The 144,179-nt window shown below is 44.1% G+C and overlaps 3 protein-coding genes across 5 annotated transcripts; 1 reads left to right on the top strand and 2 right to left on the bottom strand.

Annotated features, from left to right (window-relative positions):
- The first annotated feature begins 25,376 nt into the window (after positions 1 to 25,376).
- On the top strand, positions 25,377 to 98,005 carry SPPL3 (signal peptide peptidase like 3). The gene is made up of 11 exons (XM_075831426.1): positions 25,377 to 25,652; positions 70,322 to 70,399; positions 84,589 to 84,677; positions 87,899 to 88,018; positions 88,283 to 88,361; positions 89,969 to 90,081; positions 92,973 to 93,079; positions 95,608 to 95,771; positions 95,889 to 96,088; positions 96,496 to 96,605; positions 96,856 to 98,005. Exons 1-11 carry the CDS (start codon positions 25,630 to 25,632, stop codon positions 96,925 to 96,927), a joined length of 1,155 nt encoding a protein of 384 aa, XP_075687541.1. The 5' UTR covers positions 25,377 to 25,629; the 3' UTR covers positions 96,928 to 98,005.
- Positions 98,006 to 113,995: 15,990 nt separating this feature from the next.
- Positions 113,996 to 126,377, bottom strand: ACADS (acyl-CoA dehydrogenase short chain). Of its 3 annotated transcripts, XM_075831407.1 has the most exons (10): positions 126,237 to 126,376; positions 126,013 to 126,161; positions 122,868 to 123,017; positions 120,357 to 120,468; positions 119,136 to 119,287; positions 118,222 to 118,392; positions 115,967 to 116,104; positions 115,791 to 115,886; positions 115,660 to 115,716; positions 113,996 to 114,387 (listed from the first exon to the last, which is right to left on the bottom strand). In XM_075831407.1, exons 1-10 carry the CDS (start codon positions 126,283 to 126,285, stop codon positions 114,235 to 114,237), a joined length of 1,227 nt encoding a protein of 408 aa, XP_075687522.1. In that variant the 5' UTR covers positions 126,286 to 126,376; the 3' UTR covers positions 113,996 to 114,234. The 3 variants fall into 3 exon arrangements, with proteins under 3 accessions (XP_075687522.1, XP_075687530.1, XP_075687534.1); XM_075831415.1 differs by lacking the exon at positions 115,967 to 116,104 and having other exon boundaries at positions 115,791 to 115,904; positions 126,237 to 126,377; XM_075831419.1 differs by lacking the exons at positions 126,013 to 126,161; positions 126,237 to 126,376 and adding an exon at positions 124,099 to 124,501.
- A 3,845-nt stretch (positions 126,378 to 130,222) lies between these two features.
- Positions 130,223 to 143,628, bottom strand: UNC119B (unc-119 lipid binding chaperone B). Its single transcript, XM_075831395.1, has 5 exons — positions 143,243 to 143,628; positions 143,040 to 143,150; positions 136,632 to 136,740; positions 133,310 to 133,482; positions 130,223 to 130,792 (listed from the first exon to the last, which is right to left on the bottom strand). The coding sequence occupies exons 1-5, from the start codon at positions 143,448 to 143,450 to the stop codon at positions 130,680 to 130,682; spliced, it is 714 nt and encodes a 237-aa protein (XP_075687510.1). The 5' UTR covers positions 143,451 to 143,628; the 3' UTR covers positions 130,223 to 130,679.
- Positions 143,629 to 144,179: the final 551 nt, after the last annotated feature.

The raw sequence follows: 144,179 nt of genomic DNA, 5'->3' as shown, positions 1-144,179 counted from the left end.
ATTCAGAAGTGTCAGGATTCTGAATACACATCCCGCCCTGGCTGGAGGTAATGTATATTCATTATCAGGACACTGCAGGAATGTTAGTGTTTGTGTATGTGGCTGCACATAGCGATATAACTATATCGCTAGTGCAGTGTAAATTAATGGAAAGAAGTGTATGACACTGATTGGTCAGCATCATACACTCCTCTCTACAACACACACTTGGTCTAAAGTAAAAACACGCCCACTTGGGCATTAAGAAACTCATTAGCATAAAGCTAAAAATCGCTCATAATGTGGTTTAAAATAGATCGTTTTTCTAAATAAAAAGCATTACTGTCACCTACATTATAGCGCCGATCTCCTTATATAGGAGGTAGGCCACTTATAATGTGGTGACAGAGCCTCTTTAAGGCCGGATTCAGACGAACGTGAGTGTTTTGCGAGCGCAAAAACCGCTGCATTTTACGCGCGTCGCAGCAGCATGTGGCATGCATATTTGTTGCGTTTGTGCGTGGACAACGCGTGTACGTCATGCGTTTTTCCTGCGCGTGGAAAAAACAGAAGGAGGTGTTATGTTTACGCCAGCCTACAAAAAGGCCAACAATGCCACACCCCTGCTTGCTGTGCGCACCTGTGATGCAGCATTTTTGACCTTGGTGCGAAAGAGTATTTCTTCAAACCCCTATTTGAGGTTATTTTGCCTACTCAACTGCATTGATGCCGTCTAGCTCGCTGGCCCGTGTTCTAATAGCGTGGATGGTTTCTCGTAGATTTGGGGAACGCCGTCGCATGCTACTGGCACACCGGCGTAGAAGAAGTAGGTTTTGGGTTCATCCAATTGTGGCCCAACACACCTCAAAAGGCCACTTTAATATCATGTATGCTGACCTCCGTCGTCACCCTGATAAATTTCGCTCCTTTTGCCGCCTGTCTGTCGGCGCCTTTGATATGCTGCTTGAATTGGTTCGCCCAGGAATAACCTACCAGGACACAAACATGCGTCGCTGCATTTCCCCAGAGGAGTGGCTCCTTGTGACCTTGCGGTATGTGTTGTTTGTAAGAACAGCTTACACGATGCTTTATGTGCTTCATGTCCTACCTAACATGTCTGCTTTGTTGTTTGTGTTTCTGACTTCATGTAGATTTTTGGCCACAGGCAATAGCTACCATTCGCTTCATTTCGAATTCCTTCTTGGGGTGTCCACAATTGCCGGAATTGTCACATCAACCTGTGTCGTCCTGTGGCTGAGATTAAAGAGCACGGTGATGCCTCAGCCAACGGCCCAATACTGGCTTCGAATAGCCGAACAGTTTCAGACCGACACCCAATTTCCACACTGTATTGGTGCACTAGATGGGAAGAACATTTGTGTGAAGAAACCCCCCCACTCTGGCTCGAGATACTACAACTACAAGCAGTTTTTTTTGATAGTCTTGTTGGCCTTGGCGGACAGTAATTTATGCTTTACCATAGTAGACATCGGGTCGTATGGAAGCTCTGCTGATGGCCGCATATTTCGCACTTCCAGAATGGCTAGGCGGCTAATAGCTAACCAACTTGCTGTGCCCGAACCTACCCTCCTCCCTGGCTCCAGCGGCCCACCAATCCCATATGTTATCGTGGCAGATGAGGGTTTTGGCCTGACAAGACAAGTAATGCGTCCATTTGCGAGGAGGGGCTTGGATGACTGTAGGCGCATCTTCAATTACCGGCTAAGCAGAGCACGAAGATGTGTCGAATGCGCCTTTGGCAACATGTCAAACAAGTGGAGGGCCTTTATGACATCAATGCAAATGTCACCGCCCAATGTGACACGTGTGATCAAAGCGTGTGTTGTTCTGCATAACTTTACCCGCATACATGATGCCAGTTATGATGGGGAATATATGGTAACAAATGCACCCACCACCAACATTGTGCATCCTGTTCTAGCAGGGCGCCCACAAACATCTGGTCTCCGAGTGCGTCAGCAATTTTCAGACTATTTTGATAGCCCTGCAGGAGCTGTACCCTGGCAGCACGTTGGTATTTAAAGTGTTGCTAAGTTATTATTAATGTAGAAAAAGGTTGTTTCTCATCCTTGTCGTTTTTGGGGGGGGGGGGGGTTAGTTGGGTTAGGGACTCACAATACTTGAGGACCCTTGACGTGGGTTGTGAGCTTAAATCTGGAGGGGTTTGGAGTTCCCATTTTTCGGGCCACCAAGTCATTGGCACAACATACCCTTGTCTAGACCACTGACTTCCTATCCTATGTCAGCTGCCCTTTCTGGCCGAAGTCTGCTAGTTGCTGACGACAAAATAGAAACACCTTTGTGCCAGGAATTCCAAACCCCTACCGATAAACTAATACCTCATCTATGGCGTTGATAAATGTTGTACCCTGCAAACCTGTTAAGACATGTGACCTCATACCGTGAGAAGCGAAAACAAAAGGAGATATATGTCAAAGAAGGATTGTCCATACGTATTTCAATAATTAACTTCAGCGTTTATGTTGTTGTCACACAAACGCCAAAATAAACAACAACATAGTTGTATTAACCCCTTCCCCCTGCATGCATTCTGGGCCTTAATGACCAAAGCAAAATTAGCAGTTTCACTAGGTCTTTATTTAATTGGTTATAACGTTGTAGGAATCAAATGTATCCCTACAAATTTGGTATGGTTTTTTTCAGCAGAAACAGGGCTTTCTTTTGGTGGTTTATACTATAGGTTTTCTTCTTTGTTTTTTTTTTAAATTTTACAAAAATGCAAAAAAATGTAGACAAAAAATATGTTTTCTTCAATTTATTGTGTAAAATTTTTTAAATAAATAATGTTTTTACTTTTGCATGCCTCTAGATTTATTTCTGAGTTTGTTCTGATTGCAAACTTTGCATCTCTTCTGCCGATACTTTTGCGTCTCAGTGGCAGGGATAGGATGTAAGAAGTGACGCTCCGTGAGTCTCTTGACATCTTCTGATTCATGGTGTCCTACTTCCCCTCCTTCAAATAAAAGATGTTCAATAATTTTTTCTTGGAATTCCAGATATGTCATGGTTCCCTGGGCCTTTTTGAATATTATATAGGAATTGAACGTAGAAACCTGCATCAGATAAATTGCCACTTTCTTGTACCAGGCTCTAGTTTTCCTTTTGATCAAATAAGGTTGGAGAGCCTGGTCTGAAAGGTCGACGCCACCCATGTACTTGTTGTACTCTGTAATACAGAGCAGTTTCTGTCTGTTCGCAGTAGCGCCTCTCTCTCTGATAGTGACCTTGGTGTCAGTGTGTATAGTGCTCAGCATAAAAACCTCTCTCCGATCATTGCACTTAAGTGCAAGAAGTTCATCACTTGCGAAAGCAATGGATTCCCCCTTTGCCAGGCGCATTGAGAGAAGTTGTGGTGGCAATCCTTTGCGGTTTCTGCGAACCATCCCACAGGCCCCTGTTTTGTCAGCGTGAAGACTTTTGAAAAGTGGCACACTAGAATAAAAATTGTCCGTGTATACTCTGTAGCCTTTTTGAAGGAACGGCTGCATAAGGTCATAGACGATTTTTCCACTGACACCAAGGTTTTGTGGGCATCCTGGGGGATTTATTTCACGGTCTCTGCCCTCATATATATTGAAGCCGCATGTGTAACCGGTCTTACTCTCGCATATTTTATATAGCTTTACGCCATATCTCGCTCTCTTTGATGGTATGTATTGCCTGAAACACAATCTCCCCTTAAAATTTACTAGGGATTCATCCACACTCAAGTTCATGTCAGGAGTGTAGGATTTTAGGAATGAGTCTTTTAGCGCAGTAATAAAGGGCCTCAGCTTGTGAAGGCGATCGTGCCCGGGATCACTTCTTGGGAGGCTTTCTAAATTGTTACTAAAATGCAGGAAACGCATTAATACCTCATACCTGCTCCGGGACATTATTGATGAAAAAACTGGGGTTACATGAATAGGACTTGCTGCCCAGTAAGAACGGGTGGACGTTTTTTTTACAATGCCCATATTCAGAATGAGCCCTAAAAAATTTTTTATCTCGCGGACATTGGTAGGAACCCAAACCCTTGCATAACCACATGCAGGCTTTTCCGTCAAAAACTGCCTTGCAAAAAGGTTCGTCTGGTCCACAATTAATTGTAACAGCTCATCCGTAAAAAAAATATGAAAAAAATTGTGTGCGGCAAAATTCGTGGTGTCAAGGTTTATGCCCGGAGTTGACATAAATTGGGGCACCTGAGGGATAAAGTTTGCTGCAGGATCCCAAAAAATTTGCGGTACTATTGGATTACTAGTTCCCGCAGTTGCGCATGTGGATTCGGCAACAGCGGCATCTTCCATAGGGGGAGTTGTTGCGGAAGCGTCCGAAGCAGTACTTGTAGTTTCATCATAGCATATTTCCCCTTCTGATGCGGTTCCTGTGTCACTGCCTGAATCAGGGCACAAAATAGCATAAGCTTGCTCTGCGCTATAAAGTTTGCGCGCCATTCTAATAGGTTTCCTCTCTAATAGTAACAGTTTTTTTGTAACAAAATATATTTTTTTTTTATATAATTAGAATTTTATTTATTTTTGCTTTTTATGAGTTTTACTATAAAAATTTAAATAAAAGTAACTAAAAAAACAGGGGGGGGGGAGTTGTTACAATACAATGTGATGTTTCTTGACTGTAACGATTTGTTCGTTTCGATTTCACAGGTCTCTGTCTCTCCTGTCACAAAACCACAACTGAGAGGAGAGACGGAGAGCAGAGGAGAGAGCCCGCTGTTTACACTAACAGCGGGTGGTGATCGCTGTGATAGGCTGTTCACAGCGGTCACCTCCTCCTATCAGAGGTTCCCCTAACATTGTCTCCAAGCCTCCGCTGTCAGCTAACAGCTGAGGCTTGGAGATATACGCGCTGATTGCAGCGCGATCTCATTCTAAAGCGCCGACGTAGTTTGGCGGCGCTCTAGAATAAAGCCCACTAATGACCGCCGTAAAAAGACGTATCGGCGGTCATTAAGGGGTTAAATACACACTTGCTTTTGTGCACCAACATGATGCTTAATAAAGGGAAAACATAACACAACCCAGAAGTGTTTACACTTTTTAGAAATTCCACGGCCTTGACCACGCACACCTACAAATCGTGGTAGGAATGGGGCGGAGAGGTGTAGCCGGACATGTCAGCACCACTATGCTGTCCACGGCCCTGATGAGGATGTTCCTGAACAGCATAGTGGTGCTGAAGCTGTGGCTGGTAGCCGTGAGGCTGGATGGGAGGCTGATAGGTTTGGCCGGGTCGATAGTAGGGAGCAAAATGACGGTCACAGCCAGCCATCGGACCAGGGGAGAAGTGGCTATGCCCTGGCCGATATTGCGGCATACTTGCGATGGGGGTGGCCGGTTGTGAGGGCCCAGCGATATTGTACCCCACCGAGGGCACTGGGACAGCACGCCACTGCTTGATTGCAGAGAAGCACTGCCCTGGACTATGCGGTGGGGTAGCACTATCAATTAACGACAGTATGGCCGACTGGAGGCGCCCCAGCCTATGCTCCGGTACCCGGCGCATTAATTGAGCCATGCTGCATCCGAAAAAGTCGCAGTTGTCTTCATCTGCGGCGCAGGTAGTCCGGGACCCGAGCATCCACCTGTGCACCTGCGGACGGGTTCATTGGCCGTCTGCGTCGGGGTGCAGCAGGCTGAGGTGGCACTTCCTCCTGTGGGACTGCTTCTGGCGCAGTGGCTACTGGGGCAGGCTCCTCTGCTGTGGGATCCGGGGTTAGGGTCACCAGGGGAGCGGCGGGTTCTGACGCCTGAGAGGACTCGGCCCGTGCCTCCTCTTGCGAGTCGTCCAGATTGTCGCTAGTTCTAGAATAATAGAAACGAACACTGAGTAACACATTTTACAGAAGGAAAAGACAGCCTCTTTGCCGTAGATGACATTTCTGCAAGGTCACTTCTTCAGAAGGTTGAAAGGTCGACTACTTACTGTCGCATATCCATGATGTCTCTCAAGAACAGCAGCTGGTTATAATACATGTGGAGCCTTTTCTTGGTGCCACCATCACAGCTGCGCCCTCTGGACCCATATTCCCGGCGGAACTGGTCGCTACGCCACCGTGTCTTTACATAATCCAATGTAGAATGAACACCAAACAAAATGGGTACACATTATGTTACTGCACACACAGGCACTGTTTCGAAACGAGAGGAAAACACCTACACAGAAGAACAGACATTACTGAAACTGATAAAGCTGCGAGTGAACCGAAACGTTGGGCATGAGAGGAAATGTTAACACAGGGACACACTAGTGAATATGGATGACATTACACATATATCTATAAAGACATCGACTCACCAATTTGTTTACGGTCGCGGGTGGTGCTCTTGGACCAATCCTGCTGGAAGAGCGCAATCTGGTCCCATGCCACCTCCTTCGTTGTCCAGTCATGGTATGACTCCGCGTGGGTGTTCAATACCTCAGGCCTCTCCTGCACTAATGTGATGAGCTGCTCGAGATCCATGTTGCGTGGCATGTCTGCAACTTCTTCTGCTGCTGGAGTATGGTATGCTGTCTTCTCAAACCACGGCTAGAAACCACTTCCTGGTTTCTTCTTGTTTGGACCAGTTTGCTCAACCTCATTAGCATAGAGTGAACCAGTCTGGTGTGAAAAACACGCATTCCACGGAGGTGCCTCCGTGTGGCATGCATGATTTTCACACACCCATTGACTTCAATGGGTGCGTGATGCGCGAAAAACGCCTAAATAGAGAACATGCCGTGAGTTTTACGCAGCGGACTAAAGCTGCGCAAAAAACACGGACTGTCTGCACTGCCCCATAGACTTGTATAGGTCCGTGCGAGCCGCGTGAAAACCACGCGGGCTGCACGGACGCAAATCACGTTCGTCTGAATCCGGCCTAAAGAGAACCTTTCACCTGCCCATACATGGCAGACACAAACCCTGGGACACTTTAAAAAATGTTCCTATCCTCCTCCGTTATTTAGATATCGGTGCTGTTACATTTGGCGCCTGATATTTAAATAACCCCCTGAACTGTCAAATGAACATGTAATTGGCAAGGGAGGAGAGGGTAACATCGCTGTGACACTGTTCAATCAGCTACGGACAGTGTCACAGCAAGAGCTGGAGAGAGGAGAGTGCGTGCGCGCACGCAGCTCGGAGCTGTGCGAGCATGCGCGCGCATGTTCTCACTCTTCAGCTCTATGCAGACAAGTTGCACAAGACTGAGTCATAACAATGGCCTCCTGTCTGCCAAGTACGGAGACCGGTTGGGCCCCGCCCAGACCTAGCTTAGATCCCTGCCATTAACCCCTTAGATGCCACGATCAAAATCGAACGTGGCATCTTAGTGGTTTCTAGCTGAGCAGCATTGCCGCGATGTGATCACGTGGTCTGCCACGTACGAAAGCCCATTAGGAACCACCCAGAGGCGGAGCCTAATAGGCATGCTGTTAGTTAAAAACTGACAGCTCTAATTCAATGCACTACGTGGGTAGTGCAATGTATTAAGAGTAAAGATCAGAGGTTTAGGCCTTCAAGTCCCCTAGTGGGCCACAAAAAAAAAAAGTTAAAAAAAGTTATAAAACTGTTGTACAAAAGTGTAAAAATAAAGGTTATAAGTTAAAAAACTAAAAACTGCCTTTTTTCCATTATAGTAAAAAAAAATGTAAATGTTAACAAAAGTACACCGCGCCTGTAACGACCCAAACTATAATGTTATTTTTCCAGCACGCTGAACACCAAAAAAATAAAAAACAATGCCAGTATTACAATTTTTTGGTCACTACCCCTCCAAAAACATAGAATAAAAAGGTGATCAAAAAGTTGCATGTACCCCAAAATAGTACCAATAAGACCTCATGCACACGACTGTAGTCATGTGCACGGCCGTGATTTTCAGGTCGGCCGGCCGCGGAGTGACACCCGCGAACCACCCGAAAATCGCGGGCCGTGCACATGGCTGCGTGCATTATTTCCTATGACTCCACGGTCGTGTGCATGGGCCCATAGGAATGAATGGGGCCGCAATTCTCCCGTGGATTTTCGGGTGAATTGTGGCCGCAAAAGCACGTTCGTGTGCATGGGGCCTAAGGGTCAATGCACACGATGCGTATTATGTGCGGTTTTGCAGCGCGTATTTGCATACCACAGTATTTTTCCGCACGTGAATTGACCTGCGGTATGGATTTTAAAATCCGCAGCATGTCAATATATCTTGCGTTTGCGCTTGCGAATTGCATCTGCCTAGTGCTGTGGAAAATCTCACCAAAACAAGCAGCATGAAAACACGCTGAAAAACGCCCAGAAAACGGAAAACCTGCGAATTTCCTGCGTATTGCTGCGTTTTTTGTGCGTATTTTCCACAGCAACGTGTGCATGTAGCCTAAAAACTACAACCTGTCCTGCAAAAAACAAGCTGTTACACAGCCTTGTCGACGCAAAAATAAAAAAATAAAGTGATTTTATTGTGCAAACGCTGCAAAACATAAAATAAAACTATATTACATATGGTATCGCCGTAATCGTATAAAATAAAGAAAAAATTTAAATTATAGCCCACGGCGAACACTGTACAAAAAAATAATAAAAAACATTGTCAGAATTGCTGGTTTTTTGTCACCCTGCTTGCCAAAAAATGGAATAAAAAGTGGTAAAAAAAAATGTTGCATGTACCCCACAATGGTACCAACGAAAACAGATTATCCAGCAAAAAGTAATCCCTCACACAGCTCCGTTGGCGAAAAAAAAAAAAAGTTCTGGCACACAGAATATGGCGATGCAAAATGTGCAGTGTTCCAAAAGCGGATAAGATTGGGCACCATTTATCAGTGCGACACTGGCCACATATCTATGCATAATAATTTATTTACCCCATTATTATACCCTCTTATTATGCCCTGATGTACTCCACACAGTTTACATATGCCCCCACATCATAAACTGAAATACCAGTAAAACCCCAAACAGAACTACTACCAAGGAAAATCTGTGCTTCAAAAGCCAAATGGCGCTCCTTCCCTTCTGAGCCCTACAGTGTGCCCAAACAGCAGTTTACATCCACTGATATGGCATTGCCATAACCGGGAGAACCTGCTTAAGGGTATGTTCACACGTAGTCAACCAAAACGTCTGAAAATCCAGAGCTGTTTTCAAGGGAAAACAGACCCTGCTTTTCAGACGTTTTTTTACCAACTGGCATTTTTCGCGGCGTTTTTCGCGCCGTTTTCGCGGCGTTTTTTATGTCCGTTTTTGGAGCTGTTTTCATTGGAGTCTATGAGAAAACAGCATAATACGCCTCGTGTACGTCTGAAATTTGGCCGTGTGAACATACCCTAACAGTTTATGAGGTATTTGTCTTTAGTGGCACAAACTGGGCACAACATATTGTGCACTAAATTGGCATATCAGTGGAAAATTTAAATTTTCACTTTGCACCATATGCTGCACATTAATTTCTAATGTAAAAACAGCTGCGGGGTCGAAATGCTCACTATTCTTGCTATTTGACCTCACAGCCCTGCAATTGTGGGCAAATGCAGTGACAATCACCAAAATAGGCCTCAAATGCGCTTGTGCTCTCCACTTCTGAGCCCTGTCATATGTCCAGGCAAATGATAAATGCTTTGAGGGGTGTAGTTTACAAAATGGGGTCACTTCTTGGAGGCTTCCGCTGCACTCTGGTACCTCAGGGGTTTTGCAAATGCGACGTGGCGCCCAAAAAACATTCCAGCAAAATCTGCATGCCAAATATCGCTCCTGCCTTTCTGAGCCCTGCCGTGTCCAAACAGCAGTTTATGACCACATGTGTGGTATTGCCAAAATCGGGAGAAATTGCTTTACAAAGGTTGGGGGGCTATTTCTCCTTTATTCCTTGTCAAAATGAAGAAATTCCACAATTTAATAGGAAAAAAGGGTAGATTTTCATTTTCACGTCCTACACCGCGTTCCAAATTATTATGCAAATATTATTTTTCGCTGATTTTCCTAAATAGTCGATGCAAATGACAGTCAATATAATCTTCAAGCCATCAACCGTTGGAGTATAATGCAAATTTTATTGAACAAATCTCCTAATGATAACAGATTTTTTTTTAGAAGTAAAAAACTCACAATGCACTGTTTCAAATTATTATGCACAACAGAGATCAAAACATTTTAAAGGTTGTAAAGGGAACTAAAATGGTAATTTGTTGAATTTGCAGCATCAGGAGGTCATATTTACAGAAATCAAAAGCTCTTTCAATCAAAAAAACTTAACAGGCCAAGTTACATGATAACATAGGACCCCTACTTTGATATCACCTTCACAATTCTTGCATCCATTGAATTTGTGAGTATTTGGACAGTTTCTACTTGAATATCTTTGCAGGATGTCAGAATAGCCTCCCAGAGCTTCTGTTCTGATGTGTACTTCCTCCCACCCTGATAGATATTTTGCTTGAGGATGCTCCAAAGGTTCTCAATAGGGTTGAGGTCAGGGGAACATGGGGCCACACCATGAGTTTCTCTCCTTTTATGCCCATAGCAGCCAATGACACAGAGATATTCTTGGCAGCATGAGTTGGTGAATTGTCATGCATGAAGATAATTTTGCTACGGAAGGCACGGTTCTTCTTTTTGTACCACGGAAGAAAGTGGTCAGTCATAAACTCTACGTACTTTGCAGAGGTCATTTTCACACTGTCAGGGACCCTAAAGGGGACTACCAGCTCTCTCCCCATGATTCCAGCCCAAAACATGACTCCACCACCTCCTTGCTGACGTCGCAGCCTTGTTGGGACATGGTGGCCATTCACCAACCATCCACTACTCCATCTATCTGGACCATCCAGGGTTGCACGGCACTCATCAGTAAACAATACGGTTTGAAAATTAGTCTTCATGTACTTCTGAGCCCACTGCAACTGTTTCTGCTTGTGAGCATTGTTTAGGGGTGGCCGAATAATGGCTTTATGCACACTTGCAAACCTCTGTAGGATCCTACGCCTTGAGGTTCGCTGGACTCCAGAGGCACCAGCGGCACCAGCGGCTTCAAATACCTGTTTGCTGCTTTGCAATGGCATTTTAGCAGCTGCTCTCCTAATCCTATTAATTTGTCTGGCAGAAACCTTCCTCATTATGCCTTTATCTGAACGAACCCATCTGTCAGCCACAAATCTTTTCACAGTACGATGATCACGCTTAAGTTTTCTTGAAATATCCAATGTTTTCATACCTTGTCCAAGGTATTGCACTATTTCACGGTTTTCGGCAGCAGAGAGATCCTTTTTCTTTCCCATATTGCTTGAAACATGTGGCCTGCTTAATATTGTGGAACGTCCTTCTTAAAGAGGCTCTGTCACCAGATTTTGCAACCCCTATCTGCTATTGCAGCAGATCGGCGCTGCAATGTAGATTACAGTAACGTTTTTATTTTTAAAAAACGAACATTTTTGGCCAAGTTATGACCATTTTTGTATTTATGCAAATGAGGCTTGCAAAAGTCCAAGTGGGCGTGTTTAAAGTAAAAGTCCAAGTGGGCGTGTATTGTGTGTGTTACATCGGGGCGTTTTTACTACTTTCACTAGCTGGGCGTTCTGACGAGAAGTATCATCCACTTCTCTTCAGAACACCCAGCTTCTGGCAGTGCAGACACAGCGTGTTCTCGAGAGATCACGCTGTGACGTCACTCACTTCCTGCCCCAGGTCCTGCATCGTGTCGGACGAGCGAGGACACATCGGCACCAGAGGCTACAGTTGATTCTGCAGCAGCATCGTACATAACTATGATGCTAGGAGCCCATCCATTACGGACGTTAATGTGCTCATGTGAACCCAGCCTTAGACACAATACCATCGATGAGTTTAATTGAAAAACTAATAATTAAATGTTTATGACACTTAAATCCAATGTGCATAATTATTTGGAACACGGTGTATAGTGTTATAGTAGTTCAAATAACTAATTGATTAAGAATAATTTTGTATTGTATCAAATTTGTAATGCGGCCCGTCAACTTCCCGTTTTTCCACAACTTCCCGGTGTAATTCCACTAAATTCAGCAAGAAACCTGTGGGGTCAAAATGCTCACTACACCCCTTGATAAATTCCTTGTGGGGTGTAGTTTCCAAAATTGGGTATTTTTTTGGGTTTTCCACTGTTTTGGCACCACATGTAATGTCCGTAGCTGCGGGCTGTCAGCTCCAACCTCCCCCTGACAGCCGCAGCCACGAGTCGGCAAGCGCTGGCCCCAGCCTCCTCCTCAGGAGACGCCAGCGCTCGCGTCCACTCACCTCTGCCGTATCCCGTTTGTCTATGTGATGGCCTCCTAGTGTGTTCCCTGTTCCAGTCCCTGTCCCTGTACCTATACTTGTTTCCAGTTCCTGTACCTAGCAATCCATACATTCCTGGTCTAGCACGGAACTGTGCCAAAGTTGTGCTGCGCTACATCCACTTCTGACCTGCTTCACCTCGCCTGACGTCCGCCTGCTACCTAGTCCAAGCCGAGCCTGCCCTGCTGCTGTCTGAGCTGCCACAGGTACCTATAGAACTATAGACAGTCACCTGCTCCCTGTTGGCCAGCTGCCTTACCGCCAAGGCGGTATGGCCCAGTGGGTTCACAGACCCTTCGTGACAGTACGCTCAGGCCATGGACCCCGCTGGCCGATTCAAGACTATGACGACGTCACAGGAGATGCGAGCGGATATGCTGGAGCTCCGGTTGCGACAGGACCAACTCCTCCAGGCGTTGAACATTCTTGCACGTCGGCAGGAGGCACAAGCTGCCGTTCCTCCTACTACACCTCCTGGCAATGTGGATCCTCAGTCTACACCTCTTGGCAGTATTGACACACGTGTTTCTTTGCCACTTCCTGACCGCTATGATGGAGAAGCAAGTACCTGTCGTGGTTTTCTTAATCAATGCCAGATCCATTTCAGCCTGTATGCTAGGACCTTTTCGTCTGATGGTGCCAGGGTCGCTTTCATAATTTCTCTCCTCACTGGCAAGGCTCTTGCATGGGCGAACCCTATCTGTGAGAGACAAGGACCAGAGACTCGTGACTTCCCTGCCTTACTCCGCACTTTTCGCATGGTGTTTGAGGAGCCTGGACGAGTCTCATCTGCAGCGGCCTCTATGATTAACCTGCTCCAAGGAGACACCTTCGTAAGTGAGTATGCCATACACTTCCGCACCCTGGCGGGAGAGCTCTTATGAAACAATGAGGCTCTGGTGGCTGCATTCTGGCATGGACTATCTTCCAGAATTAAAGACGAACTTGCCGCCCGGGATCTGCCATCTACCCTGGATGACCTCATCCTTCTGTCTGCCTGGATTGATATACGGATCCGAGAACGCCTCCAAGAGGTTCAACGGGAGGGAGCCCTTCCTAGTCTGGTTCCTACTTTGCAGCAACCCCTGCTGTCCCCCGCTGTCGATCCTCATAAGAGGTCGGTAATAACGGACCAGTGTAAGTTATCTACTTAGGAGAGACAACGCAGACACACATCTGGACTCTGTCTTTATTGCGGTCTCGATGGTCATCTTGTGCGCCTATGCCCCCAAAGATCCCAAAACCTAGGGTTGCTTGGAGTGATGACCTTGGGTAAAGATGGACTTCCGTCTAAATTGTCCATACTTGTGACCATAGTGTCCGGCGAGAAAATGCATCGGGTCTCTGCGTATCTTGACTCTGGATCCGCTGCTAATTTCATCCCAGAGATCTGGTGGACATTCTGCAATTGCCCACCACCCCTCTGGAGAGCCCTTTGACAGTTGCTTCAGTAAATGGACTACCCAAGCCAGACCCTGTTATAGCCGTGACCAAGCCGCTGAGGTTCCAAGTGGGAGTTCTTCACTCCGAACTTCTGTCGTTCTATGTCCTGCCCAAAGCTGTTAACCCTGTGTTGCTGGGCCTGCCTTGGCTCCGACTGCATGCCCCAGTTCTGGACTGGAATTCTGGAGAGGTTCTCCAATGGGGCCCTGAGTGTCAAGGTCGATGCCTGGTGCGAATCAGTTCGGCGCAGCCATCTCTGCCTCGGACACTGGCAGGATTGCCGGGTCATTATGCTGCCTTTTCGGACGTCTTCAGTAAGAGGGAGGCGGCGACATTGCCCCACATCGGGTGTATGACTGCCCTATTGAACTGATTCCTGGTGCATCCCTTCCCCGTGCCTTCCCCGTGGTAAGGTATACCCTCTCTCCTTGCCAGAGACTCTGTCCATGTCCTCCTATGTGGAAGAAAACTTAGAAAGGGGCTTCATACGAAAGTCTTCCTCCCCGGCAGGAGCCGGGTTCTTCTTCGTCAAAAAGAAAGATGGCTCTCTTCGTCCTTGCATCGACTACCGTGGTCTCAACCAGATCACGGTGAAGAATAAATATCTGTTGCCTCTGATCTCCAAACTGTTTGACCGTATACGTGGTGCAAATTTTTTTTCTAAATTAGACCTGCGTGGGGCTTACAACCTAGTCCGAAATTCGCCAGGGTGATGAATGGAAGACTGCATTTAACACCCGTGATGGACACTATGAGCATCTAGTAATGCCCTTCGGCCTGTGTAATGCCCCCGCGGTCTTCCAGGAGTTTGTGAATGACAATTTCCGTGACCTCCTCTATGTTTGTGTTGTAGTCTACCTTGATGACATCTTGATTTTCTCCCCAGATCCTATGACGCACCAGAGACATGTCCGTCAGGTTCTGCTACGGTTAAGGGAGAATTGTCTGTACGCCAAGCTGGAGAAGTGCGTATTTGACAATGCTCTACCCTTCCTGGGCTACATCGTCTCGAATCGTGGTCTCGAGATGGACCCTGAAAAGGTAAAGTCTGTCCTGTAGTGGCCACGCCCTCAAGGCTTGAGGGCCATACAGCGCTTTTTGGGATTTGCTCATTTTTACAGGCAGTTTATTCAGAACTTCTCCTCACTGACTTCTCCCATCTCTAACCTTACTAAGAAGGGTATGAACGCCAGGGAGTGGACTCCCGAGGCAGAGTCCGCATTCAATAGCTTGAAGAGTGCCTTCACGTCAGCCTCTATCCTCCATCATCCGGATGTCTCTCTGCAATTCTCGTTAGAGGTGGACGCATCCTCTGTCGGTGCTTGTGCACTCCTGTTCCAGAGAGGTCTCAAGTGCAAGTCAATGGTATGTGAATACTTTTCCAAGCTCTTCTCTTCTGCAGAACGCAATTACTCGATTGGGGATCGGGAGTTACTGGCCATCATATTGGCTCTGGAGGAGTGGAGACATCTACTAGAGGGCACAGCTCACCCGATCTTGATTTTTACGGACCACAAGAATCTGACCTACCTCCAGACGGCCCAATAGCTGAACCCTCGTCAGGCCAGGTGGTCACTATTCTTTGCAAGGTTCCAGTTTGTGCTTCATTATCGCCCGGCCGACAAGATTGTGAGGGCCGATGCCTTGTCCAGGTCTTTCGAGACAGAAGACACCATTGAGAGTCCACAGAACATTATCGATCCATCTTGCATTGTCTCGGTCAATCCTCTGCAAATTGGGGACATTCCTCCAGGGAGGACTTTTGTGCGCTTGGCTGATCGTGGAAGAATCCTCCGCTGGGGGAAATCCAAGACTGGCAGGTCACGCGGGGTTACGCAAGACCCGGGATTTGATTGCTCGTCACTTCTGGTGGCCCACTCTGCCCAAGGATATTGTGGACTTCGTTTCTTCCTGTGCTGTATGTGCAGCCAACAAGGCTACCCACTCCAGACCTGCTGGCCTGCTCCAGCCATTGCCTGTGCCCAATGCTCCCTGGCAGCATATAGCTATGGACTTCATCACAGACCTGCCGCCCTCTGCTGGATGCAGTGCTGTCTGGGTGGTGGTGGACCGATTTTCGAAGATGGCCCACTTCGCCCCTCTGACCGGTCTTCCTTCTGCTCCTCAGTTGGCCAAGTTATTTATCCAATACATCTTCCACCTGCACGGCTTGCCGCATCATATTGTTGGAGAGCCCTCTGCGGACTTCTTGGCGTGAAGTTGGACTTTTCTTCTGCCTACCATCCTCAGTCTAATGGTCAGGTCGAGAGAATGAACCAGATTTTGGAGAACTACCTACGCCACTTCATCTCCAAGCAGCATGATGACTGGGTGCAGCTGCTCCCGTGGGCGGAGTTCTCCTACAATAATCACACCAGCGAGTCTCCTAGGAATACAAAGTTCTGCATGGTCTACGGTCAGCACCCACGAATTCCTCTCCCGGTGCCTGATACTTCCGAGGTACCTGCAGCTGACTCCACGTTTAGAGACTTTTTGAAGATCTGGTAGCAGACTCGATCCTCCATCCTAATGGCAGTGGACCACATGAAACAGAATGCTGACACAAGGCGAACAGAGCCTCCTCGGTTTATTCCTGGCACTAAGGTCTGGCTGTCGTCCAGGAATATCTGACTGAGGGTGCCATCATGTAAATTTTCCCCCAGGTTCCTCGGACCATTCGAGGTTCTGCAGCAGATCAATCCTGTCGCCTACAAGCTTCGGCTGCCTCCTACCCTCAGGATTCCCAACTCCTTCCATGTCCCTCCTGAAACCTGTGATCCTGAACCGCTATTCCAAGACTCCCAGCCCTGCGGTTGCCTCCAGCGGCCCCTCGGACATCTTTGAGGTCAAGGAGATCTTGGACACCAAGAGAGTGAGAGGAAAGACTTTTTATTTGGTGGATTGGAGGGGGTTTGGTCCTGAGGAGAGGTCCTGGGAGCCAGAGGAGAACCTCAATGCCCCTACTCTTCTGAAGAAGTTTCTCTCTCGCTCTGTTCCCAAGAAGAGGGGGCGTAAGAGGGGGGATACTGTAATGTCCGTGGCTGCACGAGTTGGCAAGCGCTGGCCCCAGCCTCCTCCTCAGGAGACGCCAGCGCTTGCATCCACTCACCTCTGCCAGAACCCGTAGGGTGCGCGCGCACGCTCGTGCCCATTTTTAAAGGGGCAGCACGTGCCAGACCTCATGGACGAACTTTGAACCGTGAGTACCCTGGACTATAAGAAGGGTCCAGCCCCCTAGTTCTATGCCTGAGCGTTGTTGTGTTCCCTATAGTTTGTCTATGTGATGGCCTCCTAGTGTGTTCCCTGTTCCAGTCCCTGTTCCAGTGCCTGTCCCTGTCTCTATACTTGTTTCCAGTTCCTGTACCTAGCAATCCATACATTCCTGGTCTAGCACGGAGCTGTGCCAAAGTCGTGCTGCGCTACATCCACGTCTGACCTGCTTCACCTCGCCTGACGTCCGCCTGCTACCTAGTCCAAGCCGAGCCTGCCCTGCTGCTGTCTGAGCTGCCACAGGTACCTATAGAACTATAGACAGTCACCTGCTCCCTGTTGGCCAGCTGCCTTACCGCCAAGGCGGTACGGCCCAGTGGATTCACAGACCCTTCGTGACACCACAAGACCTCTTCAAACCTGACATGGTGCCTAAAATATATTCTATTAAAAAAGAGGCCCCAAAATCCTCTATGTTCTCCTTTGCCGGTGCTTCAGTATATTAGCACACTAGAGCCAAATGTTGGATATTTCTAAAACCTGCAGAATCTGGGCAATAAATATTGATTTGTGTTTCTCTGGTAAAACCTGTGTTACAGAAAAAATTAGATTGAGGGTATGTTCACACGCAAAACGAAAAATGGCTGTAAAATATCGAGCTGTTTTCAAGGGAAAACAGCCTCTGATTTTCAGCCATTTTTTAAGCATCAAACGTTTTTTGATGCGTTTTTTGCGGCCGTTTTTCGAGCTGTTTTTCTATTGAGACAATGAAAAGTTGCTCCAAAAACAGCTTAAGAAGTGACATGCACTTCTTTTTACGGGGAGTTATTTTTATGCACCGTGTTTTTAAACGCCCGTGTAAAAAACCGCCTGTATAAAAAACGCCCCGTCGGAACAAAACGCTGTTTTTCCCATTGAAATCAATGGGCAGATGTTTGGAGGTGTTCAGTTTCTGTTTTTTCAGCCATTTTTTTGGCCGTTGAAGGCCTGAAAAATGGCTGAAAATAAACCGTGTGTACATACTCTAATAGGGATGTTCTGCAAAAAAAAAGAATTTATAAATTTCACCTCCACATGGCTTTAATTCCTGTGAAACACCTAAAGGGTTGAAGAAAACTTTCTAAATGCTGTTTTGAATAATTTGAGGGGTTCCGTTTTTAAAATGGGGTGACTTATGGGGGTTTCTAATCAGTGGCGGATTAAGTAGACCATAGGCCCTGGACTGTTACCCAAACTTGGGCCCCCCTTCTCCACCGTCGCCCTGCCACGCCGTTACTATTGTTAACACTACCTTTTTGTTACAAGCATTAACAAATGGGTGTTAAGATTCCCCTTGTCACAGGGCGGTGTCCCTACAACCTGACAGTCTCCAACCATCGCTGACAGTATCACACTGTACAGGGACAAATCCTCCTGACAAGGGGAATGGTAACATACATTTGTCTATTAGTCCTGCACTGCACAAAGACTTTTTGTGAAATACAAGGTTTTCCTATAATAAACATGTCAGGAGAGGTGACAGATTCTCTATAAATCTAGTGACTCACAGGTGACGATCTCAGATTCTAGTAGATTTTTTTCCTCTTTTCTTCACCATCCGGTCCAGACTTCATGACGACTTCTTCGGCCATGACCCATTTCTGCAGAATTTGCCACTCAGATGTCTTCGGCTCTTCACTTTTCCAACATTTCCACACCTATAAATGAATATAAAATTATTATTGTGCCACACACTGTGCCCCTAAATATAACAGCACCATAAACTGTGCCCTTATATATAATAGCACCATGCACTGCGCCCCTGAATGAAATGAAACAGCACCCCCCCCTTGTATATAGTACTACACAAGCACCACCACCACCCAGATCACACTGCAACCCGCAGAAGGAGGAAGATCCGTGACAAAGTCCATTGCGACATGCTGCCCGGGAGCAACGGGTACAGGCAGTGGTTGGAGCAGGCCAGCAGGTCTGGAGTGAGCAACTTTATTTGCTGTGCATACCGTGCATGAGGAGACAAAGTCCATAATGTCTTTGGGCAGCGTGGGCCAACATAACTGGCGGGCGATTAGATCTTGGGTCTTACGAGCCCCTGTGTGACCTGCCATCTTGGAACTGTGACCCCAGCGAAGGATTCTTCCTCTGTCTGCCAGACGCACAAAAGTCCTTCTCGGAGGAATGTCTCTAACTTGCAGGGGGTTCACAGAGAAGATGCAGGAAGGGTCAATAATATTCTGTGGGGACTCCACAGTGTCCTCAGTTTCAAATGACCTAGACAAGGCATCGGCCCTCACATTCTTGTCGGCAGGTCGGTAGTGGAGTTCGAACCGGAACCGAGCAAAGAACAACGACCACCTGGCTTGACGAGGATTCAACCGCTGGGCCATCTGTAGGTAGGTCAAGTTCTTGTGATCCGTGAACACCATGACAGGATGGACTACGCCCTCCAGTAGATGTCTCCACTCCTGCAGAGCCAGCTTGATGACCAGTAACTCCCGATCCCCAATCGAGTAGTTGCGCGTTGCGCTCTGCAGAAGAAAACAGCTTGGAATAGTAGCCCCATACCACAGCCTTGCCTTTCAAACCTCTCTGGAACAACAGTGCACCAGCACCAATAGAGGAAGTGTCCAGCTCTAACGAAAACTGTAGGGATACATCAGGGTGGTGAAGAATAGAGGCTGACGTGAAGGTTTTTTTTAAGGATTCATATGCGGCTTCTGCCTCCGGAGTCCACACTTTGGCATTCATACCCTTTTTAGTGAGGGTAGAAATGGGAGCAGTCAAAGATGAGAAGTTGGGAATGAACAGCCGGTATAAGTTGGCGAATCCCAGGAAGCATTGTATGGCCCTTAAGCCTTGGGGGCGTGGCCATTCCAGGACAGCCTTTAACTTTTTCAGGGTCCATCTTGAGGCCCTGATCGGAGATGATATATCCCAGGAAGGATAGAGACTTTTTCTCAAACACACACTTCTCCAGCTTGGCATAAAGATGATTCTCCCTTAGATGAAGCAACACCTGGCAGACATGACTCTGATGAGTTACTGAATCTGGGGAAAAAATCAAAATGTCATCGAGATACACCACAACAAAAACATAAAGAAGCAAATTCTTGAAACACCGCGTGGGCGTTACGCAGGCCGAAGGGCATAACTAGGTATTCGTAGTGCCCATCACGAGTATTAAAAGCAGTCTTCCACTCGTCACCTCAATCCGGATCAGATTGTAGGCCCCCCACAGGTCCAGTTTAGAAAAAAATGTTGCCCCCCCCGTATGCGATCAAACAGTTCAGAAATCAAAGGCAGTGGGTACCTGTTCTTCACCTTGATCTGGTTGAGGCCTCGGTAGTCAATGCAACGTCGTAGCGATCCATCTTTCTTCTTGACAAAGAAGAACCCAGCTCCGGCCGGGGATGAGGATTTACGAATGAAGCCCCTCTCCAGATTCTCTTTAATGTAGGCTGACATAGACTGGGTCTCTGGCAATGAGAGAGGGTACACTCTACCGTGAGGAGGAGACGACTCAGGAACCAAGTCGATCAGACAATCATATGCTCGGTGTGGCGGCAAGGTCTCAGCTTCCTTCTTATCGAAGATATTGGAGAACATAGAGAAACAAGAAGGCAACCCTGCAAATGACTGAAGTGGAGAAGGCTGCAGTGGCTGGATATGACCCAGACAGCGGTCAAGACACTTCAGACCCCACTGGAGAACCTCTCCAGAGTTCCAATCCAGGACTGGGGCGTGCAAATGGAGACAAGGCAAACCCAGCAGCACGGGGTTGACGGCCTTGGACAGGACAAACAGGGAGATGAGCTCAGCATGAAGAGCTCCTACTTGAAGTCTTAATGGCTTGGTCACAGACACAACTGGGTCAGGCAATGGCAGTCCATCTACCAAGGCAACGATCAACGGCCATTCCAGCAGGACAGTGGGCAACTGAAGAAGGTCCACAAGGTCTTGGCAGATGAAGTTGGCTGCAGAGCCAGAGTCCAGGTAGGCAGAGACCGGATGGGACCTCTTGCCAGCAATGATGGTTACGGGAATGAACAGTTTGGAAGAGAGTTCTCGATTACATGCAGTGGCGCCCAGGGTTGTCTCTCCAACCAAACTTGGGCGCTGGGGTATTTTGGTTTCTGGGGACACAGACGCACCACATGGCCAGCGAGGCCGCAATATAAACATATATAACATTTTAGCCGGTCCACTTGCATTGGAACCTTGGGCAAAGCAGTAGAAGGAGGGAAGAGGGGTTGCTGGAAGTTGGGCGCCAGTCTAGGAAGCCGTCTCTCCTGACGAACTTCATGAGATCTCTCCCTCAGCCTTATGTCCCCCCGAGTGGCAAGCAGAATCAAGTCATCCAAGGCAGGTGGCAGATCTCGAGCGGCCAGTTCGTCCTTGATATCGGACGATAGACCATGCCAAAAGGATGCCACCAAGGCCTCATTGTTCCAGGATAGTTCTCCTGCCAGGGTCCGGAACAGGATGGTGTAGTCGTTCACGGAGGTGTACTCCTGGCGAAGGTTAAAGATAGCAATAGCTGCCAAAGAGACTCGTCCTGGCTCCTCGCAAAAAACAGTCTGGAATAACCGCACGAACCCCTGGAAGTCTTGGTTCTCGGGTCCCTGACTTTCCCAGATAGGGTTTGCCCATGCCAGGGCCTTGCCGGCAAGTAGAGACACGATGGAGTCGATCTTGGTTCCGTCCGACAGAAATGCTCGGGCGTGCAGGGTAAAATGGATATAGCATTGATTCAGAAACCCCCGACACGTACTGGCGTCTCCATAGAACCGAGAAGGTAATGGCAGTGAGAACCGAGGATCCGAGCTGGAACTGCCAGGAGGTGTAGCAGGAGGGTCGATCTGAGGAGCTTAATAAAGGCAGGAAGAGAAGCAGCTAGCGCCCCTAGCTGCTGTGCCATGAAGTCCACTGCCACAAGAAGTTGATCCTGTCTAGCTCGGAGATCCTGCAGGTCCGCCCGCATGGCTTTGGAGGGTGACATGCCCTTGAATTGACCAGCGGAGTCCATAGCCTGAGCGTACTGTCACGATGCGGGGTGCGTAGCGGGATGGCAGCTGGCCAAACAGGTAAAGTACAGAGTACATAGTTCAGAGAGGATACCTGAGGCAATGTAGACAGTAGCAAGGCAGGCACGGCTGGGACCAGGCGGCAGGTAGACGTCAGGCGTGGAATGCAGCACAACACGGCAACAGCTCAGCACGGCAGTAGATCAGGATAGCTCGGGAACAGGATACAGGAACAGGGAACACTAGGAGACTGGAAGACACTAGGGGACCATTAGCAAGACAAACTTTGGGTAACGAACAACGTTCTGGCAAAGAAGGCAGAGCCCCTTTTATAGCCCAGAGCACTCTGGGCTAGATTGCAGACTTCTTGCAATTATGCGCGCACTGGCCCTTTAGGACCGTGCACATGCGGGCGCACGCCCCCTCCGGAGACAGTCTCGATATCCGGAAGTGAGTGCCGTCGTCTCACAGGAGGACGACGCTGCAAGGAACTCGGATGTCCATAACCACTGCCGTCGAGGGGTAAGTGAGAACGACGGGCCGTGGCCATAGACGTTACATATATAGTGCTACCCAGCACTCCTCCCATTGTATAGTGCTACACAGCGCTTCCCCCTTGTATATAGTGCTACACAGAGCTTCCCCCCTTGTATATAGTTCCACACAGCGCTCCCCCTTGTATATAGTGCCACATAGCGCTGCCCCTTGTATATAGAGTTACACAGCGCTCCCCCTGTTTTATATAGTGCTACACAGCGCTCCCCCCTTGTATATAGGGCCAAACAGCGCTTCCCCCCTGGTATATAGTGCTACACAGTGCTTCCCCCCTTTGTATATAGTGCCACACAGCGCTCCCCCCTTGTATAGTGCTACACAGCGCTTCCCCCTTGTATATAGTGCCACACAGCGCTTCCCCCTTGTATATAGTGCTGCACAGCGCTCCCCCTTGTATATAGTGCCACGAAGAGCTTCCCCCTTGTATATAGTGCTACACAGTGCTTACCCCATTGTATATAGTGCCACACAGCGCTTCCCCCCTTATATATAGTGCCCCACAGTCCTTCCCCCTTGTATATAGTGTCACACAGCGCTTCCGCCCATTGTATATAGTGTCACACAGCACTCCCTTACTTGTATATAGTGTCACACAGTGCTCCCCCCTTGTATATAGTGCCACACAGCGCTTCCCCCTCTTGTATATAGTGCCACACAGCGCCCTCCCTTGTATATAGTGCCACACAGCACTTCCCCCCTTGTATATAGTGCCACACAGCGCTTCCCCCCTTATATATAGTGTCACACAGCGTTCCCCCCTTGTATAGTGTCAAACAGTGCTCCCTCCGTGTATATAGTGCTACACAGCGCTTCCCCCCTTTGTATATAGTGCCACACAGCTCCCCCTTGTATATACTGCTACACAGTGCTTCTCCCTTGTATATAGTGCTACACAGTGCTTTCCCCCCTTGTATATAGTGCTACACAGCGCTCCCCCCTTGTATATAGTGTGACACAGCGCTCCCCCTTGTATATAGTGCCACACAGCGCTTCCCCCCTTGTATATAGTGTCACGCAGTGCTGCCCCTTGTATATAGAGCTCCACAGCGCTTCCCCCCTTGGTAAATAGTGCCACACAGCACTCCCTCTTGTATAGTGCTGCACAGCGCTTCTCCCCTTGTATATAGTGCCACACAGCGCTCCCCCTTGTATATAGTGCCACACAGTGCTGCCCCCCCTTGTATATAGTGTCACACAGTGCTTCCCCCTTGTATATAGTGTCAAACAGCGCTATCCCTTGTATACAGTGCTACACAGTGCTTACCCCTTGTATATAGTGCCACACAGCGCTTCCCCCCTTCTATATAGTGGCCCACAGCACTTCCCCTCCTTGTATATAGTGTCACACAGCGCTTTCCCCCCCTTGTATATAGTGCCACACAGCGCTTCCCCCTTCTATATAGTACCACACAGCGCTTCACCCTTGTATATAGTGTCACACAGCGCTCCCCCTTGTATAGTGTCAAACAGCGCTCCCCCTTGTATATAGTGCTACACAGCGCTTCCCCCCTTTCTATATAGTGCTACACAGTGCTCCCCCTTTGTATATAGTGTCACATAGCGCTCCCCCCTAGTATTTGGTGCCAGACAGCGTTTCCCCCTTGTATATAGTGCCACACAGTGCTCCCCCTTGTATATAGTGTCACACAGCGCTTCCTCCCTTGTATATAGTGCTACACAGCGCCCCTCATGTATATAGTGCCACCCAGCGCTTCCCACCCTTGTATATAGTGCCACACAGCACTTCCCACTCTTGTATATAGTGCCACACAGCGCTTCCTCCCTTGTATATAGTGCTACACAGCGCCCCTCTTGTATATAGTGCCACCCAGCGCTTCCCACCCTTGTATATAGTGCCACACAGCACTTCCCACTCTTATATATAGTGCCACACAGCGCTTTCCCCTTATATATAGTGCCACACAGAGCTTCCCCCCTTGTATATAGTGCTACACAGCACCCCTCTTGTATATAGTGCCACCCAGCGCTTCCCATCCTTGTATATAGTGCCACACAGCACTTCCCACTCTTGTATATAGTGCCACACAGCGCTCCTCCCTTGTATATAGTGCCAAACAGCGCTCCCTCCTTGTACATAGTGCTACACAGCGCTGCCCCCCAAAAAAACGAATACAATTAAAAATATTTTACTTACCTTGCCCCGTTCCCGCGACGGACAGAGTGCTGCACATCCTCCGGGCGGGACGCATGCGCAGACAAGCGTGATGCAGTCACGTCATCACTCCGGCCTGCGCAGGGAGTTTTCCCAGCGCCTTATAGGCTGCAGACCTAACGTGGCCTGCAGCCTATAATATTCATTTGTATCTGCGTCCTGAGGACGCAAATACAAGTGAATATGGCTGTCGCTAGCATCGGGGTCCCCCCCGGTGCTAGCGATGCCACCGGGCATGAGGGGGCCTGTGCGGTCATGTGCGGTTTGGGCATGTGCATATGCGGAACCGCCCTAATGATGATCCGCCACTGTTTCTAATATATAGGCCTTTCAAAACCAGTTACCCTCAAAACCAATCTAAATTTTGGTGTTTTTCCACAAATAAACACTGAATGTATTGATGCATTCCAAAGTTATTACGACTTAAAGTGACACATGTCAGATTTGAAAAAATTGGCCTAGTCCATAAGGCCAAAGCAGGCTTAGTCATTAAGGAGTTAAAAGTGCTTCCTGCACTCGGTAGCACATAGCACTATGCATTATAACAAACCGCCGCTTGCGAACCCGTGTGTTTATTTTGATAAAAGTGCCGTGCCTCTCTCGCCGTGATGTCATGGGGAGATAGTAAATGACCACGCCCACAAAGAACACGTGACCCAGTCTGAACAACGCGCTTGCGCGTACCTTGCGGACCATATCGTGAACGCGCGTCGTGCTCGTAATTCCGGAGCGCGTACCCGTGGCCTCTCCGACAGTGTTAGTCCGGTGCCCGCTGCATGTATCTAATCGTCTGCTATGGGCCTACCTTCCTGGGATAGCCGTCCCCTTGAAAACTGAAATCTGGCCGACATGTTGTGTGCACAGCCGAACAGCCGTCGCTGACAAACACTGGGCCGGAGCCCCGACCCCCCTAAGGAGACGCCGCCATGGCCGAGCAGACCTATGCGTGGTAAGAGGCCGGTGTGGTGGGGATGTGACTGATGTTTTGTAGCTGATGCTACTGATGGGCCGTAACGACTGGGCGTAGGGGTTTCGGCTGAAAGGGCTTTGTTTGGGCCCCGAGGGGGCTGTGTACCGGGGGCCGTGGTGGGCAGTACAGAGGTCGTTGTGGGCCCCAGTATTCGGTGGTGACATGTGTGGTGACCGCGGGCGGATGCGGTGGGCAGGATAGTCTGCGGGGTGAGGGTTGTGTGGGGAGGATGGCGTATGATTCTACTGTACGATGATCATTGTGCTATTGATTGTACCTGCCGCCTATGGAGCCGCCGTCTTTGTACGCGCTGTGCAGAGCCTATTTGTTGTACAATGAGGGGTTCTCTATATGTAAACAAAGGTCTTATACAAGGATTGTGCCAGCCCCTGTGCCATCTCCAGGTGTATGGCGTTGCTTTATCACTGTGCTCATTGATTCTACCAGTGAGCTATTCCAGTCTAAACTCCCGGTATTATGTTTTATAAGGGTTTAAATATTTTAAAAAAAAAATCAGCAATTATTTGGACAACAAAGCCCAGTGGATGCGCGGCCACACAGCAGCCTTTTTTCTTTCTTCATTTCCCTTTAAGGCCAAGTTCACACTGCACCACAGGGTGTTCCTGGTGGGGCTTCAGGAACTGGAGTGGACACCTTTTTAGGGTTATTGGCTACACCCAGGGGCTGTCTAGATTAGAGGACTAGCTTGTCAAAAAGAACATGGTCACATCCATAGAGATTATATTGTGATTAACAGGAACTGAAATAAAAAACAAAACCAGAAAAAACTTGTCAAAACTAAGTACAGTATATGAGTGCTTGGTTCTCTTTTACAATCCTGCTGCCTGTGCTGAGCAGCTTTTTCTACCATATGATGCCCAGCCTAATGGGATTTCCTGTGTCAAGTAGTAACCCAGCAGGACTTCTTCTTTGTAATGTTGAGCTCCGATAGTCCATGTAAATGCAGCGATGTTGGGTGCATATTGTGAAAGTTTATGCATGCCTGTGGGGCATACAGGCACAATGTGTGGCCAAGCCATTGAGTGCTGCCTAGGGCAGGAAGGGCATTCACATCTAATAATGCGTTTACTTTCATTTTTTTTGGGCATGATTGCATTGAGTTGGCAATCATTTAGTGTGAATTGCACATTATGTCAAACTTTTATTGTGTCCCTTTACCAATAATCTCACAACGTGGCACAGCAAGGTTGTGCGCGATTTCTATAGGATGATTATTTGCTGAGATACAATGGGCATATCTGGTAATACTGGCATCCCTGAAAACACCAGTACACAAATGAGAATGCGTAGTGTTATGTGCAGTTTATCCCCCTTAGGCCAGGATCACACATGCAGTTTTTGGCTCAATGTTTCAAGCCAAACACAAAAGAGAGAAGTTGCATCTGTCTTTTCTTTACACCTTTCCTTCCTACTGGACTTCTGGCTTTGGCTCAAAAAAAAACTGGATCTAAATTGTGTGTGTGAACCTGGCCTTACAAGGCTCATGCAGCTGCTCAGCGCGAGGTTGTACCTGGCATTGTTCATAGCTTTGTTTTTTCAGAATATTGGTGAAAAACTTTGAATCCATGACGTGTGATGCAACTGGAAGGCAAACTTGAAATGCATTTGTTTGTGTTGGTAGCTAGGTTTTCTGTAGGACTTGTATATGGTGCTTGGAACAAATGCCATTCTTTGTAAAGCAGTTATGCCTAAAAATGTGTATATGCTAAACTTCCCCATCGTACGGCTGAGGCCACCCCCTTAGTTTGGACATTCTGCTTGCGGCCAAAACAGGGTGGTTACCTCCATAAATACTAGTGATGCAGCAGGTTTGAAGTGGCAGCGCCTTAATTAACCTTTCATATTTGGTTGAATAACTCTTGAGCTGGATAACACGATAAAGTGGGTGCAGCAAGTCATGAGAAGAGAGCACTGAATAGGGATATTTCAAATATGTGCAGAAGGGGTTAAATTGGTAATAGTCAAGGGTGGCCACTATACAGCCATTCCAACCAGAGTTAGGGGGGGGGGGCTGTTTCAACTTTCCTTAGAATTCTGACAGCTGCAAATAAATACATACATTATGTGTGGGGTTTTTATGGAGCGTCTGTACATGACCCCATTGAATTCTGTTGGCAGCACAGGATCTGTGTGAAATGAATTCCGAATACCCGCGTGCATAAGACCTTAGTTCTTTAGCTATTCCTCTTTGTGGTAAAGCTATGGCCTCCATTACAGCTTTTATAAGGGTTCCAGCTTTCCCAGGCACCTGAATGGCAAATCTGGCTAGATATGAAGCTCCCACCTCTATATCACTGTGCACCTAGGGACTTTGCCATTTGATGGATGACATCCTGTGTCATGGTGGTCACATTGTTTGTAGCCTATCTTTCCCAGAAAAAAATATAGCTGCTGAATTGAGGGTTTACCAACTTGTCAGTATAAGGCTTGGTTCACACGAGCATGTTCGGTCCGTAATGGACGGGACGTATTTCGGCCGCAAGTCCCGGACTGAACACACTGCAGGGAGCTGGATTCCTAGCATCATAGTTATGTACGGCGCTAGGAGTCCCTGCCTCTCCGTGGAACTGCTGTCCCGTACTGAAAACATGATTACAGTATGGGACAGTTGTCCTGCAGAGAGGCAGGGACTCCTAGCGTCGTACATAAGTATAATGCTAGGAGCCCGGCTCCCTGCACTGTGTTCGGTCCGGTACTTGCGGCCGAAATACGTCCGTCAATTACGGACATAATGACCTCGTGTGAACCCAGCCTTAAGGTCATTTACTTATATTCACATTTTCCACGTTGAGGAGAGCATGTGACCGAAAGTCCCCTGATGTGCTCCATGAGAATTGAGCGCTGGTGCGCATGCTTGACCAGCGCTCCATTCATTCCTATGCAGCTGGCGGAGACATACCATAGAAATGAATGGAGTGATGGCCGAGAATGCACACTGGTGCTCCATTCTCCTGAAGTACTTCGGGGGACTTTGGGTCCCCGGCTCTTCTCATCGCTGGGAGTCCCAGTGGTCGGATTCCTAGCGATCACAGGTATCCCCTATGCTGTGGATGGGGGATAAATGTGTTTTGTGGGAAAACTTTTAAATACTTTTGCTTGCTTATCTGGAGTGTCATCCCTGGCATTATGTATATATTTCTATGTTCTGCCTGGGAATTGGCTGTAGTTTTTATATACCAGCCTTTTGAGTGTATTTTCTTACTTTTGGGGGTCACGTGATCTTTATTCTGACTCTGAAACCTACAGTGTCTGCTGTAGAAACTGAAATTGTGTCTCAATGCAAGTCTGAGGGCCTCGATGTGAGTCTCCTAGACTTGCATTGACACCCTGACCTCCGGTTTCTACAGCAGACGCTGTAAGGGTCAGAGTTAGGCTACATTCACACGAGCGTATCAGATTGACGCGTGTGAATCTGGTCCGTGTGTTGCTTTATGCATCAGTGTGCTTTGCGTGTGGCATGCGTTATTCACACACTCGCAGAGCACATATATTATTATTTTTTTATTGTTTTCAATTGAATTAGATGCGCAAATCACGCACAGCACACGGATGTGCAGCCATGTGCGTGGTTTTCACACACCCCCCGACATCAATGGGCGCGTGAAAACGCACCAATACAGGACATGCAGTGAGTTTCGCGCAACTGACTCTCGCTGCATGAAAACTCCTGCATTTGTGAATGGCCCCATTGAAACCAATGGATCCGTGTGCTGCGCATGATTTTCCATGTGCAGCACACGGACGTTATTCACGTTCGTCTGGATGAGCCCTAAGGAGTAACCCCCAGGCGGCCCGGCACAAAACGGCTACAGGTAAAATAGATAAGGTAAGCTGTTACACTACATTTCACCACATGTTAAAACAGGGGGGTGGGGGACTTAATTAAAGCAGCACTCGTCCCAGCCCTTGTTTGTCCCAGGGTGTGATATTTTCTTTAGAAGATGAATGATGTCTAGTCTTGCTTTGATGGGACTATGATGCTAAGGTGTAGATAGACCAGAGTGTTTCCTGTCCTCATTGGCTAATCAAGTAAAAGTCAAGTACTTTATTACTCACCTCTTCAAAAAACACTATTTATAGGAAAGGTGGATCCTTCTCATAGGTGAGGTTCTCTTTTAACAAAGTATAAAAACAGGTAATTGCCAATTAAATAGTGTATGTAATAGGACATTACGATTGTTTGAGATACCATTATAAAGTGGCAGGGTTATCATGTTCTTAAGGGTTTATTCAGACGAACGTATAATACGTATAATAATTTTTCGCGTGTCACGCACCCATTGAAGTCAATGGGTGTGTGAAAGCCGCACACGGACGCACTTCTATGCGCCGTGCGTGATGCCCGCTACAGTAGTCAAAACTATATGAATTAAAACAAAAGCATCACGTGCTTTTCTGTTTACAAACATAAAAACAGTGTCATAATGATGCCGACTGCGCGAAAATCACGCAGCCGCGCATCATACGCTGCTGACACACGGAGCTTTTATGGACCTTTTGCGTGTGCAAAACGCACACGCTCGTGTGAATCCGGCCTAACTTTGTGTCAGGATTCAAACCCGGAGACTCCTGTGTTCCTGGCACTAGCTCCTCTTCTTCTTGAGCCACTGGTGCTGTTGGACAGCTCTAATGCTGGATTTATGCTGGGTTCACACTGCGTTTTTGTTGCGTTTTTAACATGCATTTTTGTTTTTCTAGGTGAGCTCCCATTGAGACCACCAAAACGAAAAAAACGCATGTTAAAAACGCACAGTGTGAGCTTAGGCCTCTTTTACATGGGATTGTTTTGGTCTGTTTTTGGAAGCCAAAACTAGGAGTGGGTTAAAAACACGGAATGGATACATATCTTTCCATTGCCCTTCTTATTTTCCACTCCTGGTTTTGGCTTCCAAATACTGATGCAAAATGTATTGGCTGGAGCTCCTTGAAATCAATGTGTGCACGGTCCGTGAATTGCGGATGAGATTCCGCGGCCCATCGGCACCATAATCACGGTCTGTGCATGAGACTTTAGAGTATACTCACACGTTGCAGTTTTTAAAGGCACAACCAGAAGTGTATTCTGATAGAGAAGTAGAACCTTTCCTATACGCTTCCCCTTCTATTACGATCCACTCTGGGCTGTGGCTTTACGAACTGCACTGTGTGAATCAGGCTTTGTGTCTAGCTTCTCTTTGATTCCTGCCACTCTAGATACCATTAGGGCGAGTTCACATGTAGAGTAAATAGTGCTGATTTTCCGCAACGGAAAGTATGTACTTTTTTTTGTTTTGTTCCTCTTCTGTTTTTTGCAGCGGACGTTTTGGCTGAAAAACTGCACCATAGTTTAGTGCGTTTTTTCAGCCGGAACTCCCTGTAGCCGCCAGAGCGGTTACGCTGTGGGCTTTTACGCAGCGTATCCGCCCCGTTGGTATGTAGTCCAACCTTGATTGCCTAATTGGTCTCACCAGTGTGACTCCTGCATAAGCCTAAGGGCGGATTTACACGAACGTGATATACGTCCGTGCAACGCGCGTGATTTTCACGCGCCTCGCACGGGCCTATATTAGTCTATGGGGCCGTGCAGACAGTCCGTGAATTTTACGCAGCGGGTGTCTGCTGCGTAAAACTCACGACATGTCCTATATTTCTGCGTTTCTCGCACATCACACACTCATTGAAGTCAATGGGTGCGTGAAAATCACGCGCACCACACGGAAGCACTTCCGTGGGACGCGTGTGATTCGCGCAACAGCAGTAAAAATTATGAATGAAAACAGAAAAGCACCACGTGCTTTTCTGTTTACAAACATAGTGTCATAATGATGGCGGCTGCGCGAAAATCACGCAGCCACGCATCATATCGTGATGACACACGGAGCTGTTAAGTGCCTTTTGTGCACGCAAAACTCCGCATTTTTCTGTGCAGAAATTCCGCAGCATTTACAGTAGTAGCAAAGTGAATGAGATTTAGAAAATCTCATGCCCACGCTGTGAAAAAAAACATAAACCGTGCGGAAAGAGCTCTGCGGTGCGTTTTTCAATTCTGCAGCATGTAAATTTATGCTGCGTGTCCTGTGCGGAGGCGCTGCGTGTCCTGCACGAATCTGGGCTGCAAAAACTCATGACATGCCGTTTTACTGACTTATTTGCGGATTGTATGGCCTGCTCAGAGGGTTCCAGTCTGCCCGATCGTTTCAGCCACTGAACTCTGAATCTGCCACCGTCCTTCACAATGTGTATTCTTGCTGCTTTTTTCCCCTCAAAGCAATTGATGAAAAAAAGTCATTTTTTCCACCCATTTCAATAAAAAAAATATTGTGCAAATTATTCTCTGCGGCCTACCTTTACAAGCTCTCACCTGTGTTATCTTTATTTAAGAATTTTTGCATATGGAACGGTTTTGCTCAAGCTAAGGGAAACCAGTAAATCCAGTCAGATGTGCTTACTGTCGCACATAGAGATTTTCCAATATTTCTGGTGTTTATTTGTGCATTAGTGGGGTCATTCATGGTCCTGATGGCCTTGGTGGGTAGATGATCCTCTTCCTGATGGTCCTCGTGCACACGGCTCCAAACAACCTGGCGGCCCTGGACGTTTGTGAGTCTCTACATAGCCTCAATATACCAACAATCTCATACACACAAGGTTTTTATGTTGGATTCCATATGAATCCTACAGAGTACTGTACAGAGACACACAAGGTGTCTAGGGTTCATATAGAATTGTAAGGCCCTGTTCACACAGTTTTTTTTGCCGCCGAAACTGTGGCTAAAACGGCGGCTAAAACGGCTGCAAAAAATGGCCGAAATTGGAGGCGTTTTTTCCCCACAAGAATAAAAAAACGCTCGCGGGAAATCAATGAGACGGAAATGAACGCGTTTTTCGGCAAAAAAACACTCGCAGTTTTACACTTTGTCTGTTGAGGAAATAGGGAAAAAACTGTGGCAAAAATCACGGCAAAAAACGCGTGTGGTGCAAAGCCACTTAAAAAAAAACAAAAACGCGAAGCTGATTTTTCCAGGCAGAATTTTTTGCCTGCAAAAAACGCAGTGTGAACAGGGCCTAAGGGCTCTATCCGTGCTGCCTCTGTGCACATGGCTCAGCCATATGTATGAGTCCTTCATGTCAGAAGACCTTTACCTTTTGTATTTTCACCCTTGAAGTGCCATTGAACAGTGCAGAGATGTGTATTTGATAGTAGACCATCTTTTCTTAGAACTGTGTTGTGCTGTTCCTCTGTTCTTATAAATACATTTACAACTGGGTGCTACCATTCCCTCTGTCAAAGGGATGTGTCACCACACAGTCTCGCTCAGAGGCTATGTTCACACAGGGCAGATATGCTGCGTAAAAGTAAACTGCAGGGAATTTCATCAAACTGTGGCACAATTTTTTGGGACGGAATGTCAGCTGCGGAAAATAGCAGGTAAAAAAAAACAAAAACAGATACTTGGCCGTAGCCATGGCAACACGTCCCTCTGATGTTTCATCCCATGTGAACGCTGCAGCCTGTAATTGGCTGAAGCAGTCACCTGAGAGAAAACGTCATCCCTGGAGGCTGGACTGGACAATGAAGCAGAGATTTCTGGGGAAGTATAATCTCTAGTCTTCTTTTTTTTTTTTTTTTTTACGCAGCGTGTGGATGAGATTTGTTCAAATGTCATAGACTTTTCTTCTACTGTATTTCACTGCAAATTTCGCAATGAGATCCATTGCGGAAAATCTGAAATATTTGCGCTACCTGTGGACTTAGTCTTACACCGCTAACAGCCAGATGTTAATATATTTCTGACTTTTTAGGAGGAATAAAAGAGGACAGTCACAAAGCAGAGCTCTAAGAAAATGTGCTACAGAATTATTATTTCATGAAGAATACAATTATTAACTAAAAGAAACCTTTCAGGAACGGTGTCGTGCCCCAGGAAAAGATGCTACGTTGTGTTTCTGATATCTTTGTATTTTACATCTGGCAGTTCTGCAAGTGCCTCATGCATCAATAAAACTGACATAAGAGGGTTCTAAAAACCTGTCAGTGGCAGCGCCATATTAGCTTCGACCGTTTCTAATCTATCTTTCAAAAGTGGCGTGGTTTGTTAGTTGCAACTGGCACAATAAATGTATTAATGGCTGAAGACCATGTTGTGTTTAGAAAACTGTACATCCGTTTTGACGCTGCGTAGAGCGTATGCCTGCTTCACAGCAGTTGGTCTTCATATTGTTCCAAAGCTCATCCCAGCGACATTATTCATACATGAGTCCCATTGTGAAGAAGATTAGTGTTTAGTTACAATATAACCTGTTCAGCTAGCCACACATGCAGTCCTTCAACATGATCATTGTCCAGATTGGCTGCTTTCACCAGGTCATTTCTAGTTTCTTATTAAAGGGGTTGTCCACCTTCTGACAACTGATGACTTATCCACCGGATCATTCATCAGTATGTCATCGGTGCGGGTCAGACAACAGGACCCCGCAACGATAAGCTGCTCCGGTGGCCTGCGGGAGCCGGATGTTGTGGCACATAATGCTATGGACGGAGCCCAGACGTAGTTGGCTCCGTACATAGTATAGCGGCCATGCTGCAGAACTCCAGGTCTGCTCCTATTCACTTGAATAGGAGCAGACCTGCTGCTCGGCCGCTATTCCGTGGCCAGAGCTAACAGCTTCCGGCTTGTAGGTCTGGTGCACGGAAGCACCGGACCAGCTGATCTGTGCGGGGCCCAGATGTCGGACTCCTGCAGATCATGTACTGATGACCTATCCGGTGGATAGGTCAACAGTTGTCAGAAGCTGGAAAACCCCTTTAAATGCTACTGAGGTACCATATCATAAATTAGTTGTGTTTAGGGTGTGTTACTATAAAATGCGAGAGCTGCAAGATCAGTTGGAATTTCACAGGAACGCTATCATAGTCTAAAGTTATCCGATTTTAGACCCCCTTTGGTTAAAAAAAGGGAGAGTCATGTATTTTAACTACTTTCTTTGGGTTTATAGCCTTCAATAATGTGTACGATTCAGCGATTTAGACGACTTGTTTTAACTAACTGTTCGTGAGCGTCGTGAGGAAATAGGTGTCAGATGACGGCTATCTAAAGCTGTGTTCACATCGGCGTTGCCCCTCTGTTGAGGGGTTCCGTCTGGTTAACCCCTCAATGGAGAGGCAAACTGAAACCGTAGCTTCCGTTTCCCTCACCGTTGATCTCAATGGTGACGGAAGTGTTGCTAAAGGTTTCCGTTTGTCACCGTTGTGACAAGGTTCCATTGTTTTGACGGAACCAAAAGCACAGTCGACTTTCCGTTGAGGGGTTAACCTGACCTCAACGGAAGGGCAACACTGATGCGAACCGGCCCTAAAGTGTATGGGCACCCTTTTTTAAATTTTTTATCATTGATCTTGATTGTGCCGCTGTAAAAGCATCTTTATCAGCAGCACAATCTGCAAATGCCACTTGTAGCAACATTCATGATTGGCATTGCTTCCTAGTGCATGGCTCTCAATATTTATGTCCATCACATCCACAGCAATGGCTTTTAGATTGAAAAATCTGTCCATGGAAAGGCACCTTTACACAATACCTATTTGAATGTATGAGTGACCGTATAGTACAAGATTGTTCCAACACATCGTAGCGGTCATGTTGTGTCTTTTTGCTGCGACTAATGTGATTTCACAAACTAAGTGTTTTGCCATGATTTTGCGATACTCTTGGTAATAAACTGCTACAACCTCTATTTCTGAATATAACCTAATAGAGGAGGGGCGGAGGGGCTTCTGAATTCTATGTGCCCTACTGGGGTCAGTTCACACGTAACGTGAATGTTGCAGATTTTCCACAACAGATTTTGTTGCGGAAAATACACAGCGTAATACAGTAGCTGCAGAGTAGATGAGATTTGAACAAAAATCGCTCAGAAATTAACATGGGGTGCATGTATTTAATCCGCAGCATATCAATTGTATTTGTGTAAATGCTGTCTATTTGTTGTGGGATCTCCATATTGAATTCAATGGGGAGGTAAATCCTGCAACAAACAGCAGCTTTGGTCTTTTTGCAGCGGAATTGCAGCGATTCTGCAGCAAAAAAAAAATATCTTTATTTACCCAGAAGTCTCTTTCTTCGTCCAGGCTGGCCTCCCGGGATGACGTTTTATCGCATGTGACTGGTGCAACCAATCATAGGCTGCAGCGGTCACATGGGATGAAACGTCTTCCCAGGGCTGCAGAGCATCAGGACGTCTAAGGGACGCGTCACCATGGTATATATTTTATTTTTTTCTATGCAGTTTTCTACAGTGGACATTCCAGACGGAAAACCACCACAATTTGGTGCAGTTTTTAGTCCGGAATTCCTTGCAGCACACAGGGCTGATACGTTGTGTGCTTTTACACAACGTATCTATCCTGTGTAAACAGCCTTATGGTGGATGGAGAAGGATTGTCCTGATGGGAAAACCCTTTTTAAGGCTATGTTCACACTGGGTATTTTGCCGAGTTTTTTGCCGCGGAAACCGCGTAGCAAAACTCGGCAAGAACGGCCCGAGAACGCCTCCCATTGATTTAAATGGGAGGCGTCGGCGTCTTTTTCCCGCGAGCAGTAAAACTGCCTCGCGGGAAAAAGAAGCGACATGCCCTATCTTTGGGCGCTTCCGACTTCAATGGGAGGCAGAGAAAGCATATTTCGCGCTGTTTTATGGCCGCGGGTGAAAAACGGCGCGAAAAACGGCGTGCAGGGAGCGGAATATCTGCCTCAAAGTTCCAAACGGAATTTTGAGGCAGATATTCCTCCCCCAAAATACTCCGTGTGAACATTGCCATAATGTAGTAAGTAGAAACATTTTTGAATTATTTTTTTTTGCATAGAACTGCACAATGCTAATACCACATCATAGTTACATAGTTACATAGTTACATAGTTAGTACGGCTGAAAAAAGACACATGTCCATCAAGTTCAACCAAGGGAAGGGAAAAGGGAAGGAAAAATTTCTACACATAGGAGCTAATATTTTTTTGTTCTAGGAAATTATCTAACCCTTTTTTAAAGCCATCTACTGTCCCTGCTGTGACCAGCTCCTGCGGTAGGCTATTCCATAAATTCACAGTTCTCACTGTAAAGAAGCCTTGTCGCCTCTGCAGCTTGAACCTTTTTTTCTCCAGACGGAGGGAGTGCCCCCTTGTTTTTTGAGGGGGTTTTACAAGGAACAGGATTTCACCATATTTTTTGTATGTGCCATTAATATATTTATATAAGTTAATCATGTCCCCCCTTAGTCTTCTTTTTTCAAGGCTAAATAGGTTTAATTCTTTCAATCTTTCCTCATAACTTAAATTCTCCATGCCCCTTATTAGCTTCGTTGCTCTTCTTTGTATTTTTTCCAACTCCAGGGCATCCTTTCTATGAACTGGAGCCCAGAACTGAACTGCATATTCTAGATGAGGCCTCACTAATGCTTTGTAAAGTGGCATTATTACATCCCTGTCCCGCGAGTCCATGCCTCTTTTAATACACGACAATATCCTGCTGGCCTTTGAAGCAGCTGATTGACACTGCATGCTGTTATTTAGTTTATGATTTACAAGTACACCCAGATCCTTCTCAACAAGTGAATCCGCCAGTGTAGCGCCCCCTAGGACATATGATGCATGCAGGTTGTTGGTACCAAGATGCATAACTTTACATTTATCTACATTAAACTTCATTTGCCAAGTGGACGCCCAAACACTTAGTTTGTTTAAATCTGCCTGTAATTCATGAACATCTTCCATAGTCTGAACTATATTACATAGCTTGGTGTCATCTGCAAAAATAGAAATAGTGCTATTAATCCCTTCCTCTATATCATTAATAAATAAGTTGAATAATAGTGGTCCCAGCACTGAACCCTGGGGTACACCACTTATAACCGGGGACCATTCAGAGAAGGAATCATTGACCACAACCCTCTGGATACGGTCCTTGAGCCAATTCTCAATCCAATTACAAACTATATTTTCTAAACCTATAGTCCTTAATTTACCCATTAGGCGTCTATGGGGGACAGTGTCAAATGCCTTTGCAAAGTCTAAAAACACTAAATCCACAGCGGCCCCTCTGTCTAGACTTCTGCTCACCTCTTCATAAAAACAGATTAGGTTAGTTTGACAACTTCTGTCCTTAGTAAAACCGTGCTGGCTGTCACTTATAATGCTATTTATTGTCACATAATCCTGTATATAGTCCCTCAATAGCCCCTCAAACATTTTCCCCACGATGGATGTTAAGCTTACTGGTCTATAATTACCCGGGGAAGACCTAGAGCCCTTTTTGAAAATAGGCACCACATTTGCCCTGCGCCAGTCCCTTGGCACTATACCAGTCACTAGAGATTCTCTGAATATTATGAAAAGGGGGACAGAAATAACTGAACTAAGCTCTTTAAGAATTCTAGGGTGTAACCCATCTGGTCCCGGAGCCTTGTGCACATTTATTTTATTTAATTTAGTTTGGACCATCTCTACATTCATCCAATTCAGTATATCAACTGATATATTAACAGCACTGGCACCGGCTACATCAGCTGCTCTTTCTTCTGTTGTATATACAGAGCTAAAGAACCCATTTAGTAACTCTGCCTTCTCTTGATCCCCTGTGATCAACTCCCCATTACCATTATCTAGGGGTCCTACATGTTCAGACCTTGGCTTTTTTGCATTTATATGCTTGAAGAATTTTTTAGGATTTGTTTTACTATCCTTGGCCACCTGCCTTTCATTTTGTATTTTTGCTAATTTTATTACATTTTTACAGATTTTATTAAGCTCTTTATATTTTACAAAGGCTACAGCTGTACCCTCAGATTTGTATTTTTTAAATGCCCTTTTTTTGTCATGTATTGCCCCTTTCACAGAAGGTGTAAGCCATGTGGGGTTTAATTTGAGTCGTTTATACTTATTACCTGTAGGAATAAATTTTGCACTATAATAACTCAAAGTAGATTTGAAAATCTCCCATTTATCATTTGTTCCATTATTTGACATTAGTTCTTCCCAGTCTATATCCTGAATTGCAGCCCTCATCCTGGGGAAATTGGCTTTCTTAAAATTAAATGTTTTTGCCCTCCCAGCCTGCGTTTGTTTTTTACAGTATAGGTAAAATGTAACTATATTATGATCACTGTTACCGAGGTTTTCACGAACATTGACATTCCCAACAAGATCTGCATTATTAGAAATGACCAGATCCAACAGAGCTTCACCTCTAGTCGGGTCTTCCACAAACTGGCCCATAAAATTTTCCTGCAACAGGTTGAGGAAATGTCTCCCCTTTGCAGTTGAAGCCGAACCATGACACCAATTAATATCCCGGAAATTAAAATCTCCCATTATCACTACAGTACCCGCCTGTGCAGCCCGCTCCATCTGTTTATATATCTGACCTTCCATCTCCTCAGTTATATTGGGGGGTCTATAGATTACACCAAAAGTAATTTTTTCAGTGTTTACCTCCCTTTCTAGTTCCACCCACAAGGTTTCAACCTCCTCACAGTCTTCACCCACTATTGTCTCTTTCACACTCGCCTTCATATCACTTTTCACATACAGACATACACCACCACCTTTCCTATTTGTCCTGTCTTTACGAAAAAGTGTAAAACCCTGTAGATTTACAGCCCAGTCATGTGAAGAGTCCAGCCATGTTTCAGCAACACCAACTATATCTATATTTTCTTCCAGTATCAAGGCCTCCAGCTCCCCCATTTTGCTTGCTAGACTTCTGGCATTTGTGAACATACACTTTAACTTGCCTGTCAGTTTTTCACTTTTATTATCAGAAATGTGATTTGACATTAATCGGTCCTTTTTATTTACACTGATGTTTTGCAACGAAAGGATCTCCTTATCTTGTTGTCTAGTCCTCTCCCCACATTCTGTTTCTCCCCCCACCAATATAGTCTGACCCCTCTCTAACCTGGCTACCCCTTTTTTTTTTCTACATTGACCTCCCTCCTCAGCCCTAGTTTAAATACTCCGCCACCCCAGCTAGAATTCTCTCCCCCAGCACAGCGGACCCCCTTCCATTTAGGTGCAAATCATCTGCAGAATACAGTTTGTACCCCAATGAAAAGTCAGCCCAGTGCTCTAGGAACCCAAATCCTTCTCCTCTACACCAAGACTTCAGCCATGCATTTAACTCCCTAAGCTCCCGCTGTCTTTCCTGTGATGCGCATGGCACAGGCAGTATTCCTGAGAATACAACCTTGGAGGTCCTTCCCTTCAGCTTGTAGCCTAGTTCTTTAAAATTATTCTTAAGGCTCCTCCACCTACCATTTATTCTGTCGTTGGTACCGACATGGACCACGACAGCTGGATCATCACCAGCCCCTCCCAGCAATTTGTCCACCCGTTCCACCACATGCCGAACCCTGGCACCAGGGAGACAGCAAACCATTCGGTTGAGGCGGTCTTGGCGACAAATTATTCTATCCGTCTTCCTGATTATAGAATCCCCTACAACTATCAATTGTCTTGGCTTGCCTGCATTACCATCCCGCCGACTACTAGCTGGGCTGTTCTCCCGGCTGTTAGGGAGATCAGTATCCACTAGGGCTGCCTTTTCTGAGACTGACACCCTCGCATCATCACCCAACCTGGCAATTTTGCTTGGAATGCCAGAAACCGGATCGGCCTTCCTTGTCTTTGACCCCTTTCTACTGCCCCTAACTACATTAACCCAGCTACTTACCTGATCCTGCTCACCCATGTCTTCACCCTCCAGTTCTAACCCACTAACTGCATGCTCTGTGAGCAGCAAGCTCCGCTCAAAATTGTCTATCCTCCTCAGTGTTGCATTCTGCTCCTCCAGATCTCTAATACGAGCTTCCAGGTGAACAACATGCTCACATCTGCCACAGAGATATTCACCCTGGAACTCCGGCTCCAGTCGTGTATACATATGACAAACTGTGCACTGAAGAAAACCTCCAATCTTGCTATCCATTATCCAAGTTACACCAAAACAGCGAATAATTGTCAAAGAAAAAGAAGAGTACTTACTGGGGCTTCAACTCCTCTTTTCAACTCCGGTTTTAGAACTCCACTTAGTTCACAAGCCACTTAAACCACCAAGCTCAGAAAGAGCTTGCTTTTACTCACCTCTCTGAATGTTCCCAGTAGACTTTGCGAGAATAGCTGTAAGCAAACGAGGACCAGACATACAAGATAATATCCCCTGACTCACCATCTGAGCATACATGTTCACAGAACACTCGTTCCCTATCGTTGCCCTGTGTAAGCAGGGCAACCATCACCCGATAAATGAGCAAACGCTCGTTCATCGGCTGATCGCATCGTTTCTGCAGCAGAAAACATTATCATTGTCTGCAGCAAATCACCCTGTGTAAACGGAAATGTGCTCCTGACATGATAAATACATGGGGGCGAGCAATCGTAGTACCAATCGCTCGTCCCCATACATTACTGATACTAGCTCCTTGTGAAAGGAGCAAACTAACGGCAATCAACCAGCTGTCTCTTTGATCGCGCTTGTTACGGCCAAAATGGGCTGGTGTAAAAGGACCCTAAGGCCTTATTCACCCGAGCGTGTTTCACGTCCGTGTTACGCACGTTAAAACAGACGTCAAACAGACCTTAAATTATGTAAAAACCGTGTGAGATACGGATGACATACGCGCGTACAAAACAGGCACGCCGTACACGGATGTCACATGTAACTGCAATGCAGAAAAAAAAGCTGTGTTTTTTTACGCGTGCAAAATGGACACATTAGTGTGAATAAGTCCTAAGGCCCCATGCACACGACAGTATTTTTAATCAGTAATTACGGACAGTAAATACTGACCGTAATTACAGACCCATTAATTTCTATTGGCCACGGACACCTTTCGTTATATTTACTGATGGGTGTGTGTGCTGAAAAAATTATAGAACTTGTCCTATTCTTGTCCGTAATTACGGCAAGGACTCTCCCATAGAAGTCCATGGGAGCTTCTGTAAATACGGACGGCTACGGATGTGCATCCGTATACAGTCTGTATTTACAGAAGCGCTGCTATGCAACATGCTGATTACCTCATTTTCATCCTCCCCCTTTTTTTACGGATCCGTATATACGGATGACTATGGATCCGTATTTACGGACAGTATTTTGGGATAGATGAAAATATGGTCGTGTGCATGGGTCCTAGGGCACCATGCACACGACCGTATTTTCAGCTAACCGTAAATACGGTCCGTATTGCATCCGTATATACGGATGCTTTAAAAAAAGAAAAGAGGGAGGCTTCAAATGATGTCATAGCAACGTTTCCGTAAATATGGACGGTTTACGGATCCGCATCCTTTGCCGTCCGTATTTACGTAAGCGCCCATAGGCCTCCATGCGAGACTATGGACAAGAATAGTACCGTTCTATAATTTTTTTTCAGCACGGACACTCATCAGTAAAAATACCGAAAGGGGTCCGCGGCACATAGAACGATATAAATTAATGGGTCCGTAATTACAGATGAAATATACTGTTGTGTGCATGGTGCCTTAAGCATTCTTTTCTGTATTAACCCCTCGGTGCCATCTGTTGCACTATTATGTCGGATGTAGGCCATCACAATATGGCATGTGCTCGGGGGCTGAGCCCACTATGCCAAAAAGTTGACGCCGGCAGCGGACGGGATAGGAAATAACTCAGATCCTGGCCGTTTAACCCCTCAGATGCTGTGATCAAGATCGCGCACCAACCAACACACACACACACACACACACACACACACACACACACACCCCCCCCCTGCGCGCGCACACTGCGGGAGGTGTGTTCGGACATTTTCTGGTGCTGATTCTGACGCGGTTTCTGCTGCAAAATCGGTGGCAAAAAACTCTGTGAACTGGACCTAATAATTCCCTAGTAGGGAATATGAGAATGGGATTTCTAAGGCCCCCTGCACACGACTGGACCCATAATTGCGGTCCGTGATTACAGGCACGGCCGGCCACGGACAGCCACCCGCATTTGTGGGCCGTGCTCCCATATAAAGTGTGGGCGCACAGTCTGCAAAAAAACAGGACATGTCCTGACTTTTACCCTTTCACCTATGATAGCACCCCTGGAGAGACGTCCCATCCGCTGGACAGGAAACCTGAGGATATAAAAAGGGACACACCTTTCCACACACCCAGTCAGGTCAGGTGATGGAAGGACTGTCCTGAGGAAAAGCACTTCCCCCGGTTTTGCAGACCCCCTAGCAAGGTCTTACCTTATTCCACTAGGGGTGCTCTGGAAGGTATAATTCTCCTTTTGGAGGGAGCAACCTTGTGCCTGGTACAGGTACTCCCTCCTCTCCCGGTCCATCGCCTCCCTCCTGCAGCCTGTCAAAACGGAGGTGGTTTAAGGTCCACACCGTGGTCCTTCCTCTGGCGGGGAGTTGCTTACCGGGGTCATGCTCGGCTGAACCATGCCCAGCGTTGGCGTCTTCCGGCGCATTCACGGGCACTTCCGGTCGCCGCGACGCGTCACTTCGGGCGAGGTGACACGTCCAACACTCCAGAAGGCAGTGGTTCCGGTAACCCATGCGAGGAGGAGGCGCTCCAGCGTCCGTAGATGAGGGCCTCTTAGCCAATCCATGGCCTATTTAGGCCTAAAACAGCAGGAGCTTCGGTCTCCAGTCGTCTTCCTCCGTTATGGAAACGCCAGGAGAAGCACCAGGACGCACTGACCGCTCGGATGCCAAATCCTCCAGTCCGGTACTTGAGGACGCCAGGAATATAGGGTAAGATTAAAAAAAAAACTTTTCCTTACTAAATACTGTTCCCCTTTCTTTTTGTACATATGTTTAGGCCAGAGATTGTCCTAGAAATAAACAGGATAAGGCCCATAACAAGGAATGTGCTATATGTAAAAAGAAACTAGCATCGTCCTATAATAAGGCTCTGTCAGAAATGTTTAGACAACATTATCTCAGAAGAGTCTACAAACTTAGCCACAAGTATCAAGGATATTGTGAGGGCAGAAGTTAGAAACTCCCTAAAGTCCCTTAAAAGGAAAAAAGAATCTATCCGGCTAGAAGAGGCAGATGGTGGATCTGATTCCTCAGCTGAGCAGGATCATCAACTAGGCGAAGAAGCTCCTTAGATTCTTCAGGTGAGGAGGAGGGAGAAAGGAATTTGTTCCCAACAGAGGACATAGACCTACTCCTTAAAACGGTAAGGGCTACTATGAACATAGATGATCCCAAGGAACCTCGGTCTGTCCAGGACATAATGTTTCAAGGCCTAGGACCTAAGAAGAATAGAACCTTTCCCATCCATAGGAACATAACTAACCTCATTAAAAGAATGGAAAAATCCTGATAGGAAAGCAGGTATTCCCAAATTCCTCAAAAGGAAATATCCCTTTGAGGACGAGGTATGTAAGGACTGGGATAACACCCCTAGACTTGATGCTCCAGTAGCCAAGATTTCAAGGAAACACTCCCTTCCCTTCGAAGATCTAGGATCCTTGTCTGACCCTATGCATAGGAAAGCCGACTTCTATCTTAAAAAGACCTGGGAAGCTTCTACGGGGGCCTTTAAACCAGGCATTGCAGCCACTTGTGTGGCAAGATCTCTGAAAATTTAGCCCGCACAATTGGAGCTTCATCTAAAAGACAAGACCCCTCGGGATCAAATCTTATCCTCCCTTCCAACACTTTCCAAGGCCGCAGATTTTGTGGCAGACGCCACAGTAGACTCTGTACGCCTTTCCGCCAGATCAGCAGCCCTGTCAAATTCTGCTAGACGAGCTATCTGGCTGAAAACCTGGAAAGGGGACAGAGGATCCAAAGGGAAGCTGTGCTCTATTCCCTGCTTAGGAGATTATCTCTTTGGGCCTCCGCTTGACTACCTTCTGGTAAAAGCGTCAGATAGCAAGAAGGGGTTCCCTGCACAAGCAAGGCCAACAAAATATTCCTTTTGTCCCAAAGGGCCTAATAACAAAAGACCTAACCCTAGGGGACAGGACTTTAGATCCTCAAGATTTATAAGGAAGAATAAGTCCTTTCTCTTCAGACCCCAGAAGGACCCTAAAAATAGGGACCAACAATGACGCCATAGAGTCCATGGTGGGGGGTTGGCTTTCCCTGTTTTTCAAGGATTGGCAGAAGATATCAGCGAATCCTTGGATTCTAGGAATCCTAAAAACTGGGTACGTGCTAGAATTCAGGTCTCTTCCCCCAGACAGATATTTTCCCACAAGGGTTCTGAGGGACCCAGAGCAGCAAAAAATCCTAGAAATAAAAGTCCTGTCACTCATAAAAAAAGGAGTCCTAATTCAGGTTCCAAGCATAGACAGGTCAAGGCTTTTATCCCCCCCCCCCATTTCCTCGTGAGCAAACCAACAGGAAAACACAGGGTCATTATAAACCTAAAACGATTAAATCTTTATCTGACCTACAAAAAATTCTGCATGGAGAGTATTGCGTCAACTATAAATCTCTCCAGGGATTGCTTGATGGCCTCAATAGACCTGGAGGACGCTTACTACCACGTACCCATATGTCTTCATCATCAAAGATATCTGAGGGTAGCAGTGACACTCAACGGGTCCTTAATTCACCTACAATACAGAGCCCTCCCCTTTGGCATCTCACAAGCCCCAAGGGTATTTTCAAAACGAATTGCGGAAATGACCTCTTACATCAGGACGAACTACATCCTCCTGATCCCATACCTGGACGATTTTTTGTTGGTTGCAGAAACATCTCAAACCTTGGCCCTACAAATACAAATAGTTTGCGCTATACTAGCAAAATTAGGATGGAACATAAATTTAAAAAAATCTAATTTAAACCCATCAAAAAGATGTGTATTCCTGGGAACTCTGCTGGACTCCTCCAAGCAGATGTCCTTCATTCCAGAAGACAAAATCAGTCCCCTGATAGACAGGATATCAGAGATCTACCTAGGCCATATGACATCTTTCAGGAAAGCGATGTCTGTCCTGGGCCTCATGACATCATGCATCCCAGCTGTACTATTGGCTCACTTCAGGTCCAGGCCCCTACAGTGGGACAGGAGCAGTCTCTCCCTAGACCAGCCCCTACACATCTCATCCGCAGCAAAGCTGTGCCTCAGATGGTTCAACAGGGAGAACCTCATGCGGGGTATTCCATGGAAGTTAACCCCTACTCTCAACATGACCACAGATGCGAGCCCTTGGGGGTGGGGAGCTCATTACGACTCCTCTTTTCTTCAGGGTCAGTGCCATCAACAGACCGTTCAAAGATCCCCAATTTTCAGGGAACTGGCGGCAGTTCTTCAGGCCTTGAAGAGATCCATACCAGCAATTTCAGGTCGACACTTAAAAATATATTCCGACAACACGACCACAGTGTCTTCTATAAATCGGCAGGGGGGTACAAGATCGGCCTCGCTGATGGACTTATCCTCACAGATCTTTTTCTAGCAGAACGCCACCTATTGACCTTATTGGCTGTCCCATCAGAAGGGAAAAGACAACCAGGTGGCAGACTTCCTAAGCCGAGAAAGGCTTCGCCAATCAGAATGGTGCCTGAATACAACAGTATTTCAGAAAATTGACCTCAAATGGGGGACCCCATCAATAGATCTATTCGCATCCAAGCAAAACATAAAGACCCAAACATTCTTCTCCCTAAACCCTTTAGACCACCCAACAGCAATAGACACTTTCTCCCAGTGTTGGAGTCAAGAGAGGGGTTACGCCCCCCCCCCCTGAACCACCTCCCAAGAGTAATAAGAAAGGTCAGAGAGGACAAGGCCAGTGTGATATTAATAGCCCCCTTCTGGCCAAAGAGACCATGGTTCACGTGGTTGAGGAAAATGTCTTCAGACCAACCATGGGTTCTCCCGACGATATCAGATCTCCTATATCAGGGCCCAGTAATACACCCCGACATTCAGAAACTCCATCTGACAGCCTGGAAACTGAAAGGATAATCCTTAGGCAAAGAGGATTCTCAGAATCCGTCATTTCCACCCTACTAGCCAGTAGGAAACTGGTTACCTCAAAAATATATCTGAGGTCCTGGAAGGCATTCTTGAATTTTGCAGGCAAGGATATTAATCCTTTAAGCAGACCAGATATCCCCTTAATATTGGATTTCCTCCAGGCGGGACTAAATAAAAACCTTAGGCCTACTACGTTAAAGGTTCAGATTTCTGCTTTAAGTTCCTTCTTTAATTCTAAATTAGCAGAACACCCCTGTATCAAGAGATTCCTAACCGCTGCCTGCAGACTTAAACCCCAGATAAGATCCCCAGTTCCTCCCTGGGACTTAAACCTCGTTCTCCAGGCTATGATAAAACCACCATTTGAACCAATTGACTCTATCTCCTTGAAAATGCTGACACTCAAAATGACATTCTTGTTAGCCATTACATCAGCCCGTAGAGTGAGTGAGATTCAGGCCCTCTTTGCCTTCCCTCCACATACCCTACTGTTAGACGATCGTCATCTTAAAAACCTTACCAGGATTTCTTCCTAAAGTGGTCTCTCCCTTTCATTTTGACTAAGATATTGTTCTTCCCTCCTTTTGTGACTCCCCAAAAAATCAGAGGGAACAGTTTAACTGCCTAGACGTAAGAAGATGCCTAGTCCAGTACCTAAACATTACCCAGGATCTAAGATCCTCAGAAGATTTTTGTCCAGTTTCAGGGTCATAAGGGTTAGTCAGCCAGTAAAGCCACTATAGCGAGGTGGATTAAGCAGGCCATACAATTAGCCTACATAAATCAGAAGCTCAAGCCCCCAGAGTTTTTCGGAGCTCACTCCACCAGGGCCGTGTCCACTTCTTGGGCAGAGAGAGCAGAAGCATCCCTAGACCAAATATGTAAGGCTGCCACATGGAGTTCTCCTCACACCTTCTTTAAAGAGGCTCTGTCACCAGATTTTGCAACCCCTATCTGCTATTGCAGCAGATAGGCGCTGCAATGTAGATTACAGTAACGTTTTTATTTTTAAAAAACGAGCATTTTTGGCCAAGTTATGACCATTTTCGTATTTATGCAAATGAGGCTTGCAAAAGTACAACTGGGCGTGTTGAAAAGTAAAAGTACAACTGGGCGTGTATTATGTGCGTACATCGGGGCGTGTTTACTACTTTTACTAGCTGGGCGTTGTGTATAGAAGTGTCATCCACTTCTCTTCACAACGCCCAGCTTCTGGCAGTGCAGCACTGTGACGTCACTCACAGGTCCTGCATCGTGTCGGCACCAGAGGCTACAGATGATTCTGCAGCAGCATCGGCGTTTGCAGGTAAGTCGATGTAGCTACTTACCTGCAAATGCTGATGCTGCTGCAGAATCAAGTGTAGCCTCTGGTGCCGACACGATGCAGGACCTGTGAGTGACGTCACAGTGCTGCACTGCCAGAAGCTGGGCGTTGTGAAGAGAAGTGGATGACACTTCTATACACAACGCCCAGCTAGTAATAGTAGTAAACACGCCCCGATGTACACACATAATACACGCCCAGTTGTACTTTTACTTTTCAACACGCCCAGTTGTACTTTTGCAAGCCTCATTTGCATAAATACGAAAATGGTCATAACTTGGCCAAAAATGCTCGTTTTTTAAAAATAAAAACGTTACTGTAATCTACATTGCAGCGCCTATCTGCTGCAATAGCAGATAGGGCTTGCAAAATCTGGTGACAGAGCCTCTTTAAACACTACCGATTACAACTGCATACAGCCTCTGACTTGGCCTTTGGTAGAAAGGTGCTACAAGCTGTGGTCCCACCCTAAAAATACTGATTTCTATTTTACATCTCCAGGGGTGCTGTCATAGGTGAAGGGGTGAAAGATTGATTACTTATCGGTAATCGGTTTTTCAAGAACCTATGACAGCACCCCGCTGTTACCCTCCCTATGGTTTGTGGCAAATCAGCCCTCATAAGGTAGATTGCTAACCTAAATTAAAGGATTTCCTTGTAAATGTGTATATATAAAGGTGTGAGGGAATTTCACTAGTGGTTCAAAAAAAACAAAACACAACAATATAAACTATTTCTCATCCCAAGTTCTTTCTAAGACTGGGCGTGTGGAGAGGTGTGTCTCTCTTTATATCCTCAGGTTTCCTGTCCAGCGGAGGGGACGTCTCTCCAGGGGTGCTGTCATAGGTTCTTGAAAAACCGATTACCGGTAAGTAATCAATCTTTTGCGGAGCCTTTCCACGGCACGGACACCTTCCCTTAAATATATGGGAAGGTGTCAGTGGTCAATAGAAGTGAATGTGTCCCAAATTTACGGATGAGTTCTTCGGTCGTGTGCATCAGGCTTTAACTGCACAACCCCTTTAATTGTGTCACAGGGATTTCCTGTGCAGGGAAGTGGAGCTCGGAGGCATGCAGAGAAGACATTATCTGAGTCTTCCTTGCATATACAGATCACTGGTAACAATGATCTTATGTGCTGTGCCCATTTAATTTTTTTTAGCCGTGATCTATAAATGGGGGTACCAGGGAACACACAGATCATTTGTTTATGGCTGGGCAATTGCAAAAAAAAAAAACGAAATACAGAGCAGATAACGGGCGTCATCTTGCACATCTAGTTTTTTTTTTCCGGTTAAGTTTTGTCCCTGTTTCTACTCTATCTGCGTCCTCAATGTAGTGCGCTCTTTCCTGGTTCATAGAGGGGGTTCCTCTATAATGTCCATTTGCACATAACTGAGTCTGCACTATTCTTTATTATCAAAAAGGCGCAATGTTCTTAAATAGGGCAACATGTTATGGCGACCGATCAGCTTTAACCCCTTAAGGGGACAGCCTAGTTTGGGCCTAAAAAACGCACTATGGTTTTTGCTTATTGATCTTCGCATTCCATAACCTATAACTTTTTTTTTTTTCACTACATTTGTTACAAGCATAATGAACTAAAAATATAAATTCTTGAATTTTTTTTTTACGGTATTCACTGTGCAGAATAAATAAGTGATCATTTTACAGTATGGGTTGTTATGCATTCAGCAATACCAATTTTTGTTTATTTTCCCCATAATGAAGCATTTTGTAAAGGGAAGGATTTTTCTTCTCCTTTTCCGTATTCCCCCCCCCCCCCTCCCCCCACCAGGGAACTTGAATGAGCAATCATGTGTTAGGGGAAGTTTACACTTTTGGTTTTTTTTATGGGCAGAAAAAAAACAAAACATTCCTTCGAGGCAGATTTATAATTCCCAGCGTTGTTTTTAACGTGGTTTTTTTTTTTTTTTTTTACCTGCAGCAATTTCTTGCCTGCAGCCATTGAATCTAATGCAAGTGCCGGCAAAAAATGCTGAAGAAAGTACGTGACGTTTTTTTTTCATTTTTACTTAATTCGTGTGGCCAATAGCTGCCGGGGGGGAAAAAAGCCTCTGCCTTCCATTGAAATCAATGGGGGGCAATTTGGGCTGTTTTTTTGTCGCCGATTCCGGTGCGGTTTCCTCTGCAAAATCGGTGCCAAAAAACGTGTGATCCCTTTGCAAGGGCACCAATTGGCTTACAGAGGGAGCCATCTCCTTCTGTTATACCACTTAGAAGCTGCAGCCGCTATTGCCCACAACATCTATGGGATTAAACGTATGTTTCAGCTGACATGCTCTACTGATGGTGTGGGCTCAGTTCCATCATCGTGGGAAGGGGTTAAAGGTGTTTTTTTTTTTGTTTTTTTTTTATTGCCGGCTTAGGGTGTGGTCCCACGTAGCGGTGGCCTGAATCTGTCTCGCTTGCAGTGGCCAATGAGTGCAAAGATATTGTGTGGCCATTGTGCACCGCATGTCTGTGTGGTTTTGGCAGTATTCGGCCGCCTCTACGTGGGACCGTACCCTTAGATTAGGGATTTGTTTTATATGGGTTTAGTTTTCTCAAGCTTATGTTAGTAAAATGCTGGTCTAGCTTTTGTATTGAATGGAGGCTTCTTGGTTGTCTAATTTGAGTACATTAACCCCTTGATATATGTACGTGATAAGCGTCATAGGGGAGTGTGGTGCTACTAACGGCCGGGTACAGCAATCGCGCTGTTCCTGGTCGTTTAACCCCTCAAATGCTGTGGTAAATTGCAACCGCAGCATCTGTAGAGTTGAAAAGAGGGGGGCGGCCCACTCCTATAGCTCATCGGCGCCCCCACGCCGCTATCTGGAGGTGCCGGTGGTTGAAATGGCAGCCTAGGGGCCTAATGAAGTCCCCCAGGTCTGCCTTTTTTGTCTGCCTCTGTTAAGCAGTTTCTCTGGCACGGCTTAACAGAAGCCTGTGAAAATGACGATATACTGCAATACATTACTATTGCAGTCTATTGTACAGCAATCTAACGATCGCTGGCTAAAGTCCCCTAGGGGGACTAATAAAATGTGTAAAAAAGAAATAGTTTAATAAAGTTATTAGCAGTGCAATTTTTTTTTTTCTAAATAACTCCCTTTTCCCATTTTTCCTCCAAAGTAATGTAAAAATTAAACGTTATTAAAAGTGTCGTTATTTATTTTGATTATATTTTTCAAGTTTTTTGCTGTATTTAATTTTTTTTCTTCCATATGGTGGAAAGTATTAAAAATTAAATAATACTTTCACATGCTTTCCTGTGTTGGCCACCACGGGGAGCACTTCCCAGAATTACAGCAAGGTGAATAAGGCAAAGCAACCTGACTCAAAGCTGCTGTAAATGTGGGAGCGAATCTCACCCCCCTCCTACAAGCCAGGAAAAGGTGTCTTCAAATTGCTAAGCAGTGTCCGGCAGCCATTTTGGGTGTGATTCTGCAGCTGGCAGAAGTGATAGGACACACTAAAAGGCTAAGGGTATGTTCACACGCTTACTAAACAAAGGGAAACCAGACCCTGATTTTCAGCCATTTTTTTATCAAATTCGCGTTTTTTATGGCCTTTTTTGGAGTTGTTTTTCTATAAAGTCAATGAAAAACTGCTCCAAAAACGTCCCAAGAAGTGATGTGCACTTCATTTTGGCGGGCGTCTTTTTACGTGCAGTTTGTGGAAAACTACCACGTAAAAAACGCCCCGTCGGAACAGAACGCCGTATTTCCCATTGAAACCAATGGGCAGATGCGTGTAGGCGTTCTGCTTCCGATTTTTCAGCTGAAAACATTGCGTGTGAACATACCCTTAGGCTGGATTCACATGAGCACGTTACGTCCGTAATTGGCGTAATGGACTCCCTGCAGTGTGTTCGGTCCGGGACTTGCGGCCGAAATACGTTCCGTCCATTACGGACGTAATATGCTCGTGTGAATCCAGCCTTAGAATGATGAAAGTGAAGTGAATGACTTTTCTGTTGACAAGTTCACACGGCGTGTATTTGACACGTTTTTTTTGCACATTTTACGTGCCAAAAACCACATTAAAAAAAAGCGCTTGATTACACTTAAGTGTGTGTGTGTGTGTGTGTCGCTGATTCTTCAAAACAGCTGATAAGCGGCTATGAAGTATCAGCGGCACCCGTGCACACTCCTCTCTGCTGCAGGCGCACGCAGGCACGCACACACAGCACGCAGTCTCCTGCACGACTACAGGGGGGCCCCGTCGGGGGTCGCGAGTGAGGGACAGACAGAGACACACTCCTTACCTGCAGTGCAGCTGGTCTTCATAATGGCATAATAACATTTATTTTAATATCATACTAAAAGCAATTTTATAAAAAAAAAAATTGATGACGCTTTCCCTTTAAAGGGTTAAAAGACTGGTTTTGGACTTTTTCTATATGACAGGAGGACCCTAACACTCCGCTGGTCTCAGTGGACCTGTAAAATGAGGGAAGGCTGTCCACAGGGGAAGACTTTGCCGTTATTTAACAACTAATACATTTCACGTTGGTGTTTTACTTTGATAGGATATGTATACTGGGTTCTTGGTTTACATTAAAGAGGCTCTGTCACCAGATTATAAGTGCCCTATCTCCTACATAATGTGATCAGCACTGTAATGTAAATAACAGTGGTTTTTATTTTGAAAAACAATCATTTTTGAGCAAGTTATCAACAATTTTAGATTTATGCTAATTCGTTTCTTAACCCCTACCCGCACCAGGACGTAACTGTACGTCGTTGCGGGAAGTTACTTCCCGCACGAGGACGTACAGTTACTGAGTTAATCCCGGTGCACACTGTCGGCGACAGTGTGCACCGGGAACCAGGAGGTCAGCTGTCGCCGACAGCTGACACTCCCCTCTTGCCGGCCAGCGGTCCTTTGCCGCTGATTTCGGCGCATTAACCCCTTAAATTCGGCGATCGGGTGCAATCGCCGAATTTTAGGGGTTTCTAACATATCGGCAGACCCCCGTCCGAAATCGCGGGGTCTGCCGATAGTTAGTATGGCAAACGGAAGCCAAACAATGGCTTCCGGGTCTGCCATGGACAGAAGCCCATCAGGACCAACCTTCGGCTGGTCCTGATAGGCTTCCTGTCAGAGTGACAGAAAGTCACTGTGCCGTTCCCGATGCACACTGTCGGCGACAGTGTGCATCGGGAACTTGGAGATCAGCTGTCCCCGACAGCTGACACTCTCCAGTGTTGCCGATCAGCGGCTCATCGCCGCTGATTTCGGCAATTAACCCGTTACATGCGGGGCTCGATTGCGATCTCCGCATGTAGCGGGTTTGTAGCGCATCAGCAGCCCCCATGCAATCGTGGGGGCTTCTGATGCTTGTGATGGCACCCGGGGGCCAGACAACGGCCCCCAGGTCTGCCATGTATGTCAGCCTATGAGGATCAGCCTCTGTTGATCCTCGTAGACCAACTGTCAGAGTGACTGTGACGTCACACTGACAGTTGGAATACATTACACTACCTAGGTAGTGTAATGTATTCTAGCAGCGATCAGAGCTGCAGGTCAAAAAAAGAAAGTGTAAAAAGTAAAAGAAAAGTTAATAAACAAAAATATAAAGTGTAAAAAGTTAAAAAAAGTTAATAAAAATGTTTTATAAAAGTGTAAAAATAAAAGGTTTTGTTTTCCTATAATAAGTCATTTATTATAGGGAAAAAATGAAAACGTTAAAAAAAAAAGTACACATATTTGGTATCGCCGCGTTCGTAACGACCCAATCTATGAAACTATAATGTTAATTTTTCCGCACGGTGAACGCCGCAAACAAAATAAACGGAAAACTGTCAGCATCGCTATTTTTTGGTCACCACCCCTCCCAAGATATAGAATAAAAAGTGATCAAAAAGTCGCATTTACCCCAAAATGGTACCAATAAAAACTACAACCCGTCCCGCAAAAAACAAGACCTCCCACAGCTTTTTTGACGAAAAAATAAAAACGTTACGGCTCAAAATAGCGTGTCCCAGAAAATAAATTATTTTATAGAAACTTAATTTTATTGTGCAAACGCTGCAAAACGTAAAAAAATCTATACACATATGGTATCGCCATAATCGTACCGACCGGCAGAATAAATTAAAACGTAATTTATTGCGCACGGTGAACGCTGTAATAAATAAAGAATTTAAAGCGCCAAAATCGCTGTTTTTTGGTCACCTTAGCTCTAAAAAAGATCCTGACGGGCCAAAATCTCACTATACCCCTAGAAAAATTCCTTGAGGGGTGTAGATTCCAAAATGGGGTCACTTTTGGGGGGTTTACACTGTTTTGGTCCCTCCGGGGCGTTGCAAACCCGACATGGCACTGAAAACCAATCCAGCAAAATCTGCGCTCCAAAATCCAAAAGGCGCTCCTTCCCTCCTGAGCCCTGCTGTGGGTCCAAACATCAGTTTACGACCACATATGGGGTATTGCCGTAATCGGGAGAAATTGCTTTACAAATTTTGGGGTGCTTTTTCTCCTTTATTCCTTGTAAAAATGAAAAAATTCTATGTTTCCACAGAAAAATAGGTGATTTTCATCTTCACAGACTAATTCCACTAAATTCTGCAAAAAAACTGTGGGGTCAATATGCTATCTATACCCCTAGAAAAATGCCTTGAGGGGTGTAGTTTCCAAAATGGGGTCACTTTGGAGGGGTTTCGGCTGTTTAGGTACCACAAGACCGCCTCAAACCTGACATGGTGCCTAAAATATATTCCTAAAAAAAGGAGGCCCCGAAATCCACTAGCTGCTCCTTTGCTTCTGAGGCCTGTGTTTCAGTCCATTAGGACACTAGGGCCACATGTTGGATATTTCTAAAATCTGCAGAATCTGGGCAATAAATATTGAGTTGCGTTTCCCTGGTAAAACCTTCTGTGTTACAGATTTTTTTTTATTACAAATGAATTTCGGCAAAAAAAATGAAATTTGTAAATTTCACCTCTACTTTGCCTTAATTCCTGTGAAACGCCTAAAGGGTTAAAATATTTTCTGAATGTGGTTTTGAATACCTTGAGGGGTGCAGTTTTCAAAATGGGGTGATTTATGGGGACTTTCTAATATATAAGGCCCTCAAAGCCACTTCAGAACTGAACTGGTCCCTGAAAAAATAGCCTTTTGAAATTTTATTGAAAATATGAGAAATTGCTGCTAAAGTTCTAAGCCTTGTAACGTCCTAGAAAAATAAAAGTACGTGAAAAAAAATGATGCAAACATAAAGTAGACATATATAGGGGATGTTAACTAGTAACTATTTTGTGTGGTATTACTATCTGTTTCACAAGCAAATACATTTAAATTTAGAAAAATGCAAATTTTTGCAAATTTTTGCTAAAATTTGAAGTTTTTCACAAATAAATATTGAATTTATCGACCAAATTTTTTCACTAACATAAAGTACAATATGTCACGAGAAAACAATCTCAGAATCGCTTGGATAGGTAAAAGCATTCCGGAGTTATTACCACATAAAGTGACACATGTCAGATTTGAAAAAATAGGCTGTGTCCACAAGGCCAAAACAGGCTGTGTCCTAAAGGGGTTAATAGACAACTGGGTGTGTTTTTACTTTTTACCAACTGGGCGTTGTGAAGAGGAGTGTATGACGCTGACCAATCAGTGACCAATCAGCGTCATACACTTCTCATTGTTCCAGCCCCGCTTCTTTCACTGCACAATCACGCTGGAACAATGAGAAGTGTACGACGCTGATTGGTCAGCGTTATATACCTCTCTGTACAACGCCCACTTGGTAAAAAGTAAAAACACGCCCAGTTGTCTATTAAGAAACTAATTAGCATAAATCTAAAATTGCTCATAACTTGCTCAAAAATCGTTTTTCAAAATAAAGACCACTGCTGTTATCTACATTACAGCGCCGATCACATTATGTAGGAGATAGGGCACTTATAATCTGGTGACAGAAACGCTTTAACCATAGACCAACTACGTTTTCTGATAGTACTGAAGCGCAGCATTTCTTTCTGACACTTGAAGGTAAAGCGTATGGTGTGATATAGATGGTAATGTGGTGGTTTATAGCTAAGGTAAGGTTTTTGGGTTGCTGTGAAATCACTTGCTCGTCACTTATATAACCCCGTGTTATACTTGTAGGTACACCTGAAAAGCACTTGCATGTGTTTGCCACATTGCACTGGGTACCCTTATTATACCTTGTGTTTTGTAAGGGGGAATTATCCTGATGAGATATGATTGCCTGCTGGGGGCGTACCTGAGCTATGCTTAAAGGGAATGTGTTGCCAGCAAAACATGATTATTATTTTTTTTTAGTTAAACAATTAGTGTATAGGTGATTAAACATTGTTCTAATTTTTTTTTTTTTTTTCACGAGTCAGGAAATATTATAAATTGGATTCTAATTTATAATTCCCATTGCTGGTCATTAGATGGAGCCATTCCCAAAATTGCAGCATTGCATGTGGTAAAGCAACCACATTGCTTTATGCTGCAAAATTGGGTAAAAAGCCCTCGCTCTAGTGAGCTCTCGGTATCCCCCCCCTCCTTTATCCTGGCTAGTGCCGGGAGAAACGAGGGGTTTGAACGGTCAAACCTCCTACACTGTGTGTCGCCATTTTTTGAGCTAACACACACAGTGTAGAAGGTTTACATACAGTAGTAAACACACACTGAAACACAAACATACATAGAAATCCCTTACCTGCTCCAGTCGCCGCCGCTCCCTCCGGTCCATCCGCTCCGTCTGCTGCCGCTGCTCCATGTGCACAAGTCCGGAAGCCGCGACCGGAAGTAGTAATCTTACTGTCCGGCCGCGACTTCCGGTCCACAGGAAAATGGCGCCGGACGGCGCGCATTTCAAATTTAACTGTGTGGGAGCGGCGCATGCGCCGTTCCCACACAGCGGCGTACATGTTAGTGAATGGAACGGGCCCCTTTCGCAGTCCCTATGGGACTGGAGCTGCCGTATTCCATGTCTGTATGTGTCGTTAATCGACACATACAGAAATGGAAAAAAAAATGGCAGCCCCCATAGGGAAGAAAAAGTGTAAAAATAAGAAAAAGTAACACACAAACACACAAATTAATCCAAACGTTTTTAATAAAGCACTAACATCTTTAACATATTAAAAAAATTTTTGTGGTAACACTGTTCCTTTAAGAGCGCCTCTTTATTCCCATATAGAACCGTAGCCTGCGGGACTCTTTCGATTTCTTGCAAGGGTTCTTTAGAAGATGCTTCATAGTCACCTGAAGCGTTCTGCTTCTTATTAGCTTTGCATTACATAGAGTAAAATCATGTCCGCGATCTCCAAGCTATAGAAAGTGCCTTCATGTCTAGTATGTGGCATTTACAGTACTACATAATTCAATATGAAAATCACAGATAGCTATGCATAAATGTTGGTAGCTACATACAAGGGCTTCAATAGAAAGGACTATGGTCGAAGCGTTTTCCATTACTTTCCCTCACACTTTCTGTACTAGAGGTGATAATTGACTTCTGAAGAGGTTTTGCTGTAGAATGTCAAATTAAAACCTTTTCCATTATGAAAACTGGTAACAAAGAAAGTGAGATGTTGTCACCATAGCAACCAATCAGGTCCGTACTGTCCATTCTAACCTGTAGTAGAAATTACAGCTGAAATCTGGTTGGTTTTTATTGGCTTCATCTGTTTCTCTGCATTAGTAGTTTCTTAACCGGTTCAGGACCGGGTTGTTTTGAGCCTTCAGGATCAGACACAATTTAGCCATTTTTAGCACGCGTTGGTTAAACTGCTCTAGCTGTTTTTATTTGTTGGGTTAGTGACGTTATTTTTGCGATGGTGTTGGTTTTCTATCATTTTTGCACCCTTTTATTTTTTTTTTTATTCTATTTTAGAATTTCTAGGCTTGAAGTTTGAAAATAATAGTGTGTGTATGTATGTATGTGTGTGTGTGTATATATATATATATATATATATATATATATATATATATATATATAAAATTTATTTTATTTTTTTCTGGTAAAGTTTTACCCTGAAAAACCTTTTATTTATGATCGTCGTTGTCTACCGTACATTTTGATATTACATGTCTATTTTAGGGTAATTGGGTCAGTGCTAGCGTTACGACAGCGATCAGTGGGGGAGCGTTGGGTGGGTATTTTCTGTGTTTATTACGGTTTTTTTTGCACTTTTTATTTTACTTTTATTATTGTGGTCTGTTGCTCAAAGGTCCGAAAGAATGTTTGGATACTTTTATTTTTTAGTTTTCCTACAAGTCTGCCCTCTTTATAGTGGCTATTGTCACTAATAGGGCTGTGCTGTGTCTAGTTAGACCCAGCATCAGCCTGCTACTAACTGCATCCTGGCGATCATGTGATCAGCTGGGGACCTGACATTCAACTGCCCGATCACTCGGACAGCAAGCTAAAACCCGCACCGTAAATACTCTATGGCGCAGGTTTTAAGGACCTTAACCGCCGGACGTTTCTATATATATATATATATATATATAGCCGGCGGTCGTGAACCGGTTAAAACCCTGTATACTTTACATTCACAGCGCAAAGTGAAACACAGACAGATGACAACTCCTTTTTAGCAGCCTACCCTTCTTTAGATTCATGTTCGTTAAAGTACAAAATACGAAAAAATAAAATGGCCATCTGTTGTAAGAGACCTATACAGCGGTGTGGCCCGTTTGAAACCAATCAAATGCCTTCTTTATAGGTCCTGTTCTCAATGCTGCCGAAATAGTGCACTAGTTAACAGATGTGCATAACTATTTTAGAAGTAAAAAAAGAGGCATTAGTTGGGCAGTAAACTATCATTTTAAGAGGCAATATTTCCCTATTTGCTGAGATGTGGATTTCATGCCTGCAAAAAAAAAAAAAAAAAGTTCTCGTTCCATTTACTTAAACCGCTGCAGTGGAATCCGACAATCAGAAAGTTTAACTTGCAAAAGGACACTTGACATCTCATTGGTTGTCTTGAGCAGTGACGCTTTAATAATAATAATCTTTATTTATATAGCGCCAACATATTACGCAGCACTTTACAATTTAGAGGGGACATGAAAAAACAATATTAGACATTACGCTTTTAACTTTGTAAACAGAACATCCTCCTATATTCTCAGTAAGGCCTCATTCACATGAGCGTATCAGATTCACGCTTGTGAAAAACGCACGTGAATCTGGTCAGTGTGTGTTGCGTTATGCATCAGTGTGCTTTGCGAGTGGCATGCACATTTTTATTTTTTTAATTGAATTGATGCACAAATCACGCACCGCACACTGATGTGCATCTGTGTGCGGTGCGTGGTTTTCACGCACCCATTGACTTCAATGGGCGCGTAGGTGCGTGATAACGCACCAATATAGGAAATGCAGTGAATTTCACGCAGCGGACTCTCGCTGCCTGAAAAATCACGCATGTTTGAATGGCCCCATTGAAATTAATAGATCCGTGTGCTGTGCGGTGTTTCAACGCACACAGCACAGGGACGTGATTCATTCTCGTGTGAATGAGGCCTAACTGCTCTTCTATATTGGGAATACCGGTTTAAAGTATTATAAATGATTATAGAAGACCTCCAGTGGAAACACAACTTTCCATGCCTGCATTCCCCACCTGACTGTATACCACACTCTACACTTCTTTTATGCGTCCTGTACTTACTTTCTGAACTGCTTCCTTGTCTGTGCTTCCATCTTTATTCTTTGATTTCCCCAGCTTTCTATTCTTCTTAGTTTTGCTATCCCATGATGCTTCTGCACAGCATCAAACGACCAGCTAAAGACCGTGCCAATTCTGCATGCTGGGGGGGACACTGATTATCGTTCTCTTTATTCTCCTAAATAAGCTGAGAAACAATAAGTATACAGACTGGGAGGCTGCACTATATTATTCTACATTATACCTGTGTGACAGGAACCGAAGTATTAGCTGTAGCTGATTATAGAAGGTTCTGTCCACTCACCCCCCACCCGGCCTGTGCAAAACTAGTGTGATACAGGAACTGCTAAAGCCTGTTATAGGTGAACGCATAGATCTCCATAGACAAGTAGAGAAAGTGTCAGTCAGTCTGATTCACACTGCTGCTAAGCAACCATCCCAGTCTGATATAGAAGCAGCAAGAAAAATAACAGGTGAGAGACTGACACATGGAATACCATAATGGTACACATGGGAAAGTTTTTAGTTTTTGCCGGAGTGTCCCTTTCAATGTTTTGGATAATATGTTTGGCAGATGATCACCATTGGATAGTACTCTGCAAAAAAAATAAAAAATAAGTGTGTATGTGTATATGTATATATAATATCTCGCAAAAAGGCAAGGAGCGCTGCTTCAGTGGTCAGTTGCAACTCAATCCTCCCAGACTCTATATTTTGCGCTGTATATATATTTAAAGAGCTCTTCTTTCCTTGTTAGCGGCGTACGTCACAGCACAGCGCAGCTAGTGTCCATAACAAATGCAATCACGGTTTCAAAAAGGTCTTGTTATTTTGACCGAAACGTCACACTGTTTTAAGTCTGTGGATTGCAAAAATAAAAATATTTTTCAAAAACAAATTTGTTTTGTAGTGCCAGGTTTTATTCTAGAATACTACGGAACCCTACCTGAGCACCTTTCTATACTGAGTGCCGTGGTTTCTTTAAATAGTATTTTATATATATATATATATATATATATATATATATTCAACTAGAACAGGAGGTTTTGAGCCACGTTATCCTGCTGACATCCTGCAACCGATGCAAGTGAATAGGGTTTTAGTAACCCCATTTACATGCAGCAGAAAAAATGTGCACGGAATAATGAACTAGCAGAGTATATGAGAATCCTGGCGGCACCACGTGGGGAGGAGGGGCTTGCAGCATGCTGGAGCCTAGGCTTTCTCCAGCCAGTCCACAGCCTCTTCAGGCTGAAATCCGTCATGACTGCTTCACCTGCAAGATCCTAGGATGTCTGAACCAGCAGGAGATGCAGCTGGCTGACTGCTCTGAACAGATCCTCCAGTCCGATACTACTTGCATGATGAGGGTGGTTGTCCTTTATTCTTTTACGTTATGTGTACTTTAACTAGAGAGTGGCCTAGGAAAAAGACTGGAAAGTCTCGCAATAATGTGCTGTCTGTAAGAAGAAGTTAGCAACTTCCTATTCAAAGCTTAGTCATATTTTGATAAGGTCATTTCAGAAGAATGTATGTATGGAGGTTAAAAAATTCTCTTTAAAGTCTTAAACATAAGATGCCCAATACCTCCTCCGGTCGAGCAGGGGGTTGAGACTCGTCCAGTGATAACGAGATTTTAGAGGAAGAAGAATTCCAGTTGTGACTTTCTCTGACGATGATATGGGGAGTTAGAACCACTTTTCCACAGACTGTATTGACCAACTCCTTTAAAATTACCAGTGCGATCATGAGTATTAAAGACGCCAAGGAGCCCATGTCTGTATAGGACCTTATGTTTGAGGGTCTGGGTCCTAAGAAACAAAACATTCCGCATTCATAAAAATGTTGCTAGTTTATTAGCGCAAATACAAAAAAAAATTTTGGTCTGGGTTTTCTACCTAAAATCCTTAAAGGGGTTGTCTGACGAAAAGAAAAACTATCTTGCTTTTGTGAAATGAAGAAACTTTTTCTCAAATTTTGTTTTTTCAAACCTCCTCCATCACCGCAAGAACGGCAGCTCCGAACTTTCAGATCCAAGCGACGGGGACTGAACCTGCGATCTGTGCAAGTTTGAAAAATAAAGTAAATCTGACTGTTCTTAGAATAGCAAAATAATCATTTTTAATTTTGTCAGACACCCTCTTTAAAAGGTAACAACCTTTTGAGGAAGAGGAATCCAAAACTTGGAATAGAGCCCCTAGATTAGATACCCCTGTTTGATAAAATCTCTAGGTAAATTTTTCTGTTTAAGGCCCCATGCACACGACCGTAAAAAGGCCCGTAATTACGGACCCGTAGACTTCTATTGGCCACGGGTACTTTCCCGTTTGCTTACGGGAAGGTGCCTGTGCCGTTGAAAAATTTCAGGCCGTAATTACGGCATGGGCAGGCCCATAGAAGTCTATGGCGCTCCCGTAATTACGGGAGCGTTGCTAGTAGACGTCGTGATTCTCCTGTCTGCAGGCTCATGCCTGATTTTGAATTTTTGAATAAAGAGAAGCAGAGAAAACGGGTCCGTAAATACGGGTGACAACGGACCCGTATCTACGGGTACGGGTCCGTAAATGAGTTAAAAACGTGTGACAAAGGACCTGTATTTACAGGAGGGAAAAAAATATGGTCGTGTGCATGGGGCCTAAGGATTTAGGAGCCATTTCTGACCCCATGGACAGGAAAGCAAATCATTACTTAAAGAGTCTCTGTCACCACATTATAAGTGCCCTGTCTCCTACATAATGTGATCGGCGCTGTAATGTAGATTACAACAGTGGTTTTTATTTAGAAAAACGATAATTTTTTATGTGGATTTATGACCTATTTTAGATTTATGCTAATGAGTTTCTTAATGGACAACTGGGCGTGTTTTACTTTTTGGCCAAGTGGGCGTTGTGGAGAGAAGTGTATGACGCTGACCAATCGGTGACCAATCATACACTTCTCCCCATTCATTTACACTGCACTAGCGATATAGCTATTTCACTATGTGCAGCCACATAAACGCACTACACCGTGTTCCAAATTATTATGCACATTGGATTTAAGTGTCATAAACATTTAATTATTAGTTTTTCAATTAAACATAAATGTCACTTTGGAAAAATGTGGCTCTTTCAGCAAAGTCAAAACTGGCTGCAGCGGGAAGGGGTTAACCATGAGGTATTAATACAATAAGTATATTGGAAAATTGTACAACATTTATTTTTTATTTTTTTTATAATTATAACAACATTCATTTGCTGGGCAACCCCTTTTAAAGGGTACCTGTCGCAGGGTACATGCAATGTGTTATAGAGCTGGAAGTGCTGAGCAGATTGATCTGAAGTTTTGTAGGAATAAGACTGGACGCTTAACCCTTTAACGCTCAGCGACGTACTATTCCATCATGGAAACCATCCTGTTCGCGCTCCATGACGGAATAGTACGTCGCGGGAGTAACGGCCATTTCGTCCGTCTTCCCGACACATACAGGAGCTGTGACAGCTGCTATCTTGTACAGCGGTTGCCGCAGCTCCTATAGCGGGTACCGATCGCGGTGTCCCCACTGATTAACCCCTTAAAAGCCGCATTCAATAGCGTTCGCGGCTTTTTAGGGGTTAAGCTACCATCGCCGGCCTGCTACACGATAGCGGCCGGCGATGGTGACTATGGCAACCGGAGACCTAACAATGGCGTCCGGCTATGCTATCTACGGAAGCCTAGTGGGTCCTGACAAAGCCAGGACCCGCTATGCTTGCTGTCTGTGAGTAGCTGACAGCTCTAATACACTGCACTACGCATGTAGTGCAATGTATTAGAATAGCGATCAGGGCCTCCTGCCCTTAAGTCCCCTAGTGGGACAAAGTAAAAAAAAAGATGTGTAAAGATAAGAAAATAAAAGTTTTAAAAGTAAAAATCCCCCTTTTTCCCTTATCAGTCGTTTATTAATAAAAATCTATAAACAAACAAACTATACATAATTGGTATCTCCACGTTCGTAACGGCCTGAACTACAAAATTATTTTATTTATCCCGCGCGGTGAACGCCGTAAAAGAAAATAATAATAAACCGTGCCAGAATCACAATTGTTTGGTCACTTTAGCTCGCAAAAAATGGAATAAAAAGAGATCAAAAAGTTGCATGTACCGAAAAATGGTACTGATCGAAAGTACAGTTCGTTACGCAAAAAACAAGTCCTCACACGGCTTTATTGATGGAAAAAGAAAAAAGTTCTGGCTCTTAGAATATGGCAACAGAAAAAATAAATTTATTTAAAAAAAAAAAGTATTTTATTGTGCAAACGCCATAAGACATAAAAAAAACTATAAACATCCGGTATCGCCCCACAGAATAAAGTGAATGTGTCATTTATAAATAGAATAAAAAACAATAGTAGAATTGCTGTTTTTTAGTCACCACGCCACTTAAAAATGGAATTAAAACTGATCAAAAAGCCGCATGCACCCCAAGAAAACTACAATGCATTCCTCAAGGGGTCTAGTTTCCAAAATAGGGTCACTTTTGGGGGGTTTCTACTGTTTTGGCACCACAAGACCTTTTCAAACCAGACATGGTGCCTAATAAAAAGGAGGCCTCAAAATCCTCTAGGCGCTCCTTTTGCTCCTGAGGCCGGCGCTTCAGTCCATTACCGCACTAGCGCCACATGTGGGATATTTCTCAAAACTGCAGAATCTGGGCAATAAATATTGAGTTACGTTTCTCTTGTAAAACCTTCTGTGTTATAGTAAAAAATGGAATAAAAAGGATTTTCTGACAAAAAAAAATATGTAAATTTCACCTCTAGGGGTTTAGTTTCTAAAATGGGGTGTTTCATAGGGGTTTCTAATATATGGGCCCCTCAAAGCAACTTCAGAACTGAACTGGAACCTAAAAAAAATGAGGCAATACTTCTCTTCTTACATTATAATGAGCAGTGCCCACTCAGAGATGACCCCAGTTTTGACCGTTTGTATAAAGGGAGACCCCTATTAGACCGTTTCAGTCCCTGGTTTTCCCAAGCATTAACCCCCGAGAATTGTATTTCTATTGATGAGTCCTTGGTAGATTTTAAAGGGAGGGTTCAATTCTGCCAGTACCTGCCGAGTAAGAGGGCATGGTATGGCGTGAAGATGTATAAGCTGTGCGATAGTGCATCAGGGTATACCTACAGATTTAGGATATATGATGGAAAGGACACCAGTATTCAGCCCCTAGAATCCCCCGCCCGCCCCCTTACTGGGAGTTAATGGATTTGGTGCACCCACTGCTGGACCAGGGTTACCACCTCTACCTGGATAATTTTTATACCAGCATCCCACTCTTCAAGTGCCTCGCTTCCAGAAGTCCCTCGGCATGCGGCAATGCTAGAAGAAATCTGAGAGGCCTCCCTAAGACTCTGCTTGGGCAAACACTCAGAAGGGGTGATAGCAGGGCACATTCTAGCAGCAACATATTGTGTGTCACGTACAAGGACAAGCGAGATGTCCGGGACTGACGTTTGGGAGGTGTGTTAGTGACAAAGCATCGGCAGGAGAAGCCCCTGCAGTCGTTCAGGAGTACTATATCCATCCCCATCTGACCCTCCCTCCTTCTGCTCAGAATAAGTGATGGCACAGTGATAGAGACCAGGGTAAGTCAAAAGGATAGCTTGCCTTGCTCTCTTGCAGCCTTGTCAACCTTCTCTGGTGCTAAGCCTTGCCGAGCAGGTAAAATAAATATATATATATCTCTATATGTGTTTATGCTCCTTTTTATATTTGGAGCTGCGGTTTTGCAATTTCTGCTTTTTATTTTCTGTTTGGTGCTGCTGGGGTGTGCTTTGTGCTGCCTTGTGGTTTGTGGTGCTTTTGGGGGTTATTTTACGCTGCACTGTGGTTTTTATCGATGGCGGGAGGTATGTTGTGCTGCACTGTGATATTTGGTTCTTCTGGGGGTAATATCTGTGCTCCATTCCATGGTGGTATGTGGCTGGAGTTGCTAGTGGGAAGATGGGTGCTTCATGGGGGTATTTGTTTGGCACTACACAGTAGTATTTATCTGCTGGTGAGGCTTCATAATCACCATGGATCTCAATAACCAAATGTAAAGCTTTGATATGATAATTTGAGCCTTTTCGTGCATCGGCTTTCATTGGTTTCGGCTTAGTTTCCTTGAGGGAGTTGGACTTGGCAAAGGTGTTAGAGCTTTACAGAAGATGGACAATGTCCTGTTAAGAATAGGTCTGGAAAACCTTGTCTCTGTGGGCCGTTCCTGGCACCTGGTCAGTCAACAGCAGGTGAAGCAGGAGTGACCCTATGTTTAAATCATAAGGGCACTGTTTTGAGAGCTAGAATTCACACCTGCAGCAGATCAGCCTATTTTTGTTTGCATCCCATTGCTTAGGACAAGCGGGTGCTAATGGGCAGCTGTGAGTGGTGCTCATTGTGTGCCCCTGGGTGACGAGCTCTAGCTGATCTCTGTGTCTGTAGAAGGTGACTGCAGTGGGAGCGCTGGCTGTTATGGGGAAGGAGAATGTGCTCATTGTCTGGCCCTGACAGAGCGCTCTGTGTTTTGGCCTGCCATTTCTACAGCCTCTCTGCGGTGGAAGCCCCTGCCTGTGTAACGGACACAAATAGACTAGAAGACTGCAAACCAGTTATTAAAATCACTTTTGCCTGTGTTGAGTTCAGAGACCGGGTTGGGTGGTGCTTTTGTGTTTGAATGGCAGACCTATTCTGCATAGTGTGTATGTGGGTGGAAACCGCAGTCTAGCGTCATCTTGCCACTCTACAAAACTTTTTTGCAAGCCTTTTAATATGCTGTTTTCTCTCCAATGCTAAATATCTGTAGGACGCATTTGCTTGCGGTGTGTGTAACAGAAGGTGTGTTCGTGTGTTGCTTATTCACAGTGACTGAAGGCATAATGTGGTATGCTAATGTAAGGCCCTGTTCACACAGTTTTTTGCAGGCAGAAAATTCTGCCTCAAAATTCCGTTTGGAGTTTTGAGGCAGATTTTGGTCTGCCTGCATGCCGTTTGCCACGGCATTTTTTCGCTCGCGCACATTGAGCGCTACGGGCAAAAACGCCCCGAAATACGCTTTACTCCACCTCCCATTGATGTCAATGGGAGGTCAGAGATGTAAACGCCCGAAGATAGGGCATGTCGCTTTTTCCCGCGAGCGTTTTTTTCCTGCAAGCGGGAAAAAACGCCTCTGCCTCCCATTGAAATCAATGGGAGGCATTTTCGGACATTTTTTGGCGCGTTTTGCGACGCGGTTTCCACGTCAAAAAAATTTCTCCAACTCTGTGTGAATTGGGCCTTAGGCCGGATTCTCACGAGCGCATTCAGTCCGTGATATATGGTCCGCAGGTCGGTCGCATTTCCCGGACTGAGCACACTGCAGGGAGCCGGGCTCTTATCGTCATCGTTATCTATGACGCTAGGAGTCGCTGCCTCGCTTCAGGACAACTGTCCCGTACTGAAAACATGTAGTTCCGCGGAGAGGCAGGGCGATGATGCTAGGAGCCCGGCTCCCTGCACTGTGTTCAGTCCGGGAAATGTGGCCGACCTGCGGACCGTATATCACGGACTGAATGCGCTCGTGAGAATCCGGCATTAGTGGACGCAGGAGGTTTAATGTGTCCCATGCCTGTGATTATTGTATATAGAGACCAAATCTGTGTAGTAGAACAGGATTCACTTTTATTTCCGAGGTGTCTATTGCCTGTTCTTCAGGTTGTGTTGATGAAGAAAAGTCAACGCACAACAGTCACGACCAGTTAATTTTTTATTTTTTTCATTAGAATTATTTGATAGTTTGTGAGCTTGAGGTTAAGGGTATGTGCACACACACTAATTACGTCCGTAATTGACGGACGTATTTCGGCCGCAAGTCCCGGACCGAACACAGTGCAGGGAGCCGGGCTCCTAGTATCATACTTATGTAAGACGCTAGGAGTCCCTGCCTCTCTGTGGAACTACTGTCCCGGACTGAAAACATGATTACAGTACGGGACAGTTGTCCTGCAGCGAGGCAGGGACTCCTAGCGTCGTACATAAGTATGATGCTAGGAGCCCGGCTCCCTGCACTGTGTTCGGTCCGGGACTTGCGGCCGAAATACGTCCGTCAATTACGGACGTAATTAGTGTGTGTGCACATACCCTAATTCCTACAAGCCATTGTGTAATGTAATTGTGGGTAATTTGAATAGTACAGGTGCAGATCAGTCTCGGTATTTTGACAGATCTGGTTTTACAGGTTCCAGCGTTTATTAGATTGCTCTGTTTACTTGTCCTTGGTCACAAAACTCAAAATCCTAACAAAAAAAAAAACGTAATAAATGTGTTGAGTAGTGTGTGGATTCCGTGGCGTTAAAGGGGGTTTTCAGTCTTTAAAAATTGTGTGCAGATGGTTTAACTGCAGAAATATTAGTCCCTTACGAATATACTGTCTGCATGTGAGAGACTGGCCTACAGAGGCATTTCAGCAGTCACATGATCATTCTCCTGGTGTATGTCTTCTGCTTTTGGGATGTCCGGTATGCTCAACATGTGGTTATAGCCCCTTTCCCTTCCTCACTGTATTGTGGGAGACCTCACACATCACTTGCCTCTTATCTCCACTGCTCCCTTGTCTCCCCCTCCCTGTCTCTGGAGGAATCTTGTTTCACATGCTGGGCAGCAGATAGTGCAGAGTGTAGCAGAAGAAAAATGTCTCGGTAGCAGACAGTGGGTAATTACAGCACTACCTACACTTTGCCTATATTTACAGCTGCGTGCCGCTATTGCAATGTCTGAGAGAGGAGAGTAATGATGGGAACTATAGTCCTTTTACATTGTAATCCCGCTCACAAAAAGCCCCGGCAGCATCAAAACAGAGATGCTGTACAGAGCTGGGTGAGATGGTGAAAATGGAAATACTTGGTGGCATCACCTGGTGAGCTTTTAGACACAGGTTTTTTTTGTATTTTTTTTAAAAAAACAACTCAAGCCCTTTAATCACAATTACATTGCAATTTTAAGCATCAGGTGTAATTTCCAATTCCCCTCATAGTATTTTAGAGGCTCTGTCACCACATTATAAGTGCCCTATCTCCTACATAAGGATATCGGCACTGTAATGTAGGTGACAGCAGTGCTTTTTATTTAGAAAAACGATCTATTTTTACCACGTTATTAGCGATTTTAGCTTTATGCTAATGACTTTCTTAATGCCAACTGGGCATGTTTTTACTTTAGACCAAGTGGGCGTTGTCGAGAGAAGTGTATGACGCTGACCAATCAGTGACCAATCAGCATCATACACTTCTCTCCATTCATTTACTCCGCGCATTGTGACACTGCGTTATTCACTATGTGCAGTCTTTTACTGAAACATTAACGTTACTGAAGTGTCTTGACAGTGAATAGACATTCCTTCCAGCCAGGACGGGATGTCTATTCACAATCCCGACACTTCGCTAACGTTTCTGTGGTACTTACATCAGAGCAAGCGTAATCTCGCTGTAACCTGTCATTTACAGCGTGATTTTGCAAGATTACGCTTGCTCTGCTGTGAGTACCACAGAAACGTTACCGAAGTGTCGGGACTGTGAATAGACATCCCGTCCTGTCTGGAAGGAATGTCTATTCACTGTTAAGACACTTCAGTAACGTTAATGTGTCAGTGTAAGACCGCACATAGTGAACAACGCAGGATCCCTATGTGCGGAGTAAATGAATGGAGAGAAGTGTATGACACTGATTGGTCACTGATTGGTCAGCGTCATACACTTCTCTCGACAACGCCCACTTGGTCTAAAGTAAAAACGCGCCCAGTTGGGCTTTAAGAAAGTAATTAGCATAAAGCTAAAATCGCTAATAACGTGGTAAAAATAGATAGTTTTTCTAAATAAAAAGCACTGCTGTTGCCTACATTATAGCACCCCTCTCATTATGTAGGAGATAGGGCACTTATAATGTGGTGACAGTCTATTTAAACACACATTTGTGCATTGTGGATGTTTTTCCTTCTAATTGAGGGAACATTAAAGTGGACAATCTCACTATAGGCTATACCTGCCAGCTTTAACCATGTATGTATATGTGTGTGTATCTTTATCTCTGAAAAACTGCAGCATTAAAGCCGGCCTCCTGGGATGACTTCTCATCCCAGGAGACCGCTGCAGCCTGTGATTGGCTGCAGCGTCATTCCAGGAGTATAAAACCGTCTCCTAGGTTAGTTTTTTTTTTTTTCTGAGTTCCGTTTTTTGCGACGTGATCGCTGTGAATCCGCTGCAAAAAATGGAACTGCTATTTGATGCAGGATTTACATCCCATTGAATTCAATGGGGAAATCCTGCAACATATAAGCAGCGTTTACGTAAAGACAATTGACATGCTGCGGAATGAATTTCCGCATCACAGGTCAATTTCTGAGCGGTATTTCCGCTCAGTATTTACGCAATGTGTGGATGAGATTTGTTCAATCTCATCCTCTTTGCTGCTACTGTATTTGTTGCGGATTTTCCGCAACGAATTCCGTTGCGTAAAATCTGCAGTGTTTACGCATTGTGTGAACTGGCCCTAAGGATTCTGCATGGGAATGCGTGCAGACCCAAAGGGGAACTGCTGGCAGCAACCAGATTACCTTTAATATTCTAGAAATCTGCCAAACTGTTTTTTTTTTTTTCCTCCCTTTTTGTTCTGATCAGAATTTAAAATATTAGCAGTTTGTAGTTACTTGGCACTGAACTTCACTTTTTGTTTTCTCTACAGGGCTTACTCCTTGGTGGATTCCAGTCAAGTCTCCACGTTCCTTATTTCAATCCTCCTCATAGTCTATGGCAGCTTCAGGTTTGTATTTATGAATTTTACATCATAAGAATGACGTTTAACCTTTTGCGTACCTGCTCCGCAATGGTACGGCACACGCCACTTATTGAAGCAGACCTGCGCCGTACTATTGTGGAGCAGGAATAAACTGTCACTATGTGAAATCGCATAGTGATCACGAAGAGACGGCAGCTGTCGTTGATAGCTGACCACCTCTGTTGCCGGGCTGGTGACCAATCCGCATGCCCCCATGCCGGCGATTTCTGTGATTGGTCAGTCATTAGAGACTGACCAATCACAGCCGACTATGACGTAGGAAATAGGAGAAAGCTCCTGTCACCATCTCTGATCTCCTAATCGGTGTGGAGATCAGATAGAGAGAGCGTTTATACAAATATATTTTTAGAATATTTAGTGCCCATCAGCCCTCTGTAGTAACAATCAAATACATATAATAATCTTCTTTAGTGCCCTTTAGTATATAAGCCCCCTTTAGTGCCCACCAGCACCCTTTAGTTCCCACCATCAGCCCATTATAGTGCCCATCAGCCCTCAGTAGTAACAATCAAATATATATTATAATTTTCTTTAGTGCCCATCTGTATATAAGCCCCTTTATCGTCCACCAGCACCCTTTACTGCCCACGCTTTAGTGCCCAACAGCACTAGTTCAACCTCACCCACTACTATATTTGATTTGTAGTTTTGTGGGGTTAATTATTATTATTATTTTTTTTTTTTTTTAAATCTTCATAAAAAATAAATAACCACAAAAAAAACGGTTTTCGTCATTTTGTGTGCTACTTTTGCATGTCTGTTTCCTTGCCAGGGTTCTAATTTTATCTTAACAAAAAAAGACCCAAAAAAATAAATGATACTAATTCAGGAATTTAGTTTTGCACGTCAGGGTTAGTGCAGCGTTATTACACACCCAGACTGTCTTGTCTATTTAGCGTGGAGTAGGCATATGCCATTTTATGTACTGATACCGAAAGCGCCAGTGAGGGTGAATCTGAGTTTTTGTTATCCTCCTCCACTGATGACCAGAAACCCCCTCAGAAAGGATGCAGGGCTAGTGATCCGAATGAGCCCAGCACAAGTGACCCCATATGGCTAGCTCCTACGCACCTGGAATACTTGAGTTTGGCATAAAAATAAATCCAATTGACTTTCAAGAAATCTATTTTTATTATTTATTTTTTTTTTAAATGTTTTTTTTTCCCGAATACTTTAGTTAACCTCATGGTTGTGCAAACAAATTGATATGCACAACAACTCTTAGCTAAAAATCCGACATCCCGTTATGCCAAAACCCAAGCCTGGCATCCAACCAATCCAAATGAAATTGCAACCTTCTGGGGGCTCTTACTCAACATGGGCCTTATAAAAAAACAAAACAAAAAAAAAAAAAACATAAAATCATATTGGTCCATAGATATGTTGAATGCTACACCTATATTCCGTGCTGTGATGCCTCAAACATTTTGAGGCCCTATTAAAGTTTTTAAATTTTGCTGACAATGAGCAGTGCCCACCCCCGGATCATCCAAATTTTGATAGGCTGTTCAAAATTAGGCCCCTCATCACATATTTTAATTTTGTTTTTTGCAGAAGTTTATGTTCCTGAAAAAGAACATAGCCATTGACGAATCATTAGTCCATTTCAAGGGAAGGCTTAATTTCCGTCAATATTTGCCAAACAAGAGAGCCAGATATGGCATAAAAATATATAAACTGTCCGGGAGTCAGTCTGGGTACACACACTCCTTTTTCTGTGTACGAGGGGAAAGACCCACAGATTAGTCCCCCAGAGTGCCCCCAGTTCTTGGCACATGCTGTAAAATAGCGTGGGACCTGCTGCATTCTTTGATAAGGGGTACCACCTATACCTCGACAATTTCTACACTAGCGTTCTGCTTTTTAAGTGACTTGTTGATAACACTGGCTTGTGGCACTGCTCGCAGGAATCTAAAAAACCTTCCAAAGCCTTTCCTTGCTGAAAAACTGGCCGTTGGTGAAACCAGGGCACGATACGATGAAAATGTGCTCCTGGTAAATTTCAGGCACAAAAAAGAGGTCCTAATGCTCTCCACAATCCATAACAACACCACAAACCCAGTTTCAGTGCGTGGAGCAAGCACCACTGTTTCAAAGCCTGTATGCATACAGGCCTATAACAAAAATATGGGAGGGGTGGATTTGGGAGATCAATTAAACCTTTCATGCCGACAATCTGTATATACACATCCTTTTCGCACATACCCCGTGCTGCCAGGACGTGTATATACAGATCTCTGTTCCAGCTGGCATAGCGCTGTGAAAAGCACTCGGACGCCGGCGGTGTCAGTGTCGGCGGCTCCCCAGCAACCTGCTCACTGACAGCCGAACCGATTGGTTCGGCTACAGAGAATATGATCAGTTATTAACCGCTTCCTGACGGCCCACAGTAAATTCACGTCGTCGCTTGCTGGTCTCTGTGCAGCGCCGACGTGAATTCACAGTGGCTGTTAAAAGCGCGATCCGGGTGTCTCAGAGTAGTGCTGACATCCGGATCGTGCTGTTAACCCCTGCCCCTGGTCCCAGAGACATGATCGGGACCAGATTGGTTCAGGTCCCGATCATGTGATCGCAGTGAAAGTTTGTTGCTACAACAAACTTTCCCGAGGACCGATTGCGGGTGCTGCTGTCGGTTGCATGGCAAAACCGGAGGCCATACAACGGCCTCCAGTCTGCCATTCACGGAAGCCAGCTGGTCCTCATAGGCTTCCTGTCAGTGTGACTGTCAACGTCACACTGACCGTTTATAATACGTTACACTACCTAGGTAGTGTAATGTGTTATAGCAGCCATCAGTGCTGCAGGTCTTCAAGTAAAAAAAAAAAAGTAACGTTTTATTTATTTTCCTATAATAAGAGACTTATTATAGGAAAACATTTTTTGTTTTTATACTTTTATAAAACATTTAAGTACACATATTTGGTATCACCGCATTCGTAATGACCCCAACTATAAAACAAATATTATTTTTCCCGCACGGTGAACACTTAAAAAAATAATTCAAAAACAATACTAGCATCACTATTTTTTTGGTAATCACCCCTCCCAAACTATAGAATAAAAAGTGATCAAAAATTTGCATGTACCCCAAAATAATACCAATAAAAACGACAACCCGTCCCGCGAAAAACAAGCCCTTACACAGCTTTTTTTGACTGAAAAATAAAAAAATTATGGCTCTCAGAATATGGTGACACAGAAAATAAATAATTTTATAGAAGTGATTTTATTGCGCAAACGCCACAAAACATTAAAAAAAACTATATACAGATATCACCGTAATCGTACCGACCTGCAGAATAAAGTAAAATTTAATTTATAGCACACTGATTACTGTAAAAAAAAAAAAAAAAAAAAAAGGACAAAAACATTGTCAAAATCACATGTACCCTAAAATGGTACCAATGAAAACTACAGATTGTAACGTAACAAATAAGCCCTCACACGGTGGAGAAAAAAAAAAAAGTTCCTCCACTCAGAATATAGCGACACAAATTGTGCAGTGTCCAAAAGCGGATAAGACTGGGCACCATTTATCAGTGCGACACCGGCCATACATCTATGAATTATTTATTTACCCCCTTATTATATCCTCTTATTATGCCCTGATGTACTCTGCCAAGCTTACATATGCCCCCACATTATAAACTGAAATACCAGCAATACCCCAAACAGAACCAAGCAAAATCTGCGCTCCAAAAGCCAAATGGCGCTCCCTCCCTTCTGAGCTCTGCCGTGGGTCCAAACAGCAGTTTATTACCACATATGGGGTATTGCTGTAATCGTGAGAAATAGCTTTACAAGTTTTGTAGGTGCTTTTTATTCTTTATTCCTTGTAAAAATTACATTTTTTTTTTTTATATTTCAGAAAAAAAGTAGCTTTTCATTTTCACAGACCTATTCCAATAAATATAGCAAAAGACCTGTGGGGTCAAAATGCTAACTATACCCCTAGATTAATTCATTGAGGTGTGTAGTTTCCAAAAACACTTTTGGAGATTCCACTGTTTTGGCACCACAAGACCTCTTTAAAGGGAATGTGTTGCCAGCAAAAACAATGTTTTTTTTTTTTTTTTTTAGTTAAACAATTAGTGTATAGGTGATTAAACATTGTTCTAATTTATTTTATTTTTTTCACGAGTCAGGAAATATTATAAATTGGATTCTAATTTATAATATTTCCCATTGCTGGTCACTAGATGGAGCCATTCCCAAAATTGCAGCATTGCATGTGGTAAAGCAACCACATTGCTTTATGCTGCAAAATTGGGTAAAAAGCCCTCGCTCTAGTGAGCTCTCAGCATCCCCCCCCCCCTCCTTTATCCTGGCTAGTGCCGGGAGAAACGAGGGGTTTGACGGTCTAACCTCCTACACTGTGTCGCCATTTTTTGAGCTAACACACAGTGTAGAAGGTTTACATACAGTAGTAAACACACACTGAACACAAACATACATAGAAATCCCTTACCTGCTCCAAAAAAAAGGCCCCAAAATCCACTAGGTGCACCTTTTGCTTCTGAGGCCGGTGTTTCAGTCCATTATCACACTAGGGCCACATGTGGGATATTTCTAAAAACTGCAGAATTTGGGCAATAAACATTGAGTTGCGATTCTTGCGTAAAATGTTGTGTTACAGAAAAGAATGTATTGCAAATTAATTTTGGCAAAAAATATGAAATTGCTAAATTTCACCTCTATATTTGGCTTTAACCGATTTAGGTGTTTCACAGGAATTAAAACACTTTCTGAATGCAGTTTTGAATACTTTGAGGGGTGAAGTTTTTAAAATGGGGGTTTCAAATATATGGTCCCCTCCAAGCCACTTCAGAACTGAACTGGTCCCTGAAAATATGGGCCTCTTGAGATTTTCTTGAAAATGTGAGAAACTGCTGCTAAAGTTCTAAGCCTCGTAATGTTCTAGAAAAATAAGAGGACGTTCAAAAAACTATGCAAACATAAAGTAGACATATGGGAAATGTTAATTAGTAATACCACACAAATTAGTTCCTATCTGTTTTACAAGCAGATGCATTTAAATTTAGGAAAATCATAGTTTTTGCAAATTTTCTCTAAATTTTGTTGTTTTTCACAAATAAGCAATTTATCGACGACATTTTCCACTAACAATGTACAATGTCACAAGAAAATTTCAGAATCGCTTGGATAGGTAAAAGCATTTCCAAGTTGTTACCACATAAAGTGACACGTCAGATTTGAAAAAATTAGGCTGGTCCTGAAGGCCAAAATGAGCTTGGTCCTTAAGGGGTTAAGCTCCATAATTTTTTTTGTTTGTTACTTTACTATTCCTTGTATATAAGTAAACCATAAAATGCAGCTTTATACATTGTCAAGCTCTCTTGACTGACAAGTCTGTAAAATGTGATCAGCAAAGCTATGTTCACATGTTTTATGGCTTCCATTTAATGTATGTCGGGAAAAGCTCCCAACGTATACATTAGATGTAAGCTGTAATGGATGTCGAACAGTGATATCAGTTTAACCCCATAGCTAGTAAGGAGAAATATGAAGCTGGTTCAGGGCTTCGGCTATGCCATACTTAGCGGATGTCGGCTGTAAGGGTATGTTCACACGGCAACGCCAATTACGTCTGAAATTACGGAGCTGTTTTCTGGCGAAAGCAGCTCCTGAATTTCAGACGTTTTGACAAGTGCACGCGTTTTTCGCAGCTGGTTTTCATTGGAGTCAATGAAAAACTGCTCCAATTACGTCCCAAGAAGTGACATTCTTTGCGGCGGCCGTCGTTTTACGCTCCGTCTTTTGACAGCGGCACGTAAAAAAAAAAGAAAAATCTGCACAGAACACCGTTTGACCCATTGAATTCAATGGGCAGATGTTTGGAGCCGTTTTTTCGGCCGTAATTCGAGGTGTAAAATGCCTGAATTACGTCCGTAAATAGGGCGTGTGAACATACCCTTAGGCACTGCAAACGCCAGGATTGGCGATCACTCCAATCCCAGCCATTTAACCACTTAGATGTCGTGCGCAAAAGCGACCGTGGCATTTAATATCCGTATGAGACTAGACCTGGATCGCACATCCACTTGTAATACATTTATCTATAGCTGCTAGGCAAAAATGTATAAACTTAAACGAGGTTCTTTAACATTTTGATCAAATTGTGTAAGCCCACTTGCCACTTCATGGCGACCTCTCAAAAAGTGGGCCCCTACTCAACTGGTTGCAGCACCGCATGGCGGTCGCTGCCACTGTCACACCACTCCTGCAGAGGGAGCAGCCCAGGGGCCCAAAAGCACCTATGCTGACCATGGCACTTAAGCTTTTGTTTAAGCGATTGCGGTGTGATTTAGATCTTTTTGGGATCCCCCCCCCCCCAAGTTTTTCGAAAGCCTCCCTTTTCCCATTTTTCCCTAATGTAATGTGAAAATAAAGAATTGCTGTCGCTGTTTCTGCAAAAGTCCACAAGCTATTACAATGGAACATTAGTACACCAGCATGGTTAAGGGCCTGTTCACATCAGCGTTGAGGGGTTCCGTCTGAGGTTTCCGTCAGGTTAACCCCTCAACAGAAAGGCAAACGGAAACCTAAGCTTCCATTTTGCATCACCATGGATATCAATGGTGACAGAAACGTTTCCATTTGTCACCGTTGGCAGAGTTCCGTTGTTTTGACGGAATCCATAGCGCAGTTGACAGCGCTATTGATTCTGTCAAAAACGACAGAACCCTGTCACATTTTTGTTTATTGGTCACCATCTCCCACAAAAAAATAAAATAAATTACGTGTACCTTAATAGTATACCAGTAAAAACTGCTGCTCATCACCCAAATCAAGCCCTCACACACCTGATTGACAGAAAAATAAGTTATGGAGCGACTATAACTTTTTTTTTTTTTAAAGAGGCTCTGTCACCAGATTCTCAAATCCCTATCTCCTATTGCATGTGATCGGCGCTGCAATGTAGATAACAGTAACGTTTTTTGTTTTTAAAAAACGTTCATTTTTGGCCAAGTTATGAGCAATTTTATATATATGCAAATGAGCTTTGAAATGGACAACTGGGCGTGTTTTGTTTTTTTCGTATGTCCAACTGGGCGTGTATTGTGTTTTTTAACTGGGCGTGTTTACTTGTTTTACTAACTAGGCGTTGTGAATAGAAGTGTATGATGCTGACCAATCAGTGACCAGTAAGCATCATGCACTCCTCTCCATTCATTTACACAGCAGCATCACGTTCTTACTAGAACGATGTGCAGCCACATAGACATTAACGTTAATCAAGTGTCCTGATAATGAATACGCATGACCTCCAGCCTGGACGTCATGTGTATTCAGAATCCTGACACTTCTGAATCTTTTCTGTGAGATTTCCAGCAAGCCACGCGAGATTACGAAGTAAACGAGATTTCGTTTCCCTTGCTGGAAATCTCACAGAAAAGATTCAGAAGCGTCAGGATTCTGAATACACATGACGTCCAGGCTGGAGGTCATGCGTATTCATTATCAGGATACTTGTGTATGTGGCTGCACATCGTTCTAGTAAGAACAATATGTGCTGTGTAAATGAATGGAGAGGAGTGCATAATGCTGATTGGTCACTGATTCGTCAGCATCATACACTTCTCTCCACAACGCCCAGTTAGTAAAACAAGTAAACACGCCAAGTTAAAAACACAATACACGCCCAGTTGGACATACGAAAAAAAATACGCCCAGTTGTCCATTTAAAACCTCATTTGCATATATATAAAATAGCTCATAACTTGGCCAAAAATGAACGTTTTAAAAAAAAAAGTAACTGTTATCTACATTGCAGCGCCGATCACATGCAATAGGAGATAGGGATTTGATAATCTGGTGACAGAGCCTCTTTAACCCCTTCCCGCACCTTGACGTTAATGCATGTCAAAGTGAGCAGTCACTTCGCGCACCTTGACGTGCAGGAACGTCAGTGCTTTGACAGTTAACCGCGGCGCTACACCGCAGCGGCGGTTATCTGTGCATGGTGTCTGCCCTGCATTCCCCGTTGCCAATCAGCGGCCCATCGCCGCTGATTTCGGCAGTTAACCCCTTAATTGCGGCGTTCGATTTTGAACGCCACAATTAAGGTGTTTCGCGCCGATCGGCAGCCCCCATGTGAAATCCGAGGGGCTGGCGATGGTACCCATGGCAACCGGACGCCAGACAATGGCTTCCGGGCTGCCATGTACAGAAGCCTATGCCGACCACCCGGAGGGTGGTCGTCGTAGGCTTCCTGTCAATGTGACTGTTACGTCACAATGACAGTTGGAATGCATTTCACTACGTGTGTAGTGTAATGTATTCCAGCAGCGATCAGAGCTGCAAGTCTAAGTGTCCCCTAGTGGGACAAGTGAAAAAAGTAAAAAAAAGAATAAAAATGTTTTAACAAAAAGTGTAAAAATAAAAGTTATAAGTGATATAAACAAGAACTGCTTTTTTTCCTATAATAAGTCTTTTATTATAGGAAAAAAAGTACACATATTTGGTATCACGCGTTCGTAACGACCCCAACTACAGTGGAGGAAATAAGTATTTGATCCCTTGCTGATTTTGTAAGTTTGCCCACTGTCAAAGACATGAACAGTCTAGAATTTTTAGGCTAGGTTAATTTTACCAGTGAGAGATAAATTATATAAAAAAAAAAAAAAAATCACATAGTCAAAATTATATATATTTATTTGCATTGTGCACAGTGAAATAAGTATTTGATCCCCTACCAACCATTAAGAGTTCAGCCTCCTCCAGACCAGTTACACGCTCCAAATCAACTTGGTGCCTGCATTAAAGACAGCTGTCTTACATGGTCACCTGTATAAAAGACTCCTGTCCACAGACTCAATTAATCAGTCTGACTCTAACCTCTACAACATGGGCAAGACCAAAGAGCTTTCTAAGGATGTCAGGGACAATATCGTAAACCTGCACAAGGCTGGAATGGGCTACAAAACCATAAGTAAGACGCTGGGTGAGGAGGAGACAACTGTTGGTGCAATAGTAAGAAAATGGAAGACATACAAAATGACTGTCAATCGACATCGATCTGGGGCTCCATGCAAAATCTCACCTCGTGGGGTATCCTTGATCCTGAGGAAGGTGAGAGCTCAGCCGAAAACTACACGGGGGGAACTTGTAAATGATCTCAAGGCAGCTGGAACCACAGTCACCAAGAAAACCATTGGTAACACATTACGCCGTAATGGATTAAAATCCTGCAGTGCCCGCAAGGTCCCCCTGCTCAAGAAGGCACATGTACAGGCCCGTCTGAAGTTTGCAAATGAACATCTGGATGATTCTGAGAGTGATTGGGAGAAGGTGCTGTGGTCAGATGAGACTAAAATTGAGCTCTTTGGCATTAACTCAACTCGCCGTGTTTGGAGGAAGAGAAATGCTGCCTATGACACAAAGAACACCGTCCCCACTGTCAAGCATGGAGGTGGAAACATTCTGTTTTGGGGGTGTTTCTTTGCTAAGGGCACAGGACTACTTCACCGCATCAATGGGAGAATGGATGGAGCCATGTACCGTCAAATCCTGAGTGACAACCTCCTTCCCTCCACCAGGACATTAAAAATGGCTCGTTGCTGGGTCTTCCAGCACGACAATGACCCGAAACATACAGCCAAGGCAACAAAGGAGTGGCTCAAAAAGAAGCACATTAAGGTCATGGAGTGGCCTAGCCAGTCTCCAGACCTTAATCCCATCGAAAACTTATGGAGGGAGCTGAAGATCTGAGTTGCCAAGCGACAGCCTCGAAATCTTAATGATTTACAGATGATCTGCAAAGAGCAGTGGGCCAATATTCCATCTAACGTGTGCAAACCTCATCAACTACAAAAACCGTCTGACTGCTGTGCTTGCCAACAAGGGTTTTGCCACCAAGTATTAAGTCTTGTTTGCCAAAGGGATCAAATACTTATTTCTCTGTGCACAATGCAAATAAATATATATAATTTTGACAATGTGATTTTCAGTTTTTTTATTTTATATAATCTCTCTCACTGGTAAAATTAACCTAGCCTAAAAATTCTAGACTGTTCATGTCTTTGACAGTGGGCAAACTTACAAAATCAGCAAGGGATCAAATACTTATTTCCTTCACTGTATATAACTATATTATTTTTCCCGCACGGTGAAAACCGCAAAAAAAATAAATGGAAAACAATGCCAGAATCACTATTTTTTTGGTCACCACCCCTCCCAAAATATACAATAAAAAGTGATCAAAAAGTCGCATGTACGCCAAAATAGTACCGATACAAACTACAACCCGTCCCGCAAAAAACAAGCCCTTACACAGCTTTTTTGACTGAAAATTAAAAAACTTATGGCTCTCAGAATATGGTGACACAAAAAATAAATTATTTTCTAAATAAGTTATTTTATTGCGCAAACGCTGCAAAACATAAAAAACTTATATACATATGGTATCGCCGTAATCGTACCTACCCGCATAATAAAATATAATGGACATTTATAGCCCAGGGTGAACGCTGTAAAAAATAAATAAAAATCATTGTCAGAATTCATGGTTTTTGGTCACCTGGCTTGCCGAAAAATGGAATAAAAAGTGATCAAAAAAATGGCATGTACCCCAAAATGGTACCAATGAAATCTACAGATTGTCCCACAAAGAATAAGCCCTCACACGGCTCCGGTGGTGAAAAAATAAAGTTCCGGCTCCCAGAATATGGCGATGCAAAGTATGCGGTGTTCCAAAAGCGGATAAGATCAGGCGTCATTTATAAGTGCCACAAAGGCCACATATCTGCGGATTATTATTTATTTACCGAATTATTATACCCTATTTTTATGCCCCTGATGTACTCTGCCCAGTCTACATTTGCCCCCACATTATAAACTGAAATACCAGCAAAATGCCAGAGCTACTACCAAGCAAAACCTGCGCTCCAAAAGCCAAATGGCGTCCCTCTCTTCTGGCCCTACAGCGTGCCCAAACAGCCGTTTACGTCCACCGATATGGCATCGCCATACCCGGGAGAACCCGGTTAATATTTTATGAGGTATTTGTGGCACAAACTGGGCACAACATATAGTGCACTAAAATGGCACATCAGTGGAAAATTTTAATTTTCACTCTGCACCATCCCCTGCGCATTAAACCCTTCGCGCACCATGACTTAATAGCATGTCGTGGTGTGGGGGGTGATGTATGGAGCGTGTCACGCGCTGAGCCCGCGCCATACGCTGCGGGTGTCAGCTGTATATTCCAGCCGATACCCGGGACTAACGGACAGAAACAGCGATCACGCTGTTACAGGAGCCTGTAAAAATGACAATATACTGCAATACATTAGTATTGCAGTGTATTCTACCAGTGATCTAACGATCTCTGGTTCAAGTCTCCTAGGGGGACTAATAAAATATGTAAAAACAAAAGTAAATAGTTATTATTAGTGGAAAAAAATAAATAAATATTTAAAGTCCAAAAAGAAACCCTTTTCACATTTTTTCTCTAAAGTAATGTAAAAAAATACACAAAATTGGTATCGCTGCGTCCGTAAAAGTCCAAGCTATTACAAAATACCATTATTGAACTCGCGCGTTGAACGCCGTGAAAAATAAAGCATTTTAAACGGCAAAATCCCAGTTTTTTGGTCCCCTTCGCCCTACCAAAAAATGTAATAAAAAGTGCTCAAAAAGTCTTATGTACCAAAAAATGAAACCAATAAAAACAACAGCTCGTCCCGCAAAAAATAAGCCCTCACACCACTCTATTGACGGAAAAATAAAAAAGTTGTGGCTCTCGGAAAGCGGGGAGGAAAAACAATAAAAGAAAAAGCAAAACATGGTTCAGTTCGGAAAGGGTTAATTACTTTCTAATGAAAAAAAACATTTATGACCACATGTGGGGTATAGCTGTACTCGGGAGAAATTGCTTTATAAACGTTGGGGTGCATTTTCTCCTTTATCCTTTGTGAAATTGAAAAAATTCAACATTTTAGTGGAACTAATGTTGATATTAATTTTCACGGCCTAATTCTAATAAATTCTGCAAAAGACGTGTGGGGCCTAAATGCTCACTATACCCCTAGATAGATTCCTTAAGTGGTGTAGTTTCTCAAATGGGGTTACTTTTGGGGGGCTTCCACTGTTTCGGTCTCTGTGGCTTTGCAAATTCGACATGACACCCAAAAACTATTCCAGCTAAATTTGAGCTCCAAAAGCCAAATAGCGCTCCTTCCCTTCTAAGCCCCGGTGTGGGTCCAAACAGCAGTTTATTACCACATATGGCGTTTTTATGTAATCAGGAGAAATTGCTTTACAAATGCTGCGGTGCTTTTTCTCCTTTTATTCCTTGTAAAAATTAAAAATGTCTTAGTTCTTACAGAAAAAAAGTAGACTTTTACCTTTACAGACTAATTCCAATGAATTCAGCAAAACAACTGTGGGGTCAAAATGCTAACTTTACCCCTAGAAAAATTCCTTGAGGGGTGTTGTTTCCAAAATGGGGTCACTATTGGGGGGGTTTCCACGGTTTTCATCCCTCCAGTGCGTTGCAAACACGACACGGCACTGAAAACTATTCCAGCAAAATCAGAAATCCAAATGGTCCTCCTTCTTTTCTGAGGCCTTTCTGTGTGTCCAAACAGCAGTTTATTACCACATCTGGGGTATTGCTATAATCGGAAGAAATTGCTTTACATATGTTGGGGTGTTTTTTCTACTTTATTCCTTGCAAAAATTAAAAATTTCTAGGTTTTTTCACAAAAAAAGCAGCTTTTCATCTTCACATACTAATTCAAATAAATTTAGCAAAAAAACTGTGGGTTCAAAATCCTAACTATACCCATAGATAAATTCCTTGAGGGGTATAGTTTCCAAAATGGGGTCACTTTTGGGGGATTTCCACTGGTTTGGCACCACAAGACCTCTTCAAACCTGACATGATGCCTAAAATATATTCTAAAAAAAGGCCCCAAAATCCACCAGGTGCTCCTTTGCTTCTGAGGCCTGTATTTCAGTCCATTTTTTTCCCTAACATAAAGTACAATATGTCACAAGAAAACAATCTCAGAATCACTTGGATAGGCAAAAGCATTCCGGAGTTATTACCACATAAAGTGACACATGTCAGATTTGAAAAATCGGCTTTGTCCTGAAGGCCAAAACTGGCTCAGTCCTGAAGGGGTTAAGGAGGCTCTGTCACCACATTATAAGTGCCCTATCTTCTACATAATGTGATCGGCGCTGTAATGTAGATTACAGCAGTTTTTTATTTAGAAAAACAATCAATTTTGTCAGAGTTGTGACCTATTTTAGATTTATGCTAATGACTTTCTTAATAGACAACTGGGCGTGTTTTTACTATTTTACCAAGTGGGCATTGTGGAGAGAAGTGTATGACGCTGACCAATCGGTGTCATACACTTCTCTCCATTGGTGTAATCCGCGCATAGTGATCCTGCGTTGTTCACTATGTGCTGTCACTTACACATTAACGTTACTGAAGTGTCTTGACAGTAAATAGACATTCCTTCCAGCCAGGACGCGATGTCTATTCACAATCCCGACACTTCGGTAACGTTTATGTGGGACATGATAGCAAGCGTGATCTCGCAAGATCACACTGTATATGACCGCTTACAGCGAGATCCCGCTTGCTGTGCTGTAAGTCCCACACAAACGTTACCGAAGTGTCGGGATTGTGAATTGACATACCGTACTGGCTGGAGGTGATGTCTATTTACTCTCAAGACACTTCAGTAACGTTAATGTGTGTTTATGTGACAGCACATAGTGAACAACGCAGGATCCCTATGTGCAGAGTAAATGAATGGAGAGAAGTGTATGACGCTGATTGGTCACGGATTGGTCAGCGTCATACACTCCTCTGTACAACGCCCACTTGGTCAAAAAGTAAAAACACGCCCAGTTGTCCATTAAGAAACTCATTAGAATAAAGCTAAAATAGCTCATAACTCCAACAAAATGTAACGGTTTTCTAAATAAAAAACACTGCTGTAATCTACATTACAGCGCCGATCACATTATGTAGAAGATAGGGCACTTATAATCTGGTGACAGAGCCTCTTTAAACTTTATTCTCTATTTTCTGCCACAATTTCAGCATCCTGTAATCATTTTTTGATCTAGACTTTTTTTTTTTTCCTTTTCACATGCTTCCTTTCTAGGTCTCTTAACATGGACTTTGAAAATCAAGATAAAGAGAAGGATGGCAGTAGCTCTCCAGGAGCTTTTAGTGGGAACAGCACCAATAATAGTAAGACTTGACTTCCGCTTGTAGTTCCAGGTTAACCTATTACTTTTTATTTGTTTTGGCCAATGTCCATTACAGTACGTTGTTTATGCCTGAGGCTGAATAAGAGCTGTTTCAGAAGTTTTCTCTATCAGGAGGTATGACCCTAGAGTTAAAGAAGCTGTGTCACCAGATTAGAAGTGCCCTATCTTCTACATAATCTGATCGGCGCTGTAATGTAGATTTTTATTTTGAAAAACTATTTTTGAGCAAGTTATGAACCATTTTAGATTTATGCTAATTAGTTTCTTAATGACCAACTGGGCGTTCTAAAGAGAAGTGTATGACTCTGACCAATCCGCGTCATGCACTTCTCTTCATTAATGATTAGCTGTACTCCCAGCACAGCGAGATCACGCTGTGCTGTCACATACTCCCACAGTAACTTTACCAAAGTATCTTGAGAGTGAATAGACATACTGTGGGAGTATGTGACCGCACAGCGTGATCTCGCGAGATCACGCTGTGTCGTGGATCAAGCTGGGCTGGAATGAAGAGAAGTGTATGACGCTGATTGGTCACTGATTGGTCAGCGTCATACACTTCTCTGTACAACGCCCAGTTGATAAAAAGTAAAACAAGCCCAGTCTTCTATTAAGAAATTAATTAGCATAAATCTAAAATTATTCATAACTTGCTCAAAAATGATCATTTTTAAAAATAAAAACCCCTGTTCTACATTACAGCGCCGATCAGATTATGTAGGAAATATGGCACTTATAATCTGGTGACAGAAACGCTTTAATTTAGATGCGTTTGGTGCTTTGGTCATGCGTCCTACATTGCTTGACACTTGTTCCTCTACTACTCATAATGTTTAACCCTTATAAAGCCAGGTGGTACTGAGTAACTTTTGTTTGACTTGCTGTCTAAGTGAAATTGTATTCAGCTGAAATACATATTGCAACAAGAACTCTTCTAAGGACCAAAGTAATTTGTGTTCCAACTAAATATCAAGAAATGGAGGAAAGAGAAGGCAGCACTTGAGATTTATCCCAGAGTATCTGTGCTCCATGTGGAATAAATGGCATACCTGAGATTTATCATTTGTATTGTATCGCAGAGGCAAAGATTCGGTACAATTAATATACCACCCTGAAAATGTACTGATGCAACGGAGCCGTAGTAAAAGCATGTGCTTCACCTGTACGGCTTAAAACTGCATTGAAAAAACATGGCAATTCGCAGAAAAACCTGTGCGTCTAGGCTATGCGGCAACTACCATGGCTCGGCCCGGTTGTGTATGGGCACTGTAATTGCATCAAATAAATATCCTACTGAGCTACCTGTACCTCTCCCCATGCTCTGTATAGGATACATATTACTTCTGGAGAAGTCAATGAGAATTCTAATCAACGTTGTAGGTTTTATTTATTATCCGATATCTGTTAATAAAGGTGGTGCATGTAGTTAGAAGGTATTTCTATGTTCAACAAAACACTTTCAGCATTGATCCTTCATGATGAAACTAATGACGAAATGAAGTTAAAACCGATGGAAATCATAGGTAGTGTTCTCCTCCAGGACTAAAACCGCCTATACACCTAAGATAGCAGGATAACCACTGATGACTATTATCTTCTCCTTAAATGTACCGATTCACCATTATGGAAGGTCATTCAGTACGGGTAGTGAGATGATGTCTGCCAGGCACCTCCGTCAGCTTGTCTTGGGGAAGCAGCAGAACTAGGCGGGTTAAAATCCAACCTGAGACTAAACCAAGAAAATATGATCGACTACAGCACACAATGTTAGAAAGAGTATACAAATTTTATTAAATTACAGACATGAGACAATTAAAAAATAGAACAGGGGATGAGTCACACAATAAAAAGACGTCAGATCAATTAGAAACCGGATATGAGTATTATGTCACCATGTGAACATTGTACATGTTGCGTTATAGCAGCAAAAATGAGAAATGCATATGATATGGAGAAATAATGTCCGATTGAAATCAAGGCAGATTATAGCCAAGTATATCAGAGGATGACAACAATATAGTCGTGAAAGAGTATAATACTGGTAATTGTAGCGATATCTATATAAGTATAAAAGGTAAGTATGAATCGCAAAAAAGTTATGTCAGCAATATAGAGCAGTATTACATACCAGATATATTTGAGGTCAGAGGATAATCGGAAATAATGAGCATAGTCAAGCACCAACTGCTAAACAGGACAAAAAATAGAGAACATACCGGTGGACATGATGTGAGATGAGACGTCTGAACCCGACGCGCGTTTCGGCAACTGCCATACACTCCTCTGTACAACACCCAGTTGGTAAAAACACGCCCAGTTGTCCATTGAGAAACTCATTAACATAAATCTAAACTAGCTCATAACTTGCTCAAAAATGATCGTTTTTCAAAATAAAAACCACTGCTGTTATCTACATTACAGCGCCAATCAGATTATGTAGGAGATAATCTGGTGACAGAGCCTCTTTAAGCTGGCCATACACATTAGATAGCTGTCAGCATCAGATTTCAACAGGACCTATCACCGCACGCCTTAGTGGAATCTGTTCAACGTACAAGCCCTGATATATTATATTATGGCCCAAAATAAGTCGATGTTTACCGTAGTTTAAGCTATGGAATAAAATAAATTGAGTAGATTATCACTTTTATTTTGTTAGCAGTTTGGAGCTAGACGGGTGTGTCAAAATAACTAAATTAGTATTTTCGTTTGTCACAGCGAAGCAAAATAGATGTCAAAACAATGTAACTTTTGTTTTGAGTTTCAAGGAGTTTCGGGCTATACTGATGTCAGAGGCTCTGTTCAGAGTTTGTCGGCAGCCCTGGTGAACTTGTTGGGAAAAATAGTGCTGCGTTCAGCGCTATTCCTCCATTCAAAAAGATGGAACAAACGGGAGCCACCTATTATCGATCACATCTAATTCATGAACTTAGATGTGATCGTTGTTAGGTGGATCCTGTGTGTCAGACACACAGGACCCGATATTAGCCGAGCCGTCAGTTTAGTTAAACTGAAAGAGAACGATAAAGCTTCTATGTAGACAGAATACAAAGAAGCTGTATCTTAAAAAGTAAAAACATTTTTAGATTGCATGATGCGACAGATTGTTACTTATTTCCAATTGGTTTGCGATCGTAAAATGCAAACCAAATGAAAGCGAGTAAATAAGTATGGGAATGTAACAAACTTGCTCTTCTACAGGTATCCAGACTATTGACTCTACTCAGGCTTTGTTCCTTCCTATTGGAGCCTCCGTGTCTCTCCTGGTCATGTTCTTCTTCTTCGACTCTGTTCAGGTGGTGTTCACTATTTGCACTGCAGGTGAGTATTTTTTTTTCTTCTCAGTAAAGGTGGATTCACACGAGGAAAATTCAGTTGCGGAGATTTCTGCAATTGAATATCTGTTCCTTTTATCTGAGTGGGTTTATTCAGCAGCAGGTGCATGGATTTCTGCAAGTTACATTTAGATGAATGGAGTAGGTTTTATTTGCCGAAACTTCTGTAACAAAATATGCTGCGTGTGAATCCACCCCAAGAATTACATAAGTGATAAAGTATGAAACTAATGTTCAACTTCTCTTTTAGTTCTTGCAACAATAGCATTTGCGTTTCTCCTGCTACCTATGTGCCAGTATTTAACCAGGCCCTGCTCTCCTCAGAATAAGTGAGTAAGCATTAATGTATTGAGTACGATGGATTCTACTTTTGTTTGTTCGCACGTGCAAACCGTTTTAGCTTTTTCATTTTGTCTGCGCCCTGGTCAGAAGAAAAACGTTTTAGATTACACCATAAATACTATATACGCTGCTATGTCATGGATGCTGAATACGGAAGAACCATTCTGTCCAGGGTCTCGGTCAAATTCCTCTAGTGTGTAACTGATACTTATACTATCTGGCCAGGGAGGTAAATAACCTTCCACGGGAAATCCAAATGTTTGTGGTTTCCCTTTAAATGGATCTGCCATTCTAGTCTTCCGAAGGTACAGTCATAAAATACCTATACTTCATAGATGACCGCAGTCCATATAACCGTATGTTAGAGAATTGCTTGTAGTGCAGTTCCTTTATTTCAGCAATAGTACTTCCAAACTGGAATTTTATGTTAAAACTATTTTTCACCTTTCCAAAATCTAAAATGACTTTGCAGTGGCAGTTGTCCTGTTTCAGTTTATACTTACCACCTACTCGTAGTCATGGTGACGCGTCCCTCTCTTCTGATAGTCGGCCGGCCTCCTGAGATAAGGCTGTAGTCCATGTGACCGCTGCAGCCTTTGATTGGCTGTAGCAGTCACATGTGATGAAATGTCATCCCAGGAGGCTGGGCTACGCTCAGAATAGAGCTCTACGTCGCTAGGACAACGGCCGGGGGTTAGTATAAGCTTCCCATTGAATTCAATAGGGAAAACCCGCAACAGAAGAGCAGCGATTTATGCAGCATAAATTGACATACTGCGGATTATAAAACCGCACCGCACATCAATTTATAAATGTTTTTTTGGCTTTTTTCTTTTCCACCCCCACCGCCCTTGCGGTCTGGGGATGAGATTTGCTCAAATCTTACCTACACTGCTACTACTGTAATACGCTGCGGATATTTCGCAATTAAATCGGTTGAGGGAAATCTGCAGTGTTTACGCCCAGGGACAGGGCTGCACCTAGACTTTTTGTAGTACTACAGATTTATTTTAACTATTAAATGACAGCTGCAGTCCACAAGATTACCTGCAACTCCATGTACTCATTTGGACTTCAGCTGTAGCTCAATAGTTAAAATCAATCAATAGCGCTACAAAAAGTCTGTGTAGCCCTGGTCTAAATGTTGTCTGTATTCTGTTGGCGGTGCTTGGGGGAGCAGCATTAGGGGATATGACTTTCTTGCAACTGCTCTCCAATTTGCTGAATCGCTCATGTTTATAAAGAGATTAATTTGGTTTTCAGGTATGTATTGGGGACTTGCTATAAAAGCAATTTCCTGATAAAATAAGTGAATGTCCACCACAGGCAATTCTTCAATGCATCCTTTGTCTGGTTTGTTTTATATATAACCTAGGTCTTGCACTGACACAAAGCTAATCCTCAATTGAGTGTCAACAACTCTTCGTATTGTTCGGAGGCGGATGCCACCTTATGCTATGGCAGCATGCCAAGCACACATTTAGGGTTTTATTTGTGGAAAGTTTCTTTACTTCTAGAATAATTTATTGCCTTGATATGCATACACAAGATCAGCGTTTGGAGTTCTAATCCCTTCTTCTTTTGTGTTTTTCAGGATCTCTTTTGGATGCTGTGGTCGCTTTACATTGGCAGAGCTGCTATCGTTTTCTCTTTCTGTAATGCTTGTTCTTATTTGGGTTCTGACAGGCCACTGGCTTCTCATGGATGGTGAGTGTTTTCTTAACCCCTTAATGACCAGCCTATTTTAAACCTTAATGACCAAGCCATTTTTTACGTTTTTCCATCGTCTCATTCCAAGAGCTATAACCTTTTTATTTTTGCGTCGACATAGCTGTATAAGGTCTTGTTTTTTGCGGGACAAGTTGTATTTTTTAATAGCACCATTTTGGGGGACATATTATTTATTGATTAACTTTTATTAACTTTTTTTTGGGGGTGAATAGAAAAAAACCTGAAATTTCGCCACTCTTTTTCGCGTCTTAAATCTACGCCATTTACCGTGTGATATAAATAACACAATACCTTTATTCAGCGGGTTGTTACGATGACAACGATACCAAATTTGTATAGTTTTTGTATGTTTTACTACTTTTACACAGTAAAACCGCTTTTTTTTTCAAAATTATTTGAAAGAGCCGTAACGTTTTTATTTTTTCGCCGATGCGGTTGTGTGAGGGCTTTTTTTTTTTGCAGGAAGACTTGTAGTTTTTATTGGTACCATTTTGGAGTAGATGCGACTTTTTGATCACTTTTTATCACATTTTTTTAAAGTCAGGATTCACAGAAAACAGCAATTTTTCCATAGTTTTTTATTCAATTTTTTACGTCGTTCACCGTGCGGGTTAAATAATAATAGATTTATAGTCGGGGTCGTTACGGACGCGGCCATTCCAAATATGTGTAACTTTTTTACTTTATTTAGTTTTTTTAATAGTAAAGCATTTTGTAAGGGGAAAAGCTGGGTTTTTCATTTTTTTCACATTTTTTATTTTTTTTTATTAACTTTATTAACCCCTTAACGCCGAAGGACGGATATATCCGTCCTCAGCAGCTGCTAGTTCGCGCAGGAGGACGGATATATCCGTCCTGTGATCGCGCGGGTACTGACAGTTTACCCACGCGATCAGCGGCAGGAGCACGGCTGTTATACACAGCCTGGCTCCTGCTGCAACTGCCGGAATCGAAGCGCGCGCCGATTCCGGCAGTTTAACCCATTAAATGCCGCTGTCAATAGTGACAGCGGCATTTAATGTGTTTGACAGAAGGGGGAACTCTCTCTGTCTCCCGATCGGCGCCCCCGCAAACAAATCGCGGGTCGCCGTCGGGTTTCCATGACAGCCGGGGGTCTAACAAAGACCCCCAGGTCTGTCTTCAGCATCTGCCTGTTAGGCGATGCCGGAGGCATGACCTAACAGGTTGCCTGTCAGTTTTACACTGACAGGCAATAATGCTTTGGTATACGAAGTATACCAAAGCATTATATTTGCGATCGGCACATCGCATAGTGAAGTCCCCTGGTGGGACTAAAAAATAAAATGTAAAACCGTTAAATAAAGTTTGTGAAAAAAAAAAAAAAAAAATGACAGTCAAAGTCAAATAAAACTACTTTTTTGCCCCAAAAAGTGGTTTTATTTAATAAAACGGTTAAAACAAATAACACATACACATATAAGGTATCCCCGCGATCGTAACAACTTGACCAATAAAATGAACACATTAATTAAACCGCCGGATGAACGGCGTCCAAAGAAAAAGCAAAAAACAACGGCAAAATGCTCTCTTTTCTCCCATTCCCCCCATAAAAAATAAAATAAAAGTTAATCTATAAGTCCTATGTACCCCAAAATAGTACTAATGAAAACTACACATTGTCCTGCAAAAATCAAGCCCACGTACGGCCACATCGACGTAAAAATAAAAAAATGACGGCTCTTGGAACGCGGCGATGCAAAAACAAGTAATTTTTTTCTAAAAGGCTTTTTATTGTGCAAACGTAGAAAAAACATATAAAACCTTTACATATTTGGTATCCCCGTAATAGTGCCGACCCATAGAATAAAGTTAACATGTTATTTACGCTGCATAGTAAACGGCGTAAATTTATAACGTGAAAATTAATGCTGGAATAGCTGCTTATTTTCAATTCTCTCCTAATATAAAGTTAATAAAAGTTAATCAATATATTATAAGCATCTAAAAATTGTACAATTACAAAATACAACTCGTCCCGGAAAAAACAAGCCCTTATACGGCTATGTCGACGGAATACAAAAAGAGTTACGACTCTTGGAATGCGACCGTGAAAAAACAAGAAATAATCCTTGGTCATTAACGTGCAAAATGGCCCGGTCATTAAGGGGTTAAACTTTTTTTTTTTTCTTTTTTACTAGTCTCACTAGGGGACTTTAATATTCGATTCTCCGATCGCTATTGTAATACACTGCAATACTTCGGTATTGCAGTGTATTACTGCCTGTCCGTGTAATCTGTCTGTCTGTGATCTAGCAGGCATTCACTCCAGGCAGACCTGGGGGCCTTTATTAGGCCCCTGGCTGCCATTAGAGACACAGTGGGATGAGAGGGAGCTCCCTCCCTCTCTCCAAAACCACTCAGATGCGGTGCACGCTATTGTGCACCGCATCGGAGGGGTTAAACGGGTGAGATCGATACTAATATCGATCTCACACGGCAGAGCAGGGACGCTCCCAGCCCTCAGCTGCCTCTGGCAGCTGAGAGCAGGGAGATTTGACGCTCCCTGCTCTGTTTACTTTATCCTGATGCAGTGCCGTAAAAAGGCATATGCATCAGAATAAAGCCGGTTAGTGGCCGACGATAAAAGGCGTATTGGCGTTCACTAACGGGTTAATGGTTTGTGTTATCCCTTTAAGGGGAGCACAAGCCGAGAAGAACCATATATATTTGGGCTTGCGAAACTTGGGTGTGTTGTAACTCTAGACTAATATTTTTTTCTTTACTACTGTGCAATATTATGTGGTTGGATAGAGCACATTACTACTGTCATAACACATTTCATGAATTCCTTTTTGCCTTGTGAAGAAATGATTTTGAACAATCCACTACTTTGTTTCTCTCTCCAGCCCTTGCAATGGGACTATGCGTAGCAATGATTGCCTTTGTCCGCCTGCCCAGCCTAAAGGTTTCCTGTCTCCTACTTTCAGGGCTGCTCATATATGATGTGTTTTGGGTAAGCAGAACATTTGTTTTCAACAGCGTTTATTATTATGTTCTCTATTAAAATTAATATCTATAGAATTGTATATATAGTTCAATAGTTAGTCTGCTCTGCAGTCATAATTGGTATAGGGAATTTCCAAAAAACATACCAAGATTACAAATATTTCACTGTTTTTAGTTCAGTGTATGTTTATTACCTCTACACCAGGGGCCTCAAGCACGCGGCCCGTGCGCCGCATGCGGCCCCTGGGGCTGTCATCTGTGGCCCGTGGGATAAAGAGCCGATGGTACAGGCTCTGCTCTGGGACTCTGTGGAATTCCCTGACATCGCTGTCCACATATGGACAGCGATGTCTGGGGCTTCCCCAGAACCGGAGTCCCGTGCAGAGCGCTAGTATAGGCTCTGCTCCGGGACTCTGTGGAATTCCCTGACATTGCTGTCCATATATGGACAGTGTTGTCAGGGTCTTCCCCAGAGCAGGAGTCCCAGTGATGTCAGGAGCACAGCTGGAATCACAGAGCCTATTAGCGCTCTGCCCGGGACTTCAGCTCTGGGGTTGCCCCTGAGATCCATGTCCATATATGGACAGTGATGTCAGGAGCAGAGCTGGAATCCATGGCAGAGTGCTAGAAGTGGCTCTGCTCTGGGACCCCAGCTCTGGGCAAGCCCCTGACATCACTGTTCATATATGAACACTGATGTCAGTGGCTTCCCCAGAGTTCCGGCGCAGAGTCTATACTAGTGCTCCGCTCTGGGACACCGGCTCTGGGGTTGCCCCTGATATCCTATTCCGGTCCAGATGGATCCCCTGACGTCACTGTGTATGGACAGCATCTGCGGGGGGGCGCGCGGTGGCAGCATCTGCGGGGGGCGCGCGGTGGCAGCATCTGCGGGGGGCGCGCGGTGGCAGCATCTGCGGGGGGCGCGCGGTGGCAGCATCTGCGGGGGGCGCGCGGTGGCAGCATCTGCGGGGGGCGCGCGGTGGCAGCATCTGCGGGGGGCGCGCGGTGGCAGCATCTGCGGGGGGCGCGCGGTGGCAGCATCTGCGGGGGGCGCGCGGTGGCAGCATCTGCGGGGGGCGCGCGGTGGCAGCATCTGCGGGGGGCGCGCGGTGGCAGCATCATCTACGGGGGGGCGCGCGGTGGCAGCATCATCTACGGGGGGGGCGCGCGGTGGCAGCATCATCTACGGGGGGGCGCGCGGTGGCAGCATCATCTACGGGGGGGCGCGCGGTGGCAGCATCATCTACGGGGGGGCGCGCGGTGGCAGAATTATCTACGGGGGGCGCGCGGTGGCACTATCTTAAAAAAAAGGGCTGCCCAAGATTGACGTGTCTGCCAAACGCTGCCAACTGAGCCGCCGGACTGCATTTAGCGACACTTAAACTGGAAAACTGGATTGTTGCAATAAGCACGTGGAGAATTCTCTCAAATTTTAAATCTAACGGTATTATTATAGTAAAGTAGTATTATTATTATAGTAATATAGTGTTATAGTAGTTAAAAAAACGAAGTAACAATAATTTTGTATTGTATCAAATTTGAAAGTAATGCGGCCCGTCAACTTCCCATTTTTTCTATATGTGGCCCACTTACCCGGCCGAGTTTGAGACCCCTGCTCTACACGATTTATATTTGGGAATTGCTTAAATAGCATTTCCATAATATTGGGGTGCAAACCTTTCAGTAGGCACAGTTTGTTATGACGCATATTTGGCAGTCCACGGACATACTAGACTGTGCTTCTTTGGGGGGGATACTTGGTGATTATAAATATTCTATTTATGTATAGCCTACTGTATTCCTTTTTATTTTTAAAGGGTAACTCGTCATATGTTTTAATGTTCCATGCGCCTCTTGAAGCTTCATCACGATAGTTCTAAGCAAATATGTCTGAGCTATTTCACTTGGCAACCATTTTTTATTTCTCCAATGCATCTGAAGCAAATTTGCAATTAGTCTGTCCCTTACTTCTTGATAACCTTCCTTGATTGGGAAGATCAGCAAGAAGTAAAGGACCCATGAAATGCTTCATGACTGCAGGTACAGACTACACCGGGTTAGCGTAGTATGTAACCGTAGAGACTCCTAGGTCTGCATAGGAACCGTAGACCCAGAACTGTAGGGTATTTCTAAGGCTCTGTTCACATCTGCGTTGAGGTCCCGTTCTGACGTTCCGTCTCAGGTTTCAGTCAGAACGGGACCCTGAGCAGACACAAACTGACACCGACGGAAACCAGAGGTTTACGTTTCCATCACCATTGTCTTCAACAGAGCCTTATCAAGACTATTTTACAAAATTGCTGCTTTTTCTTTTTTTTTTTTTCTCTTTAGATCCACCTTGTAAGCTGTTGCTGCCTATCATACCAGATTCTAAATGGTTTTCTTTCAGGAGAATCATGGAGACAATTGTATTACCTTTTTATAGGGTTTTATTCAAAGCAATTTGGAGGAAGAAAACACTATATAGAGCCAAGAATAAAAATGAATGAAATACAATTAATATCTAAAATCCTACTTCTCTGATCCCCTCTGCAGGTCTTCTTTTCTGCCTACATATTTAACAGCAATGTGATGGTCAAGGTGGCAACACAGCCTGCTGACAATCCTCTGGATGTCTTATCAAGGAAGCTTCATCTTGGCCCTAATGTTGGGAGGGATGTACCACGGCTATCACTGCCAGGAAAACTAGTATTCCCCAGGTACGGTACTCTTAGAAATTATGATTTCTAGATCTAGCCATAGTTATATAGCATGAAACTGCGGCGGTTTTCGTTTTCTTAGACAGAAATTAAAAAAAAATGTTTCTTTGTACACAGTTCTACAGGCAGTCACTTTTCCATGCTTGGGATAGGTGACATTGTAATGCCAGGACTGCTTCTGTGCTTCGTTCTGCGTTACGACAACTACAAGAAACAGGCGACTGCTGATTCTTGTGGTGCACAGGGTGGTGCCAACATCTCTGGCCCCATGCAGAAGGTCTCCTATTTCCATTGCACACTCATTGGGTACTTTGTGGGTAAGTAACCAGCAGCAGATCTTTCATATACGCATTAAAGATGCTTGGATTTTAGATCTAGAATGTGTCCATTTTTTTTTTTTCTTGTAGCCATTTGTGTATTACAATATGTATGTGAGCTGCAGTTTTTACCAATATCTATTGGGGCATACACCCTATAGACTTTCCTCATGCCTTATGTGCTCTGACTCTACCCTGATCTTGATACCTTCTGTAAATCAAGTAGCACAGATTTTGGATTTGAACATCCGCAGCATGCTTGTTGTTCTGCTACATGTGGATGAGGTATTCAAAACCTCATCCACATGTAATGTATTATGATTTGCTGCAGATTTTGTGAATTCATCCTATATGTTGTATAATAAATTGAACTATCTCATGTTAATATTGGTGATATTACATTACAGGACTGTTAACAGCGACAGTGGCTTCACGCATTCACAGGGCTGCACAGCCTGCTCTGCTTTATTTGGTTCCCTTTACTTTATTACCGCTCCTCACCATGGCCTATTTAAAGGTAGGTTATATTCACGGTTTATCTCCGTTATGTCTACATGTCATATTGTCTCTCTGTGCTAATGTCACATTCATTTCTGTCTTGAAGCATGGAGGTTTCCGCATGTGAGAGGTCATTGATCAATCTTGTTAATATGTTACTGTAATATGACCTTAGAGTGGATCAGGCTTGGATGTAAATAATTTGCAGTGTTGTAGAGTATTATTACACTGGACTTTGAAGTGACTGCTGACCTTACTCTCTCACACAGGGTGACCTGCGCCGAATGTGGTCAGAACCGTTCCACCCTAAGACCAGTAGCTCCCGCTTCCTGGAGGTATGATGGGAACAGGAAACTAAGCCAAACTTGGCAGAAGTTTTTTTTTTTTTTTTTTTCTTTTCTTCAATTTGGCTTTTTCTCCTCTGGATAAACTCAGTGTAAATGGACACAGATACAACTGATGGACCTCAAAGGAATTAATTTTTGTGTAAAATAATGGAAAAAAAAACTTTCTAGACTTCTACGCAGGGTTCTTATCTCTGAAACATGCCCTCGGCAATGGACTATATTCCTGTTGGAACGTCAGAGTTTAGACTATATATAAAAAAAAAAAAAAACTGGGATTCAGTGGATCCATATGGATTGTAATCTTGGATTCCTTCTGGCCTAATTGTGGCTCCATGTAGCATGTGACTTTAAAGGCCTCTGAGCTACGGACTATTTCAGCTCTGTGGGACCAGACCCCATGAGGAGCAGTGCAGCCCTCTTACCAGCTCTCCTTCCTGTTCTTGTTTTTTTTTTTCGTTATCTTCTGTGGTGTGAAGTGACTTTTTAGATCTCAGCCGGTGTGTGAGTTACTCAAAGTATATACATAGTCTGTTGTATTTAATTCCATTTCACCCTTCTCCCGATTTCATGTTGCAGAGGGCAAGTCTGAGATATATTTTCTATGGATAGTTTAAATATTCACAGAATGCCAGGTCAGGCCAGGCCAGGCCTGCAATGTTCTGTCGCATGTCCTGCACTTTCATCTTTGGCTTTATATGACTAATCCATCCCAGCGAAGTGAAGCCGCGGTTCCAATCCAGTGTATTCTGTGCTCGTTCTGATGTACTCATGGGCTGTTTAGTGACTGTATTTGGTTCTGATCAATGTAGTGACCTAGGACAGATGAAATGTTCCACAACTTTTTGTCTTCATTTGTGCGCAGCCTCTAGCGGTTCCCTTGGACTATTGCATGTCAAACTTGCTGCGCTCATTGCTCCCTCCATAATGTTATCTTCCTGTAAATACATATTTTCTTTTTTTTCTATTGTTTTTGTATTTTAGTATTTTCATTTGTCTGCTGTATTCTGAACTTTCCATGTGACTACCCTAACTCATGAAAAAAAAACTAAAGAGAAAAAAAAACTCCTTCAAATATGGTGCTGTATGTCTGACTCTACTACTGTATGTTCAACTGCAGTATTCTACTGCTGAATGGGTTAGGACCGCTTAGCTGGAGAATGGTGACGTAAAATGACATTTTCATTGTTGGGAAAATGGATGCATTAGGGTCATTTTAGGCTTTAACATCTGCGTTTTTGTATTTTTTTTTTTCTATTTTCTGAACAGGAACAAAACTGAAGTGCCTGGTCCGTTGTATGACTGACACAAATGGCGCCTGACGGAACCCATGGACTTTAATGGGTTCCATCAGGTTGCTGTCATTTTACTGGCAAAAAACACTAATCCCGCAAAATAAGGTGCTGACAGGCAAGGTATAGCAAAATTACAATCTTGTATTAGTTAATCATGAAAATAATCCTAAAACAAGTTAAAAAACAAAAAAAGTGCATCACATACACTAAGGCTGTATGAGATGCCGCGCTGCCCCCCCTGTATGAGATGCCGCGCTGCCCCTCCTGTATGAGATGCCGCGCTGCCCCCCCTGTATGAGATGCCGCGCTGCCCCCCCTGTATGAGATGCCGCGCTGCCCCCCCTGTATGAGATGCCGCGCTGCCCCCCCTGTATGAGATGCCGCGCTGCCCCCCCTCTGTATGAGATGCCGCGCTGCCCCCCCTCTGTATGAGATGCCGCGCTGCCCCCCCCCCTGTATGAGATGCCGCGCTGCCCCCCCCCTGTATGAGATGCCGCGCTGCCCCCCCCCTGTATGAGATGCCGCGCTGCCCCCCCTGTATGAGATGCCGCGCTGCCCCCCCCTGTATGAGATGCCGCGCTGCCCCCCCTGTATGAGATGCCGCGCTGCCCCCCCTGTATGAGATGCCGCGCTGCCCCTCCTGTATGAGATGCCGCGCTGCCCCCCCTGTATGAGATGCCGCGCTGCCCCCCCTGTATGAGATGCCGCGCTGCCCCCCCTGTATGAGATGCCGCGCTGCCCCCCCTCTGTATGAGATGCCGCGCTGCCCCCCCTCTGTATGAGATGCCGCGCTGCCCCCCCCCCTGTATGAGATGCCGCGCTGCCCCCCCCCTGTATGAGATGCCGCGCTGCCCCCCCCCTGTATGAGATGCCGCGCTGCCCCCCCCTGTATGAGATGCCGCGCTGCCCCCCCCTGTATGAGATGCCGCGCTGCCCCCCCTGTATGAGATGCCGCGCTGCCCCCCCTGTATGAGATGCCGCGCTGCCCCCCCTGTATGAGATGCCGCGCTGCCCCCCCTGTATGAGATGCCGCGCTGCCCCCCCTGTATGAGATGCCGCGCTGCCCCCCCTGTATGAGATGCCGCGCTGCCCCCCCTGTATGAGATGCCGCGCTGCCCCCCCTGTATGAGATGCCGCGCTGCCCCCCCTGTATGAGATGCCGCGCTGCCCCCCCTGTATGAGATGCCGCGCTGCCCCCCCTGTATGAGATGCCGCGCTGCCCCCCCTGTATGAGATGCCGCGCTGCCCCCCCTGTATGAGATGCCGCGCTGCCCCCCCTGTATGAGATGCCGCGCTGCCCCCCCTGTATGAGATGCCGCGCTGCCCCCCCTGTATGAGATGCCGCGCTGCCCCCCCTGTATGAGATGCCGCGCTGCCCCCCCTGTATGAGATGCCGCGCTGCCCCCCCTGTATGAGATGCTGCGCTGCCCCCCCTGTATGAGATGCCGCGCTGCCCCCCCCCCCTGTATGAGATGCCGCGCTGCCCCCCCCCCCTGTATGAGATGCCGCGCTGTCCCCCCTGTATGAGATGCCGCCATTTATATCATCAGCGGGCACTGCGTAAATATTGCCACATACCCCACAAGGCACAATATAAACACAAAACACGCCCTCCCTGTGGATGATGCCACACGGCCTGACATGAATGCCCTACATACTCACCGATGCAGCGTTGTCTTCTCAGGTAAGGTCTCTCGTCTTCACTGGATCTACGAAGGCGACGCGATTACGTTATCGGTGAGTGTGTCATCAAGCCGCCGGTAGCTAGCAAGGGAACTAGTACTTCCCTTGCCAATCCCCATGTCACAGATCCGTTTTTAACGGTTGTTCTATGTATTGACAGCCGTTAAAAAACAGATCAATTAACTTCTATGGGGGCCGTCTGGCCGTTAAAGCGGCCAAAAATAGGACATGTCCTATTTTTGTCCTGCCAATATTCACGGGTCGTTAAAAAAAAAATGCCCTGTGAATACACCCATAGATCATCATTGTTCTGAAAATGGCCGTGCGAATGTAGCCTAAAGCAAACTGGCTAAACAATGTATAAAAAAAAAAGTCTTAATACAGAAAGTAAATAAGTCCTTAAACATGGTAGAGAAGCGCCTAAATACAGAAACCGTACCAAAGCAGTAAAAGGGAACAAACCATCCCTATAAACAGTATGGGCAATAAGGAGCACCAAAATAAAGTACATTTATAACGGATACAGACCAGATTGGTGACCGCAACCAAACCCACATTTCGCCCTTCACTTTCTCGGGTATTTTTTTTAGAAAGCGACAGCTAAACGTGCGTCGGGTGCGGTCACCAATCTGGACTGTATCCATTATACTTGCTTTACAATGTGATTTATTTAGGTGCTCCTTATTGCCCATGTTACTCTCTACTATTTATAGGGATGTTTTTTCCCTTTTACTACTTTGTTATTGTTTCTGTATTTAGGTGATTCTCTACCATGTTTAAGCACTAATGTACTTTTATCTGGCTATACAACTATATATCTTTATCATAAATATATATAGATATATATATATATATATATATACAATACCGTTCAAAAGTTTAGGGTCACTTAGAAATTTCCTTATTTTTGCAAGAAAAGCACAGTTTTTTTCAATGACGATAAAATTAAATGAATCAGAAATACACGCTATACATTGTTAATGTGCTAAATGACTATTCTAGCTGCAAACGTCTGGTTTTTAATGCAATATCTACATAGGTGTATAGGTGTATCTACATAGGTGTATAGGTGTATCTACATAGGTGTATAGAGACCCATTCCAGCAACCATCACTCCAGTGTTCTAATGGTACATTGCTGTTTAGAGGAGCTATAAAACGGACCTTCCTTTGAGCTAGTTGAGAATCTGGAGCATTAAATTTGTGGGTTCGATTAAACTCTCAAAATGGCTAGAAAAAGAGAGCTTTCATGTGAAACTCGACAGTCTATTTAATTGCCAAGAAATTGAAGATTTCCTACAACGGTGTGTACTACTCCCTTCAGAGGACAGCACACACAGGCTCAAACCAGAGTAGAAAGAGAAGTGGGAGGCCCCGCTGCACAACTGAGCAACAAGACAAGTACATTAGAGTCTCTAGTTTGAGAAATAGACGCCTCACAGGTCCTCAACTGGCAGCTTCATTAAATAATACCCGCAAAACGCCAGTGTCAACGTCTACAGTGAAGAGGCGACTCCGGGATGCTGGCCTTCAGGGCAGAGTGGCAAAGAAAAAGCCATATCTGAGACTGGCTAATAAAAGGAAAAGATTAATATGGGCAAAAGCACACAGACATTGGACAGAGGAAGATTGGAAAAAAGTGTTATGGACAGACGAATCGAAGTTTGAGGTGTTTGGATCACACAGAAGAACATTTGTGAGCCGCAGAACAACTGAAAAGATGCTGGAAGAGTGCCTGACGCCATCTGTCAAGCATGGTGGAGGTAATGTGATGGTCTGGGGTTGCTTTGGTGCTGGCAAAGTGGGAGATTTGTACAAGGTAAAAGGGATTTTGAATAAGGAAGGCTATCCCTCCATTTTACACAGTCTGCTTTAGTGTATGATGTGATCTGGGTTTTTCCCCACTTTTTTTGGATTATTTTCATGATTAATAAAATATTGTAATTTTTCTATACCTTGCCTGACCACCTTATTTTGTAGGCTCTGTTCACATCTGCGTCAGGGCTCCGTTCAGACGTTCCATCTGAGGTTTCCGTCAGAACGGGACCCTGGACAGACGCAAACTGAAACCAGAGGTTTCCCGTTTCCATCACCATTGATTTCAATGGTGACGGATCCGGTGCCCATGGTTTCCATTTGTCTCTGTTGTGCACCGGATCCATCGTTTTGCCAGAGGCAATAGGGTAGTCGACTACGCTATTGCTTCCGGCAAAGCGAAAATCTCAGACGGAACGTCAGAACAGGACCCCAACGCAGATGTGAACAGAGCCTTAGTGTGATTGTAATGCTTCATGGTTATTTATGACAGCTGTAGTGGCCGTTAATTATAGGTAATTCTAGGTAGCTGTTATTTTTGACCGAATCTTTGATTGAGGCTCCTAACAGCAGCCTCTGATGCAGATGGCAACTAAGCCTAACATGGCCATTGCATCTTTTTTTTTTACTCTGGACTCTCTCACAATGTCGATGTTCTGCACACGATGGGTCCTTAATCCCACAGTAAACCACAAATAACGTTGCATGTTACTGGGTCATATGGGAGAAGTTGCCAAAATGATGCTCCCTACTCTGAGACCACTGTGTGCTGCAGCTATTGGCTGAAACTGCATCTTGCAAACTTCCTGCTCTGTCCATCCACTAGATGCACTTTGTACATATGGTTAAAATGAAGAGCATATTAAACGCATGCGTGGGATGGGAAGAGCAGAAATGTAGTGAGGCACAGCTTTAGGCAACAAGTGCAGTGCAGGAAATGTCAGAAGGGGGGTGTCGTTTTGGCAACTTCTTCTGTACAGCTCAGTAATAAGAAGTCCTTTTGTTACTTCCTGTGGGGTTAAGGACCTATATTGTACAGAGCACTTTCATTTGGGGGACCAGAGTGAAAGAATTAAGTCCTCGTATATTACGTTACCCTAGTAGCTCCATTTTACTAACTATGAAAATTTGTTCAGAGTTTCAGTTCTTTAACATAACACTATGGGGGAAACTTATTAGCTTTTCTACGTCTGTTTTCTGGCATAGAAAATTTGCAAACTGCACGCAATTTGCAGTAAAAATTGGGACTTTTGCGCTGCTTCTGGCCACTTGCTGCCTGACAAATTTACCATAATTTACACAAGAAACTGTGAATTAAAGGGGTTTTCCACTACCGGAAAACTGATTAACTATCCACCCGATATGTAATCGGTATATAATCAGTGCATGTCCGACACCTGGACGATCAGCTACTCCGGCTGCCTGCGGGCGCTGGATGTCATTGCACACTATGCAGTGCATGGAGCTGGAAGCTGTTGGCTCAGTACATTGCATAGGGGCTGGTGCTTCAGAACTGCAGCTCTGCACCTATTCATTTGAAAAGGAGCAGAGCTGCAGCTTGGCCGCTATTCCGTGACCGAAGCCAACTGCTTCCAGCATGGACGTCTGGTGCCACGGGGCAGCCGGAGCAGATGATCGGTGCGGGGTCCGGTTGTCTGACCCTCACCGATCATATTACTGCTGACTTATCTGGTGGATAGGTCATCAGTTATCCGGTAGTGGACAACCCCTTTTTGACCAGAGAAGCTCCTAATATAAAGGAAGTTGGAGTAAAATGCGAGTAATTAAGACTGACATATGAAATGCCAGTCTTAATAAATTCCCCACTTTTTATGTCGGACTGGCAAAATGGAAATGTGTTCTGCTAGGACAAGGTTGCGAAACCCTGGACTGAATCTGCTGCCATTATACCAGCACCTGCAATCATGTTAAGAAATGTTTCTTAAATTACATAAGGTTTCTTAGGTAATTACCCATTTTTAATAATAAATAGAACAAGCACGCGCACGCGCGCGCAGTGTGTATTGCTGCCTGTGTAGGAACTGTATATTTAACACCAAAAAACAAACTGGATCAGATCAAGTAATGGAATTAATAGCCTCTCCATCATTCCCATGGTGGCCTATTTTTTTTTTAACCGCTGTGTCTTTTATATTGCGGATATGGCAAACAGTTCTAGTATGTGGGTTATAGCTTGGTAAATTCACATGACTTACGACGTATTTTTACAAACCAGTGCGCTGGTTTTAAACTAATTTCATCTTTGAAGGCTCAGCGTCCCAATTAGGAACGTCAAACTTTGGCTACAGGTGGCAGACGTACTAAAACTGAATAATTGGAGATTGCAGAAAGAGTTTGTTCGAAAAATACAGAAAAGTACATACATGTGTCTGACTGCTCATTAGGAGATTCCACCCTAGCTCAGAAGTAATTATTTTTTCTTTTCATTGTTACCCAGCTCTGTAAGGCTTAGTTCACACTTTTTTTTTTTTTTGGCGCTGTTTTTGATGTGGAAACCTAGTCGGAAACTGCTCCAAAAAATGACGATATCGCTTCCTATTGATTTAAAAAAAAAAAAACACTTGCAGGAAAAGATCGATTACTTACCGGTAATCTGTCTTTCAAGAACCTATGACAGCACCCCTGGAGAGACGTCCCATCCGCTGGACAGGAAACCTGAGGATATAAAATGGACACACCTCTCCACACACCCAGTCTTTAAAGGAACAGTGTCATCACAAATTATTTTTTTATATGTTAAAGATGTTAGTGCTTTATTAAAAACGTTTATATTTATTTGTGTGTTTGTGTTTTACTTTTTCTTATTTTTACACTTTTTCATCCCTATGGGGGCTGCCATTTTTTGTTCCATTTCTGTGTGTGTCGATTAACGACACATACAGACATGGAATACGGCAGCCACAGTCCCATAGGGACTGCGAACGGCTCCCGTCCCATTCACTTGTGTGTACGGCGTCTGTGTGGGAACTGTGCATGCGCCGCTCCCACACAGTCCAATTTGAAATTGGCGCCGTCCGGCGCAATTTCCTGTGGACTGGAAGTCGCGGCCGGACAGTAATATTACTACTTCCGGTCGCGGCTTCCGGACTTGTGCACTTGGACCAGCGGCAGCAGACGGAGCGGACGGGCCGGAGGGAGCCGCGGCGGCAGGAGCAGGTAATAGATTTCAATGTATGTTCGTGTTTACTACTGTATGTTAACCTTCTACACTGTGTTAGCTCAAAAAATGGCGACACACAGTGTAGGAGGTTACACCGTTCAAACCCCTCGTTTATCCCGGCACTAGCCAGGATAAAGGAGGCGGGGGATGCTGAGAGCTCACTAGAGCGAGGGCTTTTTACCCAATTTTGCAATGCTGCAATTTTGGGAATAGCTCCATCTAGTGACCAGAAATGGGTAATACTATAAATTAGAATTAATTTATAATATTTCCTGACTCGTGAAAAAAATAAAAAAAATTTGAACAATGTTTAATCACCTACACACAATGTTTAATTTTTAAAAAAAAAACATGTTTTTCTGGCAACACATTCCCTTTAAGAAGAACTCAGGATGAGAAGTAGTTTAGTTTGTATGTGTGTTTTTTTTTGTGAAAGTTTCTCACACCTTAGGCCTCATGCACACGACCGTGCACGTAATTACGAGCACGGGCGGGCACTGCCGGCCGGCCACGGGCAGCCGGCCGCTTTTGAGAGCCGTGCTCCCATTATAAAGTATAGGAACATGTTCTATTTTTTTAACGGCACGGGCACCTTCCCGTGAGAAAACGGGAAGGTACCCGTGACTAACAGAAGTCTATGGGCCCGTTATTGCGGGTCGTAATTACGACCCGCAATAACGGGTGTTTTTACGGTCGTGTGCATGAGGCCTTCCTATGTACAATATTTACAGGGACGCTCAAATTAAGGGTAGCGATCCAGTTTATGAGGGTCATGTACTACAGACATGGGAGGGTAACAGCGGGGTGCTGTCATAGGTTCTTGAAAAACAGATTACCGGTAAGTAATCGATCTTTTACCTATTCACCTATGACAGCACCCCTGGAGATGTAAAATAGAAATTATTTCTAGGGTGGGACCACAGCTTGTAGCACCTTTCTACCGAAGGCCAAGTCAGAGGCTGTATGCAGCTGTAATCGGTAGTGTTTAAAGAAGGTGTCCGGAGAACTTCATGTGGCAGCCTTACATATTTGGTCTAGGGATGCATCTGCTCTTTCTGCCCATGAAGTGGATACGGCCCTAGTGGAGTGTGCCCCGAAGAATTCTGGGGGTTTGAGTTTTTGGTTTATGTAGGCTAGCCGTAGGGCCTGCTTGATCCACCTTGCTATGGTAGCTTTGCTGGCTGCTGAGCCCTTATTGTGACCCTGAAACTGGATAAACAAATTTTGTGATGATCTCAGATCTTGGGTAACCTTTAGGTACTGGACTAGACATCTTCTTATGTCTAGGCAGTTAAACTGTTATTCTCTCTGATTCTTTGGGGAGTCACAAAAGGAGGGAAGGACAATGTCTTGGTTTAGGTGAAAGGGTGAAACCACTTTAGGAAGGAATTCTGGCAGGGTTTTTAAGATGACTATTGTCTAGCAGTAGGGTATGTGGAGGAAAAGCAGATGGGGCCTGGATCTCGCTCACTCTACGGGCTGATGTAATGGCTAAGAGAAAGGTCATTTTGAGTGTTAGCATCTTCCAGGAAATAGAGTCCATGGGTTCAAAGGGTGGTTTTATCAAAGCCTGGAGAACGAGGTTTAAGTCCCAGGGGGGAACATGGGACCTTATCTGGGGTTTAAGTCTGCAGGCGGCCGCTAGGAATCTTTTGATCCAGGGGTGTTCTGCTAATTTAAAATTGAAAAAGGAACTTAAAGCTGAAATCTGAACCTTTAATGTAGTAGGCCTAAGGTTCTTTTTTTAGTCCTGCCTGGAGAAAATCCAATATATGGGGAATATCTGGATTGGTTAAAGGGTTAACCTCCCTGCCTGCGAAGTTTAAGAATGCGTTCCATGACCTCAGGTATATCTTTGAGGTAATCGGTTTCCTACTAGCTAGTAGGGTGGAGATGACGGATTCTGAAAATCCTCTCTGCATAAGGATTATCCTTTCAGTTTCCATGCTGTCAAGTGGAGCTTCTGAATATCTGGGTGTAATACTGGGGGGCAAGCGTAGCCTCTCTAGACTCCAACACTGGGAGAGTGCGTCTATTGCTGTTGGGTGATATGAGGGATTTAGGGAGAAGAACCTCTGGGTTTTTCTGTTTCTTTTGGATGCGAACAGATCTATGGATGGGGTTCCCCATCTGAGAATGATCTCCTGAAATACTGTGGTGTTCAGGCACCATTCTGATTGGTGAAGCCTTTCCCGGCTTAGGAAATCTGCCACCAGGTTGTCATTCCCTCTGAGATGAACATCTGATAGAGTCAACAGGTAGTGTTCTGCTAGAGAAAATATCTGTGTGGCTAGGCCCATCACTGAGGCCGATCTCGTACCCCCTTGTCGGTTTATATAGGATACTGTAGTTGTGTTGTCCGAATAGATCTTTAGGTGCTGACCTGAGATTGCCTGTATGGATCCCTTCAGGGCCTGAAGAACTGCTGCTAGTTCCCTGAAGTTGGAGGATCTGAGAGCGGTCTGCTGGTCCCACTGACCCTGAAGAAAAGATGAGTCGTGATGGGCTCCCCACCCCCAGGTACTCGCATCTGTGGACATATTGAGAGTAGGGGTTAACCTCCATGGAATACCCCTTGTGAGATTTGCCCTGTTTAACCACCATCTGAGGGACAGCCTTGCTGTGGAAGAGATGTGAAAAAGTTGGTCCAGGGAGAAACTGCTCCTGTCCCATTGGTCTAGGATGTCCCACTGCAGTGGTCTGGACCTGAAGTGAGCCCATAGTACGGCTGGGATACATGATGTCATGAGGCCTAAGACTGACATAGCTTCCCTGAAAGATGTCGTATGGTTCAGGTAGATCTCTGATATCCTGTTCATCAGGGGCCCGATTTTTTTCTTCTGGGAGGAAGGTCATCTGTTTGGAGGAATCCAGCAGGGTTCCTAAGAATATACATCTTTTCGATGGATTTAAATTTGATTTCTTTAAATTTATGTTCCATACTAATCTTGTCAGTATATCCCGGACTATCTGTATGTGTAGGGTCAGAGTTGGAACCATTTCTGCTACCACCAGGAAGTCGTCTAGATATGGAATCAGGCGAATGTAGTTCATCCTGATGTATGAGGTCATTTCCGCTGTCAGTTTGGAAAATACCCTTGGGGCTTGAGAGATGCCGAAGGGAAGGGCTCTGTATTGTAGGTGGCATACAGACCCGTTGAGTGTTACTGCTACCCTTAGATACTTTTGATGACGGTGACATATGGGTACGTGATAATAGGCATCCTCTAGGTCTATTGAGGCCATCACGCAGTCTTTGGAGAGGAGGTTTATAGTTGACGTGATACTCTCCATGCGGAATTTTTTGTAGGCCAGATAGCAGTTCAGTTTTTTTAGGTTTATAATGACCCTGTGTTTTCCTCCTGGTTTGTTCACTAGGAAGAGGGGGGAATAAAAGCCCTGACCTATCTCTGTGTCTGGAACCTGTATTAGGACCTCTTTTTTTTTATAAGTGACAGAACTTCTACTTCTAGGATCTTTTGTTGGACTGGGTTCCTTAGGACCCCTGTGGGAAGGAATCTGTTTGGGGGGAGGGTTGTGAACTCTAGTATGTATCCTGTTTTTATGATTCCCAGAATCCAAGGATTTGATGAAATCTTCCACCAATGTTTGAGGAACAGGGAAAGGTAACCCCCCACTGCCCCCTTGGCGTCATTGTTGGTCCCTATTTTTAGAGTCCTTCTTGGAAATCTCGAGGGTCTAAATTCCTGTGCTCTAGGGTTAGCGTACCCCCCTCTTTTGTTACTTGGCCCTCTGGGACGAAAGGACTCTCTTGTTGGCCTTGTTTGTGCCGGGAACCCCTTTTTACTGTCTGATGCCTTTTCTAGCATGTCATCAAGTGGGGGCCCGAAAAGGTAATCTCCTGAACAGGGGATAGCGCACAGCTTCCCTTTGGATCCGGTGTCCCCTTTCCAGGTCTTTAGCCAAATAGCTCGTCTAGCTGAATTCGCCAGGGCCGCTGATCTGGCGGAAAGGCGTACTGCGTCTACTGAGGCGTCTGCCAAGAAGTCTGCTGCTTTAGAAAGTGTTGGGAGGGAGGCTAAGATTTGATCCCGAGGGGGTCTTGTCTTTCAGATGTACCTCCAGTTGTGCGAGCCACGCTTTCAGGGATCTGGCCACGCAGGTGGCTGCGATTGGCTGGTTTGAAACCCCCCCCCCCCCCCCCCCCCCCCCCCCCCGTAGAGTCTTCCCAGATTCTCTTAAGGTAGAATTCGGCCTTTCTATCCATAGGGTCGGACAAGGAGCCTAGGTCTTCAAAAGGAAGGGAGTGTTTCCTTGAGATCTTGGCTATCTCCTATGGATGGGGAAGGTTCTATTCTTTTTAGGTCCTAGCCCTTGAAACATAATGTTCTGGATGGACCGTGGTTCTTTTGGGTCGTCTATATTCATAGTCGCCCTGACCGTTTTTAGGAGTAGGTCAACATCCTCCATTGGGAATAGATTTCTCTCTGCCTCCTCCTCACCTGAGGAATCGTAGGAGCTGTACTCTCCTTCTTCGCCTAGCTGGGGGCCCCCTTGAGCTGAGGAATCCGAATCCAACCTGCTAGAAGAGGCGACCGGAGGATCTCTTCTCTTTCTAAGGGACTTTAGTGAGCGCCTCACGTCAGCCTTTACAATATCTTTAATGCTTGTGGCTAAATTTGTGGACTCTTCTGATATAATATTATCTAGACATTTCTGACAGTCTTTTGTTATAGGAAGATGCGAGTTTCTTTTTGCATATCGCACATTCCTTGTTATGGGCCTGATCCTGCTTTTTCCTAGGACAATCCCTGGCCTAAACATATGTACAAGAGAAAGGGGAACAGCATTAAGTAAGGGAGAGGCCTTCTCTTACCCCACTCTGGCGTCCTCAAGTACCGGGCTGGAGGACTTGGCATCCGAGCGTTCAGTGCGTCCTGGAGCTTCTTCTGGCGACTCCATGACTGGAGAGCGAGTCCTGCTGTTACTGGCCTAAAATAGGCCAAGGATTGGCTGGGAGGCCCTCGCTCCGGACGCTGGAGCACCACCTCCCCACGTGGGCCACCGGAACACCGCCCCCTGGAGTGTTGGACGCGCCCGGAAGTGATGCGTCGCGTGACCGGACATGCCAGTGAGAGCGCCGGGAAACCGCCAACGCTGGGTCTGGTCCGGCCCTTCCCCAAGCCGAACGAGCCCCGGGGATCCGCTCCCCGCCAGAGGAAGGCCCACTCTGTGGACCTTTTAAACCACCACCTGTTTTGCAGCAGGAGGGGGGCGATGGACCGGGAGAGGCGGGAGTACCTATCCCAGACTAAGGTTGCTCCCAGGGGGGAGACTTATACCTTTCCAGAGCACCCCTAGTGGAATAAGGTAAACCTTGCTAGGGGGTCTGCAATTCCAGAGAAGTGCTTTTTTCCTCAGGAGAATCTTCCATCCGGAGGACAGGAAACCTGACTGGGTGTGTGGAGAGGTGTGTCCATTTTATATCCTCAGGTTACCTGTCCAGCGGATGGGACGTCTCTCCAGGGGTACTGTCATAGGTGAAGTTATTTTATTTATTTGACATTCCTGAAGGAATTTTGAGGCAGATTTTTCTGCCTGCAAAAAAATCTGTGTGAACATACCCTAGAGCATCTCTCACTTTGATGCTGGCAAGACTTGCTGTGGGCAGGATTACTATGTAAAGGCCAAAGTTCCTATGATTCATTCCTCTCCACTCTCACAAACACTGGCTATGTTCAGAGGAGATAAGAGTGGTGTGATTTTTAGTTCTTTGGGGAGAGGGTGATAACTGTTCAGAGTACAAATATAACCGAAGCAGGAGATAAACACCAGGAGCATGGTCACATGACTGCAAGCGAGACTGGCTTAGGCCTAGTTCACACCATGTTTTGACCCTACGTTTAGCTTGTATACCGGGAAAGCTCCCAATGTACATGCTAAACGTGTCCATAAACCTTAATGAGCCCAATAGAGACCAAGTGTCCTTTTGGTCACCCATAAATGTCTGATATGGGTTGCTTCTTGATAGCCAGAATAGTGCTGTTTGCTGTGCCGTTCTTTCCTTTAAAACCAATAGAAACCTAATATCCCATTGCCTTCTAATGGGTCTGTTTACACAATGGATCATTCATGACTGTTAGCAACAAAAGCTCTTGACAGTAGCGTGAAATCCTAATGCGTCGTCCCCCCCCCCTTAGGCCTTGTCCACATGTAGCTTAGTTGTGTATTTTCCGTCCGGAATTGCGGACGTAAAATACGCAGAATACAGTAGCAGCAAAGTGGGTGAGATTTTTTTTGTACTGTGGCACGTCCATTCCTGCTGCAGAAAGTGGACTGAATTGCTGTGTTTTTCAGAGATGTCACCGTCTCTCGGCATTGAAAGAAATGCAGCAAAATCTGCACCATTTTCTTCACTAAAAAAAACGCAGGAAATTGTGCAGTTGTTCCGCAGCAGAAATCCGGCTATATTCTGCAGAATTGCTGCAGAAATTTTCTGCAGCAATTCCGTTACGTATCGACAAGCCCTTAAATTTAACTTCTATCCACCGAAAATACAAGGATTCATCAAACTTGTTGTGAGGAGACGTTTATATATTTTTAGAAACTGCTCTGAAAGCTGCATATAGAACTTTTATGGTTTGCAAATAAGGGTATCATACCTACTATACTTTTTGTCCCAAAAGTATTTAACATTGCATATGGTTTCTGGCTAACACGGTACTACACAATTATTTTTATATATCTTTAGAAGAACTTTCCTCTCTTTTTACTTCTTTTGGGTGATTACATTTATTTTTCAAAACGTCCATACGAATTGTTAGTTTGGCTTCCTTTCTTGAAGTAACTTCATCTCCCGGACAGACTTTTTCTAAACTCTTGTCCTGAACTGGACTGCATATTCAAGATGATCACTTTTATAAAATGATCCATTTCTTTCTCTACAAGCTGTGCATCATTCTTCATGATTACACTTGGTTTTCATGCGGTATTTGGTTTAGGCCCCATGCACACGAACTTATTTTTGCGGGTGAATTGCAGCCCCGTTCCTTTCAATGGGCCCATGCACACGACCGCGGTTTCCAAGGTCCGTGCGTTGCCCGGGAGCCTGGACCGCAAAAAGATAGGACATGTCTTATTACGACCGCGTTTTGTGGTCCAGGCTCGTTGAAATGTATGCACACGGCGATGCGTACGGGCTGTGATTAGCGGGCGGCTGCACGTGACACTCCGCGGCCGTCCAAGCCGCAAATCAAGGCCCGTGCACACCACTACGGTCGTGTGCATGAGGCCTTTTTTTTTTTGTGCTAAACAGGAGTGGATACAAAAAGAAAGATGCATTAGGCCTCATGCACACGACCATAGTGGGGTGCACGGGCCGTGATTTGCGGCTCAGACTTCCGTGGAGTGTCACCCGCAAATCACGGGCTGTGCACACTGCCGTGTGAATTCATTTCAACGAGCCTGGACCGCAAAATGGAAACCACGGTCGAGTGCATGGGCCCATTGAAATGAATGGGGCCGCAGTTTACCCACAGATTTGCAGGTGAATTGCAGCTGCAAAAATACATTCGTGTGCATGGGGCCTTGGTCTTTTTCTTTATACATTTCCTTCCTTCTGCATCCACTTTTAGCTTTGGCTAAAAAAACTGCATCAAAACTGTGTGTATGATCTTGACCTTTATACAAAGCGAGATCTTGTTTGCCTTAACCCCCTCCTGGATTCACACAACCATGTTACGTCCGTAATGGACGGAATGTATTTCGTCTGCTAATCCCGGACCGAACACAGTGCAGGGAGCCGGGCTCCTAGCATCATAGTTATGTACGATGCTAGGAGTCCCTGCCTCTCCGTGGAACTACTGTCCCGTACTGAAAACATGATTACAGTACGGGACAGTTGTCCGGCAGCGAGGCAGGGACTCCTAGCGTCGTACATAACTATGATGCTAGGAGCCGGCTCCCTGCAGTGTGTTCAGTCCGGGATTAGCGGCCGAAATACGTTCCGTCCATTACGTATGTAATGTGCTCGTGTGAATCCAGCCTAATAGTCTAAAGAGGGAAGCAGGTAATTCCTGCATAACGGCAGATTTGTCAGAGAGATTTCTGTGACTCTTCCATTCATCCAAGTGGGGCTTGTAGAAATCTGTGCATGCTGCAAAAACAACCCAATTCAGATGAATGGAACATTTTCAGTTGCAGATATTTCTGCACTATATATAACCTAATAGAGCAATCAAAGGAGACGCACGAGTGAGCGTCTTACATTCTGAGGTACCTAGTTCATATGTGGTGTTTCAATTGCAGAATTCTGCACCAAAAGTCCATAACTAGGTACAGTACTAGTGAGTTTTTACAAAAGATTTTTTAAAATATTTAGCATGCTTTAGGGTTATATTCATATGCAGCAAGTTTTTTTTTTCAGATATTTCTGCGAGTGTCCCATTCATCTGAATTGGGCTTTCCGAATCCACATGCATAGTGCCCCAGATGTATGGAACAGCTTTCTAGCCGCAGAAATCCCTGCGCCAAATCTGCTGTATGTGGATTTCAGCCTTTGAAATACAAAGGACAAAATCTGCATCTAACATAGAAAAATTGTGCCAGGCTTGAACTTGGCCTAAAGGGGTTTTTCCCATTAGCGCACTTTTATGGCAAGTCCATCCTGAATGAGGTTGTTTCCTTATCTTCCAATCATCTCAGCCAGCAGAGGTCCCAATGGTCCGACACCCACCATTCATACCATATAAATATACCTGGTAGAAAAGTTCAATTATGCTTTGATTTTCTATATCAATCAAAAGGTACAGAATATAAAAGCCTAGCTGGCAGTGCATGCTGCCTCTTTCTGCCGTTGGCATGCAGCACTGTATCTTTGAAATGAAGCTGTAACAAGCCGTAGATTAAGAATCTATTAACACCATGGGGACCGTTCAGCTGAAGTATGTTTTCTTGCTATACGCTTGGCCCAGAGAAACATATGTGATCTGTTTGAATAGGGGCAACATTTTGTTCCTGCTCTGGTAGGTCAGACATGCATCTAAACTTGTATCTACTATAATTTATGCGGATATTTGCAGCAGTCACTGGCGAGCCCTGCTGATACTTTTTTCATTTATAATAGACATAACCATAGAAACCATTTTAACTTTATTATAAATATCTGCCAATGAACAGTTTTGTCCAATGTAGTGTGATTTAGTTTGGCAGAAAATTCTTGTCTCGGTGCTATGCTGGTAACAAGACATTGGTTGTGTACATCCTGATTTACTGAAAGCAATGGCTGTGCGAGGGTGGCTTTACCGTTAATACGAACTTCAAGAAATTTGGTGGCTGATTTAAGGCTTTTTGGTTAGTTTTTCCTCTTCATTTAATGCTGATATTCTTTAAGCAACTGGTTGGCTATTACTAGTCTCTGGATCTCACTTGTCCCTTCGTAGATTTCGGTGATTCGTGCATCTCTGTAATGGCGTTCAGCAGGCATCTCTGTCACATATCCCATGCCACCAAGAATCTGAATGGCCTGGAAAGATCAAACACAAAATCTGTAGTGAAGATTCCCCAAAAATTTAAAGGGGATGTCTGGTGAGAAAATTGATGGTCTATCCTCAGGATAAGACATTATCTGATTGTAGGGGCTAGACTTTTGGCACCCCCGCCGATCAGCTGTTTAAAGGGGCTGCACCCTTATTCCTAACACTGCTCCGTAACAGCATCACTCTCGTAGCAGTAACTACGGATGATGTGTGGAGTATTATAAGGAATGAAGGGGACTCCGCGCTGTGGTCCGTTCAAATAGCTGATCGGTGAGGGTGCGGATATTGATGACCTATACTAAGGATAGGCCATTCATTTGATCTCACCAGACATCTCCTTTAATGGTACACATGAAAACTCAAACCAGAAACGTATCTATATAATTTATAAGGCTCTGTTCACATGGCATATGCATGAGGCAGAAAAATACGAGGCTGATTTCAGAGAAATCACTGTTTTTGTAGCGGATTTTCAAAGTGTTTTGGATTGTTGACACTTATTTTAAAACATTTTTTCAAGTGTATTTTGAGGTATTTCAAAAAGTTTTTTGTAGTGTCAATAGTAAAACTGCTGGTAAATGCTTCAAAAAGTGACGCCGCTTTTTTTTTTTTTTACGGGGCGGTTTTGAATTTTGTGTAAAAATATGCCTCATATCAACTACACCGTGTATTTCCTATTGAAGTCCATGGGAAACAGTTTGCAGGCGTCCGTGTGAACATACCCTAACTACGTTGGTGTTTTAGATTATTATTATTTTTGATTCCCCCCATTCTATGTTGAAAGATGACTTATAATCAAATGGTTGTTTGGCTGCCAGATACCAGAATACCTTCCTTTCTCACTTCTACCCACCACATTGGCTACAGCATGACAGATATGTAGAAAGCTGTGACCAGCAGGCGGGTAACAGATGAAGAAAGTACATAGACTTCCAGTCTCCAATGCGTGCGCGCACACACAGTATTTTCATCATCACTAATGGAAATCTGATGGTCCCAGCATTCTATATTCTGTAGGTAGCGGAGAGTGGAGTAACCAGCCAATGATTATGCCCGATGTTGGCATCACCAGAAAACTTAAAAATCTTAACGAAAATGCAGTCTCTTATTCTATACAATTATCTTTTTTTACATCCTAAATTATTCTTCTGACATAGTATGCGCACGCACGCTGTGTGAACATACCCTTATTATATTTTCCATCCTCATAGCATGCTGAATATTATGGGCAGCAGAACAACACAAACTTTTAAACATACCTGGTGTGAGATCTTTGTTGCAGCCTCAGATGCTGCTAGTTTTGCCATTGCAGCTTCCTAAAACCAAAAATTTCTTTTAAGACAGGGCAGCAAGTTTCTAGCGTACTTAAAGATGCAGGAGGACATCTGACCTTGGTAAAAGGCTTATTGTTATCTTTCAGCATAGACGCTCTCCAGGTCAGGAGCCTTGCACTCTCCAGAGCTAGGGCCATGTCTGCCAACTTAAACTGAGAGGTGGAGAAAAACTGATGAAAAAGAAAAACAGACAACTAAAGAGAACTGAAATATGGCTACTTAATTTATGTACCTGGATCGCTTGTAATTTGGTAATTGGTGCTCCAAATGCAATCCGCTTCTCTGCATAGTCTACAGCACAGTCCAGAGCGGCCTGAGCAATACCAAGAGCCTGAGATGCAATGCCAATCCTCCCAGCATCTAAAGTTTGCTGGAGAACACAAGAAGTTTAAAGAGGCTCTGTCACCAGATTTTGCAACCCCTATCTGCTATTGCAGCAGATCGGCGCTGCAATGTAGATTACAGTAACGTTTTTATTTTTAAAAAACGAGCATTTTTGGCCAAGTTATGGCCATTTTTGTATTTATGCAAATGAGGCTTGCAAAAGTACAACTGGGCGTGTTGAAAAGTAAAAGTACAACTGGGCGTGTATTATGTGCGTACATCGGGGCGTGTTTACTACTTTTACTAGCTGGGCGTTCTGATGAGAAGTATCATCCACTTCTCTTCAGAACGCCCAGCTTCTGGCAGTGCAGATCTGTGACGTCACTCACAGGTCCTGCATCGTGTCGGCCACATCGGCACCAGAGGCTACAGTTGATTCTGCAGCAGCATCAGCGTTTGCAGGTAAGTAGCTACATCGATTTACCTGCAAACGCCGATGCTGCTGCAGAATCATCTGTAGCCTCTGGTGCCGATGTGTCCTCGCTCGTCTGACACGATGCAGGACCTGTGAGTGACGTCACAGCGTGATCTCTCGAGAACACGCTGTGTCTGCACTGCCAGAAGCTGGGCGTTCTGAAGAGAAGTGGATGATACTTCTCGTCAGAAAGCCCAGCTAGTAAAAGTAGTAAACACGCCCCGATGTACGCACATAATACACGCCCAGTTGTACTATTACTTTTAAACACGCCCAGTTGTACTTTTGCAAGCCTCATTTGCATAAATACAAAAATGGTCATAACTTGGCCAAAAATGCTCGTTTTTTAAAAATAAAAACGTTACTGTAATCTACATTGCAGCGCCGATCTGCTGCAATAGCAGATAGGGGTTGCAAAATCTGGTGACAGAGCCTCTTTAAAGACTATGGACTCCTTTGAACTTTTTTTTATTGCATTTTATCTATTTTAGGCCTAAAGATTTCTTGATATTTGTTTTTATTAAAAATATGTTGGTGCTTTTCTTATGCAGCTTGCATGTATTCCAATCCAAGGAAAGCTGTTCAGTGCTAATTTCATCGGATGGGCTCTGATGGTTCACACTCTAGCCTCTCCTAAATGCTCATCTAAGTCCACTTTCAGACAAGCATAATACAGGTGGTTTTTATTTTTTTGCATCCTTAGTCCGGACTTCTTGCAGTTCATCAGGAGATGGTACTCGTGGACCCTGGAAGGTCCAGGTAAAAGCGGCCTAATCCCAACTCCAGCCTTTCATGTCGTCTGAACACTCATTTAAAGGGAACCTGTCGCCAGCATTTCACCTATTAAACTATACTCACCCCTCGCCGCTGCTGTCAAAAGTTCATATCCCTTCTCCTAAACTCCTCCGAACGTAAATAACGGTCTGCAAACATTTGTGCCTTTGCCAGATTATGACTAAGTCTTGTTCGTTCCTCTTATGCCTGCTCACTGCCGAAAACTGTCCCGCCCCGAATGTCGAAAGCTCGTCAGAGAGAGCACGCTTGCGCCTGTCATGTATGGTCTGACGCCCTTCCCTGCTTCGTCCGGGCCTCAAATCTAGTTACTGCGCATGCGCCGCTATTGTGTCCCGTCGGTCGGACACACCAGAACAGCACATCGATACGCAAGCATGGGATTTCGTGTGTTCTGGGGGAAGGCAAGGAGCTGTCAATCAAAAGTAAGGAGGTGGGGTTAGACTCAGACTTGAGGAATGAAGATTTGACTCTTTTCAAATGAAGATCTGACTCTTTTCTGCTCATTAGCATACGATGTGGGAACACTAAAAAACTGAATACTAAAGCTACAGCGCCGACTAAGAAGACAATTATAGGTTATATAGAAATTATTTCTCACCCACTACCACCTGGTATTCCTGGTTTAATAGGTGAAATGCTGGTGACAGGTTCCCTTTAAGCCCAGAAAGCCTGTCTCACAGAACTGATATTGAGCAGCTTTCTATGTATTGGCATACATGCAAACTGCATTAGAAAAATGCTGAAATATTTTTGATAAAAACCAATTGCAAAAATGTTTTTTTAGCCTAAAATAGATAAAATGCAATACGAACAAATTTAGTTTAAAAGGTGGCCAAAGCCTTTATGCAATAATACATAGAAGCTGTTACAAATGAAAACAAAAGACTGCTTACCATAGCAATTTTGAATCCCATTCCAGGCTGCCCTAGAAGATTCTCACGTGGTATGCGGCAGTCTTCAAAAATCAAATTAGCAGTGGAAGAAGCGCGAATTCCCAACTTATCCTCTTTCTTTCCAAGAGAGAGGCCAGGAGTTGGCATCTCCACCAAAAAAGTGCTAATACCCTGTAAAAAAAAACAAAACACTAAGACCACAAGTAAAAAGATAGACATAGTGCAAACAATTCATCAAGTCTCACTGCATACAATATCTTGTCAGTTATTCAGTGACCACAAGGCAAAAGGTGCATGTGTCTGTTACCTAGGGAAGGGAGTAAGCAGAAGGGGGGGGGGCTAAAATAAAAAAAATGCCTTTTTTTGCACTTCATTGTCATGCCAATGCCATGTCCTGTAACAGACTAGGTAACGTAAAAGCTGATCTGTTGGGGGGAAAAAATATTTTTTTTTCCAGGTTGTCCTGGCTAAAACATTATTTCTATACATATGGGAAGCACGTCACGAGTCTTATTCATGAAAGCTAATGAGCTGCTACAACTCCCATCGGTAGTATCACTTGCTTCTCTGCATTCCTTTTTCCACATCCTATTCCATCAGATGACAATCTATAAACTACACTTGCAGTTTCAAAAAAATACATTGTAGCAATCTTTATGATCTCAAACCATGTCTGGATATTGTGACTGTAGTAGAAATCATAGGATGACATTATATCCCCATACACATGATTGCAGTCAGAAGGTTTAAGGTCTCAAAACTACTGTCAATTGCCCTTTAAACTACAGCTGTAAGCAATATTATCTTCTGTACATTTTGTCACAAAGTTCAATCCAACACCACGTAATGAATAAAGCAAAGCATCATTTTTCTTTAGAATGAGGTGTAATGAGGGAAAAGCTTTATCATGTTACCTTGTGTTTCATGGACTTGTCCGTGGTAGCAAAGACTACAACTGCAGAGGCATCCCATGCATTTGTAATCCAGGATTTTGTTCCATTGAGAACCCACGCTTCCCCATCCAGCCTGGCAACTGTACTTGCTGCCCCTGCATCACTGCCATTACCTGAAAATGACAAAAGATTTGTATTTTAGCGTCCGAGCACACTGATGATTGCCAGTGCAGCAGTCAGTGATGTGCGTGCGCGCAATTATATATTCAGTTTACTACAGATTAGATATTTACCTGCTGAGCCATAAACCTGAAAACTAGCATAAGAATGAGACCGTGCTGCTACCACGGTTCTGTGTGTGGGTAGAAATTTACCATCTTGCTCAAAATATGAATGTGGTGTATTTAGTATTTACCAAATAGGTAACTATAGTATTTAAAGGGGTATTCTAGCCTACAACATTTTTCATCAATCCACTAGATAGATGATAAATCGGTTGGAATCTGACCCCATTGGTCACCAGAATGCAAGATTTGGGGAGAGGGGGGGGGGGGGGTGTCTGCATGTCGACTGATGGAAAGTTAGGGTATGTTCACACGCTGAGAGGCAGTTACGTGTGAAAAGACAGACTGTTAACAGCTGCCTCGTTTCACACGTAAAAGCTCCTCCTCTGAATTTACGAGGCGTCTGAGACGCTCGTAAACCTTGAGCCGTGCTTCATTGATTTCAATGAAGAACGGGTCAAATTACGTGGCAAAGAAGTGCCCTGCACTTCTTTGCCGAGGCAGTAAATTTACGCGTCGTCGTTTGACAGCTGTCAAACGACGACGCGTAAATTACAGGTCGTCTGCACAGTACGTCGGCAAACCCATTCAAATGAATAGGCAGATGTTTGCCGACGTATTGCAGCCCTATTTTCAGACGTAAAACGATGCATAATACGCCTCGTATACGTCTGAAATTTGGCCGTGTGAACATACCCTTAAAGTAGAATGTTACTTTAAAAAGAAAAGTTTAATGAATATAGTCACATCAGGTTAACTGAACTACCTCTACGGGTGCTCTAATATGCCTCCGTACAAAACAGCTGTAATACGACATTGTATATGCGGAGTGCTTTTTCTCTATGACTTTCCCACTTCATCGGTTAGAATAATGTCTCATTTTTAGTAGAAAAATCAGAAAACAGAGGCATTGGACACTAGTATGAATGATCCCTTATTAGATATGCAACTCACAAACCTGGTTCACTGAGTGCAAAGCAGCCGACCTTGTCCCCGCTACAAAATGGAGTAATCCACTGCTTTTTCTGCTTCTCTAAGGCGTGTTTGAGGATCGGCCCTAAATAAAGAGACTGCAAAAAAATTATAATAAGACAACATTTCGAACTGGTAGTCTTAGGCCAGGTTCCTACGGGGTGGATACGCTGCGTAAAAACTATGTAGCGTATCCGACCTAGAACCTGCAGCACCATCAGTCTGATGGTAGGGAAAAAAAAACAAAAACATACCCCCCCCCCTCCCTCCCTCCCTCCCTCTTCTCTGTGTGTAGTCCGGCCTCCTAAGATGATGTTGCAGGCCACGTGACGCTGCAGCGGTTAGGGTATGTTCACACGAGGTCATTACGTCCGTAATTGACGGACGTATTTCGGCCGCAAGTCCCAGACCGAACACAGTACAGGGAGCTGGGCTCCTAGCATCATACTTATGTATGATGCTAGGAGTCCCTGCCTCGCTGCCGGACAACTGTCCCGTACTGAAAACATGATTACAGTACGAGACCGTTGTCCTGCAGCGTAAATAAGCGCTAGATAAACCATGTGGTCTTTTTCTGCCGTCAATCTTCAGTTTTTCTGGGGTGTATGCAAATTCAATATGGTGACCGATGGAACATGCTGCGTATTTAAAAGGTATGACTGCATATTGGGGGGGGGGCCTATCAAGATCGGAGGCAGGGCTTAATAGGGGCAGGTAAAAAGCACAACATACTGCAGAATATAAGTATTCCTGTATATTCTGCAAGTGATCCAACGATCATTTGTTCAAGTCCCCTAGGGGGACCAATTAAAAAAAGTAAAAAAACTGTTATACAAAAAAATATTAAAAGTAAAAAAAAACAAAAAAACGTTTTACTTTTCACCTAAAGTAATGCGAAAAAATAATAAGAAACATAATTGGTATCACCGTGTCCATAGAAGTACGAACTATGACATAACATTATTTAACCCGTGAACAGTAAACACTAGAAAAAAAAATGGAATATAAAGTGATAAAAAGGTTACACGTACCCAAAAACGATACCAATAAAAATGACAGCTTATCCCGCAAAAAACATTTAAAAAAAACAACAATTTATTTCTTTGTAAAAGTAGTAAAACATTACAAAAACAACTTCATACATTTGGTAAATCCGTAATCATACCGACCCGCACTATAAAATTAACATGTCGTTTTCACTGCATGCTGAACGCTGGAAAAACGAACCCCAAAAAACAATGGAGGAATTAGTGTTTTTCTTTTCCTTCCCCATCCCACCCCACAAATATTTATTTCAGTTTTCCAGTACATTATATAGTACAATAAATAGTGTAATGAAAAGCTACAACTCGTCCTACAAAAAAAACAAGCCCGCATATGGCTAGAACGACAGAAAAATAAAAAAGTTAGGGAGGAAAGAAATTAAATAAAACTGCAAAATGAATGCGGCAAGGGGTTAATACTGGTGCACCGTTCAGGTTGGACAAATGAGTCATTGTCGGCGTTTCTCTGAAGAATGCCCGCTTTCCGCTACACGTTCGTATGTGATGGGAAAAGGGCCACGAGAGCTACATAAAGATGGCGGATGCTTAAAGAGGCTCTGTCACCAGATTTTGCAACCCCTATCTGCTATTGCAGCAGATCGGCGCTGCAATGTAGATTACAGTAAAGTTTTTATTTTTAAAAAACGAGCATTTTTGGCCAAGTTATGACCATTTTTGTAGTTATGCAAATGAGGCTTGCAAAAGTCCAAGTGGGTGTGTTGAAAAGTAAAAGTCCAAGTGGGCGTGTATTATGTGCGTACATCGGGGCGTTTTTAATACTTTTACTAGCTGGGCGCTCTGAAGAGAAGTATCATCCACTTCTCTTCAGAACGCTCAGCTTCTGGCAGTGCAGACACAGCCGTGTTCTCGAGAGATCACGCTGTGTCGTCACTCACAGGTCCTGCATCGTGTCACACGAGCGAGGACACATCGGCACCAGAGGCTACAGATGATTCTGCAGCAGCATCAGCGTTTGCAGGTAAGTAGCTACATAGACTTACCTGCAAACGCCGATGCTGCTGCAGAATCAACTGAAGCCTCTGGTGCCGATGTGTCCTCGCTTGTCTGACACGATGCAGGACCTGTGAGTGACGACACAGCGTGATCTCTCGAGAACACGGCTGTGTCTGCACTGCCAGAAGCTGGGCGTTGTGAAGAGAAGTGGATGATACTTCTCATCAGAACGCCCAGCTAGTAAAAGTATTAAAAACGCCCCGATGTACGCACATAATACACGCCCACTTGGACTTTTACTTTTCAACACACCCACTTGGACTTTTGCAAGCCTCATTTGCATAACTACAAAAATGGTCATAACTTGGCCAAAAATGCTCGTTTTTTAAAAATAAAAACGTTACTGGGTTGTGTTTTTTTTTATGGGTGCTGTGGCATCCCATTCACTGGCACAAAACCCATTGTGTGTCTAAGTAATAGAAAAATGTTTACATTCTCACATTGTTGACACTCATGACAACTCCAGTGGACGCACAGCCCCGGCTGATTTCTTCCATTGCAATAGAATAAGCCAAGTAGTCCAGCCCAGCGCCACCTAGCTCTTCTGGGACCGCCACTGACAGTAATCCCATCTGTCCCATCTTCTGAACCTAGAGAGAGGCATTAAATACACCAAAGAGTAAGTCATTGGTTATAGCTGCATCTGGGAATATTAGATGACAAATAATATGGCTGCCATGTCATTTTCACAGTAATATTGACAATTATCTAGATATGCAAAGATACAGGAAGGGGCTATGTACCACTGCAGTACAGTAGAATGAAAATATGACCTTCTGGAGTCTGGAAAAGCTGGGTGATACTCTCCATTAACATGAAGTTACAAGTGGTTAAAGTATCTGATATACGTTCGAAATTAAAGGTATTCACTGTCTGTTTAAAATGTATTTATTTATTGATCGCATTCAATTAAAAGCCGGGCACTAATGCCAAATAAACATCTGTAGTGTCCAGAGCATGTAGGCTCAATATTACGATAAACAGCTGACACCACGTAGCGGAAATAACAAATATTGTAATGGTCTGGTAGCCACTAAAAACAGAGGGTTATAGGGGACAAATACATAGGGGTGTGATAATAATCACAACCGACCCAGGACGTTAATAGGATGTAATACAACACACAGGCGTGGGAAGTACCCTATAGTGCCTTTAGGGGCCAGCCTATCAGCCGATAAAGAGAGAGCTTAGTGTGGTGTAGATTAAAAAAAGTTTTACTGAGCAAAAGTAGTAAAACAAAAAATAACTATAAGGCCATGTTCACACGTGGCAGAATTTTTCAGCTGCAAATGTTGGTGCAGATTTGGGGCAATTCCGCAACGAATCTGCACCAACATTTGCTTATTTGACAGGTAATTCAGACGTTGCAGATATCACAGAGAACTTGCCACAGATTTCAGTTCTTGCAATGCAAAGGCTGAAATCTGCAGTGAAATTCCGCTTCTCCGCAACATCATGAGCATGCTGCGGAGGAAAAATTCCAGTAATTCCAGTTATTTTTTTAAAATGGCTGCTGCTGCAGAATTCCACTGCGGACTGTCCGCAGTGGAATTCAACAGCAATTCCGCCACGTCTGAATGTGCCCTAAATTTGGTATTGCTAGAATTGTTACGACTGATTTCAGTGGTCTGTCACTTATGTCTAATAGTTTCGTGATTTTAGAGAACTTACATTTAGAACGTTGCAGTGTTCGCATGGCACTGGGAGGAAGGAGTCCAAGGAGAGGGTAGCATATAGTCACTTTAAAGGGGTTTCCAATCTGTATAATGCCTACTTATTAAAAAGGTCACTTGACAATACGCAAATCACAAAAGTGTCCCCCTACTGGAACCGACAGAGATCACCGGTTATGTGTGGGGAGACCTGGCAGTACGTGTTTAAAGGGGTTGTCCAGGATTAGAAAACTACAGCTGCTTTCTTCCAAAAATAGCACCACACTTGTCCATAGGTTGTGTCTGGTATCGCAGCTAAGCCCCATTGAAGTGAATAGCGTTCAGTTGCATCTTGTAGACATACGTGGCTCTGATTTTCTTAAGGTTTCCCTGAAGCGCCATCACAAGAAGATTTAAAGGGGTTTTCCACCTTCTGACAACCGATAACTTATACATCATCGCTGCAGGTCCGACACCCGGACCCCACACCGATCAGCCGCTCCAGTGGCCTGTGGGCATCGTATATAATGGCACATAAATCTATGTATGGCGCCAAAAGGAGTTGGCTCCGTACATAGCATACCGTGCTACAAGTCTGACATATTCACTTGACTATGAGAAGAGCTGCAGTACCGCAGCTCGGCCGCTATTCCGTGGTTGGAGCCAACTGCATGTACGTCCGGTGCACGGAGGCACCGGAACAGCTGGTCTGTGCGGGGTCCGGGTATTGGACCACCACAGATCATGCACCGATGACCTATCCAGTGGATAGGTCATCAGAAGGTAGAAAACCCCCTTTAAGCATTGCATATTTTTCTCAATGGACTGTCTTTATAATGTAGGACAGGTTCCCCCCGCCAAGAAAGTAGGATCTGGTACAGAGGACCCCCCTTTATTAACTCAGAATTACCTAATAAAAGTAAATGAAAATGGGTTTTCTAAACTGCACAACCCCTTTTAGGCCAGTTTCAGAAACCAATTTATTTTTTTGGGTGATTTTGAAGTCTATTATAGCCAGACGTCAGCATCCATAGCGAAGGCTGCAATATCCGGATCTCGTGTGATTCTACTAAACTTGGAGAATCATAGGGTTCAGTGGAACCATAGGGAGTCCAGGTTATATAAATTCTAAAACGTGGCCACATTGCGAGAGTCTGAAAATGGCTTTTGGTCTGGGTTGTCCTGCAATCTGGTTTTGTTGAGGACACTGATGCCAGAACTGATCTCATGCTTTCCTATGGGAGCAGTTTTGGCATCCGACGCATCAGTTGCGATGCCAGACATCTCCCTGCGCCGTTTTTTTGTCTGGCTATGGACACCGGACCAGTGCACAACTTTGTCATCAGCTGTGTCCAAACCTTAAAGGAGTTTTCCGACTTATTAAAAAAAGTGGTCAAGAAAAAAAAAAAAAAGAGCATTACTCACCTCATGGATCCCCTAGCGTTTCAGCGCCACTGCTCCGGTCCTCCCCGCCTTTTTATTGCCATAGCTACAGCAATGACTTACTTGTATACCCACATGATTGCTGCAGCCAATCACTGGTCTCAGTGGGTATACAGCACAGGAACGCTGAGGCCAGGGATGGTCTCCAGCATTCACGTGGGTATATGGCACGTTACCGCTGCAGCCAGGTCAATAAACAGCGGCAGGGAGGAACGGAGCGGCGGCATTAGAACGCTGGGGGATCTGAGGTGAATATGCCTTTTTTTTTTTTTTTAAATGCACCCCTTCTTAAAAATACATTTCTATAATCGCGTGGTCTTTCAGATGCGGTTTATAGAACTGTACCGCCATTACAGCATTGGGCAAAGACTAAATCAGGGACTTGTGACAGCAGTGCAAGGATACTTGTATTTCTATAGCAGCTTAGATGCAGGAGAACGGTCAGTGGGTGAAAGAGCAGGAGTGGGCAGCCCTGACATTGCTGGCACACCTGTTCCCGCGGGTACCGGTGCTCTCGGTCCAACTGTGCAGCGATGGGCTGCAGTTCTCGCTCAGCGAATTCCCTGCATGTATCCCGCAGCATGCGATGGGTGTCCGGCAGCTCAACACTCTGGTACACCGTGTGCAAGTACCGGGGAGCTGTGGAGACAACACACAGAGGTCAGCTGCAGGCCAGAGGTCACCACATGGTCACCGGCCGCACTCTCCGCTCACCTGTGCACGGCCGCCATGCCCGGCATAACATTGTAATACCCCGAAACATGACTGTCCTGCCGTCTCCTCACCACCCTGGAGTACAGCCGCTACCACGCTCCTCCCCTCCCACCACTGACGTGCTCAACAAGCGTCTCCCCCGACGTAGCGTAAAGGAATCACGTAACAGATGTAAACACATGGTCATGTGACTCGACTTCTAGGCGAACGATTGGCCAGGGCTATTCTCCCTCCCATTACAGCCAGGGCGATAATAAACATACAAGGCGCTTTTTTTTTTTTCTTCTCAAAAGTACTTTATTTCTTACAGAAAAATACAAGCTCTTCCCCAAATAGTAATAACAGTACAGAGTGGAGGTGTTACCATATAGTCACAACTCTCCGTTATGGTTACAAATAGACTTCGTCCAGCTTACCTTAAAGGCACAGTGACCTCGAAAATGATTTGCTTCCACTGGTTCAATACACATGGCTGCGTTCACATTCACAAGTGAAATAAGCAACCTGGTCTGTTTTGTGTTTCAATGTTGCTAGTGAGTAAAGTCCATACAGTACCTTTGTAGGAAATATAGAGGTTTGCTACATGCCCTATAATCACACAGACAGGGGATGTACTTCAGCTCCAAGCCTCTGAAAGTGCTGAGCCCCCATCAGTTGTGTTCAGTAGAGAGGAAAGGTGAAAACTGACACAATGTCAGCCTAGTGATAAAACACTCCACCCCTCCCACAATAAAGCTAGGACATGGAACCAACTACTGCTTAGTAAGGGTATGTTCACACACACTAATTACGGACGTAATTCGGGCGTTTTTGCCCCGAATTACGTCCGAAAATAGCGCCTCAATAGCGTTGACAAACATCTGCCCATTGAAAGCAATGGGCAGACGTTTGTCTGTTCACACGAGGCGTATATTTACGCACCGCTGTCAAATGACGGCGCGTAAATAGATGCCCGCGTCAAAGAAGTGACCCGTCACTTCTTTGGCCGTAATTGGAGCCGTTATTCATTGACTCCAATGAATAGCAGCGCCAATTACGTCCGTAATGGACGCGGCGTTCAAGCGCCTGCACATGCCGTTACGGCTGAAATTACGGGGATGTTTTCAGGCGGAAACATCCCCGTAATTTCAGCCGTTACGGACGTTGTCGTGTGAACATACCCTAAGGCCTGATGAATACGGCCATGCCCAGCCACCCACATTTTCAGCCCACGCTCCCATATAAAGTATGGGAGCACGGTCTGTAATGAGGAAAAGATAGGACATGTATCTTTTGCGGAGGCTTTCTACAGCCAGGACACCTTCCCACAAATATACAGGAAGTTGTCCGTGGTCAATAGAAATGAATGGGTCCGTAAGTGCGGACAAAATCTACGGTCGTGTGCATGGGGCCTGAGAGGATTATTACACCTCAGCAAAGACTGGACGCAAGGAACAGTTAGGGCTTATTCAGACGAACGTGATATACGTCCGTGCAACGCGCGTGATTTTCACGCGCCTCGTACGGACCTATATTAGTCTATGGGGCCGTTCAGACAGTGTGATTTTTGTGCAGCGCGAGTCCGTTGCGTAAAACTCACGACATGTCCGTTCTTTGTGGGTATTTCGTGCATCACGCACCCATTGAAGTCAATGGGTGCGTGAAAACCACACATGCCACACGGAAGCACTTCTGTGGGACGCGCGTGATTCACGCAACAGCTGTGAAAAGTATGAATGAAAACAGAAAAGCACCACATGCTTTTCTGTTTACAAACATAGAGTGTCATAATGATGGCGGCTGCGCGAAAATCACACAGCTGCGCATCATATGGTGAGGACACACGGAGCTGTTAAGTGCCTTTTGCGCGCGCAAAACGCACGCGCTCATGTGAATCCGGCCTTAGGGTATGTGCACACACCCAAAAAAAAAAAAACACATCTCAAAATACAGAGCTGTTTTCAAGGGAAAACAAGCACCTGACTTTGACGTTTTTTAATCAGTCGCTTTTTTTCACTGCGTTTTTAATGGACGTTTTTGGAGCTGTTTTTCTATAGTCTGAAAAACGGCTCCAAATACGGCTGAAGGGACATGCACTTCTTTTTCGTGGCTGTTTTGAAAAATAGCCACGTAAAAAACACCCCGTCAGAACAGAACGCCGTTTTTCCCATTGAAATCAATGGGCAGATGTTTGGAGGGGTTCTGCTGCCGATTTTTTTTAGCCGTTTTTCAGGACGTTTACGGCCCGAAAAAAACTCAGTGTGAACATACCCTTATATTGTGGGAAAGTTGTGAATGAAGTGACCGTGTGAAAAAACTATATACTTTTTGCATATTTAGCTCTTATTTATATGAGATAAATAAAAAAATAAAAAATACTGAATCATGGGGTTTACAAAGCCTTTAAAAAACAAACCCTATGTAAATCTGTTCCAAAATCATAAATAAAACCAAGTTTTAGATTAAACTACTCATACACAGCATATGAATATAAACCAGTAGATCCCAGGATAAGCAGCATCATTCTCCTGCACACAAGATCTCTTGGATGAATCTTTAACGCTCAAATAGTTATTTGCATTTCTAAAAGCCATGGCATGGAGCAAAAGCCTTACCCACACCCATTTGGTTACCCTACAAACATCCTATGCGTTTGCTTGTGCAAAATACAGCAATCTCAAATAATCTGCTTGCTGGTGCAAAATTGGTTAATGGGTTTAGTAATACATTATGACAAATTGATGATTTGCATACTATAAAAACAAGTGGTTGCTAAGAGCTCCATTATACAGCTCCAAAAACAAGCATTTGGGGGGGAACGTATAATATGCCTGAAAAAAATCGTAAGGCCCCATGCACACAAACGTGCTTTTGCGGCCGCAATTTCACGGGAGAATTGCGGCCCCATTCATTCCTATGGGGCCATGCACACGACCGTGGTTTTCACGGTCCGTGCATGGCCCAGGAAGAACGGGCAAGCCTTATTTCGGCCATGTTCTGCGGTCCAGGCTCATAGCAAATAATGGATGCGGCCATTTGCAGGCGACACTCCGCCCCCGGCCGACCCGAAAATCACGGCCGTGCACATGGCTACGGTCGTGTGCACGAGGCCTTAGGATCAAAAATTGTGTTTTTTGTTTTTTTCAATCAGCATTGCCAAAAGTTTTCAGCAATAGTGATTGGACGAAAGCAGCTGATAGACAGAGCTCTCATAATGCTTCTCCTAATATCCTTTTCCGTTAAAATCCAGGGATATTATAGGGGACCTAAAGTGCCAAAAAATACAGTGGGAGCTCCTAGTACCCATCACGGGCATTTTATAGATTTATTTATTTTTTGTACATAAAGCTTTAATGGGCAGCTGTCATTTTAAAACACTTCTGTCATTAATAGTTGAGGTCCAGGCACTGAGATTCCCACAGTCAACTAGAATAAAGCACCATGCCCCCTTGGTTCTCCTCAGAGCTGCGTACAGGCCAAAGACCGTATATTATTAACTGTACACATCTCTACATCAGAAGCTAAAAAGAAAAAAAAAAACTTTCAAGTGACACTTTAATTCCACCTATTCGTGTTCCTAAAAACATTAACAAGGACGGCTACAGACCCACAATCTCTGTTTGCCCATTACAATTCTCAGCCTATCCATTTTGTTCTGTGCATAATGGAAGACATTTATCTGTTCTGGCCTCCACTCCCTTACTTGGTGGTAGACAATATCCGGTATTTGGATAATAAATTATTGCTTCATTGGAAGATACAGATATAAGAGTCGGGTAAAGCTTTACTAATGACAATGAGATTCGTTATAGAAATATGCACCCAAGTGAACCACAGTTGAGCAAAAAGGGCTATTTTCATACATGTTTTGTCATTTGTCACCCCCCTATTGTATCACACCGTTGAGAAACGAATTAAGGAACGGTAAGAAACATACAAATTATGGCAAAGTTAATAAAGGGCTTTACGTTCTTAAAAAAATATGGAATAGACCACACAGGAAAGCAGATGTTTTAGACATTTACCATACTTGTCCCAATTTCAGGAACCATATATAAAAATATTATACTGCGCTCTGCATTTTATAAACAGCCATCTACTCCTGAAGACAGGGGAAAAGAAGACTATAGTATTGCACAAAACAAGAATCAAATTATGCAAACCTTTTTACTGAAGATTTCATATAATATGTATATTCCTGTAACAGTAAGCTTCCTTCACAGCTCACCCGGCTGTTTAACTGCTAATAAAAGGATCTTAGGACTGATACGGACAAAAATAAATAAATATCATTTGTACAAAGTCTTCGGTCTTGTATAACAGCACTTTATAAAAGGAATAGAAAAAAGACAATGCTCCATGATTGCGTCAAGCACAGGATTGGCCTCAAATATATCCCCGAATCCTCTGCTCTTGTCAAAGAATGTTCTAACCCAATATAGATCAGTCCATTGAAAAAGATCCTTACTGGCCACCATTGTAGGCATAATCTGCTTTATTGTGCATGATGAGCTTGTTATCCACAAAGTAGAAGCTGTCTGATCTGGTCTCATATGGGTTATCAATCATCAAGTGAACTGTGAAAAAAAAAGTCATATTGAATAAAAATAAAATTTCCTCATGTATCTTGGCTACATTGTGATACTATAGTTCTAGTATTACCATATATATATATATATATATATACATACACACACACACTACTGTTCAAAAGTTTGGGGTCACCCAGACAATTTTGTATTTTCCATGAAAACTCACACTTATATTTATCAAATGAGTTGCAAAATGACTAGAAAATATAGTCAAGACATTGACAAGGTTAGAAATAATAATTTTCTCCTTCAAACTTTGCTTTCGTCAAAGAATGCTCCATTTGCAGCAATTACAGCAATGCAGACCTTTGGCATTCTAGCTGTTAATTTGCTGAGGTAATCGGGAGAAATTTCACCCCATGCTTCCAGATGCCCCTCCCACAAGTTGGATTGGCTTGATGGGCACTTCTTGCGTACCATACGGTCAAGCTGCTCCCACAACAGCTCTATGGGGTTGAGATCTGGTGACTGCGCTGGCCACTCCATTACAGATAGAATACCAGCTGCCTGCTTCTTCCCTAAACAGTTCTTGCATAATTTGGAGGTGTGCTTTGGGTCATTGTCCTGTTGTAGGATGAAATTGGCTCCAATCAAGCGCTGTCCACAGGGTATGGCATGTCGTTGCAAAATGGAGTGATAGCCTTCCTTATTCAAAATCCCTTTTACCTTGTACAAATCTCCCACTTTACCAGCACCAAAGCAACCCCAGACCATCACATTACCTCCACCATACTTGATAGATAGCGTCAGGCACTCTTCCAGCATCTTTTCAGTTGTTCTGCGTCTCACAAATGTTCTTCTGTGTGATCCAAACACCTCAAACTTCGATTCGTCTGTCCATAACACTTTTTTCCAATCTTCCTCTGTCCAATGTCTGTGTGCTTTTGCCCATATTAATCTTTTCCTTTTATTAGCCAGTCTCAGATATGGCTTTTTCTTTGCCACTCTGCCCTGAAGGCCAGCATCCCGGAGTCGCCTCTTCACTGTAGATGTTGACACTGGCGTTTTGCGGGTACTATTTAATGAAGCTGCCAGTTGAGGACCTGTGAGGCATCTATTTCTCAAACTAGGGACTCTAATGTACTTGTCTTGTTGCTCAGTTGTGCAGCGGGGCCTCCCACTTCTCTTTCTACTCTGGTTAGAGCCTGTTTGTGCTGTCCTCTGAAGGGAGTAGTACACCCCGTTGTAGGAAATCCTCAGTTTCTTGGCAATTTCTCACATGGAATAGCCTTCATTTCTAAGAACAAGAATAGGCTGTCGAGTTTCACATGAAAGCTCTCTTTTTCTAGCCATTTTGAGAATTTAATCGAACCCACAAATGTAATGCTCCAGATTCTCAACTAGCTCAAAGGAAGGTCCATTTTATAGCTCCTCTAAACAGCAAAACTGTTTACAGCGGTGCTAACATAATTGCACAAGGGTTTTCAAGTGTTTTCTAATCATCCATTAGCCTTCTAACACAGTTAGCAAACACAATGTACCATTAGAACACTGGAGTGATGGTTGCTGGAAATGGGCCTCTATAGACCTATGTAGATATTGCATTAAAAACCAGACGTTTGCAGCTAGAATAGTCATTTGGCACATTAACAATGTATAGAGTGTATTTCTGATTAATTTAATGTTATCTTCATTGAAAAAAACTGTGCTTTTCTTGCAAAAATAAGGAAATTTCTAAGTGACCCTAAACTTTTGAACGGTAGTGTATATACACACACACACTTTACTTTTATTAACTATTGAAAAGCGTATACAAGGTTTTTTTTCTTACAATTGGATTCAATGGAAAACATATGCAGCTATAGAAATGCATACATCTGGGACATGCGTTTTGTGTCCACGTTTGTCATTTAAAAAAAATTCAAAACACCCTATGGAGAAAGACGCCATACATTACCTATTAGACCTGCAGTACATGATTTCTGGACTATAAAGCGAAGTTGAAATTCAGGACCAGTACAAGAGAAGTAATACAATCTATTTAGAGGTTAGTCAACTTTTTATGTACGGTAATTAATTCTTTATATAAAATCTAAACCTTCAAAGTTGGGAATACCTTCTAAACAGGCAGCACTGGTTTTGTAACCAGTTTCTGTGTTTCACAGCAGGAAAGAGAAGAGACCTTGGTGTCTGTCACTTGCAGCGTGCTTGCCCAGGCAACAGATCAACAACGAGACCCTAGAACAGGCCTAGTATGTATTCACCTAGGCAGCTTCTGTCTGGACGAGTGTGCCTGCAGCACTTAAATGGTTGTGAGCATGTGAAGTGCGACAACATTTTTTAATAGGGATTTTATTAAAATACTGCTGCGGAGTGTGGCTACAAATATCCAGAGACAAGAACAAAACAGGGAACGAGTGAAAAATCAGCACTGCATAACCTCCTGGCAGATAGTCGTAGAAAAAGGAAAGGAGCTCTGTATATTAAGATATATTTCATATGTTAGAACACCTTATATTTTGACCTATGTCAAATGCATAAAGACATAACAAAAATACTTACTGAGTTCTTCTGACAATTGTGGAAATTCATACATGTGTTCACATGTGTTACTGCTGTTTGGAATGCAAAAGCCAAAGTCAAAATCAAAGCTTTTAAGTATGCGGTCACGAAAATAATGCCTCTCAATCATCCGGAAACTCTTCACAGGCTTATCGCCTACAGTGAACTCCACACTAAAAAGAAAAATCAAAAACACAGTACAAACTGGTGACCGTATTCTTACAGCGCAGGCGCAATTACTGAATGGGAGTTTCTAATTACCAACGAGTTGTCTCCCAGAAGCAGTGCCACTCTTGTCCATGGGCGGTCTCTGGTATTACAGCTCAGCCCCATTTACTTGAATGGGGATGAGGTGCAATATTAGGGTATGTTCACACGCAGTGACCAAAAAAGTCTGAAAATACGGAGCCGTTTTCAGGCGAAAACAGCTCCTGATTTTCAGACGTTTTTGTAGCAACTCGCTTTTTTCACTGCGTATTTTACGGCCGTTATTGGAGCTGTTTTTCAATGGAGTCAATGAAAAACGCCTCCAAAAACGTCCCAAGAAGTGACATGCACTTCTTTTTCGCGGGCGTCTTTTTACGCGCCGTATTTTGACAGCGACGTGTAAAATTAAGGCTCGTGGGAACAGAGCAACGTAAAACCCATTGAAAGAAATGGGCAGATGTTTGTAGGGGCGTTTATTCAGGTGTAATTCGAGGCGTAAAATGCCCGAATTACGTCTGAAAACACTGCGTGTGAACATACCCTTAGTCACAGACCATGGTCACAAGTGGGACTGTTTATGGCAAAAAGCAGACACTTTATTCTAATCCCGGATAACCTTTTAATGATTGCCTAACTTTGGTTTACATTGGAAAGTCAGGGCCCCTATTCCAGAGGGGCACATCTTGACATTGGACTAGGGCTACAGATAAACTAGTCACAGACGGGCATGCGACGTGTGGCTGTCATTCTGGCACAGACTCAAAAGTCCTGAACATTATTATAATAATATAAAATTATTATATATATATATATATATATATATATAATAATTGTTGGATCGCTGGGAGACCCACCGATCATAAGGAGGGTCCCAAACCCCCACATCCTTCTCACTGAACCCCATGCAGTAAGGAGGAGATTGAATGGAGCGGTGGTCAAGCATGCACCCACCGCTTCATCCATTATATATTTTCGAAAGTAAATTTGAAGCCCGATTTTTCATTGGTTTAAAATGAAGTGACGTCACGCTCCATCCTCCATAGTGTAGACACGCCTTGGCGTCAGAGGAACGCAACACAGAAAATGGCGCTAGGTCAGAGGATACTCGGAGCACAGTGTCGGGCGCTGGCTCTTTGTCTGCTCACAGCCTCAGTAGAGTAACACGAACATCTACGAGATTTCTCCTCAGGAGTGTCTGAGGTAACGTTCTCACGCCCCTCCACAGCCTCAGCATACTTTACCTGCTTGGACTTGGCCTGCGCGGTGGTCAGACCCTTCTTCCTCAGCACAGTCACGGTGTCCCAGTCACTCTCAGCCATGTCTAGTCTTTTACCTCACCAGACGCTTCACTAAAAATTCCCAACACTACACGACGAAGGCCCGACCTCCAAACCCTGCCTCCTCATTAGTTACAACAACCATCAATCAGTCTCATACGGTCTCAATCTCATGGACGGGCAGACACTATCTATACCGTAAGTCAACCTCCCGAGCAACGCCAGGTATAACAGCTAGTTCACTTTATATGTGAATGAAGGGAACAGCCGAGCACTGTACTCAGCTGTTTCCGTAATTCCAATAGACATTGAATGGATCAGTAGTGCGCATGCGGTCGAGTAGTAAGGCGGAACGGGGGGGGGATGGGTGTGATAGTTTATGATTTTGGGAAAAACCCCTTAAAAGCAGCCAGCATCAAAGAAAATAAGTAACCGGTAAATACTACCCAAAGTCTACTACTGCAATGGAACTGCTGCTTTCATTCTAAGGGTATGTGCACACACACTAATTACGTCCGTAATTGACGGACGTATTTCGGCCGCAAGTAGTGGACCGAACACAGTGCAGGGAGCCGGGCTCCTAGCATCATAGTTATGTACGATGCTAGGAGTCCCTGCCTCTCCGTGGAACTACTGTCCCGTACTGAAAACATGATTACAGTACGGGACAGTTGTCCTGCAGAGAGGCAGGGACTCCTAGCATCGTATATAACTATGATGCTAGGAGCCCGGCTCCCTGCACTGTGTTCGGTCCGGTACTTGCGGCCGAAAATACGTCCGTCAATTACGGACGTAAATAGTGTGTGTGCACATACCCTTAGGGTATGTTCACACGGCCTATTTACGGACGTAATTCGGGCGTTTTTGCCCCGAATTACGTCCGAAAATAGCGCCTCAATAGCGCTGACAAACACCTGCCCATTGAAAGCAATGGGCAGACGTTTGTCTGTTCACACGAGGCGTAATTTACGCGCCGCTGTCAAAAGACAGCGCGTAAATAGACGCCCGCGTCAAAGAAGTGACCTGTCACTTCTTTGGCCGTAAATAGAGCCGTTATTCATTGACTCCAATGAATAGCAGCGCTAAATACGCCCGTAATTGACGCAGCGTTCAAGCGCCTGCACATGCCGGTACGGCTGAAATTACGGGGATGTTTTCAGGCTGAAACATCCCCGTAATTTCAGCCGTTACGGACGCCCTCGTGTGAACATACCCTAACTATTTTTAGTTAAACATTTGATAACATTTAGCTTTCAGAAGGTAGAAATATGTACACTGCAACATAATTATTCTTTTAATATCACATTACAATGAAGATTACAATTCTGGATTTATTGCACATTCACTTGGAGGTCGACTTCTGTAGATTGGACAATATGTGGGCTTAGGACAATGAATATTCTATCATAATGCAGTATTTCTAATGAAACACTGCAAGAATGTAGACCCCAGAACAAAGCAGACACTGAGATCACAGATCTGACTGAATGCCCCTACTGTATAGATCTCAATGGTTGAATAATAAAATGGCACCAATGCCTTGCGTGCATGGTACAATAGAGTCTATATGCCAGATTATTCCAACCTTTGAACACCCGGGTATAGCCTTTGGCTGTCTGATACAACCCAAGCACCAGTGGGTTATCTCCTGACAGAACAAAAAGGACAGGCATGTTGAAGTCCATTATGCCAATCCTGGAGCAACCCCCCCCCCCCCCCCCCGGACAGCAGACGTCTGGATGTCCCAACATACGTCAAATGTTAAGGTGCGTAAGCAGAGATGTAGTAGATAAAGCAGCTGGCATAGGGTTGAGCCATAGTTTCTTTATAATACTCACGTAGCGCCAACTTTTCGAAGCCTAAGAAATGCTGGTGTGAACTGATATCGTACAAAGCGCCCAGCGCTACTATCAACCTGTCCTGCCTCTTCATCTTCCTCTTCCTGTTCTATTAAAAGAAAAACAGACAAACCATGAATAAATACATATTTAGAAACTAGTCGTGACATTGCGCAGCATACATTTACAGAAAAATCCACAAGTGAAAATAGGCATCTGCTCCATATTCTAGACTTGACAAGGCTTTCTGAATTAGGTCAATAATGTAATTCTCTAATAGTTATACTAGTGAGCATGATTACATCCACTAAACAACCCTTCGAAGTGCCAAATGGGGAAGGGCTGAAAAGAACGCCAGTAATCACTGTCACAGACTACATCACATGATCTTTTCAGAGATGCCAACTGGTTGAAAAGTATCATGTGATTCACTATGTGACTCCACAGAATCATAATTGCTTTCTTTTCAACCACCCCCCCCCCCCTTGTTTTGCACTCTGTTGGAAGGTAATCTAGTATAATGCCCTTCAGTCTAATTTTTCATGCCTGCCCTTTGCATGGGACCACGGAGAGGAAGGACATCTTCCTAATGCCTCATGCACACGACTGTGTGCACCGGCCAGGTCCTGTCATCGATACGTGAAAAGATAGGACATGGTCCACGGATTGGAAAATCGGGTCAGTTCTCACGAACCCGATTCACCCGCTAAAATGAAAGGGTGCCACTCGTGCCGTTTCTATAAAAGGGGCATTTCTATGCAGTTTTGGACTTTACTGGGCAAAATAGGTGCGTGGCTTAAAATGTTCTGTGACTTGGGAATCAAATGCTGGGGGGGGCGTATGTGGGTGTGATGAACCCACTAGTATAACTAATAGGATAGGACACTTACGTTCTTATTTAAATAGATTGGTCAGTGACCAGTTCGCTTTAACCCCTTGAGGATCAACCTATTTAGGGCCTACATGGCAATATTCCCCCCCCCCCCCCTCTACTTCAATTACCATATTTCAAGAGCCATAAAGTTATTATTTTTCTATCAATGTAGCCTATGTATTTTTCAGGGTAGGTATTATTCTTTGGGTGGGACACGTTGTACCATATTGGGTTACATGTAATCTATTGATTAAATGTTGTGCAGGAGAAATGAGGAAGAAAAAAAGAAACGCAAACCGGCCACCATTTTTTGGGGATTTTGGGCAGTATACACAAAATGACAATGATGCATATATCCATCTCTGTGCGGGATCAAGCATACGTTTTTGCCCGCACTGCTCAACACCGGCACGTGTGAATAAGTCATCAGCAGTAAAGGAGAAATAACTGAAAGCTCAATCTTTCCAGAAGTCCCATTAAAACTGAAAACTGAACCTCAGTGGCAAACGTATTAAAGAGGTTTTCCAGAACCAATTAACTAATCTCTATTTCACTGCAAATATAAAAAGAATTTAATTTGTAATATACTTAAGTTTTGATTTAATCTTCTAACACCCGATTCCAGCGCTGGTCATGTGATGAGTCTCCAGTATCAAAATCCTTACTTCCGGCGCTAGCTCGTCCATGATCAGAGTTCCGTTTTCCGGCTGGCTCAATGTACGGGTACGTCATTCCTGACATCACAGTACACTGAGGGAAGTGGTGGACCAGATACTCCCTTTCTTCTGATAGTTTCCGGTCTGCTGCTAGGGGCGAGAAACACTGCAAATCTCGGAGCATGCGTGGTAAACACTGCTAGTCTCGGAGCATGCGTGGTAAACACGAAGAGTCTCGGAGCATGCGTGGTTTCTACACTAGCTGTGTTTACCACGCATGCCCACTCCTGCGCTATCACAGCACCAGAGTAATTTTCTCCCCCCTAGAAGCGGACCGGAAACTATCAGATGTCAGGAGCCAGTTGCTAGTAGAGCTATCACAAGGACTCCGGCGCTGTTGTTAGGGGATTCCAGAGTACCGGAGCAGAGCCTATACTAGCGCTCTGCCCGGGACTCCGACTCTGGGGAAGACCCTGACAACACTGTCCATATATGGACAGTGATGTCAGGGGATTCCACAGAGTCCCGATACAGAGCCTATACTAGTGCTCTGTGACTCCATCTCTGGGGTCAAATTTTTTTTTTTTTTTTTTTACAATTATGTAAGAGTGTTGTTTGGTACAGCACTGATATGTTGCAGGTTTATAGTTAGCTCTCACTGATCTAATGAGAGCAGTAAACTGGCAACGGAGATTGTTTATAGCTGGATGTAGTAGGCGTGATGAGTCCCTGCTGCTGGCGCATCGCATGCTGGGACACAACCGGTGCATGCAGGGAACTGTATGACCGGAAGAGCAAGACAACGAAAAAACCTCTCATTGTAAACAAAAAAAAAAATGGGATTGGAAAACCCCTTTAACTTCCGGGTGTCACCAAATTTTCAACCTCTCACTTCTGCACACCCAAGAGGTCATGAGCAATTATCAGGGTGTTTCCATAGACACCCAGTTACATCTGTATATGGAGCGTACATACACATGTATATATTAAAAAAAAAAAAATTGTACTCAATAACGCATTATATTAATAAGGTTGTGCCTTATGGACATCACAGAAGTCCCCCCTCTATGAGCCAGAGTGCAGAGAAAGCAGCAGTTCTCGCTCTGGAGGACTTGGCCATTCATGGACAGCCCAAGTTCATAGCAGTGGTCACAATTTTTCTGTGGTGGGACAAATTCTTTTATTTCAATAGTAACATTATGATATTGTAGGGCACTTACAGTGGATATAAAAAGTCTGCACACCCGTTAAAATGTCAGGTTTTCTCATGTTACAAAGTCAGTACAAGATTAATTTCAGAACTTTTTCCACCTTTAATGTGACCCATAATCTGTACAATTCCATTGAAAAACAAACTGAAATCATTTAGAGGGGAAAAAAACCAAAAACTACAATAATGTGGTTGCATAAGTGTGAACACCCTCTTATAATTGGGGGATGTGGTTGTGTTCAGAATTAGCCAATCACATTTAAATCGTAGTCAGTACACAGCTGCCATTATTTAAAGTGATTCTGAGTAACCCTATATAAAGTTCAGCTGTTCTATTAGGATTTTCCTGACATTTTCTTTGTTGCATGTCACAGCAAAAGCCATCGTCCGTAAAGAGCTTACAACACATCAAAGGGATCTGATTGTTGAAAAGCATCAGTCAGGAGAAGGGTACCAAAGAATTTCCAAGGCATTAGATGTAACACGGAACACAGTGAAGACTGTCATCAAGTTGGTTACATTTGGCACAACAGTGACATTACCAAGAACTGGACATCCCTCAAAACTTGATGAAGACAAGACGAAAATTGGTCCAGGAGGCTACCAAGAGGCCTACAGCAACATTAACTGGTTCCCGACCACCGGATGTTTTTTCGGCCAGCGGTCAGGGTCCTTAAAACCAGAGCCATAACTTGCTGCCCGTGCGATCGGGCAGCTGAATGTCGGGTCTCCGGCTGTCAGTGAAAGTTAAGTGCAAATTTTTTTTAATAATAAATACACAGAAAATATCCACGCCAAAAAAAAACGTCCCCCCCCCCCCCCACCAATCATTTTTGTAACGCTAGCGCTGACCCAATTACCCGAATATAGACATGTAATATATTAAAATTTACGTTAGACAATGACGATCACAAATAAAAAAAGTCTATTTTAGGGTAAAACTAAGTTATTACCAAAAAAAAATAATTGCTGAAAAGTAAAAAAGCTTATTTTTTTTACTATTATTTTCAAACTTTATGAATAAAAATTCTAAAATAGCAAAAAGGATGTGTATAAAAACGATAAAAAATGAAACCTGCATTGTCTACGGAAAAAACGTCGCAAAAATCATGTTGTTAGCCCAACAAATAAAAAAAGTTATGGCCATTTAACTAACACGTGCTAAAAAGGGCTAAACGGTGTCTGGTCCTGAAGGCTCAAAATAGCCCGGTCCTGAACTGGTTAAAAGGAGCTGCAGGACTTTCTGGCAGGTACTGGTTGTGTAGTGCTTGTGACAACAATCTATCATTTTCTGCATATGTCTGGGCTGTGGTGTAAAGTGGCAAAACCTTTTCTAACAAAGAAAAACATCCCAGCCCGGCTATGTTTTGCAAAGACCTACATCAAGTCTGCCAAAAGCATGTGGGAAAACGTGTTCTGGTCTGACGAGACCAAGGCTGAACTTTTTGGCCATAATTCCAAAAGGTATGTTTGGCGCAAAGCCAACACTGCACATCACCAAAAGAACACCATACCCACAGTGAAGCATGGTGGTGGCAACATTATGTTTGGGGCTGTTATTCTGCAGCTGGAACTGGGGATTTAGTAAAGGTGGGGGGAATTATGAACAGTTCCAAATATCAGGCAATATTGGCACAAAACCTGCAGGCCTCTGCTAAAAAGCTGAAGATGAAGAGGAATTTCACCTTTCAGCACGGCAACGACCCAAAGCATACCTCCAAATCAACAAAAGAATGGCTTCACCAGAAGAAGATCAACGTTATGGAATGGCACGGCCAGAGCCCAGACCTGAATCCCATTGCTCTGCGGAGTGACCTGAAGAGGGCTGTACACAGGAGATGCCCTCTCAATCTGACAGATTTGGAGCGCTTTTGCAAGGAAGAGTGCGGAACAATTGCCAAGTCAAGAAAAGACTGAGTTCTGTCATAAAGTCAAAGGGTAATTCAAGAAAGTATTAGTTTATGGGTGTGCATATTTATGCAACCACATTATTTTTGTTCCTTATTTTTATTTTTCCACGCTAAAAGATTTTCAGTTTGCTTTTCAATGGAATTGTACAGATTATGGGTCACATTAAAGATGGAAAAAGTCCTGAAATTATTCATCTTGGACTGATTTTGTAACATGACAAAAACCTGGCATTTTAACAGGGGTGTGTAGACTTTATATCCACTGTATATTCGCATTGTATGATGTATTTGTGTGGTACTCTACAGTCATAGTGCACCATATGAAGGCAAAATTGTGGTTTTATTTGAACACTATATGGTGATATTTGCGTGTTGTATGGCACTTACACTTATAATTTTTCACCTATCCACTGCATAGTTGATAAATGCTAGATCTAGCTCGGCTGTTTCTATCAGTCCCATAGACGCAGCCCAGCTACCGCTCCAGTCAAACTCCTCCTAGCCACCATCTCGTGGCTGGGGAGATCGGGTAACCTTGTTCTGGCGATGGGTGGGGGTCCCAGCGTGCGGACCTTAACCGATCTAGCATTCATCACCTATCCAGTAAATAGGTAAAATATGCTTTAGGCTGGAATACACCTTTAAAAAGGCTCGGTCACCACATTTTAAGTGCCCTATATTGTACATGATGTGATCGGCGCTGTAATGTAGATTACAGCTGTGTTATTTTATTTAGAAAAACAATCATTTTTGACGGAGTTATGACCTATATTAGTTTTACGCTAATTCGTTTCTTAATGAACAACTGGGCGTGTTTTACTTTTTGGCCAAGTGGGCGTTGTAAAGAGGAGTGTATGACGCTGACCAATCAGTGTCTTACACTTCTCCCCATTCATTTACACAGCACATAGCGATATAGCTATATCGTTACGTGCAGCCACATAAACACACTATAACGTTACTGCAGTGTCCTGACTATGAATATACATTACCTCCAGCCAGGACGTGATGTGTATTCAGAATCCTGACACTTTGCTAACAGAATCTCGACACTACAGCACAGCAAGCGTATTAGCAGATCATATATACAAGAATAAGCCCTTATGACCGGATACCACGGACGCTCGACAGCCCCGATAACTTACAGGGTATTTTCACACGCCCTATTTACAGACGTAATTGAGGCGGTTTACGCCCCGAATTACGCCTGAAAAAACTGCTCCAATACGTCAGAAAACATCTGCCCATTGCTTGCAATGGGTCTTACGATGTTCTGTGCAGACTAGGAGTATTTTTATGCATCGCTGTCAAAAGAGGGCGCGTAAAAAGACGCCCGCGTCAAAGAAGTGCATGTCACTTCTTGGGATGTAATTGGAGCCGTTTTTCATTGACTCAATAGAAAACCAGCTCCAATTACGTCCGTACTGGACTCCTCGAAAAACGCGTGCACTTGTAAAAACGTCTGAAATTCAGGAGCTGTTTTCGCCTGAAAACAGCTTCGTAATTAGAGACGTATTTGGTGTTGCCGTGTGAACATACCCATAATGATGTCCGTCCTTATTACTTTTTAAGTAAGAGTAAATAATATATCTATAATTTTTTATTTCCATAAAGTTTGCTGGTTAAATCTTGCATTGTTGTTATAATATTTCTATGCCCTACCAGCCGGCTACTTCACCCTGAGATCAGCGCTTCGAGGTTGGCATGTCTATGAGGAATGAATGCCATATGTGAATGGTACATTTGATAGTCAATTACCTGAGCAAGGCTTGGAGATCTCAAACAGCACAGTGCCAGTCTCTAGATCCCGGATCTTAAAGCGGGTGAAGTCAATGCCATAAAGATTATCTTCCGGTTTACACAAATAATCTAGTGACGAAACAAAAACCAAGTGAGTGGAAACGTGACTGAGAACGGCGTCCGGTATCTGGAGACGCAGCAACCTCCACGATAAAACTTACTCTCTGTGACCCTTGTCAGGCCTAGGACGTTCTCCGGTCTCGGCTCTTTCAGGCCTAACAACTCATGCTCGGTGACCGGAGTCACAGCTCTGTGATCGGAGTCGCTTACTTCCCTGCCCTGCACCCGCCGCGCTTTCAGACGGTTAATCACCCCGCCCCCCGCTTTCTTGCGTTCTTCCTTAGCTGCCTCACGGTTCGACCCGCTCATTTCTACAACAAGATGGCGGCTGCCACCTCCGCTAGTGCCGTAACTATGGAGAGAAGGCGGACACCGCCGTAACTTGGTAACATAAGCGAATGTAAGGAGACACAATGTAATGGGGCGTGTATCCAAAAATGTTTACACCAATGAGCGCCAAAGGCTAGTCGTTTACTATGGATTGCAATGTGAGAGGACCGGCCAGACGAGGGGCGGACCAATAGTGGTCTTCTGGACCCGGGGAAATAAAGGTCACAGCCTATAAGTCCCGTACATCACGACATAGGTGTGTGCTGGATAGGGTTGTCACGATACCACAAGTCCAACTTCGATACCGATACTTTGTGTTGTATTGCGATACTAGATACCAAAACGATACTTTTGCCAACAATAATAAAAAAAAAGTTCAGTTTTCTGATGAGAGACACGCTGTATTATTAATTTTGAACCTCCATGTGCCTCATATTAATGGTAATTAACCCCATCGTGTTCCTCAGTCATAATGGACAACATTGGGTTAATGTGTGAGGTACATGATGGGGTTAATTACTATTAATATGAGGCACATGAGGTTCAAAATTCATAATACCTCGTGCCCCACATTAATAACTGAACGAAATCAGTTTTTATTTTATAATAGCGTAAGCATCATAAATGATGCTATAACTTTATTACGGTCATACCAAATGTGTATATTCTATGTATTGAGACTTCTTTTAATGTTTATTGTAAAAAAAA

This window comes from Rhinoderma darwinii, chromosome 1 (assembly GCF_050947455.1).
Source record: "Rhinoderma darwinii isolate aRhiDar2 chromosome 1, aRhiDar2.hap1, whole genome shotgun sequence".
Taxonomy (NCBI): Eukaryota; Metazoa; Chordata; class Amphibia; order Anura; family Rhinodermatidae; genus Rhinoderma; species Rhinoderma darwinii.
The sequence above is the reverse complement of the archived record's forward strand: the minus strand, read 5'-3'. Positions and strand labels throughout refer to the sequence as shown.

Excerpts from the sequence above, each read along its gene's own strand:
- SPPL3 (XM_075831426.1), top strand. The coding sequence starts at position 25,630 with ATGGCCGAGCAGACCTATGCGTG. Across the intron at positions 90,082-92,972 it reads CCACTGGCTTCTCATGGATG|CCCTTGCAATGGGACTATGC; the intron begins GTGAGTGTTTTC and ends TTCTCTCTCCAG. Across the intron at positions 96,606-96,855 it reads TCACCATGGCCTATTTAAAG|GGTGACCTGCGCCGAATGTG; the intron begins GTAGGTTATATT and ends TCTCTCACACAG.
- ACADS (XM_075831407.1), bottom strand. The coding sequence starts at position 126,285 with ATGTTTCGGGGTATTACAATGTTATGCCGGGCATGGCGGCCGTGCACA. Across the intron at positions 126,162-126,236 it reads GGCATGGCGGCCGTGCACAG|CTCCCCGGTACTTGCACACG; the intron begins GTGAGCGGAGAG and ends TTGTCTCCACAG. Across the intron at positions 115,717-115,790 it reads ACAATAAGCCTTTTACCAAG|GAAGCTGCAATGGCAAAACT; the intron begins GTCAGATGTCCT and ends TTTTGGTTTTAG.
- UNC119B (XM_075831395.1), bottom strand. The coding sequence starts at position 143,450 with ATGAGCGGGTCGAACCGTGAGGCAGCTAAGGAAGAACGCAAGAAAGCG. Across the intron at positions 143,151-143,242 it reads CCTGACAAGGGTCACAGAGA|ATTATTTGTGTAAACCGGAA; the intron begins GTAAGTTTTATC and ends TTTCGTCACTAG. Across the intron at positions 133,483-136,631 it reads CTTCGAAAAGTTGGCGCTAC|TGTGGAGTTCACTGTAGGCG; the intron begins GTGAGTATTATA and ends TTTTCTTTTTAG.